We start from the raw sequence: 144,179 nt of genomic DNA, 5'->3' as shown, positions 1-144,179 counted from the left end.
GGAGAGATCACAGGGGTCACTTCATTTTTTTCCTTTTCTCAGTCTTGCACTGTTTGTTGTCCAGTGTATGAAAACATTTGTTTATATTTTTCAAGTTTTATAGTGTTTCTTATCATTTTAATGGTAGGAGGGCATGTCAAGTCCCAATTACTTTTTATTGCCAAGGATACTAATGAGCCTAGCCCTCTTATCTGTGATTGACTTGTCTTGGCTATTTACAAGCAAAGTTCCCATTTTTCCCTGCTGTATTAGCCAAGAACTCTGATCTCACTATATAGAAATATGTTCAGGTTGATTACTCCTGAGAGCTAGAGATGGAACATAGCAATCTTAGAAGAAAAAGTATATAAAGTGGCCTACTCCCTGTGGACATAATTTCTGCTTTAGGGCAAGGACATTTTCCACATTGCAGCTGGGCCAGATGCCCAGATTGGTGAACTTTATTGCTACCAGGGATTCACTCAGGTCTTGGCCACTATTTCCTAACCCAGGCGGTATTAATTCATTAATATTCTTTGTTTATGAGCACTTGTGTCTGGTATGGATGAAATATTTCACAGTAAAAATTCAGAGTTTCACACTGCAATACAACAAAGGATTTGGTTGAAAAAAAAAATGTAGTTTCTACCCTCAAGGACCTATAAGGTATGTGTGGTAGTATAGTGTACAGAGAGAATTAGAAAATAACAGATAAAAATAGGTGATGGAGAGCCACAGGATATTATTACAGCAAAAAAAAAAAGAAAGAGTTTTAGTGTGACATATTAAATAACTCCAGTAAAGTAAGCAGAAGTTAATTAGGCAAAGGAAATGTGTTATTCAGTGTGGCATACTGTGGGAAAGTTGGGAAGGTCATAAACAGGTGTAGTCAAGGGGTGTTGAGGCAAGAATGATATTCTAGGTGCAGGAACTATTGGTGTCCTACTTGTCTGGGGCATAAAGTGGCAGACTGGAAGTGTCCAAAAGTGAGACTCAGCATCATGAAGAGTTTGCATACCATGTAAATAAGCTTGGACTTTATCTACAGTGAAAGGGAGTAATTAAAAATTTTTGAGAAGGATGATTCCATATTCAGATCTGGTTTTACAGAGATCCTGTGGAATGTAGAGTTAATATGAATAAGAATAGCGGTTAGAAGAGTCAAAAGTTATTATAGTAATTGAGTTAAGAGAAGATGCTTGTCCCTGCACAAAAGTAAGTGATAGTGAAAGTCATTGACGGATTAAAGACCTGGATGGTATAATATCCAGGAACTACAAGAGGTACCCTTCATCCTCAAAATTAGAGGAAAAGGGTAAGTGTGAATGGTTTATCTAAATTATCTCATAGGTGAGAGATGTCCTGTTAAGAGAGATTATATATCATGGCCTCAGTTTTTTCAGTGGAAGTGGCCTGAAACTGAATGGAGAGTTTGATAAGATTTGTGCCAATTTGTATTCATGGTTGAGGGAGAGGAGGCTAAGTATAACTCAAGGGATTAATAGGAAAAGCTGAGGATCCAAATGAGTTTTGAAAATATGATTTTATGGAGGCAACATCTGTAAGATTGGGAGATGTTTCACAAGTGGCACTTAACTGTTCAGGTGGAAGAAAGAGAAGGTGATAAATTAGAGCCTTGATTGGAATGCTATTGGGAGGAGTTGGGAGCATAGCACTTGGGAGGTTTGTTTTTTTGGGTTTTTTTTTTTTGAGCAGTAGTTAAAAGCTTTCTCTAAATAATCAAATCTACCTTTTAAAACTTCTCTCTCATACTCCTATAATGAAGGGAAGAGAAGTGTATTCATCAGAATTCCTCTAGGGAAGAACAGCATTACAAGGAAGAATTATTTCTTGATGTTTTGAATGAGACTCTCAAAGACAAGTTGAAGCAATAAATGATGGCCACTAAAACTATACCCATGAGAAAGGAAGGACATTTTGTTTTGCTTCAGTGGAGAGGAGAGTACAAAGTCAGGAAGAGAGAAGAAAAAGAAAGTTGTTGTAGAAGTCTAACCTCAGCACAATATAACTTCATTGTCACCTCCAAATATTCAGGATCAATCTCATGGACACTTGGTAGAAGCTGATTTATTATGTAAAACAAACAAGGGATTGACTTTCACATAAATGTTAGTGCAAGGTGTAAGGATGTAGGAAGTATAGACACAGGAGCTGGAGGCAAAGTAGATCATGAGAATCTAAGTTCCCAAGAGTGGACACTGGTGATTCACACCAGCTTTATCTTTAGTGGCAGGAAAGCCTCCACAATAGCTTCTCAGGGGCAGAATTCAAACCAGTCCCTCCATATCTCCTGACTGCCTGGCATATGCCTTACACATGGGAAGCATTCAATAGATAAACTCCATTCTGAGTCATCTGTCTCAAGGATGCATGCTACCTTTTATAAGAGGAACAGGAAAGAAAAGAGTGACTGGATCTGTAACTTTTCACTGCCTTCAAATAAACAACTCAAAGCACAGTTCAACGCTGTCATTTTCATATAACAAGGGCACAGCATTTGCAAACACTGGAGTACTAGGAAAGCACAGGTAAATTTTCTAAGAGAGACTGGACTAACAGAAACACACTTGCTTGCATTCAGTGTCTACTGTAAATTTATGTGGCTGGGCTGCAGGTAAAGCCACCCTTATAGCAATCTGCACCCAAAGCCATAGGCATCTATTTCTAAAGGTTAAATGCTGGCTCTCTGTTCTCCTCTAGCTGGTCCAGCACATTATCTGCCAAAAACTTATCATGTTGGCCACTAAAGTGCCTAATACCAGGTTAACCGATAATCAAGCTAAATTCATGCTTAGGATTCTAGCAAGATAGGAGCGCCACATTTTTTTTTTCCAGTGGAAGGCTTCCAAATAGTCACTAGAGGAAAATGTGTTGGGCAAGGTTTAGGGGTTTTTCCTTGCCCTAAATTTTGATTAAATTGTGAGCTGGAGAGATTTGAGGGGGAGGGGGAGTTTTCTTAAGCCCCTTTAGAGCCCCTGGATGGGTCTGATAATTAAATTGACAAAGATTAACAAGAGAAAAGCATACAAATTGTATCGAATTTTTACATGTACGGGGAGCCTTCACAAGAGAACAAAGACCTGAAGAAGTGACTAGAACAGGAAGCTGTTATTTTATTCCTCTTAGAAAAAGAAGTAGTAAGTTTGTGAAGAATTGACCAAAGCAGTTTGTGGTACAGGTGGTGAAGAAATAACTAGGAAGGTAACGGTGAGTTTAACAAGGTTTGTTTGTGCAGATTTCCCCACCTCTGGTAATAAGAATGTTGTCTTGCATTCTGTTACAGGGAGTGAATCTTTCACATATTTTTCTTCTTCAGGGAAGAAGGGTGTGGGGGGTGATGGGAGGTCAGAGTGACCTTCCTGCTTCTACCCTTTTCGAAAAACAAGATATTAACTGTACTAAGGTTACCTATTTTAGTGAGTCCAGACCCCATAAGATGGAAACCTTAATTTTGTAACTAATTATGTCTTCAAAAAAACACTCTGACTTATAAAATATCTGGTGGATATTTTCAGCAGACATATCCAGCTTGGTGGCTCAGATGGTAAAGAATCTGCCTACAATACCGGAGACCCAGTTTCGAACCCTAGGTCAGGAAGATCCCCTGTAGAAGGGAGTAGATACCCACTCCAGTATTCTTGCCTGGAGAATTACATGGACAAAGAAGCCTGGGGGGCTACAGTCCTTGGGGTTGCAAGAGTCAGTTACGACTGAGTGACAAACACTTTCACATTTCAACAGACATAATGGTGATGGGTCCTAAGCAAAAAGGTACCAAAAAGATGAGATAGTCACTGAAGAAAGGGGAAATAAATGTCCAAGTTCACTTGACAAAGATGAAAGGCAGCAGCTATTTCACCATTTTGTCTTATTCATTTGCTGTCAAGTCTGAAGTAACTCAAACTCTTCCAGCTAACAATATGTTGACTAATAAAAATCCTTAGGGGACTGATTGAACAAATAGATAAGAATTATTCATAAATTAACCATAATTATCATATCAACTGTATGTAAATTAACTTCTGAAGTACTTGAGGGTGTTGAAGGTGCTTAGAAATAGTTTATAGTTAATGTTATTTTAAACATTCTGCTTACACTTAGACAATTAAGTTGTGTTGTTTGTAAGTAAGGAATTCTTTGGGGGAAGATGAACTTTATATAAGTCTGACTCAATCTCCAAAGTTCTAAAAGCTACAAAAATCTGAATATTGTGGAGTTTTTCTTTTAAAGGTTTTATTGTAGCTTCTAAATCTTCTCTCTTTTTTTTTTTTTTAGAGATTTTGGGAAGGAGATCCAGAAGATATGCCTACACTTGACAAGTATTAAAAAAGGTCCAAATATATATTTCATAAATTATTAAAACCTTGGCTTAAAATATACCCTAATTGATCACTTTGCATTCCAAAGCGCATATAACATCAGAGTAGCCAGGCTGCCATCTTCTATTTAACTATATTCATGTGTCCGATGAAATGTAGGAAGGGAATAATCTCTTCTTCTGCTTATTTTAGATTCTCCAACTTGGGCCTGTAAATTAGACTGTCAAAACACAGATTAACAAGAGAAAAGCAAACAGAAGTTTATTAACATGTATATCCCATCTATGAAAGGGGACACTCAGGGATTAGTAACTCAAAGGGGTGGCTAGACCTTTGGTTTATACAGTATTTTAACAAAGGAATAATAAATTTTTAAAGAAGTAACAAGACAAAGGAAAAGGAGCCTCTAGGTCTCAAATTGTTAGAAGATAAATATGTGTGTATCCAATGGTTAGTAAAGGCTAGTTAGTAAACTTTGTTATGCTGATTCCTCTGGTGTTGTCTCCAAGCTGATAAGGGTCTAAATTTCTAAATTTGTCTCCAGTGGGAGACATATTTGTAAATGTTTGTCCTCCTTTTAAACAAATTAGGAGGAGAACAGAGGACTTTTCTTTCATCTGTTTCTTCTCAATTGCCTTCAGCTCAAAATCATTCTTATGCCAAAGTGGCATATTTGGGTTGGCAAATTCTTCTCCTCTCAGGGACAAGATTTTGTTTGCTGCTGTTAAAAACTCAGCAAACCTCTGTATTGGTAGACAATATGAAAAAGGGATAGCTTTTGATGAGACATAAATAAGCTACACTGCTTGTTAATAACAAAAGAAAATATTTGTCCATTGCATTAATCAAGGTAAAATCAAAATACTAGTATCATATTACTAGCATTAACAGTGTTACTGAACTCAGGTTCAGCTTTCACTGCTCAAAAGCCAATAATTTGAGAGACAAGTGTCAGTAGAAAGGAAAGTGCTTTAATCAGAAAGGCAGGCAATCTGGGGAGATGGTGGATGTATGTCCAGAGACCAACTCCAAAGATTCTGCTGAGTCATGACAGTTTGTAAAGTTTTAAAAGGGAGAAGAATCTCAGTAAGTCATCAGGTCAGGAGGTTGGGTTCTAGTCACTCTCCATTGAGTGCTGACTGGCTGACTCTCTCTTCAGATGTTATTTTACCAGAGTGATCTGCCTGGAGGAATCCTTTGGGAACTGTTAGGAGTAGAGAGCTAATCATTCTTTACTTAATTCTTCATTCTTCTTTATAGATAGGAAAAAAATCAACAAATTAGACAAGGCTGGTGTGCATTCAGGAGAGCATAAGTCAGGTGTTAGTTTTGACAGCTTAGTGATCTCTTTCCTATAATTAGGTTCTTTTAAGGTTAGAGGAGAATACAAATTGGCAAACAGGAAAGGCGCAAAAAAGCTGCTTTCAATATCAGTGGGAAAATATCCAATTCTCCTTTTATAGAAGCTTCAAATCAAAGACAATCTCCAGGCTATACTAAGTGTCATGAAAAAGCTACTGACATAAATATCTTGATGCTTTATGTATTTCAGTATTATAGCGAAACTATGAACTCTTTATTTGGCTTTTCCCCCTCTTCTGAGATATCAAGAGTCTCCTATGGATAATAGTTTTACAAAACAGTCTTGTAACTTCCAAAAATTTAAAAGTGGAAATATCTACCCTGAGTTCCTACCAAAACATCTTATAGTAACCTCACATATTCTGCTGCGTAAAACCTTCCAACAGCTTCTTGTTGCATTGCCTTTAGGATAAGATTCAAACTCCTTTCTTTTTGTTGTTCAGTTGCTAAGTCATGTCTGACTCTGTGACTCCATGAACTGCGGCACGCCAGGATTCCCTGTTCTTCACTATCTCCCAGAGTTAGCTCAAACTTATGTCCATTGAGTCGGTGATGCCTTCCAACCATCTCATCCTCTATCGCCCCACTTCTTCTCCAGCCCTCAATCGTTTCCAGCATCAGGGTCTTTTCCAAAGAGTTGGCTATTTGCATCAGGTGGCCAAAGAATTGAAGATTCAGCTTCAGCATCAGTCCTTCCAATGAAAATTCAGGTTGATTTCCCTTAGGATTGACTGGTTTGATCTCCTTGCCATCCAAGGGACTCTAAAGAATTAAATTCCGTAGGTAGGCATATACAGACATTTCATTACCAGGTTCTCTCTTCACACTCCATTCCTTACAACAAAATCTTCAACACCATTGTTACCTCTCTGTACAGGTTCCATGGAAAGGGAAATGGCAACCCACTCCAGTATTCTTGCCAGGAGAATCCCATGAACAGAGGAGCCTGGTGGGCTACAGTCAATGTGATCGCAAGAGTCAGACATGACTTAGTGACTAAACCACCACCACCACAGTTTCCAAGCACTTCATTCTTTCTCCTTACACCCTGTTTTGCACGTGCTGTTTCCTCTTATCTGAAATGCTCTTTCCTGCTTCATTTAATGGCAACCTGAGGCCTGAAGTTTAAACCACCCAGAGAACTCGCTTCAACTCACATTCTCCCCAACATTGTGGGCCCAAATTTATGCTTCTGGTTTTACTAGAGCTGTATTGAATTCTTTTTTTTTTTGCACTGAATTTTAATGATTGATTTTCCTAGCTCCTCCTTCACAGTTCAGTTCAGTTCAGTTGTTCAATCATGTCTGACTCTTTGTGATCCCATGGACTGTAGCATGCCAGGCCTCCCTTTCCGTTACCAACTCCAGGAGTTTACTCAAACTTATGTCCACTGAGTCGGTGATGCCATCAAACCATCTCATCCTCTATTGTCCCCTTCTCCTCCCGCCTTCAGCGTTCCCAGCATCAGGGTCTTTTCCAAAGAGTCGGCTCTTTGCGTCAGGGGCCCAAAGTACTTGAGTTTCAACTTCAGCATCAGTCCTAACAATGAGTACTCAGGACTGATTTCCTTTAGGATGGACTGGTTGGATCTCCTTGCAGTCCAAGGGATTCTCAAGAGTCTTCTCCAACACCACAGTTTAAAAGCATAAATTCTCCGGCACTCACCTTTCTTTATAGTCCAACTCTCACATCCGTACATGACTACTGGAAAACCATAGCTTTGACTAGAAGGACCTTTGTTGGCAAAGTAATGTCTCTGCTTTTTAATATGCTGTCTAGGTTGGTCATAACTTTTCTTCAAAGGAGCAAACGTCTTTTAATTTCATGGTTGCAGTAACCATCGACAGTGATTTTGGAGCCCAAAAAAATAAAGTCTGTCACTATTTCCATTGTTTGCCCATCTATTTACCATGAAGTGATGGGACCAGATGCCATGATCTTTGTTTTCAAAAATGTTGAGTTTTAAGCCAACTTTTTCACTCTCCTCTTTCACTTTCATCAAGAGGCTCTTTAGTTCTTCACTTTCTGCCATAAGGATGGTGTCATCTGTGTATCTGAGATTATTGATATTTCTCCTGGAAATCTTAATTCCACCTTGTGCTTCATCCAGCCCAATGAAGTACATTTCACCTGATGTACTCTGCATATAAGTTAAATAAGCAAGATGATAATATACAGCTTTGATGTACTCCTTTCCCAATTTGGAACCAGATAGTTGTTCCATGTCCAGTTCTAACTGTTGCTTCCTGACCTGCATACAGATTTCCCAGGAGGAAGATCGAGTGATGTGGTATTCCATTTCTTTCAGAATTTTCCATAGTTCATTGTGATCCACACAGTCAAAGGCTTTGGCATAGTCAATAAAGCAGAAATAGATGTTTTTCTGGAACTCTCTTGCTTTTTCGATGATCCAGGGGATGTTGACAAGTTGAACTCTGGCTCCTCTGTCTTTTCTAAATCCAGCTTGAACGTCTGGAAATTCATGGTTGACATACTGTTGAAGCCTGGCTTGAAGAATTTTGAGCATTACTTTGCTAGCATGTGAGATGAGTGCAATTGTGTGGTACTTTGAGCATTCTTTGGCATTATCTTTCTTTGGGATTGGAATGAAAACTGACCTTTTCCAGTCCTGTGGCCACTGCTGAGTTTTCCAAATTCTCTGGCACATTGAGTGCAGCACTTTCACATCATCATCTTTGAGGATTTGAAATAGCTCAACTGGAATTCCATTACCTCCACTAGCTTTGTTCATAGTGATGCTTCCTAAGGCCCACTTGACTTCACATTCCAGGATGTCTGGCTCTAGGTGAGTGATCACACCATCGTGATTATCTGGGTCATGAAGATCTTTTTTGTACAGTTCTTCTGTGTATTCTTGCCACCTCTTCTTAATATCTTCTGCTTCTGTTAGGTCCATACCATTTCTGTCCTTTATCGAGCCCATCTTTGCATGAAATCATCCCTTGGTATCTCTAATTTTCTTGAAGAGATCTCTAGTCTTTCCCATTCTATTGTTTTCCTCCATTTCTTTGCATTGATCACTGAGGAAGACTTTCTCCTTGCTATTCTTTGGAACTCTGCATTCAAATGAGTATAACTTTCCTCTTCTCCTTTACATTTCATTTCTCTTCTTTTCACTGCTATTTGTAAGGCCTCCTCAGACAAACATTTTACCTTTTTGTATTTCTTTTTCTTGGGGATGGTCTTGATCTCTGCCTCCTGTACAATGTCACAAACTCCGTCCATAGTTCTTCAGGCTCTCTGACTATCAGATCTAATCCCTTGAATCTATTTGTCACTTCCACTGTATAATCATAAGGGATTTGATTTAGATCATACTTGAGTGGTCTTGTCGTTTTCTCTACTTTCTTCAATTTAAGTCTGAATTTGGTAATAAGGTGTTCATGTCTGAGCCACAGTCAGCTCCCAGTCTTGTTTTCGCTGACTGTATACAGCTTCTCCATCTTTGGCTGCAAAGAATATAATCAGTCTGATTTCTGTGTCGACCATCTGGTAATGTCCATGTGTAGAGTCTGCTCTTGTGTTGTTGGAGGAGGGTGTTTGCTATCATCAGTGCATTCTCTTGGCAAAACTCTATCAGCCTTTTCCCTGCTTCATTCTGTACTCCAAGGTCAAATTTACCTGTTACTCCAGGTATCTCTTGACTTTCTACTTTTGCATTCTAGTCCCTTATAATGAAAAGGACATCTTTTTTTTTTTGGTGTTATTTCTAGAAGGTCTTGTAGGTCTTCATTCAACTCCATTCAACTTCAGCTTCTTCTGCATTACTGGTCGGGGCATAGACATGGATTACAATGATATTGAATGATTTGCCTTGGAAACGAACAGAGATCATTGTGTCATTTTTGAGATTGCGTCCAAGTGCTGCATTTCAGACCCTTTTGTTCACTATGATAACTACTCCATTTCTTCTAAGGGATTCTTGCCCATAGTAGTAGATATAATGGTCATCTGAGTTAAATTCACCCATCGCAGTCCCTTTTAGACCACTGATTCCTAAAATTTCGATGTTCACTCTTGCCATCTCCTGTTTGACCACTTTCAATTTGCCTTGATTCATGAACATACCGTTCCAAGTTATAATGCAATATTGCTTTTTACAGCATTGGACTTTACTTCTATCACTTGTCACATCCACAGCTGGTTGGTGTTTTTACTTTTGGCTCTATGTCTTCATTATTTCTGGAGTTATTTCTCCACTGATCTCCAGGAGCATATTGGGCATCTTCTGAGCTTTGGAGTTCATCTTTCAGTGTCCTATCTTTTTGCCTTTTCATACTGTCCATGGGGTTCTCAAGGCAAGAATACTGAAGCTGTTTGCCATTCCCTTCTCCAGTGGACCATGTTTGTGCCTCTTAGAGGGGATAGACAGAACCTTGTTTGCACCAGGACCCAGGATAAAGGAGCAGTGTCCCCACAAGAGACTGACCCAGACTTGCTGGTAAGTGTCCAGGAGTCTCCAGTGGAGGCGTGTGTTGATAGTGGCCTGCTACAGGGATGGAGGCACTGAGTGTAGCAGTGCATGGGACCTTCTGAAGGAGGTCATCATCATCTCCATTACCTCCACCATAGTTTGGCCCTGGATAAATAACAGGGAGGGTACAGAGACCTACCCATCAACAGAAAATTGGATTAAAGATTTACTGAACAAGGCCCAGTAACACTGAAGAAGTTGAAGTTGAACTATTCTATAAAGACCTACAAGACCTGCCAGAACTAACACCCAAAAAAGATGTCCTTTTCATTATAGGGGACTAGAATGCAAAAGTAGGAAGTCAAGAAACACCTGGAGTAACAGGCAAATATGGCCTTGGAGTACAGAATGAAGCAGAGCAAAGGCTAATAGAGTTCTGCCAAGAGAACACATTGGTCATAGTAAACACCCTCTTCCAACAACACAAGAGAAGCCTCTACACATGGACATCATCAGATGGTCAACACCGAAATCAGTTTGATTATATTCTTTGCAGCCAAAGATGGAGAAGCTCTACACAGTCAGCAAAAATAAGACTGGGAGCTGACTGTGGCTCAGATTGTGAACTCTTTATTGCCAAATTCAGACTTAAAGTGAAGAAAGTGGAGAAAACCACTAGACTATTCAGGTATGACCTAAATCAAATCTCTTATGATTATACAGTGGAAGTGAGAAATAGATTTAAGGAACTAGATCTGATAGACAGAGTGCCTGATGAACTATGGACAGAGGTTTGTGACATTGTACAGAAGAGAGGAATCAAGATCATCCCCAAGAAAAAGAAATGCAAAAAAGCAAAATGGCTGTCTGAAGCCTTACAAATAGCTGTGAAAAGAAGGGAAGCGAAAAGCAAAGGAGAAAAGGAAAGATATACCCATTTGAATGCAGAGCTCCAAAGAATAGCAAGGAGAGATAAGAAAGCCTTCCTCAGTGATCAATGCAAAGAAATGGAGGAAAATAATAAAATGGGAAAGACTAGAGTTCTCTTCAAGAAATTAGAGATACTAAGGGATCATTTCATGCAAAGATGGGCTCAATAAAGGAGAGAAATGATATGGACCTAAGAGAAGCAGAAGATATTAAGAAGAAGTGGCAAGAATACACAGAAGAACTGTACAAAAAAGATCTTCACGACCCAGATAATCACGATGGTGTGATCACTCACCTAGAGCCAGACATCCTGGAATGTGAAGTCAAGTGGGCCTTAGGAAGCATCACTATGAACAAAGCTAGTGGAGGTAATGGAATTCCAGTTGAGCTATTTCAAATCCTGAAAGATGATGCTGTAGAAGTGCTGCACTCAATATGCCAGAAAATTTGCAAAACTCAGCAGTGGCCACAGGACTGGAAAAGTTTAGTCCTCATTCCAATCCCAAAGAAAGGTGATGCCAAAGAATTCTCAAATTACCGCACAATTGCACTCATCTCACACGCTAGTAAAGTAATTCAAAATTCAAATTCTCCAAGCCAGGCTTCAACAATACATGAACCGTGAACTTCCAGATGTTCAAGCTGGTTTCAGAAAAGGCAGAGGAGCCAGAGATCAAATTGCCAACATCCCCTGGATCATCAAAAAAGCAAGAGAGCTCCAGAAAAACATCTACTTCTGCTTTATTGACTATGCCAAAACCTTTGACTGTGTGGATCACAATAAACTGTTGAAAATTCTGAAAGAAATGAAATACCACACCACCTGACCCGCCTCTTGAGAAATCTGTATGCAGGTCAGGAAGCACCAGTTAGAACTGGACATGGAACAACAGACTGGTTCCAAATAGGAAAAGGAGTACGTCAAGGCTGTATATTGTCACCCTGTTTATTTAACTTATATGCAGAGTACATCACGAGAAATCCTGGGCTGGAGGAATCAAGCTTGCCGGGAGAAATATCAATAACCTCAGATATGCAGATGACACCACCCTTATGGTAGAAAGTGAAGAAGAACTAAAGAGCCTCTTGATGAACGTGAAAGAGGAGAGTGAAAAAGTTGGCTTAAAACTCAACATTCAGAAAACTAAGATCATGGCATCTAGTCCCATCACGTCATGGCAAATAGATGGGGAAACAGTGGAAACAGTGGGTGACTTCATTTTTCTGGGCTCCCAAATCTCTGCTGATGGTGACTGCAGCCATGAAATTAAAAGACGTTTACTCCTTAGAAGGAAAGTTATGACCAACCTAGACAACATATTTAAAAGCAGAGACATTACTTTGTTAACAAAGATCCATCTAGTCAAGGCTATGGTTTTTCCGGTAGTCATGTATGGATTTGAGAGTTGGACTATAAAGAAAGCTGAGCACAGAAGAATTGATGCTTTTGCACTGTGGAGAAGACTCTTGAGAATCCCTTGGACTGCAAGGAGATCCAACCAGTCCATCCTAAAGAAGATCTGTCCTGGGTGTTCATTGGAAAGATTGATGTTGAAGCTGGAACTCCAATACTTTGGCCACTTGATGTGAAGAGCTGACTCATTGGTAAAGACCCTGATTCTGGGAAAGATTGATGGCAAGAGAAGAAGGGGACGACAGAGGATGAGATGGTTGGATGGCATCACCGACTCAATGGACATGGGTTTGGGTGCACTCTGGGAGTTGGTGTTGGAAGGGGAGGCCTGGCGTGCTGTGGTTCATAGGGTCACAAAGAGTTGGACACGACTGAGCAACTGAACTGAACTGAACTGAGCAAGGCCCTGTCCATCAGAACAAGACCCAGTTTCCCCCTCCGTCAGTCTCTCCTGTCAAGAAGCTTCTATAAGCCTTTTATCCTTTTCTATCAGAGGGCAGACAGACTGAAAACCACAATCACAGAAAACTAACCAAACTTATCACATGGACCACAGCCTTGTCTAACTTAATGAACCTATGAGCCATGCTGTGTAGAGCCACCCAAAAGGGATGGGTCATGGTGGAGTGTTCTGACAAAACGTGGTCCACTGGAGAAGGGAATGGCTCCTCCTTCTACCAGAAGTCAAATTACATGAGGCTGAGGACTGTTGGACTGTTTTATTTCTTTGCTTGTTTTCATCCTTATGGCTTCAGTACCTCACACAGAGATTTTAAACATGGTACATTTCCAATTAATTATATATTAAGTAACTTAATTTTCAAAAATTTTGAACAGCCACAGTCAATATATTTCCATGCTTACACAGAGAGTATTAAACTGCAGTCTCATAGTGCTTTATCTTCTTTTAAGTTTCTGCTTAAATATTACTTTATCAGAATTGGTTTCCCTGATCTCCTATTAAAACACATCACTCAATTCTCATTTATTGCCTTTTTTCTACCCTGCCTTGCTATTCTTCTATCTAGCAGTTATCATCTCCTGATATATATATGAACATATATGTGTGTATGCATACATGAATATATATACACACACACATATACAGTGTGACTATATTCCTAGTCCCTAAAATAGAGTCTGAAACATAGAAAGTATAAATTCATTCATTTGACAAATATTTATTGTTAATAAGATTAGTATTTTATAGAGCCAGGCACTGTTCTAAAGGCTTGGGGCACATTGATGAGCAAAGAGCTTTCCCTTGTAAGTGTTCAGGGTGAGAAATGGTTGAGGGAAAGAAAGGCAACAAAAAATAAATTTAATACAAAAGGAAATTGTTTACTACATTGAAAGATGTTATGAAGAAGTGAAAGAAGGGTGAAGAGGATCAGATTTGCTATGGGGACAATTTATACTATTAAGTAGGACAGTCAAACGAATATTTATGAATAAAGAAACATTTATTGATTATATAAATATGTATTGTGTGAATACACACTTGTCTAATGAATGAATGAATATCTCTTATCGCATGTGGTCAACTGTTTTATACATATTTAAACTGGCATTAGTTAAATAACTTTGGCTCACCAACAACAACATGAATGGTAACTTCTAGAACAGAAACTTATTTTTGTTTGAACTGGATATTTCGCCTCATGTAAAAAGGAATTGAAAATCTATATTCTCAAGTAAAATAACCTGATCATAGACTCTTCGAGTTGGAAGATCATAGACTCTTCGAGTTGGAAGGAAACCTATACACCTCTAGTCATGCTTTTTCACAATATTTCTTTTAGCAAAAAGTCATTTAGTGCCACCCAGTTTAGGCAACTGACACAAGAGCCAGCTCTCCTGAACTACTTAACCTTTTCTCTTTCCATTTCTAATTCAGGTAGTCTTTTCTGAATCAAATTATTAGCCTTATATAAATGCAACACACTTTATATCAATAGGTAAAGTCAATTTGTTTTTCTGTATTTCAGTCTTCCAAACTATGAAACAGGATAAGGAGGAAAAGATATGCCATCTACTGTCCAGGCAGATCACTAGAAATAATAATTTCTAAGTAAACTTTCTTCTAACTTTCCACTTTAGTTCATTTGTCTTATATATCTAATCACTTATTCATATATTCAAACATTTTTATTGAGTGTCAATTCTGGTCCAGGCACTGTGCTAAGCACATACAATAGAGAGATGATTACCACTTGATTTAGCGAAGTCTATTCATTAATTCATTTCATAATGATTTATTGACTATTTGCTTTGTGCCAGGCATTGTTCTAAGTGTTGGAAGAACAACAAAGAACAAAAAATGCGAATTTATTACTTTCCTGTAGTTTGCATTTTGGGTGATGAGACAAATAATAATCAATTAAACATTTAGATATACAGTATGCTCTTAGGCTGTTAATTCTTAAGGAGAAAAAAAGAAATAAGGCAGAGAATAAAGTAATGGAAGAGAGTTGTTATTTTAAGCAGAACTATTTGGGAAGGCCTCTCTGAGGTGGGGTCACTTCTGAACAAGACTAGAAGGGAGGCAGAAAAACATGCAAAGGGAGAAAAGCATTCAGGACAGAGAGCCCAGCCTGAGGCTGACGTGCTTGTCAGTAGATTCTGGATTCAGCAAGGTGGACTGTATCAGTAGTATGCTGAAACTGGCTTGTACACAGGCTCAAGAACCAACTAGGCTCACATCTTCCCAAATTCATGTTTGTGGCTTGAAATCAACCATGGAGGACGTATTTACATCATGCAAATCAGCAAACATGACCAATCAGAGCTTTTCTCCCAGTTGTGAAACGTTTTCCAGTGTTCTGCCTCTGTTCCCATGCACTGAGGGAGAGGAGAGTAGTGGTGGTGAGACTATCTCAGGGGGCAGGTCTGACTTCCATGAGACCGGTCACATGGTGGAGATCTGGCCAAAAGCTTATGCTTGTTTTCTTATGTATTGCTACAATTTCCCCACACTACATTTACTTTTTTCAATTGGCACAGAGTATGCATCCCAATTAACATGTAGAGAGAATCTTACCTTTACCCTTTATATATAAATGGTAGATTTCATTTATTAATCCAGAACCTAGAAATGCAGATAAACATGGGTTAAAAGCAAAATAAAATATTTATTAAATGCAAGCAATACAAAGAATTTGACTAGCTTACTAGCTTAAGGGGACAAATAGAGTGAGAGCGAAAATGAGAAAGAGAGAGACTCAAGAACAGGAAAACCATTGGGCCTTAGGAAGGACTGAAATAGAAACTGCAAAGCCTGATAGTCGAGCAGCATAAACACTCATTCAGTTTTATTCTCTCAAGACTGAGCGACTTCACTTTCACTTTTCACTTTCATGCTTTGGAGAAGAAAATGGCAACCCATTCCAGTATTCTTGCCTGCAGAATCCCAGGGAAGGCAGAGCCTGCTGGGCTGCCGTCTATGGGGTTGCACAGGTCGGACACAACTGAAGCGACTTAGCAGCAGCAGCAGCAGCAGCAGCACATTCTTTTAATCCTTCTACAGACCAGTTATCTTCACTCCTTAGCTCATATGGTAGAATTCATATGCTAGAATATGATTGTCATTTCTTCTGGATTCAGATGTTACCTTTCTAATCACATAAGCAGACCAGTTGAAAGATTTTTCTCCTATCTCTAAATTTCTAGGTGGAAGAATCTGACTGATTCAGTTTCCTAAGCTGCCCATCCCTAGTCTAATTACCTGTGTCCAAAGGAGCTGGGCTCTCACAATACAAATCTGACTGCTGGAAGCCCATCCATGTAAAAAGAGTCAAGGAATGAAGAAGGAGGTAGACGTTTTTATGGGTAAAGCAAATATCCTATAAGTGCTCACATCAAAATACTTCAGATCTGATTCGAGAGTAGAAAATGACTCTAAAAATCAGAGTTCGGTCTACTGCCAAATGCAGTGACCTCTGCTATCCTCTCTCTGACCCATGGATGTATTCAGTATCTGCTTGGATAGCAGAAAGCTGACTAAAGCCTGAGGCAGCTCATTCCAGAGTGAGGCAGTTTCATTGTTAGAAGGTCCATTCGTACACAGAGCTGAGATCTCTATAAATTCAATCCATTCTGCTTTGTGGAACAATATATGCCTAAATTCTTCCTGGCAGCCCTTTATTTATTAGAAGATAACTAACACATTCTTCACTGATGTTCCCCAGGGTAAAAACATCTCCAACTCCTTCATTCTTTTTCTTTGGTATGAATCTCCTATCCTTCAGTACTTTAATAATTAGTTTGCTTTCAGTTGCCTAAAAAAGATATTTTTGTTTCAAGTGTATGAAGCCCTAAAGGAATCACCTTGGCTCAAATCATTGGCAAGTCCAGAGTCATTTTTCTGCAAGTGGGTGATCCAGCAGCTAGGTTGCTCATTCATCCTTTAACAAAGGCTTGAGGAGCACCTACTATGTGCCAGCCATTTGTACTAGGCACTAGAGGTATGTCAGGCCCCAAATAAACCACCATTCTAGAGCTTATATTGTAGTGGAGAGAGACTGATGGTAAACAATAAATGTAAAAATATAAACAAATTGAATAGCAAGTTAGAATGTGGTAGATGCTTTTAGTAAAATAAAAAAAAGTAGAACAAGGAAACGGGGCTGAGATTGTTGAGAGTGGGGTATAAAGGTTATATCAGGGTAACTTTCTTTGAGATATGAATGAAGACTTACAGATGAAGACTTTATTGGGGGTGTACATAGGAGGTGGGAAGGGGGTATTTGAAGGAAGAGCAGAGAAACAGATTTAGAGAAGATCCTAAGGTGAGACAGTGACTGGAATATTCTAACAGCAAAGGTCAGTACATTAGTAAGGAATGAGTATAAAAAAGAAGAGTCACTACAGATAAGGACAGAGAGAGGACAGGGGACCAGATCATGTCAGATTTATAAACCCTTGTAAGGACCTTGCCTTTTACTCAAAGTGAAATACAGCTCCATTTCCAGCTTCTGAGCAGAGTAGTGACAAGATTTTGCTTACAAAAGAAACTCCCTGGCTCCTATTAAAAATAGATTATTGGAAGGCAAGAGTTTCTTTCTGTCTTTCTGTAGGGTTTATGTTTAGGTAGTCTCCTGTTGTGATTTTAGTGTCTTTACCAGCACTGATCAGAACTATATGCTTCCATGTTTGTGTCTATGAGATTTCATGTTGACTGACTCATCCTTGACCCAACCTCTGTTTTCAGTGGAATGCCATGCTCTGATTAGCCTAAGGTCTGGATAACCTGAAATTATCACTATGGAAGGAGGGGGATGATTACTTTGATTGGCTTACCCCCTCACCAAATTTCATGGCTATCCATAAAGAGAATAGGGCTGCCAACAATATTGTTCTCTACAATTATCCTCGTACGACTATTATTTTTTTTTTAAACACATTCCAACTAAACAAAATCCATGGGAAAAATTTGAGTAGAATATAATGGAACTATTACCTTCTCAATTGAATACTTTTATTTTATTAAGAATCCTAACTGCTTTGGGTCAATGCTTCATATTTTCTGTATAGAATGTACCATCAAACCCCTTAATATGTAGAACCTTTTACAGTTGATTTTTTAAAACCTAAATAGGAGAATTTACATTTATATTCCTATTGAATTCCTTTCAATATCATTTTGAATACTGATTCTATCTTCCTAATATAAAGTACCTGTCACTTGCAAATTTGGAAAAAATACTTCATCATAAATATTAAATACATTAAATAAGGATAAAATCATATTCGTTTCTTCTTCCTTAAAAACATACCTTATTTTCTGTCATAGAAAATGGGTGTAGAGGGTAAGAGAATCAAACTTGAAGTAACAATGCTCCAACAGAATATCTGTTGCAAGATAATTAAGAGATTTAACCAAATCTGAACAATTTTCAGCTCTCATTTCTCAGTTTTTCATTGCCAGTGTTAAGGAGCAAATGTATTCAAACTACTTTGAACACTCTAGATTATTAAAATAGATTTTGAAAAGGCCGAAGGTTTCCATTTGTTATTTAGTCCCTTTCTGTGTGAAGTTACCAAAGAAAAAGTTAGCTTGGAAGAGTTACTCATTCCAGGAATGAGCTTTAAAGCTGTAGTTTTATTTGCAGACCACTTGTCAGTCATCACTTGTGTGGTTATTTGCATAAAGGTAAGTAAATTATAATGCAGATTTTATAATACATTTATACTATTTCATAGTTTATGATATTATGAGGCAAAATGATGTTATTTCTTTCGTATTTAGCATATTTTTCATCTTTTACTTTTCTGCACATTTTTCTTTATTTTTCACATCCGCTCCCCTAGTTTAGTTCTTTATGCACGATCATTCTAAAAACTGCTGATCCGCTTAAACTATTGTGTTCTCTTCCAAGAATAATCTTTATTATATGCACAATATAGGAAGGACAGCCAGCTATGCTGAGCTTTTTTCAGTGAACATGTAGATAAGCAGTCACTTTTGCAGAATACAAAAGAGGCAATGTTTGCGCTAAGACAGTCCTTTGCTTGCTGCCATCTAATCCTTTCTTTTTTTAACATAAAATTTATTTTTACCAAAGTAACACATGCACAAAACTTAAAAAGTAAATAGTTTTGGAAGATTTATTATGAAATAAACAAAATCCAAACTATACTCTTTTGTCTCACCCTTTTCTTATCCCCAAGTATTATACCCCAGAAACAACTGCATTCAACTCTTCTTCCTGATTTTCCTGGTGTTTACCTCCATGCTTCTGAATAGTATGTTCATCTGCCGTTTTCTCACCTATCAATGCTAGACCTTATCTATTGGCTTCCTACTTTGGAATATTAGAATTTGCATTCCCATCACATACACATATGCATACATCCATGCTTCTCTTCCATCCTCCCATGAAATTACTTCACACTCTTAATTTTATTAATATTCAATGCTTACATTTTTATGGAAATGTAACTATTTTTATAACTGATTATTTATCTTGAAGCTAATGTTTAAAAAATTTCCATGTATCTTTTATTAATTTTACCCCTAAGCTTGCCAACAGTGCTATAAAACACTGCTCAATATATTCAGACATTTTCAGTCTATAAGTTCCATGTTTTTCCTTGGAGACATGTTTTCTGGAGCTCTCTGGTCGCATACTGCATTGGAACCCTAGGACTGCTATATGGCTGTATAGCTGTTGGCCTAGGCCTTCTTTCATTGATACCTAATTTTCTTCTCTTACATGTTGGATCTCTGGTTTCCTGGGTACCAAGTCTTCTTTACTGATACATTGCTTCATTGGGAAATATATCTTCCAGAAGATTGTCAAATAAAAAGTGCGTAGAGAATAAACATTTTGACATTTAGTATATCCAGAGGTGGGTTTCCCTGGTGGCTCAGCTGGTAAAGAATCCACCTGCAATTTTGGAGACCTGGGTTTGATCCCTGGGTTGGGAAGATCCCCTGGAGAAGGGAAAGCCTTCAGGTCAAGAAGCAAAAGTTAGAACTGGACATGAAACACCAGACTGGTTCCAAATTGGGAAAGGAGTACGTCAAGGCTGTATACTGTCACTCTGCTTTTTAACTTAAATGCAGAGTACATCATGAGAAATGCCGGGCTGGATGAAGCACAAGCTGGAATCAAGATTGCCAGAAGAAATATCAATAACTTCAGATACACAGATGACACCACCCTTATGGCAGAAAGTAAAGAAGAACTAAAAAGCTTCTTGACGAAAGTGAAAGAGGAGAGTGAAAACCTGGCTTAAAACTCTACATTCAAAAATGAAGATCATGGCATCTGGTCTCATCATTTTGTGGCAAACAGAAGGGGAAACAATGGAAACAGTGACAGACTTTATTTTTTTTGAGCTCCAAAATCACTGCAGATGGTGACTACAATCATGAAATTAAAAGATGCTTGCTCCTTGAAAGAAAAGCTATGACCAACCTGGACAGCATATTAAAAAGCAGAGACATTACTTTGCCAATAGAGGTCCATCTAGTCAAAGCTATGATTTTTCCAGTAGTCATGTATGGATGTGAGAGTTGGACTCTGAAGAAAGCTGAACACTGAAGAATGATGCTTTTGAACTGTGGTGTTGGAGAAGACTCTTGAGAGTCCCTGGGACTGCAAGGAGATCAAACCAGTCAATCCTAAAGGAAATCAGTCCTGAATATTCATTGGAAGGACTGATGTTGAAGCTGAAACTCCAATACTTTGGCTACCTGATGCAAAGAAATGACTCATTGGAAAAGACCCTGATGCTGGGAAAGATTGAAGGCAGGAAGAATAGGGGACTAAAGAGGATGAGATGGTTGGATAGCATCACTGACTTGACGGACAAGAGTTTGAGCAAGCTCTGGGAGTTGGTGATGAACAGGGAAGCCTGGCATGCTGTAGTCCATGGGTTGCAAAGAGTCGGACTGAGCAACTGAACTGAACTGAACTGATATCTAGAGGTATCTTTATTCTACTTTCACAATTGATACTTTGGAAAGGAATCCTTTCGGTACTCAACTTTGTGTGATATTTGCCTGAGGTAGAGGAGGGAGGTGGGCATTGACAGGTGAAATTAGTACATTAGTACAGTTTTACTTTGGATGTTTCTCATTATAAGTGAAGCTGAGGATTTATAATTTTTCCTTTTACTTTCTTATAATGTTTGTTAATATTTCAGTTCTATGTTTCCCCATTTTTAAAATTTGGTTGTTGGACTTTGATTTTTTTATATTTAGGAACTCCTTGTATATTAGAGATATCAGTTCAGTTCAGTTTAGTTGCTCAGTCATGTCCAACTCTTTGCGACCCCATGAATCGCAGCATGCCAGACCTCCCTGTGCATCACCAACTCCCGGAGTTTACCCAAACCCATGTCCATCGGGTCGGTGATGCCATCCAACCATCTCATCCTCTGTCGTCCCCTTCTCCTCCTGCCCCCAATCCTTCCCAGCATTAGGGCCCTTTTTAATGATAAGAATTGGTAATATTTTCCTGCAGGGACTCAAGGACCTGGAAGGTAATTTGATAGGATCTTTTAAAATAAAAAGTACACTCTACCCAGAAATTTATAGTATCTATCCAGAAGATATATTCATACATGTGAAAAATGACCTAGAAATAAGAATAGTCATCACAAATTGTTTGTAAATAGCAATATTGGAGGCAACATTAGTATTATCTATGAGTTTTAGTTAAATAAATCATGATTCTTATTTGATGGAATATTATGCAGCTATATATAAAGAATGGGGGCTTCCCTGTTGGCTCATTGGTAAAGAAAAACTGTCTGCCAAGGCAGTAGACATGGGTTTGATCCCTGGGTTGAGAAGGTCCCCTGGAGAAGGAAATGGCAACCTACCGCAGTATTCTTGCCTGGGAAATCCCATGGACAGAGGAACCTGGTGGGCTATAGTCCATAGGGTTGCAAACAGTCAGACAGGACTGAGTAACTGAGCCTGCGCATTGACATATATAAAGAATAAGATAGTTCTTAATGTGGTTACTGATAAGGACAGATCTCTAAGATATATTTTTAAGTTAAAAAATAAGTTACAGGACAATGTGTACTGTGGTTACTACTTTGTAATAAAACCTATGTAACTTTGTATGTAATCAATTTATACATTAACATATATGTGGAAGAATATACAGTAAACTTGTAGGATGGGTTTCCTTAGTAGCTAGAGTTAAAGATATGTGCTTTTTTTGGCTGACAGATTTATTGATATACAATTTACATATTATGAAAATCATCAGTATTAAGTATACAATTCAATGAATTTTTTTATATTTAGTATATTGTATAACTACCACAATTTACTTTTAGAATATTTCCATTAGCCTAAAAACACATACTCCCCCGGAATTATCTAATTGATCCTATGATTATTTCCTCTTTTCATAAGAAGAAAAGCAGCGTAAAAAAGTTAAAGGAAGTCTTTAGTAATATAGGCAGGAAAGATGTAAAGCTAGGAATAAAATCTGAATATTATGAAAAGATCCTATCTCCTATTTTTATTGCATCAATATTAGACCTCATTTTGACTTAACATACACTGAAATTTAGATTTAATCATTGTTCACATAACTGTAAATCTCTGTAAAAGGTCAAAACATTTACCACTCAGAGTAGAAAGAACAAATCATTATACTGAAAAAAATATTGGAATGAAAATAATACTGTACAGGCACTTCAATTTTTATTGCCTTATTTTGTTAGGAAGTCATAAACACTAATATAGTCTTGTCGTATATTACAAAGGTTGATCATCTGCTAATGTTGAGATTAATAATCTACACCATGGTTAACTCATAAAAATCACACAAATCTTGATTTGGATGAGGTTTTAGAAATTTATCTATGACATTTTCCCAGATTTATTCCACTAGATATCAGCAAATCTAATTATGTTAGTGATGTGTTTAACCTTTGTGAAAGTCTCTATATAGGTTTATTTATATGAATATTATTGGTGCTAAAAAATTCAAGGGCCAAAAATTTGCAACCTGTTCCTTCTCAAGTGAATAATAATAGTAACAAAAAAAAAATAGGATGATGATAGCACCCTTTATTCCTTTATTGAGCATTTACTGCATCCCATCAGTGAGCTAGAGTTCTGCTTTACATACATTAGGACTTTTAAGGTCAGTCATCTGGGATGAAGGCCTTATTTTTAATTCCATTTTTATTTACAGTAGAGGAAATCCCATTAACATCAGTAAATGAAACTTTTTCCTGGAAAGGTTAATGAATATGTCTAGTGTCACACATCTACTAAATGAAAAGAGCTCTGATTTGAATCCAATCTTTAATCAGCATGCTTTTGTGCTATAGTTGTTGCATTAGTCTCACTTCTGGTTCTATGTTGTATCATCCTTTTGTTTTATTTCTTTATTTCACTTTATATATTTTACCTACTACTTTTTGTGCCTTGATTTGTAAAGAAACTTAAATTTTTTCTAGAAAGTGATCGGTTTAAATAAGCAAGCACACTGACTATTGTCTGTCCGTAGTCTTGTATTTTATTAGGACAAAAAAAAGAAAACACGTTTTTATGAATATTATAGTTTGGTCTTGGTTAACAGGATAAAGTTTTTTTGTTTGTTTGTTTTGCCACCTAAGGACAGATTTCCTTTGTTGGAACAGTTTGTCTTTGCCAAGATAAAACAAGAGCTAATGAATCAACATTGATTGAGTCACTGTGCGGGAATACAGAGAATTGTGGTAGAGTTCCTGCCCTTTGGGAGCTTACATACTTAATTGTTGAGTGAAAATACATGTTCAAAACCACAAACGTTTGAAAAGTGATTATTAATGGCACTGATAATGGGTCCTCTATGTATCACAAGTTAATGTTAAAGGCAAAGGGAAGACACGGTAGGAAATAATGGTTTTTTTTTTTAAGAAATTCTAATCCCTGTAGCAAATCAAGAATTTTTAACATTTGAGTGCTCTGAAGAGTTCTATTTGGACCAGATGTTCTATAAGTTTTGTTCAAGTTAAAAACAGTGTAATTTTATGAATCATAAAGTATATTTAGTACAGTGAAATTCCAAATAATAAAAGGATAAGAGGTTTGTATGAAGGAGATACAGGAAAACCTAGAGTAGTCATTGAGAGTAATTGGAGAGACAAAGAGAATATTTTTCATTTCCCAGAATTAGAAGTGTGTGTATGTGCGTGTTGTGGTTGCGGGGGAAGGATGGAGGATAGAGAAAAGTCGCCCACTGAGCAAATTTTTCAAAAACGGATGCCTTTTCAAACGTTGAGCCTCTGATAAAAACACTTGAAAAGAATTGTCCAATATCCTTTTAAAATTTAAAAGGAGACCAGTGAGAGATTTAGAAAAGGGAGTCAATTTCAGTAGTGTTTAACTAATGTTAAAGATGGAGCTAGTACTTCCATCCCCACTTGCTCTCTCAAGCCCCCAAATGCTAGATGTTACTGTTGGTAGCAGATTTCTTACCAACTTTTTAATACATCTCTCAACCTGTGTTCTTTTCCATCCAGGTATTGTAAATATTTCCTACAGGTGCCCACTAATCATCAGCTGAGTGAGGGGAGAATCATGTCTTCCTCCCCTTGGAACTTCAAGTGTCCGTAAGCAAAAGCCTATATTTCAATCTGATGTCTACTTGCTTCAGAAGCACTGTTTTCACTAAGCAGTGGTCTTGGTTAATGGGATAAAGTTTCTTTTGGTTTTGGGTTTTGAGAGGATGGAGAGGTCTGTTAATAAAAAGATGGCATAGTAAAAAAAAATAAAAAAGCTATGAAATAGTTTTTTCTTGGCCCATCTAAGTCGAGGGTAGCCAAGTTGGGACCTGCTTTGGAGGGAAGAGTGGAGGAGGTCTTTGGGCAGTCCTGCGGTCCAGGGAACACTCTCCCGAGGTCCAGGGCAGTGGGTGTGGAGGGCTGGGTGCTAGCCCACCCACACCGCCCTGAGGGGGCAACAGGGACTTCGGGGAGGAACGTACAATAGAAACCCAGCAAGCTACGCTGCTCAGCAACAGGCCAAGGCCCAGAGCGCAAAGGGCGGAGGGCCCCAGGCGCGCGGCAGCGCGTAGGAGGCCACTGCGGCGGCGCCCCCTCCCCGTCGTCCTCGCGCCCCGCCGCTCGCCGCCCGCAGCCGGGCGCCGGCGCGCTCGGCTCTTTCCGCCGCCGCCGCTGCCACGCGCTGCCCCGTGCGCTCCGGCACCTTCGGCAATTTCCGTCGGGCTCTAGCCGCCATTTTCTCTCCGCTTGTGTGTCTCGCCGGCTGCGTGGCTCGGTTCTTGTGAGCGAAGCTTTGTTCGGTTCGGCAATGGACGGGTAGGTAACGGGGTTGGCGAGGTGGCGTGTGAGAGGGGAGTGGGGTCCGCCTGTGGCCCCGTCCGGGGTCGGGCAGAAACCCTCTGGCGGCCCCTCCCAGGGCTGGGCTGCCGTTACCCAACCCCCGCCCCATCGCACACACCCCTCCCTGGGCTTTCCCCGGCGGGCTCTGGTCGAGAAAACGGGAAGAAAGCAGATTCGTAGGCTTGGCCGGCATTGGGGCGACGACCCCGGAGAAGCCGCGGGTCTTGGAGGGGCGGCGAGGGATGGGGTGGGGGCCCCGGAACGTCTCGCTCGGCCCTTCCCCCCTCTAGGAGCCATTTCGATCCGTAACCGGGGACCCGGACCCCGGACGAGCGGTTCTCGTGGGAGCGAGTGTAGCGGCCGGAGAGCGAGGCCTACTTTGGGGGGGGTGCTGCTCCCCGCTGAGAGAAGACAGGGCCCCCCCCCGGACCTCCTCCCTAGAAGTCCCAAGCCTTCTTGGCCCCGCCTGGCCCGCGCTGGCTGGGGGAGATGCCGGTGGCGGGAGCTCCCGGGAAAGCTAAGTGGGAGCCGCGGGGGAAGGGGGGCGGGGAGGCGTGCGGCGGCGGGAGGAAGGGGGAGGGCAGATGTCACACTCCTTTGTTTTCACTGGAGTCAGCTAGTGGGGGCGGGAGGCTGAAAAATGCCTTTCTGTGCGGCCTAAGAACGTTGAAGGCTTGGCAGTAGGGCCCAGAAATTAAATCATCTCAGATACGAAGTGTTTGTGGTGGACATTAGTCACATGGGCAAAGGCCAAGAGCTGTGGCAGAAGGAAGAGCAGATAGTCAACACAGGGCCATCTTTGCAGCTACTTTGACCAGTTTCTGGAAAAACAAAAACAACTCTTAAAAAGCCAGAACCGTCTGCATCTTTGAGACTGGCGATAGAATGCTAAGTAAGTGAGGTGAGGCAAAGGCTTCGGGAAATGATATGGGACCAGGGTCTCCCTGGTACTTAACGCTCCACACCTGGAAAGACTATAATAATTTAACTCATTGTTAAAGGAGGCACCCTTTAGGGCGAAACAGCCGTATTCAGCCCGTTTGGGAGCATAGGAAAACAGTATCTTTTATTGGAATCAGTTACTGTATTTGAAGGGTCAGAAGTAAAATACTAGGTTTTTTTAAGCATCTGGAGTTCGATGTTTTTTAAAGATACTAAGTCCAGATCTAATAAAAGTTAACAGACTAACGAAATTTGAGTCATCCTAGAGATTCTCTAAAGATTATTTTCTAGATGAAACAAATCCAGATTTCACTGTTTTCCCCAGATTAACATAGAAATACATGGCAAAATTTGTACTGAATTTCATGTTTCCTCATCCTATTAAGATTGCTAAAGAGTTGAATTAAGTTTTAAATTCTTAAAGTGCAGCAGGACATTATGTAGGCTTTGGGGTTTTGTTCTTTTTGCCATTTGAAATTAAAAACAAAAAACCAAAACTGAGTTTCCTCACAAGTTTGAAAGTCATTTCTAGAAAGCCAAGTTGATAATGTTCCACTGACCATCTTTGTGTGTGTTTTCCATTTGCATTTTGAGTGGAAGATTTATGAATGATGAACTAAAAAGTTTCAAACAATGACCATTTGAAGAACTAGAGGTTGAAGCTTTTGTTTGTTTGTCTTACAGAATTGTCACTGAGGTTGCAGTTGGCGTAAAGGTAGGAAAAAACAGTGTTTAAAACTAATGAAAACTGGGTTCCTCGATCTACTGAGTGTGTTATCATCATTAATGGAACTTTCTGTTGACTTTTGAAAACTATAATATAGCTTACAAAAATTCCAGTGGAAAGTACTTGTTGAATTTTTAAAATTGGTTTATATAAATAGTTTTAACCTAAATAGACAACCGTAAATTTTTCTAGAAAAGCAGTCTCTGAGAATAACATTTTAAAGTATGAATGGTGTCCAAGGAATTGAAAAAGCTTTCAGACATGGCTTCTTGTAAATATAAAATGATAACCCAATTTTCTGAGGGGAAATTATGCTTTTAAATGGACAGATAAGTGATTTGACCTAAATGATATAACTGTAGTAATATAAGATTTTTTTCACTCTGCTTTTCTGTTATGAAGACATATTTTCACCAGTAATAAGCTTCATTAGAAATCAGTTACCCTGATTCTTAAAGACAATTAAGAAACTTGTTCAGGCAGTTAGCTTCAAATTTGAGTCAGAAGTTACAGAGTTGGTTTGTGTGTCTATTAAAGAAAGTTGGTCCTTATAGTAGAGATTGTTTAGAATCTTTCCTCACTTTGGCCAGAAAAACTATTCATACTTTAAACCTCAGGTCTAGTGCTTAGGCCTTTCATTTCCTTGAATCTTTGTACATTTTAACATTGGGATGTATTACAAATTTTTGTTTGTAAACCTTTCTGCCCTGTTAGGGCACGATTCTCAAATCTTTAATTTTCCAAGCCTGGCAAATGTCTTCCAAGCCTAGATCTCAAATACTTGTTGGATGCAAGACATCTACTTCCTTCAAGTGTGAGTGGTCGTGAGAGGCAGTTCGCTCTTGAGAGTCCAGTTATGCCTGACTATTCTAAATAATTTTTGGAATTCTTAAAATTTCATCAATAACAGTGTGATATTCTTTAGAACACTTGGAAATATTTTCTTGCTTATTTTCTGTCCTCTATCTAGTAAATTAAACGCTCGTCCACGCTGTACTATTTTGCTTTATCTGTTAAGTTCATATGTAGATTGAGGGAGAAGTAATGAGCTTTTTGTGGGAAGGTGTATTTATTTTTATTCAGCAATGCTATTTTCTAAGTTAAGAGGGTCAGATGTAGTTACCATCCAAGCATGTCTTCTGGAAGTGAATTTTTATAAAGAATATAAATGCAAGTCTGAGTTGTCAATTACTGGATAAGGAGAAAAGGAATTCACAAAACCCAGAACAAGCAGAAAGAAATGAAGATGCTTGGAAGAGGGGGTTCAGATGTGGTTTATTGGCAGTATTCTACATTAGAAGTTTGAAGAGGAAATGTTAGAAAATGAGGTTAAGGTGGTTGCTAGCCATTTTTTTTGTCTATTGTTTAATATAAAAGTTTTGATAACTGAAGTTGTATTTTTATAACCTGCTAGGATAATGGTTAAGAATTTTTCCTTTGGCGTTAGATTTATGTGCAAGTAATTAAGCTTTCATGAAATTTAAAAAAGTAATACATGTGTGTAGTTAAAAAAAAATTCAAGTGAAAAATATTTCTCACTGATTTCCAGTCCTTTTTCTTAGGTGTAGGTAATTATGTTAAAAATTTTTTGGTGCATTTTTTTTCCTGAACTTACTAGTTTACATATTACCACACATATAAACATCCTTGTTTAGTTACACAAATGGATTCATGCCATGTATACTGGCCCATATTGTGCCTTAAAAAAAAAGCTTTATTGAGATATAATTTGAGATAAACCACCTATATTTAAGGTATACAGTGTTTTGACATATATACACCTATGAACCACTACTATCAGGATAATGAACCCCATGAGTATCATTTTGCCCCTTTGTAATTCTTCCCTTCTGCCTTTCTTTCCCCAACCAACCACTGATCTGTCACTATAGATTAGTTTGCAGTTCTTAGAATTTTAAATGAAGAGTCATACAGTATGTATCCTCTTTTTCCCGGATCATTCCACTCAGCATTATTATATTGGAATTTCACCCATGTTGTGTATCAATAGTTCATGCCTTTTTATTGCTTAGTAGTACTACATTGTACAGACATACAGCAGTTTGTTTATCCATGCAGCTCTTGATGGACATTTGGATTGTTTCCAATTTGGATCTATTATAAATAAAGTTTCTGTGAACATTCCTGTGCAGGTCTTTTTGTGAACAAATGCTGTCGTTTCTCTTGGGGAAAAACCTATAATTAGAATGGCTAGATGATATAGTTAGGCAAATATTTAACTTTTTAACAAATTGCAGTTTTCCGAAGTGGTTAAATTTTTGCATTGCTGCCAGTTTATTGCTGGAGGTGTCCTCCATCTGCATTCTCGCTAGTGCTTGTTACTGTCTTTTCTTAATTGTAGACTGTCTCATGAATGTGAACTAGTAATCTCTTTGTGGTTTTATTTTTCGTTTTTCTAGTGTCTTAGGTGTTGAACATCTTTTCATGGACTTTTTTGCAAGCTGTATGTCATTGGTTAAGGTGTCTATTTAAATGTCCACTTTTCAAATTGATTTATTTCTTTAAGTTTTGAGAAGTCTACATTCTGGTTACAAGTTCTTTATCAGGTATATGGTTTACAGTATTTTCTGCCTTTTTTGTTTTGATTCTCTCAACGGTGTTTTGAAAAATAGCATTTTTTAATTTTGATGAATTTAAGTTTACCAGGTGTTTGGCTCATGCTTTTGGTCATATCTAAGTCATCTTCAGGGCTTCCCTGGTGGCTCAGTGAGGGCTTCCCAGTGAATCAGGGGTAAAGAAACCACCTGCAATGCAGAAGATACGGGTTTGGTCCCTGGGTTAGGAAGATTCCTTGGAGAAGGCAATGGTAACCCACTCTAGTATTTTTCCCCGGGAAATACCATGGACAGAGGAGCCTGGTGGGTTGCAGTCGTGGAGTCACAAAAGAATCTGAAATGACTTAGCGACTAAGTAACAAAAACAGGCCATCTTTGTGAAACCCGAGGTCACAAAGATTTCTCCTTTGTTTTCTGATAGATTTTATAGTTTTTAGTTTTACATTTAAGTTCTTGAGTTAACTTTTTTTAATATGATGCAATGTATGAATCAAGATTTTTTTGGATTTGGATATGGACATTCACTTTTTCTAGCATGATTTGTTGAAACGACTTTTTTCTATTGAATTGGCTGTGCATCTTTGTCAAAAACAATTATGTTTCTACATATGATTCTATGTCTGTATACTGTATTCTTTTCCATTGACCCGTTTTTGTCTATTTAGTAGCCAAAAATGTACTGTCTTAATTACTGTAGTTTTATATCAAATCTTGAAATAAAGTAGAACTTTATTCTTTTTCAAAGTTGTTTTGGCTCTTCTGGGTCCTTTACATTTTCCTATGAGTCAGTTTCTACAGAAAGGCCTGCTGGAATCTAATTGAAATTAACTTGAATCAATAGAGCAATTTGGTGAAAATTAACATCTTAATGTTGAGTTTTTTCACCCATGAACACAAATTATCTTAACATTTAATTCAGTCTTTTACTTTTTGGAGCAGTGTTTTTAGTTTTCACTGTACAGATTTTTTGTTTTTTTACTCAGATTTATCCTTATTTAGTTTTTTTTTTTGGTGCTATTCTAAATAATATTTTTTAAAAAATGTCCATTTGTTATTAATGTATAGAAATAAAGATTATTTTTGCCCATTGCTTTTGTATTTAGCACATTTGCCAGACATTTTTATTGTGGTGTACAGCTTTTTGGTAGATGCCGTCAGATTCTCTGTGTACACTGTTTATCATATTTTCTATCTGGATGTCTTTTCTTTTTCTTACCTATGGCATTTAGTTGTTCAGTCACTAAGTATGAAGAGGCATCTAGTACAATGTTTAAATAAGGAGAGCAAGCATTCTTACTTTGTTCCTGAAATTAAATACCTTAAATGACATTTTTTTTTCTTAAATGTTTGGTACAGTTCACCAGTATGGGTTTGTATGGGTTTGCTGTTTTTGTGGGAAGGTTTTAAACTACACATTCAATTTATTGAATAGATACAGGACTATTCAGATTATCCATTTCCTTTTGAGTGAGCTTTGGCAATTTTGTTTTCATAGAATTAGTCTGTTTCATCAAAGTTGCTAAACTTTTCATCAAAGCTGCTAAACTTATTTGTAGGGTTGTTTGTTGTATTACATTTTTGTATTTTTAATATCTAGAATCTATAGTGATGTCACCTCTTTCATTCCTGATATTGATAATTAGTGTCTTTTCCCTTATCAGTCTGGCTAGATTGATTTTATTAATTTAAATAATCAGCTTTTGGCTTCATTGAGTTTTCTATGTTTTCCATTTCCCATTTTATTGATTTCTGCTGTTTTAATGTTCTGCTTTGTATTTAGTTTGCTCTTTTCCTGTTTAATATTAAAGTTTATGTAGTCGACATGGTATCTTTTCTAATACAGAGGATTAATGTTATGTATTTTCATACAAATATTGCTTTCATGGCATCCCTCAAGTTTTTACATGTAAGCTTCTTTTCATTCAGTTCAGAGTATCTACCATGTTTATTTCTTTGACCCATGGGTTATTGAGAGGTATGTTATTTAATTTCCAAGTATTTGGAATTTTCCATATACTTTTTTTTGTTTGTTTCTAATTTAATTCATTGTGCCTGGAGAATATATTTTGGAAGACTTGAATCTTTGTAATTTTTTCTTATTTTATGGTTCACATATCATATATCCTGTTAGTTTTAAGTGCTTTATAGAGAGGTGTATTCTGTTGTTGGGTGATGTGTTCTGTACATGTCAATTAGGTCATGCTTATTGGTAGTGTTGTTCAAGTGATGTCTCTCCTCATCTTTCTATTGCTGTCACTTACTGAAAAGATGATATTGAAATCTCCTATATTGTGCATTCATTTGTTTTGCCTTGCATTTCTATCATTTTCACTTTATATTTTTGAAATTACAATTAGTACATAAATGTTTAAGATTACTATGTCTTCTTGATTCAGTCACCTCTTTATTATTATACAGTGACATTTTTATTCGTGGTAATTGCTTTAAGGTATACTTTTTCTAATATTAATACAGTCATCTTGGCTTTGTTTTGAGTAGAGTTCACATGGTATATCTTTTTCCATTATGTTACTTTCAGACTATTGTATCCTTCAGTTTAAGGTGTAGTTCCTGTAGACTACAGGTGATCAAAGTATTGGAGCGTCAGCGTCAGCATCAGTCCTTCCAATGAATATTCAGGGTTCATTTTCTTTAGGATTGACTGGTTTGATCGCCTTGCTGTCCAGGGGACTCTGAAGAGTTTTCTCCAGCACCACAGTTCAAAAGTATCATTTCTTAAGCGCTCAGCCTTCTTCACAGTCCAGCTCTCACATCTGTACATGATTACTGGAAAAACCATAGCTTTGACTATATGAACCTTTGTTGACAAAGTAATGTCTCTGCTTTTTAATGTGCTGTCTAGTTTTGTCATAGCTTTTCTTCCAAGAAGCGAGTGTCTTTTAATTTCATGGCTGCAGTCATTGTGTGCAGTTATTTTGGAGCCCAGGAAAATAAAATCTGTCACTTGTTTCCACTTTTTCTCCTTCTGTTTGCCATTAAGTGGTGGGACCAGATGATATGATCTTAGTTTTTTTAATTTTGAATTTCAAGCCAACTTTTTCACTCTCCTTTTTCACCCTCATCATGAGGCTTTTATAGTTCCTCTTGGCTTTCTGCCATTAAAGTATTAGAATACTTCTCCCCTTTTAGCCTGTGTACTATTGTTATTATAACATTTTACTTATACATGTTGTAAATTCTATAGTGCATTCTTTAAGTAGCCATATATCTTTTTAAAAGACTTAAACAACAAGAGAAATAACCTTCTACTTTACATAGTTATGCACTTGCATTGAATACTCAGGGAGGATTCTCTGCAGATTTCCAGAGTTCTCTTTGTGCAGTTCTCTCTTGAACTCTGCCAAACAAACTTGAGCTGCTTTGATCTTGGATTTTTGACTTTTACTCTCAGGGAATTTTTGAAGTTCAACCCAGTTTCCTTATCGGAGCTGGGCCTTGACCCGGACTTTCTCAAGCCAGTAAGCTGGGACTATTTCATGGTCCATCATTGTCTAGTGTCCAGTGGTCTTGAAAAACATTTTTTATATATTATGTGTGACTTTTTTGTTTTCCTAAGTAGGGCAGATTGGTCCATTGTTACACCTTCTTGGCCAGAAGTAGAAGTTCACTTAAAAAATTTACTTAATATGGTCTCTGCAATTATAGTTTTGTCTTCTTTGTTACATGGGTGCATCACAGTGTAGTTACTTTACACATCACAGTTTAGTTCCACATCGACTAATATTTTGATTTAATTATTCTTGCAGTTAACAAGTGAGCATATTAAAAGTAGAAGTAAAAACGCGTCAAATTAAATTACAGGTAAAGAGTTTATTAAAACTACAATGCCAAAAAGATTCTTAACTCATTTGTTTTCTAAAGTTGTGTATGGGAGTGCTTGTTTTTCTGCACCCTTACCAATTCTGAGTTTTAATGAAAATTTAGAATATTGGCTAATTTTAGGGTAAAAAAAGCTTTGTAATTTATATTTTAAAATAGGTGAGATTTTAAAACTTTGGCTTTCTGTTTCTGTGAACTGCCTCTTTGAATATGTGAACTATTTTAATGATTATCTTGTTTGCCCAACTCTATATAAAAAGATAATTGATATATATGCATTATAGGTACTTTTTCCTACAGTTTTATTACTTTTTTGATACAGTTTTGGGCATTTAGATGTTGTTGCCCACCAGGCTCCCTGGTCCATGGGGTTCTCCAGGCAAGAATACTGGAGTGGGTAGTCATTCCCTTCTCCGGGGGATTTTCCCAACCCAGGAATCAAATCAGTGTCTTCTGCATTGCAGGCAGATTCTTTACCATCTGAGCCACCAGGGAAGCCCATTTGAATTATTAAGTAGTATAATTCAGCTTTTTTTTCTGTTTGATACTTAAACATTTTAAACTAAAGCTTCTTTATTATTGAGATTACAAACTTTGAATATTAAATGTGATTGTACATAAAAAGTATTTTCCATGAACTAAGTCCTTTATTAATATTAACCAATTTAGACTACATATAGAATATCCAGTTTTTGTAGCTCTGGGGTATCTTGAAATCTCACTTTTCATTATCCATATGAATGTTTTCATTGATCTTAGTTCAGTTAGTTCAGTCCCTCAGTTGTGTTCGACTCTGCGACCCCGTGGACTGCAGCATGCCAGGCCTCCCTGTCCATCACCAACTCCTGGAGTTTACTCAAACTCAAGTCCATTGAGTCGGTGATGCCATCCAACCATCTATCTCATCCTCTGTTGAGCCCTTCTCCTCCTGCCTTCAGTCTTTCCCAGCATCAGGGTCTTTTCCAGTGAGTCAGTTCTTTGCATCAGGTGGCCAAAGTATTGGAGTTTCAGCTTCAGCATCAGTCCTTCCAGTGAGTATTCAGACCTGATTTCCTTTAGGATGGACTGGTTGGATCACCTTGCAGTCCAAGGGACTCTCAAGAGTCTTCTGCAACACCAGAGTTCAAAAGTTTCAATTCTTCGCCACTTAGCCTTCTTTATAGACCCCTTTTTATTTGGTTAGGTCAGTGAGACTGTGAAACAGGAAGGAAATTGGTAGATTTTAATACAAAGTTTGTTGCATTTCTTTAAAAAAAATTTTTTTTAATTCTTTGTAATTTGTTTCAGAGGTTTATTTCTATACTCTTAACCATTTTGCCTCTGTGAAATTCTTACAGAATAATGGGCCCAAGCAGTTAGCTTTTTTCAGGTTAAATTTCACTAGAATTTTGAAAGCACCAGTTGTAAACTGCTGAATGCAAAGACAATTTAAGTTGTAATATGGGTATTTTATTCAGCATCATTGGCTTTCCTAGATAATTGCAATAAAATAGTACTAAACATAACCTTTTTTGTAGTAGTTGAATATAACTGATTGATGACCAGTATTCTAAGCAAAAACTGTTATTCGGGTTTTTAGGTTTTGAGTTTTCTTAAAATGTTACATAATGCTTGCTAGGGTATTTATATTAGAATTTCAAATTAAAGACATTTATAGGGTATCTACTAAATGACAGCACTATGTTAAAAACTGGTGATTCAAAGACACTAAGAATAGGATATATGTGTCTTGAGGGCAGAGACCTTACTTGTTTTATTGATTTTCCAGCATCAGTAGTACATATTACATAGTACATACTCAGTATACTTAATGACTCTTGAAGGGTCTCTGGCTTCAGTATGCTCATAATCTCATGAGGTACTTATAAGTAAAAAGAATGCCAATTTTATTGCTGAACATTCTTCCTTTTCCCTGGAGATCCAAAAGAGCTATATCTTATAGGACCTTATCTTGTTAAAGACATAAATACACCAATACAAGGTTTACAAAAATGCCCTAAGGCTACAGTAGGGAACATTAGTTGGTAGAATCAGAGTAGATTTCATGAAATTAGTAGATTGTGACCAGTGCATGTAAATGTTTGGGAGCAGAACTGAGCAATACATGTTGAGGGAAAGACATGTCTAAAGTTATGTCAATAGGCTGGCACAGATTCATAACCATTGAACAATCAGCTGAATCATTTGAATTTTACTGCAGAGTTTGTATGTGGGAGGGAGATAAAATATAGGATGTCAGATAGGTAGGCAGAAAGTTTGTACTTCATGTGGTAGGCAGTGTTCCCTGTACCTGTTCAGTTCAGTAGCTCAGTCGTGTCCAACTCTTTGTGACCCCATGGACTGCAGCACGCCAGGCTTCCCTCTCCATCACCAACTCCCGGAGTCTACTCAAAACTCATGTCCATTGAATTGGTGATGCCATCCAACCATCTCATCCTCTGTTGTCCCCTTCTCCTCCTACCTTCAGTCTTACCCAGCATCACGGTCTTTTCAAATGAGTCAGCTCTTTGCATCAGGTGGCCAAAGTATTGGAGTTTCAGCTACAGCATCAGTCCTTCCAATGAATAGTCAGGAGTCATTTCCTTTAGGATGGACTGGTTGGGTCTCCTTGCAGTCCAAGGGAATCTCAAGAGTCTTCTCCAACACCACAGTTCAAAAGCATCAATTCTTCAGTGCTCAGCTTTCTTTATAGTCCAATTCTCACATCCATACATGACTACTGGAAAAACCATACACCTGTAAGCTTCCATGTATGAAAGTAGCTCATTATTCTATTTTTAGAATGTCTAGACTGAGCTGCAAAATCCTTAGCTTCAGTATTATATGGAGCACTATGATTTAGAATCATGAACCTCTGTAGTTAACTGTTCAGATATCTTATTTGGTTCGTTTGTGTTGCTAAATTGAAAGCTAAATAGGTTTCTTAATTTAGTTTTAGCTATTCATGAAGGGCTAAGGTGGCTAGGTAATCTCTTTACTTGAAAAGTAATATAATAAAAAAGTTATGGAAGAAATGTGTTTTTGAGTAATGATTCTTGTTATAGGTATTGTGAATTTTGAACATAGAAAAAAGACATAGTAGTATCATAAACTGTTTTTTATCTGTCACTCAGTCCAAACAATCATCATCAAACAACCCATTGCTAAAATTTAGGATATCCACACTCTACTTTTCTCCTCCTGTGTTATTTTGAGAAAAATTCCAGGTATTTGTTTTCATTCGTAAATGCTTTGGTGTGTCTCTTAAAGATAGAGTCAGCTCTCTCTCTCTCCCCTCCTCTCTGATTTAAAGAAATACAACCACAGTGCACTCCCTCCAAAAGAAAAAAAAAAAAAAAAACAGCAGCAGCAATTGCGTAATGTTTTCAAGTGCCAAATTTGTGTTAAGATTTCTATTTGTCTTACAAGTTGTATGTTTACTGGCTTTGTTTTTAGTGTTACGGAAGGTTCACGATCAGATAAGGTCAATAGATTCAGTAAATAAATTTCTTTCAATCTGAAAATTATCCTTTTATCCTTGTGAGGTTTTTATAATTACGTTTTATTTTTGAAGAAAACTGGTTGTTGGTCATGCAGAGTTATCCATAGTCTGCATCTACTGATTATGTTCTGATGTTACAATTATTATGTTCTCCATATATGTCAGTTGGTGGATGGATCTAGAGACCATCATGTTCTCTTGATTTTTAGTAATAGTTTGTAAGTGTTGGAATGTTTTTCCTTTAAAAGATACATGATAGGTGATTATTTTTTTCACGTATGTCTGTGTAATACTTTTTTCAAGACCATTCATCATGATAACTTTGTTAAACCTGTTTATGCTCAGCATAGTCAGCTCTATAAGTATCTGTTCATTAGTATTCTTAAAGGATATATGCAAAGATGTGTATCTTGAAAGTCCAAATAAAATTTTTATAATAAAGATACAGTATTATAATATAGATTGGAATTATTGATGGTGAAAAAGAAATGTTTTGTCAGTGTAGGTCTTGTCAAATTAAAAACACATGATTTAGAATTAACAGACGCGCTAACATTGAACTAGGTAACCTCTGAGTTTCAGTTTTACAACTTTTAAAATGGGTTTAACGGGACGTATTTCAAAAGTTGTCTTGATTGAACAATATGTAAAAAAATTAGCACAGAATGGTACATAACTGCTCAAATGATGGTGATGCTTTTTATTATAGTTCTTTAATCTGTAAGTGAGTGAGTGAGTAAAGTTGCTCAGTCGTGACCGACTCTTTGAGACCCCATGGACGGTAACCTACCAGGCTCCTCCATCCATGGGATTTTCCAGGCAAGAATACTGGAGTGGGTTGCTATTTCCTTCTCCAGAAGATCTTCCCGACCCAGGGATCAAACCCAGGTCTCCCGCATTGTGGGCAGACGCTTTACCCTCTGAGCCACCAGGGAAGTCCTGTAAATCTGTAAATCCTAAGAAGGAGCACTTTACTAGAAGTCAGCTTCAAAGTTTTCATTTATTTTCCTGGAGTTTTTATATATTGATTTAAGGAGCTTTTCCTTTTATTGGTTCTTAGGAGTTTTTATGTATTGTGGGCGCTAAAGCTTTGTTGTACAAGATACAGATAAACTTCCTGTCTGTGGCTTTTTTTTTTTAGTTGATGATTAGATTTGGAAATACTAACATTAAATTTGTTTTAGCTTTAAGAAATTTGTTTTAAATTGGTCCATTATATAGTCTTCCAGATTGTATTTTGAACATTTAAGAATTTTGATTTTCACATTTAGGGCCTCAGTCTACTTGAAATTTAATTTTAGTGTGTTATAAAGGTTATATAATTTTTTTCCCTTATGGCTAACAAATTTGCTACAAACTTGATTGATTCATGTTTTTCCTACTGATCTGCAGTATTAGTTGTCATGTTTCCATATATGTGAGAAACTTCCCTGGGCTGTCTCCTCTGTTTCATTGTTTGTGACTATCCTATGGCTATCAATACATGTCTTAATTTAATGTAGCATCATGATAAGTCTTGGAATCTTGGTGAGTAAATTTCACAACTTTTCTTAAAAACTGTCCTTGGCATTTTTTTTTCATTTAATATATTTATATATATGTGTGTGTATGTGTATATATACAAGATAAGATGGCTGGGTTCCATGAAGACTTGTGATTTTTGATTACAGTTGTACTAAATTTATAAATTAATTGGAGAGCATATTTCTTCTCCATTATATTTTCTTTATTTGTAAAAGACATACTCAATGCAGAAACTAATGCTTTAGGCAAAAACGAAAATGAATCACTGACAATTTTGCCAAAGCTAATGCACTGTACTTCCCATCATTTGTCCCACAGGTTGCAAGGATTTTAAACAGCTTATGTGAAAGGCATGAGGAAAGAGAGAGGCTTTTATTGACAAATAGTTTGATTTCTTCCAAAGTTATTTTTCAGATTTATTTCTTTTTAATTGGAGGATAATTGCCTCTCAATATAGTATTGGCTTCTGCTATATAACAACATGAATAAGCCATAGGTATACGTATGTCCCTTCCCTCTTGATCCTTGCTCCCATCTCCCATCACAGTTTAATGATTTATTCAGTTATTCAGTACTTTGCTATTTCTCAGAATTTTATAGCATTTTTTAATTCTCCCTTTTTTATTTTTGCTTAAAGCACATATTCATATTTTATCCTTTATTTTTCTTGTCAGAGGCCTTATTTTACTGGTACCAGCTTCTGTAATTTTTTTGTTTAATATTTCACTAATTTCTGTTTTTATCTTTCTACTCAACTAGATTTGTTTTATTATTTTTTGTCACTTTACATGCTGAACATGGGTATTTTCTTATTTAAAAATGCATTTAAGATTAAGAAAAATCAGTTGATACTTTTTGGCAGTAAGCTGTTATTTGTAGAGTTCTCTTTTTCCTTTTTTTTTTTTTTTGAGATTGTGATATAATTGACATAAAACATTGTATTATTTCCAGGTATACAGCATGGGGATTTTCTTGATCCCTGTCTCCTGTACAATGTCACGAACCTCTGTCCATAGTTCATCAGGCACTCTGTCTATCAGACCTAGTCCCTTAAATCTATTTGTCACTTCCACAGTATACTCATAAGGGATTTGATCTAGGTCATACTTGAATGGTCTAGTGGTTTTCCCTACTTTCTTCAATTTAAGTCTGAATTTGGCAATAAGCAGTTCATGATCCGAGCCACAGTCTGCTCCCGGTCTTGTTTTTGCTGACTGTATAGAGCTTCTCCATCTTTGGCTGCAAAGAATATAATCAATCTGATTTCGGTGTTGACCATCTGGTGATGTCCACGTGTAGAGTCTTCTCTTGTATTGTTGGAATAAGGTGTTTGCTATTACCAGTGCGTTCTCATGGCAAAACTCTATTAGCCTTTGCCCTGCTTCATTATGTACTCCAAGGCCAAACTTGCCTGTTACGCCAGGTGTTTCTTGACTTCCTACTTTTGCATTCCAGTCCCCTATAATGAAAAGGACATCTTTTTTGGGTGGTAGTTCTAGAAGTTCTTGTAGGTCTTCATAGAACCGTTCAACTTCAGCTTCTTCAGCGTTACTGGTCGGGGCATAGACTTGGATTACCGTGATATTGAATGGTTTGCCTTGGAAACGAACAGAGATCATTCTATCGTTTTTGAGATTGCATCCAAGTACTGCATTTCGGACTCTTTTGTTGACCATGATGGCTACTCCATTTCTTCTAAGGGATTCTTGCCCACAGTAGTAGATATAATGGTCATCTGAGTTAAATTCACCCATTCCAGTCCATCTTAGTTCGCTGATTCGTAGAAGGTCAACGTTCACTCTTGCCATCTCCTGTTTGACCACTTCCAGTTTGCCTTGATTCATGGACCTAACATTCCAGGTTCCTATGCAATATTGCTCTTTACAGCATTGGACTTTGTGTCTATCACCAGTCACATCCACAGTTGGGTATCGTTTTTGCTTTGGCTCCATTGCATCATTCTTTCTGGATTTATTTCTGCACTGATCTCCATTAACATATTGGGCATCTACTGACCTGGGGAGTTCATCTTTCAGTGTCCTATCCTTTTGCCTTTTCATACTGTTCATGGGGTTCTCAAGGCAAGAATACTGAAGTGGTTTGCCATGCCCTTCTCCAGTGGACCACATTCTGTCAGACCTCTGCACCATGACCCATCCTTCTTGGGTGGCCCCACACGGCATGGCTTAGTTTCATTGAGATAGACAAGGCTGTGGTCCGTGTGATCAGATTAGCTAGTTTTCTGTAGTTTTAATTTTAGTGTGTCTGCCCTCTGATGCCCTCTCGCAACACTTACCATCTTACTTGGGTTTCTCTTACCTTGGGCCTTGGGTAATTCCTCTTGCCACCGCCACCACCGCTGCCGCCGGCCCCAGCCCCCGGCCTGGCCTAGGCCCTGTCGGCCGCCGCCCCCAGCTCCTGGGCCCCGGCCCGGCCTAGCCCCTCTCGGCCGCCGCCCCCAGCTCCCAGCCCTGGGAAGAAAAGAGAAGCGAAAAGCAAAGGAGAAAAGGAAAGATATTCTCATCTGAATGCAGAGTTCCAAAGAATAGCAAGGAGAGATAAGAAAGCCTTCCTCAGCGATCAGTGCAAACAAATAGAGGAAAACAACAGATTGGGAAAGACTAGAGACCTCTTCAAGAAAATTAGAGATACCAAAGGAACATTTCATGCAAAGATAGGCTCGATAAAGGACAGAAATGGTATGGACCTAACAGAAGCAGAAGCGATTAAGAAGAGGTGGCAAGAATACACAGAAGAACTGTACAAAAAAGATCTTCACGACCCAGATAATCACGATGGTGTGATCACTCACCTAGAGCCAGACATCCTGGAATGTGAAGTTAAGTAGTCCTTAGAAAGCATCACTACAAACAAAGCTAGTGGAGGTGATGGAATTCCAGTTGAGCTATTTCAAATCCTCAAAGGTGATGCTGTGAAAGTGCTGCACTCAATATGCCAGCAAATTTGGACAACTCAGCAGTGGCCACAGGACTGGAAAAGGTCAGTTTTCGTTCCAATCCCAAAGAAAGGCAATGCCAAAGAATGCTCAAACTACCGCACAATTGCACTCATCTCACACGCTAGTAAAGTAATGCTCAAAATTCTCCAAGCCAGGCTTCAGCAATACGTGAACCGTGAACTTCCAGATATTCAAGCTGGTTTTAGAAAAGGCAGAGGAACCAGAGATCAAATTGCCAATATCCGCTGGATCATCGAAAAAGCAAGAGAGTTCCAGAAAAACATCTATTTCTGCTTTATTGACTATGCCGAAGCCTTTGACAGTGTGGATCACAATAAACTGTGGAAAATTCTGAAAGAGATGGGAATAACAGACCATCTGACCTGTCTCTTAAGAAACCTGTATGCGGGTCAGGAAGCAACAGTTAGAACTGGACATGGAACAACAGACTGGTTCCAAATAGGAAAAGGAGTACGTCAAGGCTGTATATTGTCACCCTGCTTATTTAACTTATATGCAGAGTACATCATGAGAAACGCTGGGCTGGAAGCAACACAAGCTGGAATCAAGATTGCCGGGAGAAATATCAATAACCTCAGATATGCGGATGACACCACTCTTATGACGGAGAGTGAAGAAGAACTAAAGAGCCTCTTGATGAAGGTGAAGGAGGAGAGTGGAAAAGTTGGCTTAAAGCTCAACGTTCAGAAAACCAAGATCATGGCATCTGGTCCCATCACTCCATGGGAAATAGATGGGGGAGCAGTGGAAACAGTGTTAGACTTTACTTTTTTGGGCTCCAAAATCACTGCTGATGGTGACTGCAGCCATGAAATTAAAAGACGCTTACTCCTTGGAAGGAAGGTTATGGCCAACCTAGATAGCATATTTAAAAGCAGAGACATTACTTTGCCAACAAAAGTCCGTCTAGTCAAGGCTATGGTTTTTCCAGTGGTCATGTATGGATGTGAGAGTTGGACGGTGAAGAAAGCTGAGCGCCGCAGAATTGATGCTTCTGAGCTGTGGTGTTGGAGAAGACTCTTGAGAGTCCCTTGGACTGCAAGGAGATCCAATCAATCCATCCTAAAAGAGATCAATCCTGGATGTTCATTGGAAGGTCTGTTGTTGAAGCTGAAGCTCCAATACTTTGGCCACCTCATGCGAAGGGTTGACTCATTGGAAAAGACCCTAATGCTGGGTAGGATTGGGGGCGAGAGGAGAAGGGGACGACAGAGGATGAGATGGTTGGATGGCATCAGCGACTCGATGAACATGGGTTTGGGTAGACTCCGGGAGTTGGTGATGGACAGAGAGGCCTGGCGTGCTGCAATTCATGGGGTCGCAGAGAGTCGGACACGACTGAGCGACTGAACTGAACTGCATACAGCATGATTTGATGTATGTATAAATTGTGAAACAATTACCAGAATAAGTTTAGTTAACATCCATTGCCACACATAGTTAAATTTTTTTCCTTGTGCTGAGAACTTTTAAGATTTACTTTAGGCAACTTTCAAATATTGTTAACTATATCAGCATGTGGTACACGTCAGGGCTAATTTATGGGCTTCCCTGGTAGCTCAGCTGGTAAACAATCCGCCTGCAACGTGGGAGACCTGGGTTCATTCCCTCGGTTGGCAAGATCCCCTGAAGGAGGGAAGGGCTACCCACTCCAGTATTCTGGCCTGGAAAATTCCATGGACAGAGGGGCCTGGCAGGCTACAGTCCATGGGGTCACAAAGAGTTGGACACGACTGAGTGACTTCCACTTTTATTTTTTCACTTTATGTCAGAATTCCAAGTTTGTACCTTTTGGCCACCATCTTTACCGCCTCCTCCCACCTCCTACTGCCCCATACTGTGCTTCTGGAATTCAGTGTTTTGGGTTTTTGTTTCTTAAAGAGTTTACAACTAAATGAGATTATACAGTGTTTGTCTCTCACTGTCTGATTTATTTCACTTAGCCCTATGACCGCATTTGCATGTTGTTGCAAATGGTAAATTCTTCTGTTTATGGCTGTTATGAATGTGTAGATTAACCACATTTTCTTCATCTGTAGATGGAGACCTAAGTTATTTTCCTGTCTTGACTGTTGTAAATAGTGCTACAGTGAACATGGGGGTGCAAATGTCTAGATAGCGATTTTATTTCCTTTAGATAAATATCCAGAAATGGTATTACTGGATCATGCAGTTATACTTTGTAAAATTTTTTGAGAAACTTGCGTAGTGTTTTCCTTAGTGGGTACATCAGTTTACACTCCTATCATCAGTGCACAAGTGTTCCCATTTCTCCAAATCCCTGTCAATGCTTGTTATTTCTTTTTGATAGCATCCATCCATCTAACAGGTGTGAGGTGATACTTTATTGTGATTTTGATCGGCATTTCACTGATTCATGATTGAGTACCTTTTCAGGTACCTATTGGTCATTTGTATGTCAATTTATGTCCTCTGCCCATTCTTTAATTGTACTGTTTATTTCTTCTGAGTTGTATGAGTTTCTTGTATAGTTTTGATATTAACATTTCATGTATGATATGCACATTTTTCCTTCCATCCATCTTGTTGATGGTTTCCTTCATCTTACAGAAGCTAAAGTTTGACATAGTCCTAATTACTTTTGCTTTTGTTGCCTTTGCTTTTGGTGTCAAATCCAAACAGTCACTGCTAAGATTGATTTCAAGGAGCTTACTACTTAGGTTTTCTTCTGGGAGTTTTATAGTTTCAGCCCTTATGTTCAAGTTTTTAATACATTTTGAGTTAATTTTTATGTGTGGTGAAAGATGGTGGTCCAGTTTCATTCTTCTGCATGAGACTGTCCAGGTTTCTCAACATCATTTTGAACAGACTGTTTTTCCCCATGATATATTGTTGGCTTCCTTCTATGTAAACTAATTGACCATGGATTATTTTTGAACTCTGTACAATTAATCTATAATAGTCTGCTTTTATGCCCATATTATATTGTTTTGAGTTCTCTTTGTATTACAGTTTAAGACCAAGAGGTGTGCTGCTTCCACTTTTGTTCTTTCTCAAGATTGCTTTGGTTCTTAGGGATTTTTTGTTGTTTCATACAGATTTTAGGATTTTTTTTTTCTGTTTCATGAAAAATGTCATTGGAATTTGATGATTGCATTGAATCTGTAGATTGCTCTGAGTAGTATGGGCATTTTAACAGTATACTTCCAATCCATGAGCATCCATGAGCATAAACGGAAAGAATATCTTTCCGTTTGCGTCTTCTTCAATTGCTTCCATCAGTGTCTTTTACGTTTTTCACTTTTTTAAGTTTTGTGAAAGCTTCAAAATGTACAAGAGTGGGGTGAATGGTATAACAGTACACTTTTGCCTTCCTTTGGAAGAATATTAAAACAAATCTCAGTGATAATTTTATATCATTCCTAAATATTTCAATGTGTATCTCTAACAGATACAGTCTCTTGAAGATATTTTTATCATTATACCTAATAAAATTTTAAGGAATTTTTTTTGTTGTTTAAGTGTAGTTGACATACTATATTATTATTTAGAAGTACAGCATAATGATTCAACATTTATTCATGTTACAAATTGGTCACTGTAAGTCTAATAACCATTTGTGACCATGTAAAATTATTACAGTATTATTATGACATTCCCTATGCTGTGCATTACATCCCAGTAACTTACTTAATAGCTGGAAGTTTGTATCACTTAATTACCTTCACTTATTTTGCCCACCCCACCCCACCACTAAAATAATTTTTTTAAGTTACTTCTTTTTGGTTGCACCGGGTTTTTGTTGCTACACTTAGGCTTTCTCTAGTTGTGGTGTGTGGGCTTCTCATTGTGGTGGCTTCTCTTGTTGTGGAGCAGGGACTCTGTAATAGAGTGTGGGCTCAGTTGTTCTGGTGCATAAATTCAGTTGCTCTTCTGCATGTGGGATCTTCCCAGGCCAGGGATCAAACATGTGTGCCTTGCATTAGAAGGTGGAGTCTTAGCCACTGTACAACTAGGGAAGTCCCTAAAATAATTTCCTAATACCATGTAATCTCCAACAGTAGTAATCAGAATTTCCTAATCACTTTAAAGAAATCTTTTATATTTTCTTTTTAAATCAGGGATCAAGGAAAGTCAGCTTACTGGTTTGGTACTTTTAGGTTTGTATCCCTGCCAGAGGGCATGACAACCCACTCCAATATTCTTGCTTGGAGAATCCCCATGGACAGAGGAGCCTGGCGAGCTACAGTCCATAGGGTGGAAAAGAGTCAGACACAACTGAAGTGACATAGCATGCATACAAGCAAGTCTATTTATAGGACAGTTTTTTTCCCCCTCCCTCCCCCTTTCTTGATTTTCTTTGTTAGAGAAACTGGGTCATCTATTCTGTACAGTTTTTTGAAAATTATGCTTTTGCTGGTTTTACCTCTATGTTGTCATTTTGTCTGTTTCTCATACCCTTTATCTCTTGTGTACTTGTAGTTAGGTAACAAGACTTGATCAGATTTAGGTTTAATTTTCAGCAAGAATACTTTGTAAATGTACTGTGTAATTTCTAATGTATCACCCTATAGAAGGAACATGTCTAGTTACCTTTTTGTGATGTTGACATGTATCACTAGGTTCAGGTGTTCTCAGCTTGATGCATCCAGTATAGAGTGCTTCATCATCTTTCTGTACTAGTGGGTTTTAGTAGCTAATAATTGCATAATTCCACTGGGTATTACAAAAGCGGTGATACTCTTCTATTGCATATGTTACTTAGTATTTTTCTATTCAGAAGAACTTTTCCTCGCAAATACTTGGTTATACCAAAACACCCTTATTAAAAGAAAAACAGGAGAGATTTTTGCTAAAAATTTTCCTTATGAGCTGCTAACTCTAGCCTAAACTCCAGTGTAACGTGACTTCTTTATTGTTGATGTAAGTGTCATTGTGAAGGCAAGGATTTTTACATTTAGTCTTACTGCAGTGATCATTTCTTTAAAAATGTTTGAATTTTATCATCTTGGGCCATCAGCAGCTCATAATATCACTAGTTTTGCTACTTACCTAAAGTATTTTTTTCTCCAAAATTTTAGCCAGCTGGAAAATGGGTCCTTTAGTGGGACCTGGTCCTTAGAGACAATAATAATGTGGGTGCAAAGGTGCCAGTGACTTTTAGGTTTGTTATTGTTTCCAAATTTTTTCACTTGACAAAGCTAACAAAATAAGACGTATATATTTGTGTTCATTATCAATTCGTACATAATTTTACTATTCTTCCTTTTCCAGTTTTTTGTTGGTATATCTTGTAGGTTGAAAATGCTTACTAATGTTAACATAATTGTATATATATTTCTTTAAAAAGCAACATCAGTGTTAACATTGTAGTATATTTTTTGTAATATTTTAAGATTTGTTTTGCAGTTATTTTTGTTCTCAAAGTGTATTTCATGAAAAATGCATAGTATTGGGTTTGCCAACAGGTTTATTTGTTTTTTTCCATAAGGTGACTCTAGTATTGCTTAGTTATCTTTGTATTAACTTCAGTAGAAACAATTTTGCTAGTTTTTGTTTTTTTTAACTTTGTTCACTTGAAACAATTTTGTTAGATTATATTGTGATAGCTATCCTATCAGCATGCATTTTAAAAATCATTAAAATTGGTGAATTTTTGTGTAGCCATTTTACAATTGAGGATGGAGGGGAAAGCAACATTTTCTGCATATTATGCTTTATTATTTCAAGGAAGGTAAAATGCAACTGAAACACAAAAAAGGACTTGTGTAGTATATGGAGAAGTTGCTGTGACTGGTTAAATGTGTCAAAAGTGGTTAATCAAAGTTTTCATGCTGGGAATTTTTTGCTGGATCTCCAAGGTTGGGTAGACCAGCTGAAGCCCATAACAATCAAATCGAGATATTCATTGAGAACGGTTAATGTTACTCCATATGGGAGATAGCTGACATACTCAAAATAGTCACATCAAGTGTTGAAAATCGTTGGCACCAGTTTGGTTATGTTAATTGTTTTGATGTCTGGGTTCCACATAAGTGAAAAAAACTTTCTTGATGCCTTTCTCTACTTGAACATAGCGAAAACGTTGTTTTTGAAACAAATTGTGACAAGCAGTGAAAAGTGGATACTGAACAATCAGTTGGAATGGAAGAGATTGTGGGACAACCGAGTTAAAGTACCACCAGCCAAACAAACACCAGTCTTCATCCAAAAAGAAAGTGATGTTGTGTATACAGTGGGATTGGAAAGCAGTTCTCTAATAGGAGCTCCCTCTGGGGAACCAAATGATTAATTTCAATAAATATTGCTCCCAATTAGACCAACTGAAAGCACTCGGTAAAAAGCGTGTGGATTTATTCAACAGAAAATGCATAATCTTCTGTCAGGATAATGCGATACCGCATGTTTATTTGATGACCAGGCCAAAAAAAAAATTATTACAACTTATCTGGGAAGTTCTGATTCATCAGCTCTATTCACCAGATATTGCACCTTTGGATTTCCATTTATTTTGGTCTTTACAAAATTCACTTAATGGAAAAGATTTCAATTCCGTAGAAGAATGTAAAAAGCACTTGGAACAGTTCTTTACTAAGAAAAAAAAAAAGTTTTTAGATGATAGAATTATGAAGTTATGCCTGAAAAATGGCAGAAAATAGTGGAACAAAACAGTGAATGTGTTGTTCAATAAAGTTCTTGGTAAAAATGAAAAACATGTCTTTTATTTTTACTTAAAAACGAATTTTTTGGTTAGCCCGATACAATTACAGGATTTTAAAGTTTATTGAGATAATTTTGTGTGTGGTTCTACCATCACCCTGATAGTTAGGTTTATTTGTTACATTTTGATTTTCAGTTTTAGGGAATATTTTTTCACTTTGAATAAATTTTCCAAAGTAAAAGTTGCAAAACATGCTACATTCATAGATGTCTTCTACTCCTGTTCATTCTACTTTGCTTATTCTATCCCCTTACAAAGGGTTTCTACTTTCATTAATTTTTGGTTTATTCTTTTATTTAATAGAAGCAAATGTGAGTTGTTTCTGCATGCTCCCTCCTAGCATCTTAAAGAAAAGATGACATAGAATACACAGGGTTTATATCTTGACTTTTTAACTTAATGATAAACATACCCTGGCAGGTAAATATGCCCTGGAAATCACCCCATGGCTATATATGGAGAAATCTTCTCATTTCTTTTTACTACTGGTTAGAAAGTATGCAGGTTCCTCAGTTCCCCATACCCTGCCCAGCATATTGAAATGCTTGGGATTTTGCCAGTCTGAGAAGTGAGGTGGCATCTAACTCTAGTATTGATTTTTTTTCTTTCTCTTTCTTTTTTTTTTTTTTACTGTGAGCTTGTTTAAGGGTAATTTTCATTTCATGTACTGAAAACTAATCTTTTGCTGCTTATTTTATGAGTAACTTGTCTTTTAAAGTTTCTTATTTCTCTGTGAAGTTTATTCTTATTCTCCGTGAAGTCATTTTTTGGCTCAGATTTTTAGAAACTTTTAAAATCTTATCTGAATAAACTACAAAAATTAGATTTTGTTATGTTTTTCTTTTTTCTTATTTTCATTAAAATATCTTATCATATTTGATCAAATATTATGATCTGGACAATTTCTTATTTTTGAAACTTACTGAGGTATTCATTACATAGTATGTGATCCACTTTTGTGATTTACACATTCATAGGTAAAAAGATATTTTCTTTTGAAAAGTTTTAAAGTCTTATCTGTTCTGTTTCTAATTCATCAAAAAGCTTTTTAGTTACTTTACTGTATTAGGTGGGGATCCAGTTTTATTTCTTTTTGCTTATATCAGTTCAGTTCAGTTGCTCAGTCATGTCCGACTCTTTGCGACCCCATGAATAGCAGCACGCCAGGCCTCCCCGTCCATCACCAACTCCCAGAGTTTACCCAAACTCATGTCCATCAAGTCGGTGATGCCATCCAACCATCTCATCCTCTGTCATCCCATTCTCCCCCTGCCCCCAATCCTTCCCAAAATCAGGGTCTTTTCCAGTGAGTCAACTCTTCACATGAGGTGGCCAAAGTATTGGAGTTTCAGCTTCAACATCAGTCCTTCCAATGAACACCCAGGACTGATCTCCTTGCAGTCCAGGGGACTCTCAAGAGTCTTCTCCAACACCACAGCTCAGAAGCATCAATTCTTCGGTGCTCAGCTTTCTTCACTGTCCAACTCTCACATCCGTACATGACTACTGGAAAAACCATAGCCTTTACTAGACCTTTGCTGGCAAAGTAATGTCTCTGCTTTTTAATATGCTGTCTAGGTTGGTCATAACTTTCCTTCCAAGGAGTAAGCGTCTTTTAATTTCATGGCTGCAGTCACCATCAGCAGTGATTTTGGACCCCAAAAAATAAAGTCAACCACTGTTTCCCCATTCATTTCCCATGAAGTGATGGGACCAGATGCCATGATCTTAGTTTTCTGAATATTGAGCTTTAAGCCAACTTTTTCACTCTCCTCTTTCACTTTCATCAAGAGGCTTTTTAGTTCCTCTTCGCTTTCTGCCATAAGGGTGGTGTCATCTGCATATCTGAGGTTATTGATATTTCTCCTGGCAATCTTGATTCCAGCTTGTGTTTCTACCAGCCCAGCGTTTCTCATGATGTACTCTGAATATAAGTTAAATAAGCAGGGTGACAATATACAGCCTTGAGGTACTGCTTTTCCTATTTGGAACCAGTCTGTTGTTCCATGTCCAGTTCTAACTGTTGCTTCCTGACCTGCATACAGGTTTCTCAAGAGGCAGGTCTGGTGGTCTGGTATTCCCATCTCTTTCAGCATTTTCCACAGTTTATTGTGATCCACACTGTCAAAGGCTTTGGCATAGTCAATAAAGCAGAAATAGATGTTTTTCTGGAACTCTCTTGCTTTTTCGATGATCCAGCGGATGTTGGCAATTTGATCTCTGGTTCCTCTCCCTTTTCTAAATCCAGCTTGAACATCTGGAAGTTCACGGTTCACGTATTGCTAAAGCCTGGCTTGGAGAATTTTGAGCATTACTTGACTAGTGTGTGAGATGAGTGCAATTGTGCGGTAGTTTGAGCATTCTTTGGCATTGCCTTTCTTTGGGATTGGAATGAAAACTGACCTTTTCCAGTCCTGTGGCCACTGCTGAGTTTTCCAAATTTGCTGGCATTTGCTTATATAGATCTAGCCAATTGAAATATACAGTGTCATTTTTTTTCCCCCACATTACAGGGGTATGTATATGTTGGTGTAAAGTCTAAGCTACTGTAACTAAATGCAAATGCAGAACATAGTGGCATAAATAGCCTAGAAGTTTATTTTTCATAAAAGTCCCTGAGCTGTAAGAAAATGGTATCATCATGCTCCATGAGGTTATTCACTGAGCTAAGTTTTTTTCATCTTGTTGCTTCAGTTTTTTCCCTTGAGCTTTTATTCTTAGGTGCATGGCTTAATGAGGTATAATTAGCTATCTTTTTTTTTTGTTTTCTTTGTCTCTTTTGTTGTCTTGTTTTCAGAAAATCAAAAGCGTGATTTTATTGATCCTCTTTTGTGTGTCATTGTTAAATTTATTTTGTATTTTTATTGACTGTGAGTTTGTGCTCTCACGGTGTTTAGCAGGTAGATTCCTCTCTCCATGGAGTCTTCCAAGTGAGAAATACTGGAGTGGGTTGCCATTTTCTTCTCCAGGGGATCTTCTCAACCCAGGGATTGAACCTGAATCTCTTACATCTCCTGTATTGGCAGGTGGAGTCTTTACCACTTGCATCACCTGGGAAGTGCATATTCATTTATAGAAATTCTCAATATTGTCAGGATGTCAGTTCTTCCCAAAATGATCTATAGAGTCAATGCAATCCCAGTCAAAATTCCAGCAAGTTATTATATGGGTATCAACAAACTGATTGTGAAGTTTATACGGAGAAGCAAAAACCCCAGAATAGCCAACACAGTATTGAAGGAGAATAACAAACTTGGAGGATTGATACTACTCAACTTCAAGATTTAATATGAAGCTACAGTGGTCAAGGCAGCGTGGTTTTGGTGAAAGAATAGACAAGTTGATCAGTGAAACAGAATAGAGAGCCCAGCATAGAGCCCCCTATAAATATAGTCAAACCCATTTTTGACAAAGAGGCAAAGGCAATACAGTGGAGCAAAGATAGTCTCTCTGACAATGCTAGTGGAACAGCTGAAATCCATGTGCAACAGTGTGAATCGAGACAGACGTTAAACTATTCACAAAAATTAACTCAAGGTGGATCATAGACCTAAATGTAAAATGCTAAACTATAAAACTCTTAGAAGATAATGTGAGAGAAAAATCTCGATGACTTAGATATAAAGGTATCTTCAGGTACAGCACCAAAGACATAACCCAAGAAAGAAAGAATTGATTAGCTGGACTTGATTAAAATCAGTAATTTTTTCTCTGTGAAAGATAATTAGAAGACAAGCCACAGACTTGGAGAAAATACTTGCAAATAATACACGGGACAAAGGGCTATTATCTAAAATACACAGAACTTTGAAACTCAGCAGTAGGAAAGCAACCTGATTAGAAATTGGACCAGAAAATTTGACACCTCACCAATGAAGATATACAGATGGCAGATACACATATGAAAAGATGCTGCACGTCATATGTCATTAAGTAAATGCAAAGGGAAACAACAGTGAGATATGGCTACACTATCAGAGGAGCCAAAATCTGAAACACTGGTACCCATAAAGGCTGGGGAGGGTATGGAGTGTCAGGAAATCTCATAGATTCCTGGTGGAAATGCAGAATTATATAGCCACTTTGGAAAACAAATGAGCTGTTTTTACAAAGCTGAACATACTTGTACTATATGATCCAGCAGCTCCTTGATATTGATTCCAAGGTGTTGAAAACTTACATCTGCACAGAAACCTGCACACGGGTCTAACAGCAGCTTTAGTCGTTATTTGCCAGAACATGAAAGCAGCCAAGGTGTCCTGCAGTAAGTGAATGGTTAGTAAACTGTGGCACATAACAATATGGTATTTATCAACAGTAAAACAAAATGAATTTTCAAGCGATGAAAAGGCATGGGGGTACCTGGTAGCATACAGATTACTAAATGGAAGAAGCCAATTGAAAATGCTGCATACTGTAAGATTCCACCTGTATTCTGAAAAAGGCAAAACTATGGAGACAACTAAAAGTCAGGGGTTGGAAGGAGTTTGGATGAATAGCCAGAGCACAGAGGATTTTGGGGGTAGTGAAAATAATATTAAAAAAAAAAAAGTTAAAAGATGGATGTTAAAAAGATGGATATATGTCACTACACATTTGTCCAAACCCATTGAATGTACAGTATTAAACCTTAGGTAAACTGGACTTTGGGTGATTAATTAATACATTAATTAATAATACATTAATCTTTGGTAATAAATGTACCAGTCTGGTGGAGGATGCGGATAATGTAGGAGGAGGAGGCAGGGAGTATATGAGAAATCTGTTTCTTCTTCTCAATTTCATTTTAAATCTAACAGTGTTCTAAAAAAATTAAGAAGAAAACAAACTAGGAAACATTTTTTATTGTTGATAGTTAACCAGTAATGTTTATTAGCAGTTCTTAAACTTTAGCATTCATTAGAAGCACCTGGAGGGCTTGTTAATGAACTCAGGTTGTTGGATCCTGTCTCCATTGTTTGCTTCAGTAGGTCTAGGATGGATCTGAGAACATATTTTGCTAAGGAAATTTCCAGGTTTTTAATGTTGCTCTAGGGACCACAACTTAAGGATCTCTTAAGTATCTTAATTCTGTATGTCATGTCCTTATAAAACAGTGCCATGCTGTATCTTCCATACCTTGATTAAAAAATTAAATATGGCATTAATGTGACTTGATACTGTGTTTTTATTTTTCTTTTTGTATTTCTCTGAGCTTGATGTTAACATAGTTCACTTTTAAAACAGTGAGGACAATGACATATGAATATTTATGACTTTTATATTTGTTGTAATACAGCTTATTAAAGAATGAGTTTAACACAGATTAGCATGAAGCTTATGGTTAATTAGAATTGTTTTGGACTTTCTGAAATGCTCTGATAAATTATCTCCTTTGTATATTTTTTTCCATTTTGATAGTTGCATTCAACTTTGTACTGTTCGTCTAAATCAGCTAGTATTGATTTAGTTATTTTAAATATTACTTACCAATGTATGTAAGTATACACATACTTCAAATAGGCAAAGCAATTGATTTGGCTATTTTAAATATTAGTGTTCTCATATGTACTTTTGTAAGTACGCACATTTTAAAAATAGCTGAAACGGCATTGCTTGGTTTGAACAAACCATGCAGTTCTAAGAACATATGAACATATGATTCATATGATTTTTCTTTAAAGGATTTGAAGACATGATTATCTCTTCTAATATTGGCAGAAAGAAATTTCTCATTCCATAGATTTTGCCTTTGCTTACAGTGTTCTAGTCATTGAAACATATACCTGTTTAATGTCAATGATAATGAAGATGAGTTATCCAGATCATTAGTGTGAAGTTCTCATTTTCTAAAGACCTGAATTATCTGGATAAGTAAAGGATATGAGGTTGAAGGATTCAGAGTGTCTGTGAGAAAGTTCAGCTGCTTTGGTATTTGCTTATTAAAAAATTGATGTAGTTTTCCAAAGCTTTTGATTATGAAACCTAGTCATTTTTCCTATTTATTGCCTTTTGGACTTGGGTGAATGGAAAGAAGGACATACTGTTGGCTTTGTGAGAAAGGAAGTTACGGATAGGAGACTGGAGTTAACTTATTATTTTAGTAATTAATTTTTTTTTATTCCCAGCAGTGTAACACCTGACATTTTTCAGTGACACTGTTTGATAAGTTACAGAAAAGTGACTTTCAGATTAACATTTTTAAATTTAAAGGGGTCTGAATGCTAATTTGTTCTTGTTTTTATAGAGAGGATCTGACGAACTACTCTCAGGCAGTGTTCTCAGTAGTCCAAACTCTAACATGACCAGCATGGTGGTTACAGGTAAGTGTTACTCTCTTAACAGTCTCATTTGCCATTTTGCAGAGCTGAATGTTACAAGTTTGATGTGCTTTACCAGAATATTTAAATGCTTTGTGTTGAAACATTTTAGAGGAAATTTTGCTACAGTATATATGTATCAAATGGAAAAAAAAAACTGAAGTGGGTGTCCTGTGGTCAAGTAATTAAATCTGATAGCTTTTTTAAAAATGACAAATGTAACCTTTTTTTCTTTCATTTACAAGTTTCCTCACTCTCACTTCTTTTGTACTTTCGTATTAAGCTTTCATGTTTGTATGTCATAAAATATTTTTACTGTAAGTATTTCTTCTCAATCCCACAAACCCTACAGCCCCAAATACAAGATTCAGTTTGCATAATTGTCTTTTTTATGTGGTTTCAGTGTTTCTTTTCTGTAACAGTATTTTAATTCTTTGAATTGATTTCCTTTATTTACTTGAAAATGGAAGATTTGTTTAATCTTCACAGGGTATTTAAACTTTATGTGTTTGAAATAATTGGTTGGTTATATTTTCTGTCTGTAAATATGTGGACCAATATTTAGACCTTAGTTTTTTGGCTAGTGGACCAAATTTGAATCTGATGATGAATGAATGAGTTTGCTTTATAACTGTACATTTTATGTGATTTACCTAAACCAAGGTTTCTTTTTACTAAACCCTTTCCTGAATTACTTGTTTGAGGAATCAGTTACATTGGGTAATGTAAAGATTGTAAAAGAATGAAAGCATTTTGATTTTCTCTAGATAACCACCCCCATGTATATGTATACCTCAGTGCACACATACATACCCTGCAAGTTAAATAAAAATTATAATGACATATTCTCCAAATATATTTATAATAATGATAAGGTGAATTTTTCTTCACATTGTCATTACTGAGTTTTCCATGTCACAATTACAAAGCAAAATTACTAGGCCATGATTCTGAAAGTCAGGGAACCATGTGCAAATAAGTGAACGAACAAGCTCAGATGTCTGTATCTCTGCCAGTTTCATTTTTTTGAAACTGTACATTTAATGATTGATAATGGAAATGTTTTTAAAACTGATTTGTAGGGAGTAAAATATGTAGGACAGCTGTTGTCTGAAATTGATGAGTAAATAGTATAAGATGGTGATCCTTGAGATAAAGGAAACATGTGAAATGAATCCCATAGTTTGGCTTTTCTCCTTTGAGGTACCCTACTGTTTTAGCACATGGAGGTGGAACCCAAGCAGAGCATGAAGGTTTCACTGTGCTGAAGAGAGTAGGATTGGAATTCAGAGCTTCTGAGACATTTGAAATTTATGGAGCAGGATCCTGAAAAAGGAACCCATCCGAGGGTTTGGGCATAGGTCAGAGGGCAGAATTTGGTGTAGGGATTCTTACTTAAATCAGAATTTTGAATAATGACTGGACTGCATATGTGCAGGTTAACACTCTCATGGTCTGTCAGGAATGACCTACTGTGAGGCTGAGAGTTAGAATCGTGATTCCATAGGTTGTACAGTGCTCTGAGACATTGGAGTTCTGGCAAGTTAGAATGCGTACGTCTTGTGGATTACCTCAAACATTCTGTTTAGGCTGCAGAATGCTCAGGCTTTCAGAGAAAGGATCATGCACTGATATTGATAGTAAGTGACAATCATAAGACTAAGTTAAGAGACTGTGATAGTCCAGTCTGACAAGACGTGAAGAATTTACCAGTAATTTAATTGCCTGCCTAAATAAAACAGTATCCCCTAAGGGAGACAACATGATTCAGTCTTCCCACAATTATCCACAATATTCTACCTACATCAAATGTTACAGTCATGTGAAGAAGCATTCAATAAGAATAGACCTCAAAATGACTGAAATATTGGAATATGCAGACGGAGACTATAAGTATTTTTAAAGCTGTAAAAGAAAATATTAAAAGAATGAACATGGAACAATGTGTTGAAAAAGCTATAAAGAAAGCATATAGGAATGCTGTAACTGAAAAATACAATATTCACACAGTATTTGGAATGGAAAATTCACTGATTGAGACTAACAGAAGTTTGGAGACAACTGAAGAAAGGTTAGTGAACTTGAGTACAGATTGCTAGAAATTATTCAGTTTCCAGAGAGAATAAAAGTATGTCTTTGGGTGATCAGACAGTCTAACATATGTGTCCTTGGAGTTTTCAGAGAGGGAGTAAAGAGAATGTTGCCAAATATGTCTGTTATTGAAGCGTAATAACTGAAAATGTCTAAAATCTGAAGAAAAATGGCAAGTAGGATAAGAAAAAATAAACATTTTGTAGTTCAGTCACTAAGTTATGTCAGCCTCTTTGCGACACCATGGACTGCATTACTCCAGGCTTCCCTGTCCTTCACCATCTCCCAGAGTTTGCTCAAACCCATGTCCATTGAGTCGGTGGTGCCGTCCAACTGTCTCATCCTCTGTCACCCCCTTCTGCTGCCCTCAATCTTTCCCAGCATCAGAATCTTTTCCAATGAGTAGGTTCAACACATCAGGTGACCAAAGTATTGGAGCTTCAACAAAGATGCATAGTTAAAAGCTAGTAGAAATTCGGAGGACTCACTCCTGTTTTCAAGTTATTGTAAACCTTAAAGTAATCAAAACAATATCATATTAACATAAAGGTACATAGATTAACGGAACAGAATAGAGAGTCCAAGAAAAAAGCCACACAATGTGGACAACTGGTTTTTGACAAAGGATCAAAGGCAGTTCAGGAGAGGGGAAGAAAACAGATTTTTCAGCAGAGAGTTGTATAACAATAGGATATCCATATGCTGCCAACAACAGCAGCAGCAGCAAACTTCTTGGATCTATGTTCTGTTGTTTAGTTGTTAAGTCATGTCAGACTCTTTGCGACTCCATGGACTGTTGCCCCTCAGGCTCTTCTGTCCATGGAATTTTGCAGGCAAGAATACTAAGAGTGTGTTGCCATTTCCTTCTCCAGGGTATCTTCCCGACTCAAGGATAGAACTGGAGTCCATTGGCGGGTGGATTCTTTACCACTGACCAACCTGGGAAGCCCACTTGGATCTATATACTTCATACAAAAAAGAGTTCCACATGGACTTTGATACAAATGTAGAACTTAAACATTATAAAACTTACAGGAGACAGCAGAGTAGAAAATATTTGTGACCTTGGGTTATGCAGAGATTTCTTTGACCCCAAAAGCACAGTCTATGAGAGAACAAATGGGACTTGATCAGTTTTAAAAACTTAACACTGTTCAAAATGCAGTTAAGAGAATGAAAAGACAAGCCATAGAGTGGCAGACATCTTTACAAAGCATGCAGTTGATAAAGGATTTTTATCCAGAATACGTGTAGATCAGACTGTGTATATTAATATCTAAAACTCAACAGGAAGGCATTAAACAGTCCAGTTTGATAAATTAGCAAAATAATTTATCAGCAAAAAAAATTATATAGGTGGCAAGTAAACACATAAAAAAGATGCTTAGCATCATTTGTCATTTTGGAAATGCACGTTAAAGCTAAAGTGAGACACCATTGCCTATCTCTACAACAGTTAATATTTAAAAGAGTGACCATACTAAGTGTTGAAAAGGATGTAAGGGTACTGTAACACTAATATACTGTTGATGGGAATGTAAAATTGTAGAACTATTTTGGAAAACAATTTGGCAGTTTCTTAAAAACGTTAAACATTTACTGTATGATCCAACTTTGTTTCCTAGGTACTTACCCAAGAAAAATGATAGCATATACTCATCACTCATGTAAATGTTTATAGTAGCTTTATTTGTAATATCTAAAGCCTAGAACAACCCAAGGATCCATCAGTGATGAAGGGATAAATAAATGACTCTTTTGGCATTGAATTTCATGCATACAATGAAATAATGCTCAGCCATATAGAGTGACCTATTCTATTAGCTTCCCTGTTGGCTCAGTGGTAAAGAACCTGCCTGCCAATACAGGAGGTGTGGGCTCCATTCCTGGGTTGAACAGATCCCCTGGAGAATGAAGTGGCAACCTACTCCAGTATTCTTTCTTGGGAAATCCCATGGACAGAGGAGTCTGATGGGCTACAGTCTGTGGTGTTGCAAAAGAGTCAGACACAACTTAGCAACTAAACAACAACAACAAAGCAAAGGGCGTGGGGGTGGTTTGTAAAGGACATAAGGAATTTGGAGATGATGGATATGTATATTCTTTTATGCTGAAGGTTTCATAGATGTAAACATACATCAAAACTTGTCAGGCGATTGTAGCTTTATATGAAGCCTATTTTACGTGAATCATACCTCAGAAACACTGTTTAAAATGAAAAACCCATAGAGGAATTAAAATGGAATACTGTCAAATATTGCAAGAGAAGAACAACGAAACACTGGACATTTAGAAAATTAATGGCTAGATGTTAAACCCAGTCATAAATCTCTAAATGTAAATTGGCTAAACTAACATAGTCTCGTAGTAACCATTGGTTGTATAAGACTATAGAGCATGCAGAATGTGACTACTCTTAATTGATAAATGAATGGGTGTGTGCTTCAAAGATGTAGTACTGAAAAAATAAGGATGTGAAACATCTCAAAAAATTTTTAAAGTACTGATTATATGTTGATGTGGTGGTTCAGATTGTAAAGAATCTGCCTGTAATGCAAGAGACCCAGGTTCGAGCCCTGGGTGGACAAGATCCCCTGGAGAAGGAAATGGCAACCCACTCCATTGTTCTTGCCTGGAGAATTCCACAGACAGAGGAGAGGAGCCTGGTGGGCTATAGTCCATGGGGTTGCAAAGAGTCAAACATGACTGAGTGACTAGCACTTCACTTTCACCGTAATATTTCAGATATATTGGGTTAAAATATATATATTAAAATTAATTTCACTCTCTTTTACTTCTCGGTATGGTTACTAGAAACTTAAAAGTATGTGACTTGTATATTTCTTTTGGATATTAGTGGTCTAAGAAGTTCAATTAAAAGACAAAGTCATACTGGATTAAAAAGTACTACCTAACTACACTGTCTACTGCTGAAGTCAGGTTGAAGTACAGAGACACAGGTTGGAAAAGGATAGAAAATAATATTTCATGCAAATAGTAAGCACAGGAAAGTTCATGTAATTGTATTGACATCAGATGAATTAGAATTCAAGACAAGGAGATTGGTTGTATTGATATAAAAAGACATATTTCTTAGTGTCAAAAGGGTGAATATATTGGAAAACATAACATTCCTTAATCTGTATATTAGTAATAACAGTTTAAAAGTATATTTAAAAAATGACAAAAGAGAAGCAGAGAAATCTACAATTTTACATTTAAAACTGGGCATTTTAACATTGTTCATAGTAATCAATAAGACAAATCAATCTTAAAAAATACATAGGAGATGTGAACAATGCTATCGGCTCAGCTTAACTGCATTTATAAAACATGCAGTAACTGCAGGATAACTTTTTAAGCCAATATAGGATATTCAACATGATTTTAAAATAACTTAGAGTAAATTTCAAATGATAGAAAGCTCATACAGTATCTGATTATACTGGGATTTAACTAGAAATAAAAAACAGTAAGAAATCTAGGAAATTACCAAATATTTAGAAATTTCCATAATTCTGTAAAGCACACGAATCATAGGATATTTCTGATTGAGTAAAAATGAAAACACAACAAAATTGTATTTTCTTGGAGTATAGAAGCAAATACAGAAATATTCCCCACGCCACCTCCAAGAAGTGCATGGGGGGAAATAGTTTTGTACCTATATTAGGTACTTATCTACCTTTGGTGGCTCTATATTAAAAAAGGTTTAAAATTCCTTTCGAGAAAGAGAAAGAAAAAGAAAACATAAATTACTGGTATCCGTAGTGGAAGTGGAAGTATTACTATAGATCCTATACAGTGATCTATAGATCCTTATTATAGGAAAATAAGACAGTATTATAGGCATCAGTAATGCCAATAAATACAACAAATGAAATAGAGAATTTCCTTTATAAATCTAGTTTAAAAAATTGATATAATAGATTACCTCTCTATATATTAATGGATAGTATTATAGGCATCCGTAATGCCAATAAATTCAACAAATGAACTAGGCAAATTCCCTTACAAATCTAGTTTAAAAAACTGATATAATAGATTACCTCTTATATATTATTATAGATATAGGTTATCTTTATATATCTATTATCAAAATTGAAATTTTAATTTAAAAAAGTGTTAGTCACTCAGTCGTCTCTGAGTCTTTGCTTTGTGACCCTTTGGACTGTAGCCTGCCAGGCTCCTCTGTCCTTGGAATTCTCCAGGCAAGAATACTAGAGTGGGTAACTGATCCCTTCTCCATGGGATCTTCCCAACCCAGGGATGAAACCTGGGTTTCCCTGCATTGAAGGCAGGTTCTTTACTGTCTGAGCCACCAGGCAAGCCCTAATTTATTTTTCCACAAAGATTACTCAGGCATAGGTGATTTCACTGGTCAGTGGTTTTCTCTTAAAGGTGGTTTTACCTGGGCATAGGTGGTTTCACTGTTGAATTGTATGAAATGTCAAAGAAAGAAATAATAGCCATCTTTTAACCTTTTAGACAAAGAGAAGAATGCTCCTTAATTCACTTTATGAGGCTACTGAAATCAAAATCTAACAAAGATAATATAAGAAATACAGATTTCACACTAATACTTTTCATTTACATAAATGTGGACATTCTTTACAAGAGATTAGCAAACCACATTCAGCAGTATGTAAAAGATAATTTATGATGACTCATTGTGATTTACCCTTTGATTGTAGGGTCTACCAGTGGCAAATGAACTCTACATAATCACAGTAATAGAATAACAGAGGGGAAAAAAATCATTAGGTTAATAGAAGCAGGAAAAGCATTTGATAAAAAATACAGCATCTACTCATGATAAAAAGTTCTCAGAAAGCTAACAAGAAAAGGGAACTTCTTCAAGATACACAGAGGAGATCTACTAAGAACCTATAACAAATTTCATTCATGATACTGAAACACTGAATAGTTTCTTCTTAAAATTAGGAATGAAGTAAGGGTGTGTCTTCCCAGAATATTTCTAGCTTTTACTTTCTTTAAGGCAAATAAAATAAAAAGCATAAAGTTTAGAAGGGAAGAAGTAAAACTGTCTCATTTGCAGTCAACGTGATTTTTAAAATAGAAAACTCAAAGGAATCCAAGTGATTTTTAGAATGGATACAGGATACAGTTTAACATACAAAGATGGTTTTTTTCTGATAGTCTTAGCAAATTTTTGGAAAATGAACAAAAAATATCAAAGAAGAAATTTAACAAAGAGTTGCATGTGTTTTACTAAGGAGACTGAACTTTTTTAGAAAAGATTTACACTTTAGAAAGGATTTTTGTTCTATTTATGTGGTTATTTTTCTTTTAGGTGGCAGAATCAAATTGGAGATATCAAGGTCCTGAATTTTAGAGTCTAAGAAGTAGAATATGGAGAAAATGATGTATCAAGAAATTAAAAGAATTTTTGAGTTGGGAAATAGACTTTGATAGAAGTATTAAGAGTTTTGGCCTGAAATCACTGGGTAATGGATAGTACAATAGTTCCATTAACAAAAGGAACAAAGTAGAGAAAGTGATTTGATTTTGTTGAAAAGAAAGAACAATCTGTTAATTGTCTTCCTTTTTTTAAAATATGTTTAGAATAACAATACTTTATGACTAAAGAATGAATCAAGTCTTTTTGTCGTGATGGAATAAAGTTTCTTAAAGCCTGTTTTAACATAAGAAATTTATATGCGTTCAGTTTATTTTACCTTTTTTGAACAGAGGAAACATTGAGTTTTAAAATTTTTGTGTTTTTCCTAACATAGATGAGGATAGGGTCTATGTATATGCAGACAGATGCCAATTTGAATCATAAGACCTTTGAAAACCATTAGCTGTACTTAGCTAGAAAAATATACAGTTGTCATCCAAATGTCTCAAAAATGAACTTTACAGACAATATTGCTAGGACATTTTTATGATTGTCAAATGCAAAATAGTATTTCATTTTTATGTTCCAGCTTTTTCCACGTCTGTTCTAATTGACTTTACTATATAGAATTCTTGTTTCCAATAGCATGTCTCAGCATCCTTTCCCTGTCTAGACTTTCTTCCTCTACAGGATATTTGATATTTCTGTCGAAGAAGAAAAGAATTTTAGAAGTGGGGGAAATTAATGTTATTAGAAACTTAATCTTGGGGAAATAATCTTACTCAAAACTATTTTGTATTAAACTAGTTCCTTTAGAAGTTAAACATTTCAAAGACACCGCTCTAATGGATTGGAATTGGATTTTATTGGAAGGAATGTGTAATTATTTAAAAGTGGGGAGGAGGCTTCACAGTGGTAAGATAGGGTCTGTCTTGAGTCCACTTTATATAGGTATGGAAATGGGATACCTCTTTAAGTTAGGTATATTTCTGCCAGTGCTGCTGTTAATCTGTAATATCAGGATTTATTATTGCTGAAAGTGTGACTTTTTATTTTGTTATGTGAATCATTTTACAGATTCTGTTGCATGTTACTCAGAACTGTTTGAGATTTGTCTGTTTTAACTTTTATATACAGGTGTTTTTGATATGATGTCATTTCATTTTATTGTAATGTTTGAAAATATTCCAGCACATTGTTTCAGTTTGAATCTCTATGAGGGTCCTAACAACATGTCGTCCTGCATAGAGGTGATGAGAGCCTTCCTCTAATATAGTCTGCATGCTCAGTCAGTCAGTTGTCAGTCATGTCTGACTATTTGTGACCCTATGGAATGTAGCCCTCCAGGCTCCTCTGTACTTGGGATTCTCCAGGCAAGAATACTGGCGTGGGTTGCCATTACCTTCTCCAGGGTATCTTCCTGACCCAGGGTTGAACCCACATTTCTCCTGTATTGGCAGGTGGATTCTTTACAACTGAGCCACCTGGGAAGCCCCTTTGTTGTCCAGTCGCTCAGTCATGTCCGATTGTTTGTGACCCCACAGACTGCAGCACGCCAGGCTTCCCTGTCCTTCACCGGTCGCAGAGTTTGCTCAAACTCATGAGGCCTATTGAGTTGGTGATATCATCCAACCATCTTATCCTCTGTCATCCCCTTCTCCTCCTTTCCCAGCATTAGGGTCTTTTCTAATAAGTCGGTTCCTTGCATCAGGTGGCCACAGTTACTGGAGCTTCAGAATCAGTCCTTCCAATGAATATTCAAGATTGAGTTCCGATAGCATTGACTGGTTTTATCTCCTTGCTGTCCAAAGGACTCTCAGGAGCCTTCTCCAATATCATAGTTCAAAAGCATGAATTCTTTGGTGCTCAGCCTTCTTTATGGTCCAACTCTCACATTTGTACATGACTACTGGAGAAAATCACAACTCTCACATTTGTACATGACTACTGGAAAAAATCACATCCATAGCCTTGACAATACCGACCTTTGTCAGCAAAGTAATGTTTCTGCTTTTTAATACACTAAGCTTGTCATTGCCTTTCTTCTAAGGAGCAAGCATCTTTTAATTTCATTGCTCCAGGCACCATCTGCATTGATGTTGGAGCCCAAAAAGATAAAGTATGTCACTGTTTCTGTTGTTTCCCCATTTATTTGCCATGAATTGATAGGACTGGATGCCATGATCTTTGATTTTGAATGTTGACTTTTAAACCAGCTTTTTCACTCTACTTTTCACTTTCAAGAGGCTCTTTTGTTCCTCTTCACTTTCTGCCATATGGGTGGTGTCATCTGCATATCTGAGGTTATTGGTACTTCTCCCTGCAGTCTTGATTCCAGCTTGTACTCCATCCAGCCCAGCATTTCTCATGATGTATTCTGCATATAAGTTAAATAAACAGGGTGACAGTATACAGCATTGACATACTCCTTTGCCCAATTTTGAACCAGTCCGTTGTTCCATGTCTGGTTCTAACTGTTGCTTCTTGACCTGCATACAGGCTTTGCAGAGGCAGATAAGGTAGTCTGGTATTCCTATCTCTTTAAGAATTTTCCACAGTTTGTTGTGAACCACACGGCCAAAGCCTTTAACATAGTCAATGAAGCAGATGTCTTTCTAGAATTCTCTTGCTTTTTCTATGATCCAAAGAATGTTGGCAGTTTGATCTCTGGTTCCTCTGCCTTTTCTAAATCCAACTTGAACATCTGGAAGTTCTGGGTTCACGTACTGTTGAAGCATAGCTTGGAGAATTTTGAGCATTACTTTGCTTGCACGTGAAATGAGTGCAATTGTGCGGTAGTTTGAACATTCTTTGGCATTGCCCTTCTTTGGGATTGGAATGAAAAGTGGCCTTTTCCAGTCCTGTGGCCACTGCTGAGTTTTCCAAATTTGCTTGCACATTGAGTGCAGCACTTGCACAGCATCATCTTTTAGGATTTGAAATAGCTCAGTTGGAATTCCATCACCTCCACTAGCTTTGTTCGTAGTAATGCTTCCTAAGGCCCACTTGACTTCGCACTCCAGAATGTCTGGGTCTAGGTGAGTGATTCCACCACCATGGTTATCTGGGTCATGAAAATCTTTTTTTGTATAGTTCTTCTGTGTATTCTTACCACCTCTTCTTAGTATCTTCTGCTTTTATTCGGTCCTTTATTCCCATCTTTCCATGAAATATTCTCTTGATATCTCTAATTTTCTTGCAGAGATCTCTAGTCTTTCCCCTTCTGTTGTTTTCCTCTATTTCTTTACATTGTTCACTTAGAAAGGCTTTTGTATCTCTTCTTGCTATTCTTTGGAACTCTGCATTTACATAGGTAAATCTTCCCTTTACTCCTTTGCCTTTCAGGTCTCTTTTCTCAGCTATTTGTAAGGCCTCCTCAGATAAACATTTTGCCTTTTTGCATTTCTTTTTCTTGGGGAAGCCCCTAGCCTTCTATTATTTTCCAAGTCATGCATAAGTTACATTTGGCAGCTAGGCTGTGCAGCTACTCAGAAATAGAGTTACAGGCAGGTTTTACAATAAACCTAGTAAGATTTTTTTTTTGTTCGATGTCTGTTGGAATTAACTAACAGCTAAAAAGTATTCTCTATCAGTATATACCTACATTTCTGGTTAACTGTTCTTTGAAATTTATTTTCCCATGTAGGGATAGAAAGATAAGTATGATCATTCATTTTCCTTAGCTCAGATTCTTTGTTTTTTTAAAGCTAGCAGCTTGTGTAACACTGTACTTTGCCTTGAAGTCTAACTAAAACTTTTAGTCATACAACTCAATACCAGAGAAACGAACAACCCAATGAAAAGTGGGAAAAAGACCTAAACACATTTCTCCGAAGAAGACCTACAGATGGCTAACAAACACTTGAAAAGATGCTCAACATCACTCATTATTAGAAAAATGCAAATCAAACTACAATGAGACATCACCTCACACCAGTCAGAATGGCTATCATCAAAAAATCTACAAAAAATAAATGCTGGAGAGGGTGTAGAGAAAAGGGAACACTCCTACACTGTTGGTGGGAATGGACATTAATACAGCCACTATGGAACACAGTATGGAGATTCCTTAAAACACTAGAAATAAAAGCTCCATATGACCCAGCAATCCCACTCCTAGGCATATACCCTGAGGAAACCAAAATTGAAAGAGACACATGAATCCCATTGTTGATCGCAATTACAATAGGTAGAACATGGAAGTAACCTAGATGTCCATCGATAGATGAATGGATAAAGAAGTTTTGGTACATATACACAACGGAATGTTGCTCAGCCATGAAAAGGAACACATTTGAGTCAGTTCTAATGATGTGGGATGAACCTAGAAACTATTATACAGCGCAAAGTAAGTCAGAGAAAGATAAATATCATATTCTAATGCATATTTACGGAATCTAGAAAAGTGATACTGAAGAATTTATGTACAGGGCAACAGTGGAGAAGTAGACATAGAGAATAAACTTACGGACATGGGGAGAGGGGAGTGGAGGGTGAGATGTATGGAAAGAGTTAACATGGAAACATACACTACCACTTATAAAATAGATAGCCAATGGGAATTTGCTGTATGGCTCAGGAAACTCAAATGGGCTCTGTATCAACCTAGAGGGGTGGGATGGGAAGGGAGATGGAAGGAAGTTCAAAAGGGAGAGGATATATGTATACCTGTGGCTGATTCATGTTGAGGTTTGACAGAAAACAGCAAAATTCTGTTAAGCAATTATCCTTCAATAAAAAATAAATTAATTTAAAAAATAAAACTTTTCAGGAAAATAAATTTCAGACTCTTTTTAGGATTAAAACTGCATTGCCTTTCAGTGATATTTGATAAAGGAATTACTAGTGCTTTTTTATAAGTGCTTGCATCTGAAAGACTTGGAAAATGAGAATAATGAAAGTATACTTAAGTTTTGTTAAATAATTTTCACTGAACAGATGCAGTATGTTTTGAAATGTTGCACTTCAAGTTGGCATATACAGTTGGAAGTACACAATTAGAATATTGGTCAGTGCTGCTGCTGCTGCTGCTGCTGCTAAGTCACTTCAGTCGTGTCTGACTCTGTGCGACCCCATAGATGGCAGCTCACCAGGCTCCGCTGTCCCTGGGATTTTCCAGGCAAGAGTACTGGAGTGGGGTGCCATTGCCTTCTCCATTGGTCAGTGAGTGAGATTAAAATAATAGACATACAGAAAACGTTTTACTGGAGTGTTTATATGAGCAAGTAAGGATAGGAAGGACATGGAGACCAGAACAACTTGGGGCACTCTTAACCATTTTGAGACATAAATGAGTTATCAGGTGGAGGTGTGTGGGTGTGGGTGTGCGTGTGTCACTGTAACCATTTTGAGGTGTAAATGAGTTAGCAGAGGAGTCAGTGTGTGTGTGTCTATATCCACACGTGTGCCTGCTTGTTGTGTGCACTCAGTCGTGTCCAACTTTTGCGACCCCATGAACTGTAGCCTGCCAGACTCCTCTATCCACGGAATTTTCCAGGCAAGAATACTGGAATGGTTTGCCATTTCCTACTCCAGAGGATCATCCTGACCCTGGGATCAAACCCGGTCTCTTGTACCTCCTGTATTGGCAGGCAGATTCTTTACCACTGCACCACCTGGAAAGTAGCAGAGGGGTCCAAACAGGTGTCAAATGAATCAGGAATTAAGGAAACAGGAAATGAGTATTAGGGGTGCTGTGAGAAAAGAGATTTGGTAAGATGAGAGGGCCCATGGCTCTTTGACCACATATAGATTTAACAAATTGCCCAGAATCTTAGTGAGACCTTTTTGTGTTAAAACTACAAGTATAAAAGCCACTAGAAAATAAACTGGAAAATTCCGAAAGAGTTGGGAGTACCAGACCACCTGACCTGGCTCTTGAGAAATCTATATGCGGGTCAAGAAGCAACAGTTAGAACTGGACATGGAACAGCAGACTGGTTCCAAATAGTAAAAGGAGTACTTCAAGGCTGTATATAGTCATCCTGCTTATTTAATTTATATGCAGAGTACATCATGAGAAATGCTGGGCTGGATAAAGCACAAGCTGGAATCAAGATTGCTGAGAGAAATACCAATAACCTCAGATATGCAGATGACACCACCCTTATGGCAGAAAGTGAAGAAGAACTAAAGAGCCTCTTGATGAAAGGGAAAGAGGCGAGTGAGAAAGTTGGCTTAAAGCTCAACATTCAGAAAACTAAGATCATGGCATCCGGTCCCATCACTTCATGGCAAATAGATGGGGAAACAGTGGAAACAGTGGCTGACTTTATTTTTCTGGGCTCCAAAATCACTGCAGATGGTGACTGCAGCCATGAAATTAAAAGGTGCTTGGTCTTTGGAAGACAAGTTATGACGAACCTAGACAGCATATTAAAAAGCAGAGACATTACTTTGCCAGCAAAGGTCTGTCTAGTCAAAGATATGGTTTCTCCATTAGTCATGTATGGATGTGAGAATTGGACTATAAATAAAGCTGAGCACAGAAGAATTGATGCTTTTGAACTGTGGTGTTGGAGAAGACTCTTGAGAGTCCCTTGGACTGCAAGGAGATCCAACCAGTCCATCCTAAAGGAAATCAGTCCTGAATATTCATTGGAAGGAGCCATGTTAAAGCTGAAACTCTAATACTTTGGCCACATGATGGGAAGAACTGACTCATTTGAAAAGACCCTGGTGCTGGGAAAGATGGAAGGTGGGACGAGAAGGGGCTGACAGAGGATGAGATGGTTGGATGGCATCATCAACTCAATGGACATGAGTTTGAGTAAACTCTGGGAGTTGGTGAGGGACAGGGAGGCCTAGCGTGCTGCAGCCCATGGTGTCACAAAGAGTCGGGCACAACTGAGTGAATGAACTGAATTGAGAAAACAAAGATCAGTCAAAGAGAAAAAGAGATGGGCTGGGACTGATCATAAGTAAAGATATTCACTAGAACTGAGGTAGAAAACTTTGAAATTTATGTTGGAATATTTAGTTAGAAACAGTGTCTGTGTCTTGTTTTGAATTTGTGAGTAGAAGAACATCCTCACTAAGCTTTTGCTTTTTAAAATGACATATATGGGAACTAGTATAATTAAAGATTTCTACAATTTATATACAGCTTATCCATATCTGTTTTGCATAAATTCTTAAGATTTGTTTCAATTATTACTGTTTTTACATACCCAAACCAGAAGTTTCGGGATGTATCTGGGAAATGCAAGGAAAAGGATTGTGGAAAGAAGTCCACATTAAACTGGGGACCACTCAGTTGTGCCCTTTTCTTTTTCCGGGGTTGGGGTACTTTTATATATGAAAGTCAGCTTAGTTATTTGTAAAGACATTTTCATTTCCCAGTTTTGCATTCTCATAGTAATTAAGATTTTCATGATATTTTGCACTAAAATATGAATATGTTAAAGTCACCCTTTCTGAAGCTATTAACTAACTAAGAGCAGTTTCAGGTAATGCAAAGAAAGAGTCTAAATGTTGTTAGTTACATGGCATTTGGAAGAAAAGAACAAATACTCTCTAGCCATTATATGTTACATGAAGTTTGTCTTTAGAGTTTTCCAGTGGAATAGTGGGTTGAAAGCACAGACTTCAGAGTTATACTCTTTGAGTTTTAATTCTTTTTCTGACATTTCCTGTCTTTACAACTTTAGTAACTTCCTGACCTTGAGCAACTTCAGTAGCTCTCGTCTATAAATGGGATTGATAACTCATAATAGCAATCTTAGAATTATGAAGTGCCTGGCATGTAGGTTACTTTCAGTGAATGTTAAATATAAATGCAAATTTTCTATAAATCTTAAAAAAAAAAACTCAAACCAAGTTATTTGTCTTCTTCTTTGACTGTGAAAGCTGTCGCATCTACCTTTATTATTCGGTTGTTTTACTTACCCTCTACTGTCCAGAAATCATGCAACACAAAATCAAACAGTAAACTCTTCTATTCTTTTAACAATAGGTTTAGGCAGGCTTTTGCCTTTTAGAAATTATATTCTAAGAATTGTTTGAAAAAGGAAGAGTTTTTCTCTCCTTCTATGTGTAGTGATGGGTAGTATTTTTATTGTGATTTTTTTTTCTTTTTCCCTGAAGGGAAAAAAGGCTAAATTAGGAGAAATAGAAAGTTGCTGTTTGAGTTTCCTGATATTATAATGTATAATTCATGTGACTGTAGGTTGGCCTATGAAGTATTCATTCTTGTTATTCAAATGAATGTACAAGAACACAGTCTCTTAGACTGCTTTGCAAGAAAAATCCTTAGAAGAATATGCATTTGTTATGTGAGTTGTATGTTTTATGGTGTATGTATATTTTTTGATTCCCTGATTTAGCTTACGTTATCAGTTAAACAGACCCAATGATTTTGTTACAATGAGATGCTACAAAATAAGAAATTCAGTCTCTTCCTGATAAGTTCAGGTGCTTGTGCAGGAGCAAGTCTTCCTTACTTATGAAAGGAGGTGTGGAGAGGTTTTTGTAGTTTTTCTTATTTCTGGAGTGGTGAAGAGCTAGCCAGCAAGATTTTTCTGGTAATATATAGTAGTAAGTAGAACTTATTAGTTTTCTGTACAAAGTTAACCTATGGAATTTTTAAATGCATTGGCTGTATAAACTTGAATGCAACTCTTAAACTGTGACTTAATTGACACTTCAAGTAGTATGATAAATCAGATGAGTTCACATATCTCTGATCATCCAGTAAAATCACTACAATATCACCCTCTTCCAATGCTCTGTTATGTTACTTTTAATCACATTACTGTACTTTACTTTCTCCATAGCACTACCACTCTAGAAGTTATGTGGTTCATGTTCTAGGTAGGCCATCTGTCCCACTAGACAACAAGAGAACATCAGGGCTCTTACTGCTTGCTGTTCACTGATGTACTCCAGAACCTAAAATGCCAGACATTTTCTTGATACTCAGTAACTGTTTAAAGAGTTGATGTTTGAGTAAATTTTAAGGACACTTTTAGAAGATCAAGATGGTCTTAGAGTTTTATCATATTGAATGTTTTGGGGGTATGTACTGTGAAGTACCAAAATTTATATACAAAAATGGAGTATACATGTATATTTCTCTGTGTATAAGAATTTTTAATTTTAATAGATTCTTAGAACTATCCTTGAGTCTTAGGTGATGTTCTATTTATTGCATCTTTCATAAGTTTTGTTTTTTTGCTTTTTGTGTTTTGGTAAAGTTTTGGAATAAAGGTAGGCAACTAATTTGTTGTTCAAAATATATCATTCTAAAGCCCAGAGAAACAGAAAAGATAATCAAGTCCATGAGTGATAATATAAGTAGGTAGATGTTGATAGTGATAAAATATTTAGGTAGAGGAATGTAAGCCATACTGTGGATTGACTGCATAATAATTTTTAAAGCATTGTCTGATTGCATTTTTTAGTACATTTTCCAATTTGAGCAATTTAGAATTTTTCAGGTAAAATATAGTATCCCTAATTTTTGCTAAGTCAAAATTTTCGCTGTTTTTGTATTTTCCTTAGTCTATTAAGATGATTGAATTGTAAGATAATTGTGTTGTATAGCCATTGACCATTTCTTTATGAAATTTCATTTTAATGTTTTTGATTGTCACTTGTTATTCTACATATGCTATCCAGAAATGTATCTACCCAATAACAATCTTAATTGATGAGTTCATTTAGTAGTAATTGGTGGATATGAGTTTTTTCCATTACTCTGAAAACCATGTTTTTAAAGTTTTAGGAAGTATCCCAAGTATGCTCAGCTATGTTTTTAAGTTCTCTATTGAAGTTTGTTTTGTGATTTTTTTTTTATGCATATAAGATAAACATAACAACTGTTTCTTTACTTTCTTTCAGCCAATGGTAATGATAGTAAAAAATTCAAAGGAGAAGATAAAATGGATGGTGCTCCTTCTCGTGTACTTCATATTCGAAAATTGCCTGGTGAAGTGACAGAAACTGAAGTTATTGCTTTAGGCTTACCTTTTGGTAAAGTGACCAACATCCTTATGCTGAAAGGAAAAAATCAGGTATACTTATTTCTGGACTTAGAAAATGTTAAGCTCCAAACTATCCAGCAAGTGTGAATTAGCTGTCGCTGATGAAATGATGGTTTATATAATTATACGTAAATGACAGAAGTTTTACTCTGGCTTTTCCTGGTAGCTGTGTATAAGAAATTAATGCTAGGGAATTAAAATGAGTAAGTCACCATAGTTTTCAAATTTTGCTTTATAAATTCACTTTAGGACTGTAGTTGAACTATTGTTCAAGAAGATTGTGGGGAATACTGATGGAATACTTTTTTTATTGTGGCTTTGCTCTTTGTATTATCAGAAATCAGTAGGGACATTAGTATCATCTTACCTTTTAAGCTTATCCCAGGGAAATATTTATCTGGTAGCATTAGAAAAAAACAGTTATTAGTCCCAGATATTCTATACTGAATAGATATATCTGTAGCAGTAGGGTCCAGGTATATTAAAAATCAAATTTTGTTTTAAAGTTCCTAATGATACCATTTAGAAGAATTTAGAGAAATTTAATGCTCTCTTAAATATAGTTAATATCACTGGTAAGATGACATTTAATTTTTTTCTTCAACTGGATTATAAATGCTTTAAAAATGACTTGGAGATATCATGTTTTCTAGGTTAGACATGGTAAAATGTTCTAGAAAATGTTTGAATTTTATTTTCCCTTTATTTCCCTTTGTTGGAGGAGTTACATTTGTAATGTATGGAAATCAGGTGGAAGGCAGAAATACTGTGTGTGCTAAGAGCTTTCTGCTGAGGTTAGCTTTAATTGTATCTCTAAGCTTCAATAAGGATTTCTGATTCTACCTATTAGGGCAATTCTCGATAGTGATTTTTTAAATGAGCCAAATAGATTACACAGATATTGAAGTTTATTTTAATTTAATTCATAGTATTATAATTTTTCCTATTTAAATTTTCAGGCATTTTTGGAACTAGCAACAGAGGAAGCAGCTATTACCATGGTTAATTACTATTCTGCTGTGACACCTCACCTTCGTAACCAACCGATTTATATCCAGTACTCCAATCATAAAGAACTAAAAACAGATAATACATTAAACCAAGTGAGTATGTATAGGTTCATAAATGAAATGTCCTAGAGCATATTAAGACTCATATTAGGAGAAAAAATATTTTAACCATTGAGAAGATTTTTGTATGATCTTTTTATTTTGTTGTTGTTGATGTTATATTTTCTTGCAGTATGTCCCTAAGTATTAAATTATTATGTTACTTTACAGAACATATGTGCAGTCTGTTATTTTCATATTTTAAATTAGTACTGGATAAATTAAATAGTATCTTTTCAGTGTTTTTAAGGTTCTGGTCAAAGTTCTTTTTCTTTGTACAAATTAAAATTTTTGTATAGAAACTGTCTGAGGTAGGGCTTAACTATAAACTGTTTATACAACTTTGATTAGATTTAATGTATGAAATTTAGTCCCTTTATTTATTTGACTTTTTATAGGTTTTAATTTCTTATGGATAAATTCCTATTAAAGATGAATTAATGGTTTTCCTCGAGGGAAATGTAAGAATTGAGAATATATGAATGTGTTGATCTTTTAAAAATGCATGGTAGAAGTTTCTAGTTATTGAAAATTAATGTTTCTTTAGAAGAGTATCATAGAAGAGTGGTTTTAGATCTAAACACATAGGATTGCAGTAAACAGTGATATAGAAACTTTAGCTCTTTCAATGTAGCTTTTAGCTAATTATATCTGTTTTAGTAAAATATAAAGCTGTGTCTGGCTCATGCCTTATCAAATGGAAAACAATTCCTCACAAATTTTAACCTTTGTGAAAAATAACTTAAGATCATTTTGATAGTATATGAACAATAAGTTTGTAAAACTTTTTGCCTAAAAGATAAGGCTAAGATTTCTTTTTTTTTTTTTAAGTTTGGTAATTTTCGTTACTTTTGAACCAGAAGTTGTACTTCTTACAGTTATCAAAAGAAAATACCTATTCTCTATTCTTTTTACTTAAAGTGGCATTTCATATCCCAGTTGAGTTTAATATATTAATATTTTCAGTAGAGTAATTAGTGAATACATTCTCATTTTAAAAGATTCAAATGAAAAGGATGTGGAAAGGATAAAGATAAGGCCTCTGTAGATAGATGTCTGTGGTGGGGTGTGGAGGGGGGAGGCTTGTAATTTCAAATAGGATAACCAGTGGAAGCCTGATTGACAAGTGACATTTGAGTAACAAACCTCAGAGACTAGAGTTAAACACTTATTACAGTTCAGTTCAGTCACTCAGTCGTGTCCGACTCTTTGCGACTCCATGAATCACAGCATACCAGGCCTCCCTGTCCATCACCAACTCCCGGAGTCTACCCAAACCTATGCCCGTCGAGTCAGTGATGCCATCCAGCCATCTCATCCTCTGTTGTCCCCTTCTCCTCCTGCCCCCAATCCCTCCCAGCATCAGGGTCTTTTCCAATGAGTCAGCTCTTTGCATGAGGTGGCCAAAGTATTGGAGCTTCAGCTTCAACATCAGTCCTTCCAGTGAACACCCAGGAATGATCTCCTTTAGGATGGACTGGTTGGATCTCCTTGCAGTCCAGGGGACTCTCAAGAGTCTTCTTCAACACCACAGTTCAAAAGCATCAATTCTTCGGTGCTCAGCTTTCCTCACCGTCCAACTCTCACATCCATACGTGACGACTGGAAAAACCATAGCCTTGACTAGACGGACCTTTGTTGGCAAAGTAGTGTCTCTGCTTTTTAATATAGTGTCGAGGTTGGTCATAACTTTCCTTCCAAGGAGTAAGCGTCTTTTAATTTCATGGCTGCAATCACCATCTGCAGTGATTTTGGAGCCCAAAAAAGTAAAGTCTGACACTGTTTCCCCATCCATTTCCCATGAAGTGATGGGACCGAATGCCATGATCTTAGTTTTCTGAATATTGAGCTTTAAGCCAACTTTTTCACTCTCCTCTTTCACTTTCATTAAAAGGCTCTTAGTTCTTCCTCACTTACTACCATAAGGGTCGTGTCATCTGCATATCTGAGGTTATTGATATTTCTCCAGGCAATCTTGATTCCAGCTTGTGCTTCCTCCATCCCAGCATTTCTCATGATGTACTCTGCATATAAGTTAAATAAGCAGGGTGACAATATACAGCCTTGACATACTCCTTTTCCTATTTGGAACCAGTCTGTTGTTCCATGTCCAGTTCTAACTGTTGCTTCCTGACCTGCCTACAGGTTTCTCAAGAGACAGGTCAGATGGTCTGGTATTCCCATCTCTTTCAGAATTTTCCACAGTTTAAAGTGATCCACACAGTCAAAGGCTTTGGCATAGTCAATAAAGCAGAAATAGATGTTTTTCTGGAACTCTCTTGCTTTTTCCATGATCCACCAGATATTGGCAATTTGATCTCTGGTTCCTCTGCCTTTTCTAAAACCAGCTTGAACATCTGGAAGTTCACGGTTCACGTATTGCTGAAGCCTGTCTTGGAGAATTTTGAGCATTGCATTACTAGCGTGTGAGATGAGTGCAATTGTGCGGTAGTTTGAGCATTCTTTGGCATTGCCTTTCTTTGGGATTGGAATGAAAACTGACCTTTTCCTCTCCTGTGGCCACTGCTGAGTTTTCCAAATTTGCTGGCATATTGAGTGCAGCACTTTCACAGCCTCATCTTTCAGGATTTGAAATAGCTCAACTGGAATTCCATCACCTCCACTAGCTTTGTTTGTAGTGATGCTTCCTAAGGCCCACTGGACTTCACATTCCAGGATGTCTGGCTCTAGGTGAGTGGTCACATCATCGTGATCATCTGGTCATGAAGATCTTTTTTGTACAGTTCTTCTGTGTATTCTTGCCACCTCTTCTTAATATCTTCTGCTTCTCTTAAGTCCATACCATTTCTGTCCTTTATCGAGCCCATCTTTGCATGAAATGTTCCCTTGGTATCTCTAATTTTCTTGAAGAGGTCTCTAATCTTTCCCATTCTATTGTTTTCCTCTATTTCTCTGCATTGATCGTTGAAGAAGGGTTTCTTATCTCTCCTTGCTATTCTTTGGAACTCTGCATTTAAATGGGAATATCTTTCCTTTTCTCCTTTGCTTTTCGCTTCTCTTCTTTTCACAGCTATTTGTAAGCCCTCCTCAGACAGCCATTTTGCGTTTTTGCATTTCTTTTGCATGGAGATGGTCTTAATCCCTGTCTCCTGTACAATGTCATGAACCTCCGTCCATAGTTCATCAGGCACTCTGTCTATCAGAGCTAATCCCTTAAATCTATTTGTCACTTCCACTGTATAATCATAAGGGATTTGATTTAGGTCATACCTGAATGGTATGACCATTATTACAGTTTTGGTTATTTTTGACATAGGGAATAATCAGTGCAACGTTCGTTCTGTTGAAAAAAGGTTACAGCCGTATTTTTGACTTTTCAAAAGTTCTTCTTTGATAGCCTTTTTGTATTACAATTGGTCATTGTTTATGGATACTAATTAATGATATTTTTAAACACTTCGCTGTCTTTTACTTTCCATATTATTTAGCTGTATGTTTATCTTGCTTGCTTTCTTCATCCCACCTGCTCTCATTGCCTGTTTTATATTTCAGAATGGACAGTTTGGTTTTTTTGGACTTTACATGCTTTCCTCTAGAGTAAAGTAATGGATACTGAGCTGAGAGCCCCCCAAATGCCCAAGAGGTCTTTACTTTGGCCTTTAAAACCCTCTTTAGAGTTTCTGTTCTTTTAAGGGGGTGTTTAGTTGTTGCTTTTGTTTTTATTAAGTTGGTTGATGGTGAGGAGGAAGAAGAGTTTAGCTGTTTGTTAGCCAGGCTTTCTGTTAATCCTTTTATTTTTACATTTCCATTTCACCTCCTTCTGTGTACCTGCCAATTTCTAATTTGATCCTATGGCTGCTACCAATGCAAAAGCTGTTTGCTATGTGTTCACTGTGTCTTCAGTCCATGCAGTTTCTGTGTTCCAGGAATCTGATAAAATTATTCTCATCCAGTGATGACCTCTCTTCAGTGTGTCTACATTTATTCCATTTTGTATTTATTTATAGGCATTTTAATTGTGTTTTATAACACGAGAGACGAATGTGTACATCAACCATGAATTCTTCCACAACCTTTTATCAAGTCACAAGTCCTATGAATTCACTCTTCTCAATATCTGCCCAATTTTCTTTTCCTTTTTTCTACTTCAGTTGCTCAGACACAGCCATCTCTTAGCTATATAATAATCTTACCTAATAACTCTCTTGAAGTGAAGTGAAGTTGCTCAGTCATGTCCGACTCTTTGGCGACTCTATGGACTTTAACCTACCAGGCCCCTCCGTCCATGGGATTTTCCAGGCAAGATTACTGGAGTGGTTGCCATTTCCTTCTCCAGGGGATCTTCCCGACCCAGGGATCAAATCCAGATCTCCTGCATTGTAGGCAGACGCTTTACCGTCTGAGCCACTAGGGAAGTCAGTAACTCTCTTACCGATCTTTAATTTTTGTCTTGAATACTTTCTCCCTAGTACAGATGTGTGTGTATCCCTTTCTAAAATGCACAGATGTGACTTGCTTCCCTGCAGCAATTTCTTTTCATGCTCAGGATAAAGGCCCTTCCTGAGATGACTACTGTTTCTGTCTGTGGCTGCTCCCCCCTCCATATTCCTGTGCTTCTATCTCAATAGTAATGATAGATCCTATAACTTGGCATACTTTCTCTTATTTTGTCTTTGGAGGCCACTGTGTTTCTGTGCTGTCACTTTTGCCTGAAATATTGTGGCCTGCCTATGTTTGTGCCAAGTTTCCATCCTACACTTCATATGACCAGTTGTTAGACATCTTCAAGTTTCCGTAAGCCAGTTTCCTTGAAAGCCATCCTCTGATCTACGAAGTCAATTAGGTTTGGATTAAGAACCTTTAATGCAATTTGAAATCACTGTGAGATACTGCCATGTGCTACTGTATTGGATACAATCAGGTAATTGCAAGTGTTGGAACAATGTAGAAAAGCTTGAACTCTTATAAATAAGTGATGGGAATGTAAGTTGGTAGAATGGTTTTTAAAATATTCACTTATCTGATAAAGCTGAGCATATACCTGTGCTTTGACTTAGTAATTTTACTAGTCACATATCTGAGAAAATTCATATATGTGTGCATCAAAAGATATGTATGGGAAAGTTCATCACACACTATATGTGATTACCCAAGGCTGGAAATGATCTAAATGTGGAGCAGAAGTAGAATGTGTTGTGGTATATTTACTTCTTGGAATACTCGCTGGCAAAAAGAATTAACGAGCCACTGATGCATCCAGAACTTGAATGGAGATCATAAAGATTATGTTTATTGGAAGAAGCCAGAACAGAGTAGTACATTCCATTTATATAACTGGGAGAAAACGTGTGTAGCTTTTGGAGTGTTGCTAATGTTCTGTTTTTTATCTAAATAGTGCTTTCACAGATACAGTTTATCTGATATTTTATTGAGCTATGTATACTCATGATTTGTGTCCTTTTATGTGTATGATTGTTTCAATACAAAGTTTAATTAAAATCTAGATTGGCAGGTCACCTCTGCTCTATGAGTATTTTTAAAACATATGAAACATGGATGAAGTTATTTGTTAATGATAATAGAGAACATAATTGTTACGGTAAAAAAAGGAAGATGTAGTAGAGTGAATATAGTATTGGAAAGAAAAATATGCAGTAGATAAGTACTTATATGCTTGTATGGAGTATATATGTATATACATGCTTGAATATGTAAGTGAAGTCTCTGGAAGAATACCCAAAATTATTGTGAGGGTTCGTAGGGGAAAGCAGACAGGATGAGTGAGTTGCAGAGGAAAGTTAACTTTTTATACTGTTTGGATAGTATACCGTGATCATATGATTCCTGTTTAGAAAGGGTGTTCGACTATTTGAAATAGCAGGTGTTAGAGTTGTTCTAAGTCATAATATTTCCATGCTTATTATAATAAATGTATGTAGACATGTTCACTAATGAAGAAAGTGCTATTGCAATGAGCTACTTAAAATACGTTGTTTAAATTTGTTGGACTAAATATGTTCAAATATTTAACAAACATTGTTCTAAAGATACTTTCATCCCTCTTTTATAATAACTATATGCTCTAATAGTAGTGTAAATGTATCCATTGTATTAAATATTTATCATATATTTCAAAATGTTGGATTTTAGTCACTTTAGCTAACAAATTTATAGGTCATGTTTTATTTAATTACCATTTAGATGATGAAGTTTGACTAGATGAGTGGGTGATCTCTTTGAGATTATGCTATGTGATTTCCTAGATATAGTATATATTATTTCAGTGAAATGAGCATCCCCTCACCTTTGTTGAGATATAATAGACATATACATTGTGTAAGTTTTAAGATATGCAACTTATTGATTTATTTATGTTAGCAAAATGATTACCAACACCACTTTAGCTAACAGGTCCAGAAAAAAATGTGACACTTCATGAATTTGGGGGTCATATTTGCATAGAACCATGCTAAACTCTGTGTTGTTTCAGTACTGGTATGTGTGCTGCTAAAGGGAGCACTGATCCTTCCTTATACATAAGTGTTCTTATTCTTTTGTGTTTGCCTTCCTTTTCGTTCATCGCTGTGCTCTGTTTATATGCCTGTTCATCTGCCAATACAGCTTCTTCAAACTATAAAGCAGCTTAGAGGTGTTAGTTACTATTATATTTAACAGTTATTTGCCTTTATATAGGTTTTTTGACCCCAAATAAGGTAGAAAACAATTATTTCCTTATCAGTGAATCTGTCAGAGAAATAATAGAAAAGACATAATGGTAATAAAGGCAGTCTTTTTGGAGCATTTAACATAGATTTAGTTGACATATTTCCTAAAAATACTGTATTTTCTCAATTCCATATATTTTTTTTTCACTTTTTAAAATCTCAGGAATCAAGATGTGTCTTATAAGTTGATCTGTCGTGGTTCAATTAGCAGTATCTTATTAGTCCTACATAAAAGGATGGTGCATTTTACCATTAATGGTGTATTAGAAACAATAACATGGGTGGAAAAGATTCTTTATATTTTGTCTTGAAGTATTCCTGAAAATTTTATGGTTGTGTACTATGATATACATCAGTTTCTGTTGTAAAAGTTTTGGTTTCAAAAGTTACACTAGTATCAAAAAAAAGTTGTATCTGAATGTTTCTCTTTTAGGATTTATTAGAAATAATAAGCTTTATAGGAGTTCTTTTGGATAATCTAGTAATTTCCTTTTGAGGTTTGCCATTTGCCTTTTTTATGGAATGAATAATGTTAAAGTTTCATTGTTCTCTAAAAGTTTCTGTTTAAAACATTTTCTGAATCTGTCAGACTACATCTTGTTTTGATAGTAAATTACATGGCTTATCTGTCTTGTTCAGCATTGGTCCCAAACCCTCACTCCATAACTGTTTTGAGATAAATACTAGTGTGATACTTGAATTGTAAACAGACAATATGTGGCTTATGGCAGGTGCTAAAATGTATTTACTGAGTGAGTGTTAAATTTTATTTAATCCGTATGTGTTCTAGAAAAGAATTTAATACTGTAGCATGTAGCAAAGTATAAGTGAATATACCAAGAATGTTTCTAAAGTGCTTACGTTTTGATTTTTAGCGTGCTCAAGCAGTTCTTCAAGCTGTGACTGCTGTCCAGACAGCAAATACTCCTCTTAGTGGCACCACAGTTAGTGAGAGTGCAGTGACTCCAGCCCAGAGTCCAGTGCTTAGAATAATTATTGACAATATGTATTATCCTGTAACACTTGATGTTCTTCACCAAGTAAGTTTAATTTAATTTGCATTATATCTATAAAATTGAGAAATAATACAGTAGATGTAATTTGTTTTGATTTTAATATTTTAACAGATATTTTCTAAGTTTGGTGCTGTATTGAAGATAATCACATTTACAAAAAATAACCAGTTTCAAGCTCTTCTCCAGTATGGCGATCCAGTAAATGCTCAGCAAGCAAAACTAGTAAGTCTAGCTTTTTTTGAGAGCAATAATTTTCAGTGGCAGATATATATGTAACTAATATTACATATTAGTAATATGTATTACATATATTTATGTAACTAATATTATCACATATATACAACTAATATTATAAATACTGACATAACTTAGCAATACCATATAGCTTTTTAGATGACACAGATTAGTGTCATAAAGATTGTATTAGAAAGTTTAGTATTTCTGATTAAAAAAAGTTTATTTTTAACAGTTGTCATATTTGTAGTTCTCTATAATATGGGCTTATATTCTGCATTTTTGTTTTATTTAGGTCCAAATATTTTGTGCTCTTGAGGCTATAGCAGGATAATATTATGCATGCATACCTGTATAAGATTTTACATTTTCCAGTGGGAGTTTCAAAGTACTTAACTAGCTATAAGGTACTTTGGCTGAAATGTATCAGTACTCATGTGGCTCAAAAGCTCTGATAAGCTCTCAGTTGATTTCCAGTATTATTTTTAAGTATTTTTTTAAAAGATAGGTTTTTTCAATACGCTCTTGGTCTCCTTTTTATTCCAATCACTTACCTTTTTGTTGTTGTTATATATGGAGGGTAAGAAACTATTCAAAGCAGTAAAATTTACCCATACAGCTACCATTGGAAACTGCATACCAGTCTTTGTCTTATTTAAATCTTCCTTTGTCTCTTTAACTTCTTGTGATGTAGTATAATATTATTTTTATTCCACTATTAAAAAAATAAATATTTATTAAGTGTGTGTAAAGTGTTAGTCACTTAGTCATGTCCGACTGTTTGCAACCCCACGGACTATAATAGCCTGCCCCAGGCTTCTCTGTCCATGGAATTCTCCAGGCAAGAATACTGGAGTGGTTAAACCTTTAAATCAGCGATCTCCGCTTAAAATTGTCTTACCTCTTTTTTCTCTCTTTCACTGTTTTACTTTCAGACTGATTATGGTGTATTACTTCAGTGCTTCCTTCAGATCAAGATAGCTTATTTGAAACCAGGCCATTTTTAACTACTGTTTCATTTCCATTCTTAGAATCTCATTTGGGGAGCAGAAGTAGCTTCAGGTAGCGGAAAGACTTTACTAGTAATAATAGCATAATTGAAATGATTTACCAAGTGCTATTATCTCATTCTTTTTCTGACTACTCTGTATTGTAAACTGAACAGGAATTTTTCCTATTAGCAGATGCTAAGACTCAAAGAGGTAAATGATTTATAATGTACACATCTGTAAAGTAGACATTTTTTCAGGCTACTCTGCTCCAGTATGTTTCTACTCAGTGGTTCCCAGTTGCATGATTTAATCATATTTCCCTTTTCAGGAGTAAATTAGCAATTATCGAGTTATCTTTTCAAAAATAATTATCTTTCCTAACATGCTTCAGCCCTCCAACTTTGGAGATACTTTATATTTAAAGAGATACCAAAATAATTGTGGTATGAGGTTTGATCAGTAGCAGACAATCTAGAAGCCATGTTCTTGATGACATTTTTCACAACTTCAAACAAATTTAAATATAGTGCACATTTTTCTTAATGTGGAATAATTTCTTTTTGTCATTCCCTTCTGATCCAGAGGAAGACTGTTTAGTAAAGGACCAGTGAAATGGAATTTGATTCAGAATTATACCTTATTTGGGCTATGTGATTCAATGGGGAAAGTAGTTTATATATATATTTTCAATATTTAATAGGTTTTCATTTAACCAATCTTCTGCACAGAAAATAAGCATTAAACTGCTGGTGTTTGTGAATGTTTATATACACTCAGGTCTTCTCTACAAAAACCTACAAAGGTAATTACTTTATTAAGCTTTTATTCTGGTATCTGAGCTCAACTATATTTCACTTATTGGAGAAGAAAAAAGGAATCTATTTTCTAATCTTGCTTATCCCATTATCTTGTAATCCAGACTCCTTTTAAAACCTATGCTTTTGATGACTCCAGTATTTTTTCTTCATACCTTTATCTGGACTATTGAGTGTAGCCAGAGAATATCACATAATCTGACCAGTTGATACCAGTTTAAACTCATCAGCATTAACTACAGATAGGCCCTCTACTCTGCTTACAAAAATCTTAACCACATTTCTTCAGTCAGCATGTTCTCCCGTTTTCCACAATTGTCTGTATCAGGTAGAAATTTGTCTTTCCACCAAGTCGATTTTCACTCTTATGACCTTGCCTACTGCTTCTCAGAAAAAAATAGAAACTATCAGATGGAAACTCTATTAGCTTTTCTCACAAAATACACTTATACCCACACATTTCTGTCTCCTAAATATAAAGCATAGATATTTCTAAGACCAGTAAACACCAGGTACCATCCTCTTCTGCCTCCTAGGAGTCTTTGTACTTTTATCTCCCCTTTCTCTTATATTTTTCTCCGAGTTAGTTACTTCTCACGAGTGTTTCAAGTGTGCTTAAATGTCTCTCATTTTTTTTAATGAATTTATTACCCTTAACTCCATATTCCATACGCTTGTCCATCTAACACCTTATCTCCCTTTCTTTTCATTTATAACCAGCCTTCTTAAATAAATTGTCTTTGTTTGCTTATTATACTTATTCCCTTCTTATTTCTCTACTTATTGTAATTTGGTTTCAGCGCCCATTTACTCAAAAAATTCTCCCCAGTGTCACCAAGGATCACTTGGAGTAGCTAAATCTCAACAGAATTATTCAGTCCTTATCTTACCTAACCTCTAGGTAACCTTTGACACTGAATCTGTCTTTTCCTTTCTTAAAATCCTCTTTTCTCCTGGTCTTTAACACTTCTCACCTAGATATATCCCACCTCTCTGTTCATTCTTTGTTATATCCCTCCCCTTCTTTTGAGGGACCTCACCTGTTATACACAGCTTAGTTACACTTTGTGATTCTGACAGTACCAACATCACTTTATTTTTAGTCACACATCTTCTAAGAGACCCAGGCTAGGACTGTGGAGCACCTTCAAACTTAGCATGTTCAATTCAACTCCTGTCACCCCACCACCACCACCACCAAAAATACTAAGATCTGTATTTCATATATCAGTCTCTAGGTATTGATCAGGTCAAAGTACCATCAATCTAAGAAACAAGACAGAAAACATTGAATCTTCCTTTATTCTTCCTCCTTTCAGCCTATCACCAAATCTACTGATTTTAGATCCTAAATTTCTGTTCACTCTCTCCTTTTGTCTCCAACTCTTCTTGTCGTCACCGTAGTCTAAGCTAGTATTTTTCAAAGTGCTAGTCTCCAATGCTGTGAGAAGCTTGTGTCAACATACAAATTAGCTTATTTTTAGCTATAGTTTGGTTAGTGTCAATATTGATCGTAAATTCTGATACAAACTTCTCTTCATGGAAGGTGAACTGGGCTTCTAGTGCATGAACCACAGTTTGAGTAGCACTGATCTAAGCCATCAAGCCATCACTTAAATCTGTGCCTCATTGGCCTTCTAGTCTAAATACACTGCTGTGGGTTTTAAGAATGATTTCAACTTAAAGTCATATTTCTTCCTTTCTCTGTACCCTTCAATGACTGATTTTTGTCCTTGGTATAAAAATGCTCTTTAACATAGCTTATAAAACTCTAAAATCTTGCTCCTCCAGTTTCATCTCATACCTCTGTAACCATATTGGGCTTTTTTTTTTTTTTAATGTTTTTTTATTGTGGTAAAAGTCACATAATATAAAAAATACTATTTTAACCATATTTAACTGTACAGTTCAGTGGCACTAAGCACATTCACATTGTTGTGCAACTTTCACCATCATACATGTCCTGAATTTTCCACCTTCCTAAACTGAAACTCTGTCTCCATTAAACACTAACTCCCCAGTCCCCCTCCCCAACCTCCACTCCCAGTCCCCTGGCATCTACCAGTGTACTTTCTGACTATGAATTTGAGTATTCTAGGTATCTCATAAATGGAATCAAACAGTATTTGTCTGTACCTAATGTGTATTGGACTTCTTTAAATTCTTGTGTATGCTGTATATTTTCTGATTTGATGGACTTAAAACTGGCAATATTCTGTGTGCTAAAATACTTTTCTCTTTATCTCTTTATGACCAATTCCTCATTTCCCTCTTTCAAGTTTCAGTTTAGAAGTCTCTTCTCCAGAGAGGTCTTCTATAACCTTTCAACTAGATTTGATCCCTTCTTTTCTTAGTTCTCACCACCACAGATCAAATTTATAATTACTTATTAAGCGTCTGAATTGTGGAGAAGGAAATGGCAGCCCACTACAGTATTCTTGCCTGGGAAATCCCATGGACAGAAAAGCCTGGTGGGCTATAGTCCATGGGGTTGCAAAAGAGTTGGGCATGACTGAGCAACTAAACAAAAAAGTGTCTGTTATCTGTTGGACTGTAAGCTGTATAAGAGTCATTGTCATGTCTGCTTTGTTCTCTGCTGTATTCTTAGAACCTAGCACAGTGTATGGCACATTATAAGTATGAAGGCATTTTTTTCAACATGTCACAACTTTCCCGGCATCTGGTGTGCTGTAGATCTCTTCCTACCTTTCAACCATCCATGTACATCTCAGTGTATAATAAAATGAGTTAGATCTAAACTTTGTAATTCAGTTGCTATATTTTTATGCTTGTTAAAACAGTAGAAATCATGTAAAATTTACAGGTAAGGAATAATAGTTTGGGAAGAGAATTTAAAGCCTGCTTCTCTACTTCTATAGTGATAGTTGTTCAGATGATTGAGAGAATGAAAAAATATCACCTATGCCTTGGGAATTCATTTAGCAGGTATAATGTATCTTTAGGTTTGGAGGGGAAGAGAACTTAGAGTGTTCTTTAAAGTATGGTTCAGAGCCTTCTTATCGTATAGATTGCTTATAAAAAATGGAACTCCTAGGCTCCTCTGAGCTAACACTTAACAGTCTTTGGGGTTGGGAGCCCACTGCTTTGTTTTGTTTTAAAAGCCCTGGGAATCACTGCCATGTAAAGGCAGCTTGAGTGACATTGCCAACCAGACTCGCCATGTATTAGTTACGATCTTTGGCAATTACTTTCAGTTAATTGGAATTCTTTCCCCCTAGCATTTTATTTTATAAGAGAATAGCAACTCAGGAAAAAAAATCTTAAAAATGGAGTTTTATTAGTGAGGGTTGGAGAGGAGAAATGTAACCATCTCCTGAATTTGTTCTGAGGTTCGTGCATATTGCAGTCCAGTCTCTTTAAAAACCTCTGAAGTCGGGGAGGGGGGCACATGTACACCCATGGCTAATTCATGTCTATGTATGGCCAAAAACATTACAATATTGTAAAATAATTATCCTCCAATTAGTTAATTAAAAAAAAAACAACCATCTTAAGTCAACCAAAAAGGTAATGTTAATGTATATTGAGGTTGGGATTTAGAGGGGTAGTCTCCACCAGTAATCACCAATCATTGTAAAAATAATAATTATCAAATAAAAAGTAAATTATTTTAAATGATCCTCACGTTTATTAATGAAAATGCCCTAATGCCTTTTTCAGAAATCTTTTTCAGTGTATTGGTAAACAAAAATATCACTCACTTACTGTGGCTTTCTAGTTCAGTTTCTGTATTTTCAAGGTATAGAAAGTGAAGTTGCTCAGTCGTGTCCGACTCTTTGTGACCCCATGGACAGTAGCCCACCAGGCTCCTCCCTCCATGGGATTGTCCAGGCAAGAATATTGGAGTGGGTTGCCATTTCCTTCTCCAGGGGATCTTCCTGACCCAGGGATCGAACTCGGGTCTCCTGCATTGCAGGCAGTCACTTTAACCTCTGAGCCACCAGGGAAGCCCTCAAGGTATAGAAGTAGACTCCTTTTCACCTGGATCTTTAAAAATTATTTCATTTATACAACCCTGAAATTGTAACACACTTGGTAGAAAATTTTAACACAGCTTTTAGGGGTATTTCTGCTTTTATTAGGAATGTGTGCAGTTGACACTGGACAGTGGCACAATCTTATCATTAATGATTCCTTCCAGGAGAGTATACTTCATTAAGTTTCATTAGTGACTTTTCCTATTTTTAATCCATATGCAGTGTCATGGTGTTGTTAATTATGCATTTTGTATTTAACATCTTTATCATGTTTTTGACATAAATCTTATATTTACTATGAAGATATTTTTTCCTGATTGTTTTTATGTACTCTCCAATCTTTCCCTTTGCATAGATACATTTGAGAGGCTTTTTTGCAAATTAACTTGGGCTTTTACTGTCAGAAATGTTTGCTCCAGCAAGATCTCTATAATCTTCATTGCTGAACACTGACTGACTTGTGTGCTACTGTTACTTCCTGGAAGTTGGCAAATAAAAATGAGCTTAAAGTGAACTTGCATATATAGTTCAATTTGATTTTTCTTCTTACTTCACTTGTAGTCATTTTACCTCAGCCAGCTATTGAAAATGCCTGGATTTCTGTTATCATGTATCCTCAGCTCTTTTTCCTCTCCCCTGTTGCTAATATACATATTGTTTTCCTGACTTCTCCAGTTCTTCTATCTTAGGTACAGTTTTGTGTATGCCTTGTGTGTATACCTTGTGTGTGTCTTAGGTATACCTGTGTATAATACCTACATAAAGGTGTTTTTTTTTTTTTTTTGGTTAAAGGTTTCTAGACAGCTTTCAAGCAGTTAGCATATTCATTGTAGATATTTGGCAGTCAACCTCTTTGATAGATCTTGGCCCCAAAGAAACTCTACTTGTTTTGAAGTTAGTCATTTTGTATCAGTGCGTTACTTCTTGCGTTAATCTAGGTACTGTGATCCATAGCCAGGTCTTTTCTTACAGTATATCAGATTTTTTGTATATTATTGAAATAGTCACCTAAGAGTGAATTTTGACATTTATGTATAAGGTAGAGACATAGATTCTATTACATGGCTCGCTGTTTCCCTTATAGGAATGAGTAAATGAAGACCTGTTTTCAGTGCTTTGTTTGCTTTTACAGCAGAGTATTGAGTTAACTACTTACTAAGTATTGAATAAGAATTAATTACTTATGAAGTATTGAATTAATACTTATATTACTCTGCCTGAGAGAGTTGATACTTCCCATTCTCCTGTGATGATAGGTGCTTTCCCTAATTCAAATAGAATTCAAATCCTGATGTGTATGTAGTCCCTTTATGTGAATATTGAAATGGGTAAACTGTGTTGAATTGTGTTTTTAAGTTACTTTTAGCTTGGTAAGTATATTCACTTAAATCTTAATTTTGTATGTTAAAGGAAAGGGTTTTCCTCTTTTCACAGAGTGGAAATATTTTAAATATAATATTTTAACTATGAACTTTATATACATAAGCAGCTATTGAGGTTTCCTTTTTCCATAACAGAACACTCTTGACTATTTTTAAGTCTGTTTCAGTTACGTTACTTCTCCAATAATATAGCCATTAAAATAGTCGTACTGAAGTAATATAAAAATTCTCTTTCAAATATCAAGTGTGAAAAATATGTCTACCATTAATATAGTTCTATATTTACACACCTAATAGATTTTAGTCTACATAGGTATCAAGCTTGATCTATTTATGTATTGTTACCAGAAGAATTGTTGTTTTATTTTTGAAATGAATTAGAGCTAAACATGTCCTTCGTTTCTGAACTGTTACTTTGTACAGAAAATGTTTATTCTTCTAATAAAAAATCAACAATATATTCCCCTGTTCTCTAGTTTGTTCCAGGCTTCTGTCTAGCTGAAGTATAAATGGCAATTATATAGGAACAGAAAAAAACATAACAGCAGCATATTTTTTATATGCTTTATATGCTTTTTTATATGCTTTATAATTCATGATACACTTGCACATATGTGGGCTTTTATCTAATCCTTACAATAATCCTTCAAGGAAGCATGGCAGCCATTGTCATCTGTTTTCCAGATTCTGAGATTAAAAAAGATTAAATAACTTGTTCAGGTTGACCTGATTGAGTGTAGTCTTTCAACTGTAGAGCTAAGTATTAACCATCCAGCAAAAAATGATGTGTGTAATAAAATTAACTTTAAACTATTGCGCAAACTATTGATATTACAGTACTACTTTGGCAGGACGAACTATATTTGTGACCTTGGTTTTTTTAAATTAAAATATTTGCAGGTTTTTGAAATTAAAAGTATATTAGCACATATATTTAACTGGTTATATTTTATATTTAAGTAGCACTTTCAATTTAAAGACAGTAGTATTTGTGGAAAACAATATACATACAGCTAGGGTATCAAAGAAAAGAGTATGGAATTTGATCCCTTTTCTGGCAACTTTTATTATGTGCAGCTTTTCATTGTTGAGTTTTTTGTCAGTTGTACTTATTTCTAATTTTTATTTCTTAAAATTGCTGATATACTTTATTTACTTTTACAGGCCCTAGATGGTCAGAATATTTATAATGCTTGCTGTACCCTAAGGATTGATTTTTCCAAACTTGTGAATTTGAATGTAAAATACAACAATGATAAAAGTAGGGATTATACTCGACCTGATCTTCCATCTGGGGATGGACAACCTGCATTGGACCCAGCTATAGCTGCAGCATTTGCCAAGGAGACATCTCTCTTAGGTATGATTTTTATTGTCTGTACCACTTCTGCCAAATGGGCAAGTGCCTGTTAAAATCCAGTAAGTATAATGAGTCTCCCATTTTGAAATTTAGGAAATTATGTAAGATTTTCTCCCCCCCTCAGGTAAGAATGTATATGAATGCTTTTGGAAGAAAAACCTAAATTCATAAGTATAATTAAAGTTGTGTCAGCATTCCTTTGACCTATCTCATCTTCTCTCCCAAAATAGAAGAAGAAAGCTCTAATGAAAAAATACTGTTGAGTTCTTAATAAAACATTTACACTTTAAAGTCATGCTATCTACAGGCCATTGTGCATATTCAGTCTTAATTGTTTCAGGTAGATTGGTAAACCAGTCTGATTGTTTCAGTTTAGCCTTGCACAAAAAAGCAGAAAGCTAACAGAGGCAGCATATAATGGGAGTAGGTGTATGGATTTTTCAAAGCATATCATAGTCTTAACACACAATTTTAACTAGGAAGAATTTTATATAAAATTTATTTTGGTATTTATTTGCATTTTGTCTTAGTTATTATATTTCACCTCATTCTGCAATGGATTTGACCCACCTAATAAAAAAATACAAAATATTTGCAACTAAAGGTTGACAGAGTCAAAATGAAGAAAAAATAACAGAAAATGTTATTTTTGTAAGTAAAATAAGTGATTTATAACTTCAGGTGAAATTTTAGTTTCCTTTTGGTGTATTCAGGAAATTCTTGGATTCTGAAGTTAGTAAGATTATCATTAAATGAATGTTTCTGGACATATGGAACCCAAGATTGATGAATCACAAACTTGTTCGTACAGTTTAGCTTGTTGCTTTTATTCAGTTGCTAAGTATTGTCCAACTCTGTCCCCATGGACTGTAGCATGCCAGGCCACTCTGTCCTCCACTGTCTCCTGGAGTTTGAGGAACATAAATTGAGCTTATATTCATCAATTTAAAAAGAAAAAGCATTAAAATAATTTTTGGAAATACTTATTTACTGTGGATATGTAACATGTTATCCATTTATAAATATATAAGTGATACATCATCTATGAACAGAGAGACACTAATGCACAAGAGAAGCATTTGATATTTGAAATTAATTCTGATAAGTTTAGACAAAACTGACCCCTTGTTCTTATTGTCTAATACAACTTGCAGAAGTTATAGCAGTTTATCATAATAAATTTATCATGATAAATTTATCATAATGAATTCTTTAGGTTGATAACATTCTTTCCTGAGAGAATCTCCATCACTATGTGGGCTTAGTTTAAAGCTTTATTTCCTCAACTTGGCTTGTAAGTAAATAATATTAACTATTTAATGGTGTACCATTTTTTTAAAGTAAAGAATGAGATAATGATGAGTTATACATGGCCTTTGCTTGTAATTGTTACTATGAATTCTTAATTTTTTACTGATAGAACTTATTTTATAGAAAAGACAAAAGTCAACATTTATTAAATAGCTTCTAGATCCTAGGGGTTCTGCAAGGTACTTGGCAGATACATTATTTCATCCTTAAATAACCAAAGTAGAATATGATATCAAGATTTTATATAGTCATTTCTAAGAAGTTTAAAATTTTACGTTCAACTCATTAAAGAACAATGGTAAAAGACCAAGAAATTTCAGCTAGTTTCAAACATAGGACTTCCTTAGACCCATAATCACTTCCTTGGACCCTAAGAGCTATGTGTATTTGCCCATTGGGGGGTAGTTGATGAATTTGTGTATGATTTTTGGATTCTGGGTGGAGTCATGGATTTGTCTATGGAGTTTATCATCATTTTTCTTGTAATGGCCTTGGTGGAATTCTTTTTTAAAGTAATAATAAATAAAAAATCTTTCTCATAAAAGATTATACAGTCCTGGCATGACTAACTTTTGTCTTATTCAGTGCTTTTATCATTTCTCAAGTGTTCTACATTTTTACATTAAATGAATGTGAGTAAAATTGCTCAGTTTTTAGTCAGTAAATTTGGTGTCTTCTTGCTGCTCTGTCTTGAATATTTCAATATAATATTCTGGCATACCTTGTTTCAATGTGCTTTACAGATACTGTGTTCTTTTACAGATTGAAGGTTTGTGGCAGCCCAGCATTGTCAGATGATAGTTAGCATTTTTTAGCAGTAAAGTATTTTGTAATAACGGTATATACTTTTTTTAAACATAATACTATTTGCATACTTAAACTACCATATAGTGTCAACATCGAAAAATATTTTGGGGTGAAAATATGTGAATTCACCTTCTTTTACTAAATGACTTCATTGTTTACATGTTTTAATGGTTTTAACTGGGATTTTTTAAATTTTAAATATCCTCAAATAGTTTTTGAAAGGTGAGTTATAAATGTTAAAAATCAAATAAAGGAATTTATTTATAATTCATAAGAGATGACTGCATATATTTTGATATATTTTTTCTTATTTTCTATGTAAATACATATTTGTAAAAAATTAAAATCACACTATTTGCAGTTTTGTGTTTGTCATTTTATTGAGTTTTTTTTAACGGTGATTATAATAGCAAGGTAGCCTGCTAATGGATGTATAATACTTTTGGATGTATGTTGGACATTTAGTTTCCCTTCATACTTTTCATTAGAATAAATGGCATTGTGATCACCAATACCTATATGTAACGTTTTTGTCCCTTATTTACTTAGACTAGATTCTAGAACTAGAATCATTGTGTCAAAGAAATGTTAAAGCCTTGTGATTCTTGTTTCAAATTTCTTTCCAGAATGGTGATAATTAATTTAACATACATGGTATATGAGGCTGGCTATTCTTTTTCCTGTTCCAGCATTGAGTATTAATACTTCCATTTGCTCGGATATTAATGTATGATAAGGATGTCAGATTATTTTAATTTTTACTATTTTATGAACTAGTTTATAATTTCTAAATGCTTTTGAGATATTTACAAATCTGAATTGGTTGTGTGGATTCTTTCTTTTGGAATATACAACACATGTTAAATGTATATTAAGGATATTTTGTTCATATTTTATGAGCTAAGCATTCAACTTTATATTGTTACTATAGATTGGCCAGTTATGGAAAAAAATGTTTTAAAATAATTCATCATAGTCCAAACATTTCCATTTATAGGACATTAAGGTAACTTTTTTTGCACTGCCCCCCCCTTCACTCACCTTTGGTGGATTGTATAATCTTTATGAAGAATCACTTACTGTTTTACTTTTTAAAGTAGTCATCAGACACTGTTTGTACTGAATTGCAGTATTGCTTTAGTAAGGTCATAACCACCTTCTGGAATGGTGACTAAAATTTTTTCTCTGTTATCTACTTCCAGTGATGTTTAATCAGTCAGGTGACTTCAAAGTACAACAAACTAATATTGATAGGATCCATTTTCAGCTTGAGTCTTTCTTAAACAGCACTCGTTCAAAGTGAAATAATTTATAGGTATCCCTGTATTTCAAAAATTCTGTAAGAACACAGATATAAAGAAAAGAAAGTGAGTGAAGTCGCTCAGTCATATCCAACTCTTTGTGACCCCATGGACTGTAGCCCACCAGGCTCCTCCATCCGTGGGATTTTCCAGGCTAGAGTACTGGAATGGGTTGCCATTTCCTTCTCCAGGGGAATCTTCCCGACCTAGGGATCAAACCCTGGTCTCCCACATTGTAGGCAAACGCTTTACTGTCTGAGCCACCAGGGAAACATAACTAGGTGATAATTCTTTTCTGCTAAATATTTAGGGGGATTCACTTTATTTTGTATGGTTTTTGTATCTAAGCAGTTGACTAAGTTTAGTCATTTTGCACTCAATATTATAAATTTTAATTGGTTTATTTTACACAGTAAGTTTTTAAAACTAGCATTTATACGTGGCTTCTCTGCTTCTTTCTTTCAGAGTTAGGAATCACTGTGTCTTCAAAAATGCAGTTTATTTAAGAATGGAGATGAGTGCTTTGTAATTAGTTAGAAATCTGATGTTTAAATACATAATCACAAACTTGGCAGGCTATTAGTTATTCATATTCTACATCAAAGAACAAGGTGATCAAAAATCCTTGAGATTATAAATTGAGATGTCATTATAATGATCATTTTATTATGTTTAAGAAGTGTAGTTAATTTATTAAGGGGTGCATCACTTTTAGAAAATTCCTAAAAGTAATTTTTCATGATCATGCTATCTACATTTTAAAAATTAATGCAGTTAATACATTCCAAGAATATTTTAGAGCCTTCTATGTAGCAGCCATTCTCATCATATAGTTTTAAAAGAAAAGCAAACTTTCTATAAGATATTTTGATGTTAAAATAAGTGATGATTGAGAATAGATGTAACAACCATCTAGGTAAATCTAATCCTTATAGATGTGTGCTTCTCAGAGTTTTCCTGCACATCAAAGTCACCAGGCCCTACCCTAGACTGAAAATCGCCTTGAGTGAGGTTCCATGCATTTGTAATTGTTTTAAGATTCCAAGATGGTTTTACTATGTAGTGGGAGTTGAGCATTACTGCTATAGAGAAAGTATGTAATATTTTAGATGCTTTATTTTAGCTTTTTAGCACAGCTATTAGTGTTCTCATGAAAACATTCCTCATACCTGTTGACCCAGTATTTTAATACTTTCTTTATTCATGTGTTGTTAACTCTGCCTTGATACAGTTCCACTGATAGATGTTCAGTTTAACTGTTAAATTGAATTTACTTTGGTTTTTTTTCTGTGTGTTTATGATGCATAAAATTAACAAGCAAACTCATTTTTTAAATATTTTTTAAAACTTAATATTTTAAAACTTACTTTAAATGATTTGTGAATGCTTTTTTTTGAATGGGTTATTTACATGGTGATTTTTTTAAAAGCTTTTATTATCAAAGTTTTTTTATCATATACTGATGTGATAAACTCTATATATTCATCATCTCATTTCACTAGTTTCCACACTTGTTGTGTCTGTTCATTTTTTCTGTTATATTTTAAAGCAAATCCTTAACATTATGTCATCTCAAACATTTCCATAATTTCTCTGAAATAATGACATTTTCTTACCAACCATACCTGATGGAAATCGATTAAAACCTGATCATAAAACTTATCAAAATTGAGAATGGTCTCTTAATGTTGAATACCCACTTCCTCTTGAATTTCCCCAGTTGTCTCAAAAAATGGTTTTTAAGGGTTGATTTGTTCAGAATAGGGTCTTTTCAAGAGCCACATATGGCATTTGGTAGCTATGTCTCCTGAGTGTTATTCTGAAGATTATTAATATAGAGGTAATTTTTATATAGAGGTTATTAAAGTCCTCTCCTTCCACTCAACCCTCAGTTTCATTGACTTATTTATTATAGAAACCTAGTTACATCCTTTTAGAAAATGCCACAGTCTGGATTGGTCTGGCTGTTTCCTTTTATAGTAGCATTAACTTGTTCTTCCATCCACTACATCTTTTATATAAATAAAAAATTAGCTCCAAAAGCTTGATTAGATTCAGATTCTGTTATTTACATTTTTAAAGCAAGAATATGGAATATGGATGTTCCTTGTGATCCCAGTTGGAAGCATAAAATATATGGTTGGGTCACTTTTAGTGATTTTAGTGATGCTTTAAGATTGTGGTTTCAGGTGGTGACGTTCTGATCCTTCCTTTTTTTTTTTTCTTTTAATGGTTTTAGTATTGACTAATGGCTGCTGCCTTTATTTATTTCATTTGGAGGTTGCAAATTTTGGATTTTTCTTCTGATTTACACATTTCTTCTACAGTAATTTGTTGAAAGTGTTTAGTGTTCCTTTCTCAAGTAGGGCTGTTTACAGTTTGTGCAGGACAGTTAGTTAAGTTCTTGAATTTATTTAATAATTTTTAGTGGAAGAAGTTATGTCCAGCTTTTGTTTTTAGTTTATTATGTATGAGTGGGTACAGACTAGATTCTTTTCCTACTTCTGCTTTAAACTTGAAACTCTTGGTTACTTCCAGGTTTTGATAGCCCTAGAGTGGTTTGAGATGGTGACCTTAACCCTGGAAGTGAGTGTTTTTTAATTTATTTATGTTATTATTATTATTCAATCTTAATGGCCCCAAAAAGGTAGAGGGGTGGTTAAAGGACTAAAGAGAGCTAATCAAATTTAGGTATGTTTATCTCAAACAAGAATTCATCCCATGAAATAACCAGGAAGCATAACAACTTTTTTCGTAAAACCTAATGGACTAAAATCACTTCTCTCTTAAAACTAACTGTGGTGGGGGAAACCCTCCACCAGTGTGTTATTAATTAAGTCAAAAAGTTAACATCTTTTTCCTTTTATCCATATGTATGTTTGTTCTGTGTCTTTTTATTCTTTTTTTAATATGATTCCATAGATGTGCAGTAAAAAACATCTTCTGTGAAACATTACTGTCTCATGTATGCCATTACAATAGAGTGATGGGGGCAGGGATCTACAAAATTGGAGATTAGTATTGAGCTAATAGAGCAGTAATTGAATATTAACAAATATATTTAAGTGCTGCCTGTGATTTTCCTTTTGTGTTTGTGTTTTAGAAAATAAAATATATTTAGTGTTGTTTGTAGATACTTTGTAATAAATTTAAGCTATTCATGGTTTCAGTATCCTCCAAAGATGAATGTTATTTGGAAATTCTGGTTTGTTTCAGTGTTTTTACTGAACCATTCAATAGCACCAGAGCTTGGAAAGAATAAAATTGCCACTTGGTATACTGTAAGGCCACTTTTAGTTTATCTTTGTGATATAGGTAAATAAATACTTTTGAGAAGGAAATGACATTCCACTCCAGTATTCTTGCCTGGAGAATTCCATGGACAGAGGTGCCTGGTGGGCTACAATCCACAGGGTCTCAAAGAGTCTGACACGACTGAAGGACTCACACTTTCTAGGAAGAAATGCTGGAGAAAAGGAGTTTTAAAAATACACAAATACCAGTTTCTAAGGAGTGAGGTTTTTTGGATGATTGGTATTGATAGAAAGGATTAGCTTTTTTTCTACCACTGTTTTCTCTCCCTATAAAAGTTTGGCTCCACTATCAAAGTGCCTTAGGGAGATCCTTTTTGGGATAGTTCCTACCACAGGACTATCTACTCAGAAAAACAGTTTAAAAGTAGTTATTTAGATTCCACCTTTGTTACTTACAGTTCTTCATTTCATATATTTTGTGGCAAAAACATTTAAAATATTGTGGTTTAGAATGGAGTAGTCCCAATCCCAGGAACCAAAAGGTTGATGCCTATGGATATTGATAATAGCCTACCATTTATTGAGTATATGCCAGTGCATCATTCTTAGCCCTCTTGTGAGTTAATCCTCACCATTCCTAAATGAATTTATCCTTATTGCCCCCATTTTATAGATTTAGAGACTGGAACATAAATTGATTAGCAGTTTGCTCAAATTCCCATCATTAGTGAGGGCCTGAGCCAACCAGGCATTATGGCTCCAACAATCTGTCCTCCTAATAAACATTAAAATGAAATGCGCTACAGATTAGCTAAGCCTTTTAGCCTGCCTTTTTTTCCCCTGTGGAGTTCATGTAGAATAATGTCATGCATATAGTAAATTGGTAAGCCTGGAGTTTAATTTCCTTCTTTTTTAATATAGTGAGATATTTTCTGTTACCATGACAGATTTTTTGTTGCCAAGTCCGTTCAGTGTTTAACTTGGTTATTTCATGATTACAAAACCAAATATGAGTATTACTCATATACCTACTCTATAATTGGATCCAAAATAGGGTCTGTGTGCTTGTGTATTTGTATATATATGATCATTCATATACATATGATATATGTAAACCAATATATATATGGTCATTCATATACATGTGTATATCATATTATGGTAAACTGAATTTATATTTTTATTTTTTTCACAAAATATACATTAAAACTTACATACCGAAATCTTAAACTTAGCAAAACCCTAATGTATAATATTCCATTATAAGACTAATTATAGCAAAGACAGTTATGGCCAGAAAATCACACCAGATAATTCATCTGCTGCAGTCACATTTGAAAACTCTCCTCCAAGAGACCAAAATAATTACTCACAAATATGAAAACATACTAGAAATATTTCCTGGAAGTACTGAACCACACCTACTTTATAGTATATCACTGAGTCTCAAAAAAAAAAAAAAAACAACTTTTTAAAAAGTAGATAATTTAAAAGCCAGTATTTTATCATTTTCAACATAAACCAGAATTTTTTCATCCAAAGTTCATGAAAATACCTGTCCAATAACTTTGATTTTTCTCATTTTATTTCTGTTTTAACATCTAAGAGTTTAGAAACTGTAGTTGAGCTTGCCTACTTTTCCGTGTGTGCATTTTTAGAAAACGTTGAGTTCTTTGGATTATTAAACTATCCTCTATTTTTCTGTGGCTAAATTTAAAAAAAAATTTTTTTTTTTCCAGTTTTTAAAGTATCTCTTCTAAAAAGGAAGTTGCAAGAGCTGAAGTTGAATTGTTCATTTTTAAATTTGGATAAAATTTTCACTTGTGAATCACGAATTAACTTGAAGCAGTGACCTTTAAAGAGTTATATAATTCTTTTAGTATATTTTAAATAATATTTGAATTAATGTTTTAAATCTGGAAATTGTTTTGTTTTTTTGTCTTCTGAGCAAACAAAATGGTAAATAGCATACTTTGAAGATACAATGGGCCATAAACATTAGGAGAAAAACATTAATGGATCAGTTTGCATTTACTTATGCACCAGCATTCTCAAATGGAATAAACTTGTAACTGTAGGACTAAAATGTTAATTCATAGGCCACTTTTTAACTATCTTGGGTGCAAATTTTCATTCCCAAGTTCCTAATGGGTGATAATATAGTCTTTGCTTAACTGATTTTGTTATGGTCATTGATTATATTGTTCTCAGCTGTCACTTTAAGGAATTTTTTTTATTAATCCAGTGTTTACCTTCTCCTTTTCCATGATAGCCTGACACATATTTGAAAACATTTTTCCTATTTATTCTGGCTTCATATTTTTAAAGCTAAACAGCCTGATTTCAGTGGTAATCAACTTCTGCCTTTGGATGTAGAAGATAATTCTAAATTAAATCTGATGGTAAATTTAATCTTAAAAAAATTTTGCTTTTAAGAGTTGACAATTATGTATATGTGATATGACTAAAACAAAGAAAAGCCTTCTAAAGTATATTACTGCTGTCTCTGCAGTTAGTAGAAGAAAATTATGTATTTGTGACCAAGTATGAAATGCATCTCTTATCTGAAGGAGGTAAATATTATGGAGAAGGTTTTGAGTCTCTAAAGATGCACCAAGAAAGCAATAGATACATATAGGAAATTCATTTAGATTTTTTTGTGTGAGTTCTTCCTAGCTTCATATTTCTCTTTTCATTTGTCAGTATTTCTTTTTCCTGTTAGTTTTAAAATGGTATTTTATCTCAAGTCTTCCTTTCCTTTTTTGTCCCCTTGTGAATTTTCTTACCCTTCTTAAGTAATTGCGCTGAGCTTTTCACATTCCTAGAAGGATTCTGCCTCAACTCAGTGGCATCCTGCTTTATTCATTCATTGCATTTTTTGATTGTTTTAGCACTGTGCTGGGTACTATAGGTTCTCAGAAAAATTAGACAATTTCTGTGCTTATAATCTGGCAGCAAGCATCTGAATATATATCTGTTTATGAAGCAAACTGAAATATGTAATAGTTATTATAGTATTAGAGCATAATCAAATGGGCACTTTATCATCCAAAGGAGAAAGTTGAAGGGCATTGTAGGCCAAAAGCCATTTGATTGGGATAAAAAGAGAGGATTTATTTATTTTTAGTTACTTTTTTTTTTTTTTTTAGCTGTGCTGAGTCTTCATTGCTGTGTGAGGGTTTTCTCCAGTTTCAGTGAGCAAGGGCTACTCATCATCATAGTGGGCAACTTCTCCTTGTGATGGCTTCTCTTGTTGTGGAGCATGGTCTCTAGAGTGCAGGCTCAGTAGTTGGGGTTCATGGACTTAGTTGCTCTGCAGCATGTGGGATTTTCCCGGACCAGGGATTGAACCCATGTCCCCTGCATTGGCAGGCAGATTCTTAACCACTGGACCACCAGGGAAGTCCAGAAGAAAGGATTTTGAAAACAAATGTGATGAAGAATATATCTTGCATATTTAGGAAGTGATAAGTATTCAGTTGTGAATGAGGCATAGGGGCAGTTAGGAAAATATGAAAGGCAGTGAGGAGAAAAAGAATTAAGTTTGGAACAGGATCTTAGAATGGATGCTATCCTAAGGAGTATACTGGAGACTATTAGTCTAAGTAAGATAAAATTGTGAATCTAAACTAGGGATAGAAATGAGAGTGGAAAGAAAGAAACATGAGGAAAATTAAACATTAAAGTAGTAAGACTTGGCATTTATGATGACTCACAAGGAGTTAAACTTGAGAACAACACTAGCCTTAGAACATGGGGATTACTATCATCCATGACAAATGCGAAAGCTGAGACAGCAAAGCTGAGCCAGATTTTGAACTGAGGATGTCAGGATTTTGAGCCTACACTCAAAATGATTATGCATACTTCCTTGCTTTTCAACTACCATCCCATTTCTCCTTCCTTCCAAGAGCACATTACTTCAAAGAAGAGTAAATATTTTATCATATTTACATTTCTAATTCATTATAATTTGATTTATACCCATTCTTATGAGTAAGAATAAACTTTATGGTCACTACTAAACTGAAAAGGCACTTCTAATTTGAATCTTATTTTATCCCTTGATTTCTTGCTTCTTTATTTTTCCCACAACATAAATGTACACTGCTTAAAGTTTCAAGACTTTAGCCCTCCTGCTCTTTTACACTTGGGAATCTTAGACATATAATGTTAGCAATGAATGGAGAAAGAAGAAAGTCAAAGATGTAGCAAAAGAAGTTGATAAAATAGATTGATACAGTAAAATCAAGGTAGAGGTTGTTAAGGAACTGTGAGACCAGTATATCAGAGAGATTGCAGGATGACAAGAGCTGAGTGAGAAGGAAATAAATTAAGGTGTGAAAGTCTTTTTGTCATGAGAGACAATGTCCCAGTGATTCTGACTGTTTTGATGAGAGATGTTTACATGGTATTAACCTCAAAGCCATTCTAATTGGTGATGGTAGAACAGCAGTTGGAAAGTAACATTGGGTAGTGGGATAGTACGATGAATAACGCATCCTTTATTTCCTTTTGGGGAAGAGTTTAGGGAGATAAAAATGACTGAGAGGGTTATAAGAGAAGTTTCATTAGGATCAAGCAAGCTTTTAGTTAAACATTTTCTCTAAGGAACACATTGAATAAAAATGAAATTGTTAATGACAGAAAAGAAAAAGGGGTTCTAGAGGGTAAAATAGAAATTGAAGGGAAAGTTGGTGGGAGAGGAGGAATGGGTTGTTTTAGGAAAGAAAGCAGTTGTCATTCTTGTCAAAGGTAAAATTTTTATTTTCAAATCAGGAAATATATTGTAAAACTGCCCTCCCCACCCAGGACCCTATACTACATGAATTAGGATAAACCTCAAAAGTCCCACCAACCAAATCCTCTGTTGAGTCATATGTGAGAATAACAACCAACAGATAGATGTCTTGAACAGGGAAAAGAAGATCAAAAGATAATGGTATAATTGACATTGGATGGAAGTTTTAGAATAGGAAATGAAAGGATAAAACAAATTATGCATCTTTAAAAAGCATAGATAAAACTACCATAGTCAAGAGGAGCCTTAAGGAGACATGACTAAATGTAATAATAGGATCCTGAAATAAATGACATGAATGCATTCTGTGCTCAGTCATGTCTGACTCTTTGCAATCCCATGGACTGTAGCCCACCAGGCTCCTCTGTTGATGGAATTTTCCAGGAAAGAATACTGGAGTGGGTTTGCCATTTCCTCCTTCAGGGGATCTTCCTGACCCACAGTTCAAACCAGTGTCTCCTGCTTTGGCAGGCAGATTCTTTACCGCTGTGCCACCTGGGAAGCCAGGAGAAGAGGACACTAGATGCAAATTAAGGAAATCTGAATACTTTATGGATTTTAATAATAACATTAATACTGGCTGATGAATTGTAGCAAGTATTTCATACTGCAAGATGTTAATAATGGGGGGAAAGGGGTGCCCAGGTTATAGGAACTTTGGAGAATGTTTAATTTTTTGCAAATCTAAAACTGTTCTAAAATAAGCTTATTAAAAATTACAGATAAAATTGGCAAGTGCTTTAAGAGAAGTTATCAAAAACAGTTTAATTCTTCTGTTGTGATGGATAAGGAATGTCTGTGTGCCTCAGCAGAATGTGACCTGAGGAGATAGAGGGATAGATGTATAACTTAAAATCACTTCATCTCCATGGACTTTGAGTCTCTAACAGATAGATACGTGTCAGTGTGGCCATCAATTTCAGTGGAGGAATGGCTAGTAATGTGTCAGAACTATTACAGAAAATTTGTAAATGGCTGAATTACTCAAAATGCTGGATGGCGCAGCTAATGAAGATCATTTCACATAGAAAGGATCCCTGTGACACCTTCCTTTTCTTTAGCATCTGGCAGTACATGAAGCTCTTGGATGTTACTTGATTCTTACAACAATAGCAGTCCTAGAAGTAAAACAGGTGTTTTTATCCCCCATCATCAGAATGCATAGAGAGTGTTTTTTACAGCATATTTGCTACCTTAAAGATGTTAATCATTAAAATTAAAATTATTTTTACAGCTAAAAGTAATCCATTAGAGGCAATGTATATAACATGTTCTATATGGTTTTTCTGTTTTACAAAGGGAAGATAGTAAATGTATTGTTTTCTCTCACGGCTAGAAGTTAACATTACTATGAAAAATACAATACAGAATTCCTTTCCAGAGTTTATTGTTACAGTATAAATAGTGCATCATGAAATACTTTGTAGGTTTTTGTTTTTATGTAGCAGACATAGAGATTAAAAAGAAAAAAATTTACCTGGTTGACAAAATATTTTAGAGAAGAATATACTGAAAGAAATTATGGGATTATCTTCAGAGGCTTTTAAAGGTCCAGTAAAAACTGCAAGACTATTCTAGTGATTTAGAACTGCCAAAGTTGACTGAAATAGTTTTTCTAAGTTACCAACCTGGGAGAAGGAATAGTGAAGGAGAAGTCCATGCCAGTGGCACTAAGGACAGTGGCTGCCCTCATCTCCGAAGGTATTTTGCGCCATGCTCTGGGCTGCCTAAAATGAAGGGAGACCATTTGGCAAGAGGATAGATCATCTGGCTTAGTAGCAAGTGATCCAGCATGGTAAGAATAAGTGGAGAAATATGGAGACTGTGAAGTAGCATTTGGACAGTAGCAACAACATTGGGGACGTCACAGCTTACATTCCACTTTTTGTTAAGCTTTCTATTGCTACTTTACTAGAAGGAGGTAAATTGTATCTGCTTTGAGTCACAAAATTTCATGAGAAAATTAGTAGTCTCGTTTTTGCTAAAGTGTAATGTTTATTAAAATCTGGCATTCTGGCTTTTTTTTTAAGTCAGGTTTTTCACACTTAAAAAGGAGCTTTAGCCTAGACTTTAATTCTTAATTACTATTTCAAATTAATTTACTTATTTTTTTAATTCTCTGATTATTTTTCCATGATAAGGCTTGATGATTTAAGTAATATTGTACTACCAAGGTATCTCCATTACAAATCCTAGATTTAAAGTTTCTTTGAACAAAATTTCCATCATCTTTGAATATTTTGGTGAAGTTTTATGACTGTTTAATTGTATATTGGCATGGTAGAGATGTATTTTAGAAGAAACCATTTTCTGTAGAAATGAAGTGTTTACCTGGACTGTTGTGTGTAGACTGATATGTTGAATGTATTGATGTTTTATATGTGTTTCATGAATTAATAATTTTTCTTGAATTAGCAACAGAAAAATGATAAATTACTTAGAACTATAGATTTGGGAACCTACATGTCTCAGAATATGCAGGAACAAAATGACTTTGAGTACATACCTAGGAATTCGGAATGTATCTTTACATTGGCAGCATTTTACGATACCCGTTGAATGTTAAATGGAAACAACCTATGAAGTATAAGGGGATCTATGGTATTTAACATGGAGAAGTTAGTAATACCATAGAATAAAGTGGTAGATCCTAAAAGGTGCTAAACATTACTTAGTATGTATAGTAATTATTAGACATGAGGAGTTTCTATGTTAAAATTAGATCCTTCTTTCTGCATTTACTTTAAAAATAAAATGGATGAGTAGATGAAACAAGATTGGCCTTGAGTTAGTAATTATTAAACAGTTATGACGGATGCATGGGGCTCATTATTCTAGTCTCTGTACTTGTGTATATGTTGGAAATTTTCCAAAACAAAGAGTAAAAAATCTAAAAAATAAAAAGGGGGGACTCCCAAAATATTGTATTGGGGGAGAAAAACTGTAAACTCACCCAGAGCTTGAACATATATGAGAAACACCATTCCACTGTTGAAAGGTGCTCAGTAAAGATCAAAGAAAATCAGAGGGAAAATTTTTACAAGTCGAAAACTAAAGAGATTAAGAATTGTCAATCCTGAAGAAGCTTCAGCCTGCCAATAAAAGGTCATAGTAGTTTCTGTAAAGTAGAAACATAAACAAACTTGGCTAAAAGAATAAGATCTGACACCAGAGTTAACAGCACATCCTTTTGACATGTACAAGAAAGCTGAAAAGAAGAAATAAAACATGAACTTATGGGACAGCAGTACTAAGGGCCAGTTCTACCCAGGTATGTCATGAATTAATTTTATATAGGTTGAATGTTTATCTCCTTTATCATGGTAAGAAAAAAAACACATGTAATTTGTTTCTTTAGTGAACTAATATTTATTAAGAAATAAGCTAATATGTAAGAATATAAGGGATGAAAGGAATCAAAGTTTATTAATTATTGAAAAGTGGATTTAAAGATGCTGAGACAAAGGGAATTCTGTGGAATAAATGAAGAATCCTGAAGATGACAGAGCAATAGTAAGACTGGAAAGTAGAACAGTAGAAATAAGAAGGAAATTTTCAAACTGGGTAGGTAAAGGACAGGAAAATACTGGAAGAGAAAGCTGGTGTGCTATATTGACTTTGTCTTATTCTTTCTGTGGGGCAAGTGTTGTGTTTGAAAAATTTATATTACACCTACTTGAGTATGGAATTAAGGAAAACAAATTTTGGTAAGATTTTCTTTAGGTCAGTTGAATATATTATATAATGTATGTTCAGGGTGATTTGTTTCTAAGAATGAAGGATTTGCTATATCTGTTTTGTGAGCTATGATTGTCTGATTTCAAGTAAGTTTATGAAGAAGATAGCACTTGTTATTTTTTTTAGATTTGACTCCTCACTGTGTGAACCATGGAAGTGAATTTTACAGGTCTCTGACTTGGAAGTACATTCTTTTTGCTTTGTTTGCTTTTCCATAGGAAATGGAATGTTATATATTTAATTTTGTGACATAATACAGGTATGTACCTTGGTTCTAATATTAATGATTTCATTGAAACCAGTGAATTTTCTCTGCTACTTACAACAAACAATTTTTCTAAATGTTATAAAAATTAACTTTCAGGAACGATTTGGAACGGTCAGCCCCAGGCCATCAGCCATCGTGCTTAAATTGGTTTTTGTAAACGACTTGTGTGTGTTTCGTAAAATATGCTTTATTTTAAAATTAGGGCTTCCTGTTGCAGCTGTTCCAGGAGCTCTGAGTCCTTTGGCTATTCCAAACGCTGCTGCAGCAGCTGCTGCAGCTGCTGCTGGCCGAGTGGGTATGCCTGGAGTCTCAGCTGGTGGCAATACAGTCCTGTTGGTTAGCAATTTAAATGAAGAGGTTAGTAAAATAATTTTCTAATATCTATTTTTTAACTTCATTTCATTTGTGAAAGTTTTTCATGTTTTATTTCATTTTGCACTTGCCTTTCTTTTTATGTACATTCATTAGTCAAAGTATTTTCTATGTGTTTCTACTTCCAAATAAAATCTATGTACTTGTTTAGGCAATACTTTATTTCTGTAGCTAGTCATATCTCTTTTTAATATATATATATATTTTTAACCTAACTACCTATTTTTCCTAAGAAAAATATGGTGAAGTACTGTAGTTTGGCTTTTTATCTTTTTGTTGTTCTCAAAGGCAAATATCTAATTTGCAGATGTAACTGTAAAACAATTTTGCTCTTTTGCCTTTTCTAATTATTTGCTTGTTCATTTCATGCTTATGTGTCATTGCATTTTTTTTAATCTTATTTTATGTGAACTACTCTAATACATTTTTCTTTGAAGGTTCTTCCAAAGATCTTGACGAGGCACTCTTCCAGTCTTTCTTAGTAATTTTTTCTTTGCAGTTATTAGTCATTGTCTTCTAAAAATATTTTTCAACTTTACCTCTCCCCAAACCCCTCCCACCCTGTTAAATAAAATTTATTGCTGAGTTATTTTCTTTAGTTGTACATTTTATGTCTGGTATATTTTATTTTGATTGCTATGGAAGCTGGTATGAAATGTGGGAAGCTCAGTGTATCAGTTTATGATGTCTAATTTGAATATTTGTTTCATTTTTAATTGGCCTCTGTTAATACGAACATTAAATTATTTTATCATTTAATACTATAGTCATTCGCAGTTGTGCATGCTAAAATGTTTGAATCAGAGTGCCTTTGTTTTTCTTTTTAAGAATTTTGCCTGCATTTCATAACCAGCCATGCTTATGCAGTAAAAGTTCAAAGTTTAAAATTCCTATGCATGCTTTCCTCCCCTATGTTGAGATGAAATGCTGTAATTTACTCTTTGATATAGATGTACTTTACCCATATTTGTCTTGGATGACTACATTTTACTCAGTTTTTCTTGTACAGTACATAAACCAACCATTTTCTGACCAAATCCTGCATTTCCTATGTACTGACCTATATTTTATTTTTTTTTTTGTTCCCCGATTCCTTATTTTTTTCTTCTGCATTGCTGTTTCCCTTCCCCATTTCATCCTTTTCCCTGTGTGTTCACCTTCCCTTTCCTTGTCTTTTCCCAAATGCCCATTCCCTTCCCTGTCTTATCCTTTATTTTCCTTGTCCTTGTCTTCATTCCCTGTCTCCATTCCCTATGTTCATGCTTCTGTGCTTGAACAAATGTTCCTCGGACCAACTTGCCCCAATTAACCGCCTTGAACCATGATCCATGACCACCTCACCATTCTGCGGGAACCACCCTTCGTTATGGATGATCTGTTCATCTCCGCTCTTCCTCGACTCTTCTCTCTTCTTGTCTTACGCTGCTTGCTCTTCTCTCCTTCTAAAGATGGTTACGCCCCAAAGTCTGTTTACCCTCTTCGGTATGTTATTGTTAGCACTATACTTTTATTATTGATTTGATTTTTGTTTCACCTTAATTCTTATTTGTAGCTAGCACTTTGGCTTAAATTTGAATAGTAAATCTTTTGCTATTTTTCTTTGCTATTTAAAACTTTCCATAGACACAAAATTTGTTTTAATGCATGCTGATTTATTTTGCATGGTCTTTAATTTAATATCATTCACATAGCTTTGAGGGTTTATCAGAAATTATTCTTTTCAAAATTCACTGTTCAAAATCTTGATCTTCTTTATTCATTTGTGAGAATGATGAGTTTGAATGAGTGATCATGTTGATGTCTGAATGTTTCATTAATATGTCATAAAGATAATCTTTAGCTGACTTGCACATAAAATTAATTCCATTTTTGGATTACCTCTCTGTGGCTCCAAAAAAGGTGTTTATGGAGATGTGCAGCGTGTGAAGATTTTGTACAATAAGAAAGACAGTGCTCTAATACAGATGGCTGATGGAAACCAGTCACAACTGGGTAAGATTAAACTATGTGTCATCTATATGGCTTCAATCTGATTTAAAATGTATAATGTAAACCTGTGAATAAAAACAAATTCCTTTTTATCAGTAAGAAACCGTTTATTAATAGCCAGGGTTCACAATGTCATGTTAATTTTCATATTTTAACATGAATAGTTGTACATGATGAACATATTTGTATTTTTGTGCTATTCTCTTACCATTTCTTCCTTGGAGTTTAATGAAAAAAGGTTTTGGCTTCAAAATTGTAATAATTTCACCTAAGAATTATGATACACATATTAAAAGATTCTTAGCATTTTTCATTTCTGGTTACTCCCTATAATTGAAGTTAACTGTTTATATAGTCCATGGAATCCTGATTAATGCCATGTTAATTTAATTCTTCTAAGATCATTTGAAAGTATTTGACCGAACTTAATAAAGAGTTACATGAAGTGTATTTTAAAGACACCAGGTTACTATAAAATGAAAAACTTAAACCAAATGCCCCACTTTAATCCTTTTTGGAACCTTAAAATATACTTCAACAAGTTGGTATTATTAGATAAATAATTGATCACTTAATTAAGTTAGCATCTCATTCAACTTCATGCACAAAGCCAAATCACATAAATCCAGAAGGTAGTTGCATATTCACAGTGTGATTGACTGTAAATGTCAGTATGATCTTAGCTTATAATTCTTTTCATTAAGATGCAAGGATGATAGTACCTCCGACTGTGTGTACTCGAATTATTAATTTTGAAATTTTCCATTTTTGGTGTAAAAACTAGTGTATTTTTGCCATTGTATCCAGTGAGATTCACAAACTAACAACATAATAAACCAGACCTTTTAGCCTTTGGCATCAGATAGAAGTTTGAAATTCAGTTTCTTACCAGCTATTAGGGTACCCAGGCAATGTATTGCCAGCAACACACTCCAGTACTCTTGCCTGGGAAATCCCATGGACGGAGGAGCCTGGCAGGCTATAGTCCATGGTGTCGCTAAGAGTCGGACACGACTGAGCGACTTCATTTTCACTTTTCACTTTCACGCATTGGAGAAGGAAATGGCAACTGACTCCAGTATTCTTGCCTGGAGAATCCCAGGGATGGAGGAGCCTCGTGGGCTGCCATCTATGGGGTGGCACAGAGTCAGACACAACTGAAGTGACTTAGCAGCAGCAGCAGCAGGCAATGTATAAAATTTTATATATCTGGCTCTCCATTTAAAAAAATGGAGATGTCTAGCTTTCAGTTCAGTTCAGTTGCTCAGTCGTGTCCGACTCTGCGACCCCACGAACTGCAGCACACCAGGCCTCCCTGTCCGTCACCAACTCCCGGAGTCCACCCAAACCCATGTCCATTGAGTTGGTGATGCCATCCAACCATCTCATCCTCTGTCATCCCCTTCTCCTCCTGCTCTCAATCTTTCCCAGCATCAGGGTCTTTTCCAATCAGTCAGCTCTTCACATCATGTGGCCAAAGTATTGACGTTTCAACTTCAACATCAGTCCTACCAGTGAACACCCAGGACTGATCTCCTTTAGGATGGACTGGTTGGATCTCCTTGCAGTCCAAGGGACTCTCAAGAGGCTTCTCCAACAGCGCAGTTCAAAAGCATCAATTCTTTGGCTCTCAGCTTTCTTTATAGTCCAACTCTCACATCCAAACATGACCACTGGAAAAAGTGCCTATCTTTAGTGGAAGTTATATAAAAGTGCTGATTATGTCATTGTGTTTGTGTGTGTGTTAGTCATTTAGTGCTATGTGACTGACTGTGACTCCATGGACTATAGCCTGCCTGGCTCCTCTGTCCATGAAATGTTCCAGGCAAGAATACTAGGGTGGGTTGCCATTCCCTTCTCCAGGGATATTCCTGATCCGGGGATCAAAACCAGGTCTCCTGCATTGCAGGCAAATTTTTTACCATCTGAGCCACCAGGGAAGCTGCTTGATTATGTCATGGATGCTCATTATTCTTTTCTTCTTTTTCTGCTTATGTACACTTCTCTACTCTGGTTAGGGATAGTCATTGCCATTATTTTTATGTACTTTATAAGAAGCCTTTTGCAGTGTTTCATAGTTGACAAAGCATTCTCAAATGTGTGATTTCTTTTTTCTCATTGTGTGAGCTGTGGGTGGTGGTGGTTGTTGTTCATTCGCTAAGTCATGTTCGATTCTCTGCACGCCAGGCTCCTCTGTCCTCCCCACCTACCAGAGTCTGCTCAAATTCATGTTCTTTAAATCAGTGATGCTATCTAACAATCTCATCCTCTGCCACCGCCTTCTCCTTTTGCTTTCAGTCTTTCCACATTACCCTCATAAATAAGGGATACACAGTCATTATGGTTGAAAGTACCTGTTCAATCAAATTTTTTTGGATACTTTTTGGTTTTTTATATAAGGACTGTTTAAATAAGTGATGCTTTAATTTTTACTATACTTGTATTAGTCTGCTTGGGCTGCCATAACAAAATACAACAAACTGAGTGACTAAAACAACAAATCTATTTTCTTAAGTTCTGGAAGCCAGTAGTTAGGTGACAACAGATTTGGTTTCTGGTGAGGATTCTTCCTGGCTTGTGGACCAGCTCCCTTCTCCATATGTCCTTACATGGCCTTTCCTGGGAGCCTTCCTCAGCCTCTAAGGTGCTGATATCTTTTCCTATACTTACAAGGACATCAGTCTTACTGGATTAAGGCCTCACCCTTATGACCTCTTTTAACCTAAATTCCCTCCATAAAGGCCCTGCCTCCAAATAGTCACATTGAGGGGTTAAAGCTTCAGTATATGAAGTTTGGGATAATACAATTCACTGCCTAACAGTATTTACTTACATTTTAAAATCTTTTATCCCTAATTTTTATAAATTATAAAAGATAAAATTTTTATCTTTCCACTAAAGCTTTGCTTACTAATAGCATGACATAGTTTTTGGACTATATGTAGTGGCAAATTTCTCATTGCTGCTAGGTTAGATTTTGCTTTCTTGAAGTATATGTCCATAAAAATACGGACTCACACCATTAATGCCTTTAAAACACACACACAAATCCTATGTAAAACTAGGATGTGCTATTGAAAAAAATAAGTGAAACTTTTTTTAATATACTCTGTTTATGGACTCTGTTCTTTTTGGTTTTCATGGGACTGTATTTGGGAAATACTCAGTTGTTTTATAATATAGGCAAATATTTTTATGCTCAGAAAATAGTATGGGAGAAATAAATGGCAAGGTATAGTCAGTAGTATTCAAGTGTGAATGGAATTATTGCAAATCTTAGAGGCCATCTTAAATCATTTTAGACCAGAGTTTTAAAATTTGCAAACATTAAAGATGTTTCCATTTCTACTATAGCCTATTTAATTAATATACTAGAATTTTCTTAAATTAGGTAATTTAGGAGTAATAGAATTTGTAAATTATGTTTGAAATAGTATATTGATCTTCAGTGATTAAATGAATTCTAAGGAAGTACCAAAGAGGAGTTCTAAGGACTACTTACAAAAGAGCCTCAACTGTTTTTAGTTCATGTGTAGCTGCCATCTCAAAAGTATACTTTTTCATAATAGATCTTTACCTACTCTCTAGTAAAATGTGCTGTAGAGGGAGTATTTATAACATACAGCAGTGTTAAATATATTTGTCATGTTGTACATTACATCCTTAGTACCTCTTTATCTTATAACTGGAAGAGTAAATTTGTTTTTACAAATTAGGGAAGCTATAAATGAAAAAGATTTTTCAGAATGGTACCTTATACTTTTATAGCATTTTCCTTTTCAGACCTGTTTTATATTTAACTGGTTTATTCTATACAAGTAAGTATGACAAGATGCATGGATTTAACAAGTTCTGGGTATCTCCTGTGTCAGACTGTGTACTGTAGTGTACTAATCAAATTAAAAACATTTGAGAGTAGGGATTTTGTTCTCAATTCCCTGCTCTTCCATATTGCCTTTACCTCTCTGTTGTTAATACTCTAATACTTTGATTTGAGTAGTCAAATAGACATTCAGTTTAGCTAAACTATATGACTTAATGATATGGTTTTCTTCAGTTGTGACTACTTGAATAAACATAAAACGTATAACTGTTCTCTAATCTCAGACCAGTTCATTTAGTCCAAAAGTAACCCAACTGCTGCCTCAAGAAGTAGGCATGTGATGTTCTGTGTTTAGGCACTGTGCTGTGTGCTGGGGTAGAGACACTGGTTCCTGCTTTCATGTATCTTACAGTCTAAAGGAGGATAATGATTAAAATGTGATGAATTTATAAAAGGAAATAGAACTGGATGGGGACTATCTAGTGAGGTTCTGAACCTTTTCTGAAGAGTGAAGAAAGGGTCCTCTTTAGGAAATAACACTGACGAATAGCTTAGGAAAGATAGTGAAGGAGATAGGAAATTGTTACAAATAGAAAAGCATGCACCAGGCTGAAGGTAAGATACTAGTATTTGTTTAAAAAAATATGTTTTGTTCGCCTGAAAACTTAAGTACAAGGAGGATAGTACTAAGATACTGTAAGTTCCATGAGGGTCAGGTTGGTTCTTATCTTACCACTTGATTCTCAGCACTAACAAAGTTACTAGTATTATAAATCATCAATAAAATATTTATTCAGGGAGGCTTGAGAAAGATGGTAGGGTCAGACTGAGAAGTATAGAAGACATGTTGAAGAATAAGTTGAGGCTTCATCCCTAAGGATTTTAAGCAGGTAGTGACACAGATTTGTATAGAATGGAGGAACATAGAGAAAAATCCAACAAGACAAATTAGAAGACTGATTTGAGTTATACAGATTAAAAGTAATGGCAGTGAAAAGTGTAGAAATCGAATTTGAGGGATAATTAGGAGGAAGGGTTTCATAGGACTTGGCAATTAGGATATGGAGCATAAGGGAGAAAAAGTTAAGAAAGTTTCTTGGGCATTATCAGCAGGACTGTCAAGAAAGATACTCATTCTGGATTTTCATTCTATGAAAGAAGCTGGCTTCTTTGCCTCAGTGCCTTGTTGAGTGCAGATGAATTTGTTTTGTCACCAGTGGCTATTGTAAATTCGTGATTTATTTTAAAACCATAGCAAAATTAGGTATTTCAACTATTCTAAGAATTATTGTAATATTTTTGCTTTGAATGTTGATATTGTTTATTAATAAGCATTCTTCCTCTTAATAGCCATGAATCATCTTAATGGACAGAAGATGTATGGAAAAATTATTCGTGTTACTCTGTCTAAACATCAGACTGTACAACTACCTCGAGAGGGACTTGATGATCAAGGGCTAACAAAAGATTTTGGTAATTCCCCATTGCATCGTTTTAAGAAACCTGGATCCAAAAATTTTCAGAACATTTTCCCTCCTTCTGCAACCCTTCACCTATCCAATATCCCGTAAGTATTAAAGACAGAGTAGTTTATTAAGGATATACATTTTATGAATATAAAATTTTTTTAATATTTTTACTTTTTTTTTTTTCCATCTAATTTTCCCAGTCCTTCAGTAGCAGAAGAAGATCTCCGAACACTGTTTGCTAACACTGGAGGCACTGTGAAAGCATTTAAGTTTTTTCAGTAAGCAAGCTTTCTTGTCTTTAAATTAGTGACTTGATAGAAGTAAAAATTTTCTTCAAGGTAGTGGTCATGTTCGTTTCTAGATATCTTTTGATCCTGGAATGAACAAAAGTATTTAAGCCGTTCTGATTTTTATGAAGTATCTAATTTCATAATTTTGTTTCAGAAGAGATCACAAAATGGCTCTTCTTCAGATGGCAACAGTGGAAGAAGCTATTCAGGCCTTGATTGATCTTCATAATTATAACCTTGGTGAAAACCATCATCTGAGAGTGTCTTTCTCCAAGTCAACAATTTAAAAAAGGGGGGAGATGAAGATTGAGGGTGAATCACATTGTTCGGTGTCATCACCTATTGACTGTTCAGAAAAGTGGGGACCAGAGTTTGATTTTTTCTGTTGTTTTTTTTTTTTCCATGCTGTTATCATTCCTTGGTTATAAAACGAAATGGCGTATGTAAAGGCAGAGTTATTAACTACTCTCTTTCATCTGTTTTGTAGGGAAGCCATTTTTGTCTGTTTGAAATTTTAGTTTAATTTTACTTTCCTTTTTCAACTTAGTTGACATACGTGCCTTAAAAAGGAAACTAGTGTTGCTATTGTGCATTTACTAGAAAAAAGGAATTGGTTTGTCTAGGGCACATTGTTAAATGGGAATTAACAATATGTTTAGGCAGGGGTGTGTAAAAAGGTTAAGTTTTTTTTCCTCCTGCTTGGAACTTATTTTCAATTATTGGCTTGTCATATTTCTTTATTTAATCAAATAAGATACATGATACTGAAAGAATAAAGCAGCATTTTTTTTTTTCAGTTTTTACTACCTTAGGCTTTATTGCTTTAAAAAAACATTGGCCTTTTGTATCTCACAATTCTGGTCTAGATTCAGTTATGAATGTAGGCATTAGTTAAAATTAACAAGATGCAGAGTATTACTTTCTTAAGACAACAAAGTGATTTCTGTAAGTTTGAGCCCTATGTGGAAAAGCATTGTGGAATCTTAACCTTTTTGTACACACTCTTGTGGGACGTATCATATAAATGTCAGCACTAAGTAATGTCTTGTTTGTGGCTGAATATTTTTCGTAGATGTTTTTGAAGTTGACATGACTTATGTGCATTTAAATATATATTGCCATCCTTAGTTTGTAATTAAGATTTGGAATATGGTTGTGGATTTCTGAGCATGTGCAGACCGGTCTAGCTAGTTCAGGAACTGGTGCATGTATTTTTCAAAGATAAAAGAAAGTGTACTGCGAAAATTTGCAGGAAGATTAATTTTGTGGCAGTTTTCTAAAACTGACAACCAGGTGGGACCAAAGTTTATGTGCCTTTAGTCTTAATTTACCTTGCATTGTAATATTCAGTTTTAATAAATCTTCAAAATATTTTGTATTTAGGAATAGATCTGACTTTAATAAAAACATTGCTCAGAATCTACAGGTCAAATTAATTTGAACAGTTCTTGTCAATCTGAATTGTTGATTCTGTTTAAATGACCAATACTTTTTTGAAATTGATGTACTTAGTTTCACGATTCATAGATTCTGTTATCTATGTAGACAGAATGGTCATGTATATTTTCTATTAGTTGAGTTTTTACATCTTTAGAAATGTAAAATTCAGTATAGTTTGAAAGCGGCACAATTAAAAATTAATTTTCTAACAAAGTTGGGAGGTTTGATGGTTGTTTAATTTCCTTTTGTGTGTACTCTGCTTACCTCTGTAGCATGCTCAATAAACACTTCTGTAGCTCTGTATTCACCTTTTCTGTCTTTCTCTGCTGGCTTTTCTCTCTCTTCTTTGTTTTCACTCCACTGTGCTTCTGAATTCATGTTTATTCTCTGCCAGGGTGGGAAAGGAATAATAATAATACAATTCTATGACTTTATACCATAAATAAATCTAGATGCTGTGAAAATATACCAGCTGTTTTTTTTTTAATTTGAAAGATGGTAACTGCTTTTCAGGAGGACACATATTAAACATTTCCCACCCTGTTACAATCTACTGCTTTAAAGACATAACTTTTATTGTATCTTGTTAATTCTTTCTATCTCTTTTGTTGTTGTTGTTTTTTTCCGGTAGACTTCTGCACTAATAGATCTTTTGGATTTGCCATGCTCTCTTGCTGCAGTTTCATCTTCATCTTTTGTGTCTGCTAAAGATTTCCTACTTTGTGAGTTTTAACAAAGGATACTTGATGTTACTGGGAAGAAACAGAATCGCACCATCTGCCTTTGCTTTGGGTGGGAGGGAAGATGCACATCAGGGTATTTAAAAACTCAAGGGTAATTTGTGATGTTACAGTTTTCACTTTTTAAATGGTTTCAGTTAGAGTACCGTTTGTATTAAAATATTTTGGGGGGGTTCACTTTTGTCAGCAGTTAGGCATATTGGTGTCAGATAACTTTGCAAGTTACTCATGTTCTTTAAGTTTGTTCTGTTATAACCTGACAAGTATGCAAAACTCACACATTAGGAAAATTAAAAACAAATGAAGGAGTATGCAGTACCTTTCAGTGTGCTATAGTAATGCAGTAATTCAGTCATCTCCAAAAAAGAAAGAGTCTAGTAAATAAAAACAATTGTGTACATTTGAGTTAACAGGGTGATTTGAAAGCTAAGTAATCTCAAATTTTTTTTCAAGTATCATTGTAGTACAGAAGAACTCGAGCAACAGCAGACGTGCCTAATACTTAAAAAAAAAAAAAAAGCCTGTACCATGAATGACTAGTAATTGAGCAGTTTCTTCAAGTGAAGTTTTTCTTAGGATGATTGGGCAATAGTTGAAATATATGAAATGAAGTGAATATCGATCTGTTGTGTCCAACTCTTTGTGACCCCCTGGACTGTACCCCTCCAGGCTCCTCTGTCCATGGAATTCTCCAGGCAAAAATCCTGGAGTGGGCTGCCATTCCCTTCTCTAGGGAATCTTCCCAACCCAGGGATCAAACCCCGGTCTCCTGCATTGCAGATTCTTTACCATCTGAGCCACCAGGGAATCAAGTAGGTGCTATCCCTTTTCAGATAGTCCCTTACGGCGGGAATTGGCTTGTAAGAAGAAACCAGAGGTCCTGAAATGTGTGTGGGAACTGAAGTTGCTTCATTACTGAGCTGGGATGAGTCTCTGATGGAGGAGTGACCAGAAACCCAAGTTTTTCCTGCCTAGGAGTAACAGATTCTTCAGTTTTCTACAGTGTACTCCAGTGCAGCCTTCCTTCCAAAGTTCAAGCCTGTAAAGTGGGAGTTTTGACATTCTAGAATATTTTCGTACATTAACTCAGTCCTTAGCAGATAGTAAATTGTTTTAAGTGTTAATGTGAAAACAGCTTTGTCCTTGTCATTATTACCACTTAGATGCCTCTGTCTTTTATCTCTTAGATATTTCTAAGAGGAGTGAACTAGCTAACAATAACATGTTCTTAGGACACAGCTGCTTGTTCCTAGAGGCCTTACCTTGAATATTAAGAGAGAACTTGATTTTTCTTTTCTACAACAGAGAAAAACTGATTTTTTTTTGACATCAAGATTTATTTTGGAAAATGGGTTTTAAAATACCTACTTAAGGAATGGATTCATGTATATTTAATGTTAGAAATCTAATTTAGTATTTGAAAGCAGCTAAGAACACCCTAGCTTAACAAGGGATAATAAGGAATCATTATATTTAGTTAACATTAGAGAGAGATACGTTAATACTTTAGAGGCATTTTAACTTCAAAATATAATTTTAATATTAACCTTATTTTATTAGTTATGTGGTGGTTAATTGGTTCATTAGTTCTATTTTGTATCACCATAGAGTTTGAAGGAAAAGGACAAGTTACTTTTCTAAGCCTCAGTATCATTTATGTATTTATACAAAATGTAGGCAATAAATTCTACTCTTCCCACCTCACAAGGTACTGTGAAGCTCAAATAGTATGAATGAAGAAATGCTATGCAAATGATAAATTGCTGTGTAGGAGGAAAAGTTGCAAGGCCAGTTTCATGTCTGCCAGATCTTAGTTATCAGCAATATATAAAACTCTGATGTCTTTCTTTTTGCTACAGAGGAATATTTTCATGTTTTTAAAAAGTGTTGCATCTGGTAAAGCACAAAGATGTAGAAAGCAAGTCTATAATGCATCCCAAAGCCAAATGAAAGGAGACTGGATTTAGCCTTATATTTTCTGTTTGAATTATTTGATAGCCTAATAATAAAACATAGATACATAATTATGAACTTCATTAAAAATTAGATTTTCTATGTACATACCTTTAAAGGTTGCTGTGCAACTTGGAGATAATTCTAACACTTAAAGTCCTAAAATGCTATGAAAAGAAAAGATTGTCTCATGAATAGCTTGGGACGTCAAGATTTCCTCACTGCCTTAATATTTTTAAATAGCATAAATATGAAAACATGTTTTTCATCCAGGAGAAAAGGATATGGAACTGTTCAGGGAAATTGAACATACATGGGTTTCTATTTTGGCTAAATATTTGTTTCACGACATATTCAGGAGAAAAAGGTCGATTTTAAGCCACAGGATTAGAGTATGTGTGCTGCTGCTGCTAAGTCGCTTCAGTCGTGTCCGACTCCATGCGACCCCATAGACGGCAGCCCACGAGGCTCCGCCATACCTGGGATTCTCCAGGCAAGAACACTGGAGTGGGTTGCCATTTCCTTCTCCAATGCATGAAAATGACAGTGAAGTCGCTCAGTCGTGTCCGACTCTTGGAGACCCCATGGACTCCAGCCCACCAGGCTCCTCCATCCATGGGATTTTCCAGGCAAGAGTATGGAGTGGGTACCAGTTATCAAAACCTTTAATTTTGGAGTTATTCTTTATTTTCCTAAATACACTTATTCCCTTTATCTTTTTTTTCTTTTATATTTTACAAATAAAGTATAAATGTTAAAGACAAAAAGAGGTTGCCCCACATTAAAGACAAAATGAAGTGTTAAAATATGCAGAAAAATATGAAGAGCATATAATAAACACCTGTGCACATTTACTCTCACTGCCTAATACTTTCCATACTTTGTGTAATTTTACTATATCACTTAAAACAGATTGAACTGACATCATTTTTGTACTCTCCCTGATCTTAACCCCCATATACCCCTTCTACAGGTAATCATTACCTTTGAATTTAGTATGTTTTAAACTCAGTGGTTGTTTTCAAAGGGAATTTGTTCTGTAGTCTAGTGGCTTTAAAAAAAAAATACTGCAAAATTTATGTTTAAATGGTACAATATTTTGTTCAACACACTGTAATTTTTTTAAGATTAGTATGTCTGAACATTAATGGCTCCTTACCAAAGCTCATGATATTTAACCAGTTTTAAGGTTTTTAAATCAATTTCTTTTCAGTAAATATTAAGTGTTTTGAGTCTCAAGTTTCTTCTAAGGCAAAGTTGTGAAAAGTAAACAAGAAATATTTATGTGTGAGACCCTCAAATACAGACATACCCTTTCTAGCTTTAGATTATAGCCACCCTTGGTGCAACTTAATGCCTTCCTCTCATTTCAATGGACAAAGAGAGTATTCCCCTTGACTGGTGTTAGTGCTTAGAAAACAGTAACAAACCTCCATCACTCAGCTTCAGTTACCAACTTAATCTTTCTTGTTTTTCTGTCCACTTACTGCCCATATTAGCACAAATCCCAGACGTTACATCATCAGACTTTCTGGGATATTTTCCATGTCACGTTTTACTCCTGCTTATAGTTGCCCTTGTGTAAGAATATCAGGGCTAGCCAAGCTTGTCAGCATTACAGTTTCTTCAGATCTTAGAACTTTGCTACTCAAAATATTGTCCCCGTACCAAGGGCAGTTAGTATCACCTGGGAGCTTATTAGAAACTCAGACTCGAGCCTTGTCTGTGACTTAATCTTCATTTTTACAAAATTGGCAGGTGTGACCCATCTGGACATTAAAGTTCTATGCTAGTAGAACATTCTTTTCAGTTCAGTGAAAACCAGCTTTTTTCCTTCTTGTGAAAAAATTACCAATAAAATGTAACAAGTTATTGGAAAGATCTGTACTGTTAATAACACTAAGGAATAACTGTAGAGCTGCAAAGGACCCTAGGTATATGGTTTTAACCTGTAGTTGAGGTAGGTCAAATGAATGGTTTAGCAACACGTTTGTATTGACTTATCTGTAATTAGAATACAGGTCCCTGGGTTTCCGGTTCAGTCCTATAATGTGTTCTATTAATTAAAGCAAATACAGACCTGCTGTTATTCATAAATTAACACTATTGGAATTCAGTGTGCAAGTTAATAAGTAGTTCAGTTCAATTCAGTTGCTCAGTTGTGTCTGACACTTTGCGACCCCATGAACATGAACCGCAGCACGCCAGGCCTCCCTGTCCATCACCAACTCCTGGAGTCTACTCAAACCTATGCCTATCGAGTCGGTGATGCCATCCAGCCATCTCATCCTCTGTCGTCCCCTTCTCTCCTGCCCCCAATTCTTCCCAGCATCAGGGTCTTTTCCAGTGAGTCAACTCTTCACGTGAGGTGGCCAAAGTATTGGAGTTTCAGCTTCAACATCAGTCCTTCCAATGAACACCCAGGACTGATCTCCTTTAGGATGGACTGGTTGGATCTCCTTGCAGTCCAAGGGACTCTCAAGAGTCTTCTCCAACACCACAGTTCAAAACCATCAATTCTTCGGAGCTCAGCTTTCTTCACCGTCCAACTCTCACATCCATACGTGACTACTGGGAAAACCATAGCCTTGACTAGACGGACCTTTGTTGGCAAAGTAATGTCTCTGCTTTTTAATATGCTATCTAGGTTGGCCATAACCTTCCTTCCGAGGAGTCAGCGTCTTTTAATTTCATGGCTGCAATCACCATCAGCAGTGATTTTGGAGCCCAAAAAAATAAAGCCTGACACTGTTTGCACTGTTTCCCCATCTATTTCCCATGAAGTGATGGGACCAGATGCCATGATCTTAGTTTTCTGAATGTTGAATTTTAAGACAACTTTTTCACTCTCTTTCACTTTCATCAAGAGGCTCTTTAGTTCTTTGCTTTCTGCCATGAGGGTGGTGTCAACTGCATATCTGAGGTTATTGATATTTCTCTCAGCAACCTTGATTCCAGCTTGTGTTTCTTCCAGCCCAGCGTTTCTCATGATGTACTCTGCATATAAGTTAGATAAGCAGGGTGACAATACACAGCCTTGACGTACTCCTTTTCCTATTTGGAACCAGTCTGTTGTTCCATGTCCAGTTCTAACTGTTACTTCCTGACCTGCATACAGGTTTCTCAAGAGACAGGTCAGGTGGTCTGGTATTCCCATCTCTTTCAGAATTTTCCACAGCTTATTGTGATCCACACAGTCAAAGGCTTTGGCATAGTCAATAAAGCAGAAATAGATGGTTTTCTGGAACTCTTTTTCGAAGATCCAGCGGATGTTGGCAATTTGATCTCTGGTTCCTCTGCCTTTTCTAAAACCAGCTTGAACATCTGGAAGTTCACAGTGCACGTATTGCTGAAGCCTGGTTTGGAGAATTTTGAGCATTACTTTACTAGCGTGTGAGATGAGTGCAGTTGTGCAGTAGTTCAAGCATTCTTTGGGATTGGAATGAAAACTGACCTTTTCCAGTCCTGTGGCCACTGCTGAATTTTCCAGATTTGCTGGCATATTGAGTGCAGCACTTTCACAGCATCATCTTTGAGGATTTGAAATAGCTCAACTGGAATTCCATCACCTCCACTAGCTTTGTTCATAGTGATGCTTTCTAAGGCCCACTTGACTTCACATTCCAGGATGTCTGGCTCTAGGTGAGTGATCACACCATCATGATTATCTGGGTCATGAAGATCTTTTTTGTACAGTTCTTCTGTGTATTCTTGCCACCTCTTCTTAATATCTTCTGCTTCTGTTAGGTCCATACCATTTCTGTCCTTTATCGAGCCCATCTTTGCATGAAATGTTCCCTTGGTATCTCTAATTTTCTTGAAGAGGTCTCTAATCTTTCCCATTCTGTTGTTTTCCTCTATTTCTCTGCAATGATCGTTGAGGAAGGGTTTCTTATCTCTCCTTGCTCTTCTTTGGAACTCTGCATTCGGATGGGAATATCTTTCCTTTTCTCCTTTGCTTTTCGCTTCTCTTCTTTTCCCAGCTATTTGTAAGGCCTCCTCAGACAGCTATTTTGCGTTTTTGCATTTCTTTTCCATGGGGATGGTCTTGATCCCTGTCTCCTGTACAATGTCACGAACCTCTGTCCCCCATAGTTCATCAGGCACTCTGTCTATCAGATCTAGTCCCTTAAATCTATTTGTCACTTCCACTGTATTACTCAGATGACCATTATATCTACTACTGTGGGCAGGAATCCCTTAGAAGAAATGGAGTAGCCATCATGGTCAACAAAAGAGTCTGAAATGCAGTACTTGGATGCAGTCTCAAAAATGACAGAATGATCTGTTCGTTTCCAAGGCAAACCATTCAATATCACGGTAATCCAAGTCTATGCCCCGACCGGTAACGCTGAAGAAGCTGAACTTGAGCGGTTCTATGAAGACCTACAAGACTTAGAACTAACACCCAAAAAAGATGTCCTTTTCATTATAGGGGACTGGAATGCAAAAGTAGGAAATCAGGAAACACCTGGCGTAACAGGCAAATTTCGCCTTGGAGTACAGAATGAAGCAGGGCAAAGGCTAATAAAGTTTTGCCAAGAAAACACACTGGTCATAGCAAACACCCTCTTCCAACAACACAAGAGAAGACTCTACACGTGGACATCACCAGATGGTCAACACCGAAATCAGATGGATTATATTCTTTGCAGCCAAAGATGGAGAAGCTCTACACAGTCAGCAAAAACAAGACCAGGAGCAGACTGTGGCTCAGATCATGAACTCCTTATTGCCAAATTCAGACTTAAATTGAAGAAAGTAGGGAAAATCACTAGACCATTCAGGTATGACCTAAATCAAATCCCTTATGATTATACAGTGGAAGTTAATAGGTAAATAGCTAATAATAGTAATCAATAGTTTTTTTTATTAGTAGTAAGTACCAAGTTCATGAAAGATCGTCCACATGAATTGATTTTGTTGAATGACTTGAAATTAACACTCTTAAGCCCTGTCTGTATTACATCATACTTGCATATGTGTGTGCTCCCTCAGTCATGTCTGACTCGGTGTGACCCCGTGGACAGCAGCCTGCCAGGCTTCTCTCTCCATGGGATTTCCAAGGCAAAAATACTGGAGATAGTTGCCATTTCCTTCTCCAGGGGAATCTTCCTGACCCAGGGATCCAACCTGAGTCTTTTCTATCTCCTGCATGGGCCGGTGGATTCTTTACCACTGAGCCACGTGGAAAGCCCCTATTACATCATATGGTATAATAAAATGACCCTTGAGTCATTTTGGTAAATGGACAGCTTTCCTATTTATTGGGCTTCCCTGGATTCATTGAGTGCTGCTTCAGTTCCTTTCCTCACTCCAATGAATAGCACAGTTCTATAGTTGAAATACCTAAGCTTTATTGGTGATACTGCTAATACCCTGAGTTAGAGCTGTGATATATAGATTCAGCTGTGCCATACTATGCCTTCAGGGGCTATTACCCACACCCTTAGCATAGTTTTTCATGTTCTTGTGACCAACAGTTTTCTCTATTGTTTGCTGAGTATTTCCTGCTTAACCACTCCCATTGTTCTCTAAACTTCAGCTATCACTTACATTTATCTTCACCTTTCATCTGTCTCTTTGCAACTAATTTCTTGCTCCTGTGACTTACATTTTTATAACCATAACCAATTAGATAAAGTCTTTTTGACTGGTTAATGAACTGATAAATGATAGTGCATTGTATGTAATATTCAGATGTTCTGTTTTTGTCTAATTCAACTTAAAATTCTTCCTTTTTAAAAATTTTGTTTTTTAACTTGCGGTATTATAACAATTCCAGGTGGTAGAAACCACCAAAGTATCCGGAAATCTGAAGTATTAATATATTTATCACTCGTGTGTTCAGTGTTAGTGGAGGAGAATTTGTCAAAGAATTGGGGTTAAAAACCTCCCTATAAGGACACTTGTAAAGTTCTAAAAGGTGGTTCCAATTCATTCAATCACAATTCATAGAAGTTAAAAGTGTATATGTTCAAAAGAATAATTACTGTTGTTTCTTAAAGATGTAAGTAAAACGGCCCCATGAAGAGCATAGTACATTGCAGTAGTTGTCTCTTGCCTATGTTTGGAGTTTTATGATTATAAATGCATTAAATTATAAATATTTTTTCTTATGCAAAAAGCATAGGCATTGACACTAGACTAAACTATTCAAAGACCTTTTTCTGCTACCCAGTAGTTATGAGACCTTTCAAAGCCTTGATTTTCTCCTCTGTAAAATAGAAATAATATCTGCCGCATATAGAAAGATCCCCTGGAAAAGGAAATGGCAACCCACTCCAGTACTTATCTGGGAAATCCCATGGGCAGTGGAGCCTGGCAGACTACAGGCCATGGAGTTTCAAAGGAATCATGCTTAAGAAGATAATGCCCAATAGTTTATTTTATAGTTTTTGTTAATCATACTCTCGTGAGCATTAGTTTCAAATTTTGGCATGGTATTTATTTTTCTTGAAATAATAGCAGCATTAATTTCAACCAGTCATGAATACTGAAAATATTACACTCTATGTAACAGTGGTATATTTATTGCTAAATCAATATATAGATTAACAGCACCAGCAATAAAACCTGGCAAATGTTAAAATAGTTTCAAAATAAAAAGGATTACTTTTAGTTTTAAACAATAATTCACGCAAGCACTTTTTAAAATATCAACTACTGTAGAAACACAGCTTTGGGAATGTCTAGTAATATTTTTAAAAATCACCTTTTGAATCAATTTTAGGATGAGATGATTGTAATATTTTTCTGAACAAATGGAGGGTTTTTTTTTACCTCAAAGTCCATGGCTTTCTCCTCTGTCCACCACAATGATATAGATTATTTATTGTTAGTTTTTTCCCTTTCTATTTTTGTTTTGTTAGGTAGTAATTGAGTTTAATTATTTGTCCACATTTATAAAATTATAGGAGAGCACCTGAAGTAGATTTCAGTTTTAAAAGATTGTCAGTATAAAACATCCAGTATTATCCTTTCAAATGAACCACTAACTTCTAAACCTGAATTTCTAACCAGAAACGTAAACCATACTGACCTGTTAACATCTGCTTGAACAAATACTATTAATACTACATGCTAATTAGATGCTGTGAATAAGCATGAAACACAGTTCCTTCTTATCAAGGGGCTTTCAGTCTGGTGTGAAATAATAGCAGTTGTATAGTTGAATAAGTTGTATGGAGAAATTACTGGGTGCTGTTGGCTTCCCAGGTGGCTCTGTGGTAAAGAATCTTGACAGCCACTGCAGGAGACCTGGGTTCGATCCCTGGGTAGGGAAGATCCCCTGAGAGATGGCAACCTACTCCAGTATTCTTGCTTGGGACATCCTGGACAGAAGAGTCTGGTGGGCTACAGTCTATGGGATTGCAAAGGAGTTGGACACAACTTAACAATTAAACAACAATGGGGTGCTATTAGAATATATTCAACCTTTATCTGTTAGGATTCCTGGAAGTACATTTGAAACTTGAACAATGTGGGGGTCAGGTGCTTATAAAGTTTTATAGTCCTTCCTCTGTACCCTTGGTTCCGCATGTGGGATTCAACTGAGGATCCTGTAGTACTACAATATGTATTTATTGAAAAAAGCCCATGTTTAAGTGGACCCATGTAGGCCAAACCTGTGTTATCCAAGGGTAAGCTAGTTACAGTTGAGAGCTGGGTTAGAGGGAGGGGTGAGGAAAGGAAGTGTTGAAGACTGAACAGTTTGTTAAAAAAATAGTAATTAGTCAAGATTATGGCACCCTGGAGAAACTAAAAGTTCAACATTGCTAGGTCATATAGAGATGACACAAGGAAGCAGTAGAGAAATGTATTTTGGTATGAAAAGTTCAAATTATGGGCCAGGCTAAAGCATTTGGACTCAAGATCAGTGTTTTCAAACAATTATGAGTAAAATGGAAGAGAAGGGTCTGAGTTGGAGTGACAAAACTGATCAATTTATCCTACTTATTAAAATATCTCCTTTAAATGTAAAGCTCTTTGTTCCTAATTGTAAAAAGTCAAACAAGTATTAAATTTATTTAAACCTGTCCTTACAAGAAACCCAAATAAAACTTGATTTTAAATTATTTTAATGAATATAAAATTAAGACTTCTAAAAATACCGTGTTGGGTGTCATTAAAAGGAAGACCCTTACTCTAAGGCTGCATTATCCTCTGATGATTTAAATGCCATGGCCATACTGTTCTAATTATATGAAAAGGATTAGAGAAATTCATGAAACAAACATGATACATGATTTTGGATTGTCTTTTTATATGGTAATTTAAGAATATTTTTCCACTAAAACATAGACATATGAGAAGAATGGGAAATAAAGCATGTAAATTACAACAAAAGATTTAAAATGAAATCTCAGACCCATTTTAGTCACTGTACTTTTAGGACCATTTTAGACTGCCTCAGATTCCCCTGGAATATTGGTTCACCCTCCTAAACTATTCATGGTGCTGTTTTGGCTTGAGAATTCTACAATAGAATCCCTGTTCTTACATAACACAGAAATTTTAAATCCGAAATAATCAGTTTTGTTGAGTCAAAAGGATTAACGTAAAGGAGCAAAGACCCCCTCCATAAAAATGTTTTAACCTTTAAAAATAGTTTCAAGTCGCACCATAAGTTTAAATATTACTTGCCCAATAAATAATTCAACCATACTTTTAGTTTGATTCAGGCAGAATTACACATGCAATGTATTCTTGAGTTTACAACCACACTCAAAACCAGTTTGACTGAAAATTCAACATAGTTTTCTTCACCATCTGAGATTCAAAATTTGCTCTTTACCTCAGCTTATCATTCTATACACAAAAGCCAGATATACTGAGTTTAATGAGAATTACTGACACTTGAAGTCAAATAAGATGTCTTTGGGAATATTGAGTTTTTAAAATAAATAGAATTGCCAACAATGTTTGTGGGCATTTGCTTTCTGTCTGATCACTAAATCACTAGAACTCTAGAAGTTCCTTAGCAATATATTGTCTCCCTCTATATTTTCTTTCTGTGTCTCTTGTCTTTGTTTTTATGTCAAATCCCACTTTAAAAATTCTAAAGGCTGTCAATTTCTTTGACACTTATTTGAATTGTCACTAAACAAGTTTTAGTTAGTTGAATAGTGTTTGACCTAAGGAGATCAAAGGACTCATTCATCTATATTTAATATATTTACTTCATAAATTCCATACCATCTTGGTCTAACTCTTGGTGTAATAAATGCAAAATAATCGGCAAAATTAATCCAAATTTTGTTTTCATTTACCGTCTATTTTTACTGAATTCTTAATCTGAACATGTGTACACAAGTACTAGTATACCAGTAAAAAAGAATTTTTTTCTGTTAAGGAAGGAGAGCTTAAGTATGTGGTTCCTTGTAGATTTGTTGAACCAAGAGATAGGAGACAATTCAGATAATACAAGACACAGAAAGCGGCAGTCATACAATATTGTAACAGGATTTTTGAAAGAACATGAGGTTAGATGCATCCTTTTCTTCTTTGTATTTATACTCAACACCATTGTTGAATATAGAGGTCTGGAGTCACGGTGTACCCTTTTCTTTCCCTGTCTGAGCAGCGGGAAAGTATTATGTGTTCTCTAAGAACCTAAATTTATAGTTTTATTTGCTATGATAAAGACATGATCAAAATCAATCATGGACCTAATAATCTAGCTTTGTTAAATTTGTAGTGCTTGAAGGAGACACATTCCTTTAATTTGTCTACACAACAAGTACTAAAAGCAAACTATCCATGCCCTTCAAAGAAAGATGAAAAAAAATTTTTTTTATTCTTGGTCCTGGTTGCTTCTCTATATACCTTTTATCCCTGACAATTATACATATGTAACATTTCTTCTGTCCTTTCGATGTAAATCTTGTACATTTTTATCATAAGATCTTTTCAGTGCATTTTTGCACAGGCAAGCCAGAACTTTCTGCTGTATTCCATCTTTCTCTTATAGGAAGGATGATCATGAAAACATCTGTCTCCTTTTTCATATAGTGCTGGTGGGGTGGTGGTGTGTGGGTTTAATAAAGCTTCAGGAAATGACACATGTTGGAGCAGTGACAACAGGAAACACAAATCTGATGTCCTGTGGGTCTTGATTTACAGTTGTGGTCCTGTATTATGTATTATAATAGCTAGAACTTGAAGAGCATTTGATAGTAACACCATGCTGAATCTTGTATACAGTTACATATTTAATTCCTGTGGCAACAGAGTGTATGGAGACTCAGTCACTTCAGTTGTGTCCAACTCTTTGTGACCTTATGGACTGCAGCCTGCCAGGCTCCTGTGTCCATGGGATTCTCCAGGCAAGAATACTGGAGTAGGTTGCCAAGCCATCCTCCAGGGGATCTTCCTGACCTAGGGATCAAACCATGTCTTTTATGTCTCCTGAACTGGTAGGTGGGTTGTTTATCACTAGCACTACCCGGGAAGCCTAGCAACAGTGTGGGGCACACATTATTTCCATACTAGAGAACGAGGCTCAGGAGGTGTTACTACCAAAGTTGCATGGTACATAGCAAAGCCTGAGCCCATGTTTTAAAAACTAATCCTTCTACTATCATTTCAGCCCACAGACCTTTAGAGATAACATTTTATCAGACACCTCCATAAATATGCATAGTTTTCTTTTGACTCGAATGTTCTTTATCCTGTCTTCCTGCCTACCCCAGCCTCTAGGGTTTAGAGCTGAGAGAAGAGACAAACACAAAACTAGCCTCACTTTCTGGTGGGGGTGTGTTATCAGACACCAGGTGAGGATATTCTTTGCTATTGAGTCTTTAAGTTGGGCATTTCTGTTTTTATTGACATTAATGTACTGAGACCTCAGTCTACTCTGAGTTTCTCAGCACACTGGCCTTCATTTCCACCAGGGACCTACTCTTGCCCTGGCTTCAATATCCACAGATTAGACCTCCCAGGACATGAGCCTATGATTGGTAACTGGCTCCATTCAACTTAGCAACACTCCCCTGGACTTTAGCACATTAATAATAGCTTATAACTAAGAACTGGTATGTGTAAGCTCTACATGAAGTAATTTATATAATTTCCAAATTCTTAGAGTCTCTAACTAAGGAGGTCTCTCTAGAAACTGGACTCAACCTGATGCTCTTATACTTTTTGTAACATTTGAGTCAGCCAACTCCATTTCTTGATGGCTGCCCAAAATGTAATTTCCTCAAATCATTTATCATCTACCATATACTCTTCCTCATAATTTTCTGTGCTTTCTCTTTCTGAACCAATTTCCAACTGCTAATCTTTCTCCTTGCCCTTTTTACCAGGATTGTGGAACACTCACTTCATGGTAAACACAGTCCTTAATGCATTCATATAACACCTTTCCCATTACCTTAACTAAAACCTAATGCTTCTCCTTTTATGTATATCCCACTGGGGTAGAAGGTAGGGCATGCTTTTTTTTTTTTTTTCCTCTCAGCTACTGCTTCTCTCCACCTCCTTTTAAGTTAAACATTCCTACTCCAGTGAAACGTTTGCCTCTGACCCCACCTTCTTTGCCCATTTTCATCTCTACTACACAGCAACCTCCTACTTACTCCTTCACATTGATTGAAGACTTGCACCTGGCTTTTTGTCCTACTAACCAAGTGCTAACAAATGCCTTGACTAATTGCCTACGCATGTTTATGACTCGAGCAATACATTCTCCTTACAGTTTCATGTTATCCTAAACTCCCATACCTTCACAATACTTCAGTCATCCATACTCATGGCAACATATGCTCTTTATTTTACCTCTGAAAATCTGAACTTCAACAAATATCATGGGGATTTTTTTCTTTTTTTTTCCTGCTGTATCCCGAGTGCTTAAGACAGTATTTGGCACATAGCAAGTACTTAATGAAAAGAAGTCCTAAAAAAAGAGAAGCTAAAGGCAAAGGAGAAAAGGAAAGATACACCCATCTGAATGCAGAGCTCCAAAGAATAACAAGGAGAGATAGGAAAGCCTTCATTAGTGATCAATACAAAGAAATAGAGGAAAACAATAGAATGGGAAAGACTAGAGATCTCTTCAAGAAAATTAGAGATACCAAGGGAATATTTCATGCAAAGATGGGCACAATAAAGGACACAAATGGTATGGATCTAACAGAAGCAGGAATTATTAAGAAGAGATGGCAAGAATACACAAAAGAACTATACAAAAAAGATCTTCACAACCCAGATAATCATGATGGTGTGATCACTCACCTAGAGCCAGACATCCTGGAATATGAAGTCAGTGGGCCTTAGGAAGCCTCACCACGAACAAAGCTAGCGGAGGTGATGGAATTTCAGTTGAGCTATTTCAAATCCTGAAAGATGATGCTGTGAAAGTGCTGCACTCAATAGCCAGCAAATTTGGAAAATTCAGCAGTGGCCACAGGACTGGAAAAGGTCAGTTTTCATTCCAATCCCAAAGAAAAGCAATGCCAAAGAATGTTCAAACTACTGTACAATTGCACTCATTTCACATGCAAGCAAAGTAATGTTCAAAATTCTCCAGGCTAGGCTTCAACAGTACCTGAACCGAGAAATTCCTGATGTTCAAGCTGGATTTAGAAAAGGCAGAGGAACCAGAGATCAAATTGCCAACATCCACTGGATCATACAAAAAGCAAGAGAATTCCAGAAAAATCTCTACTTCTGTTTTATTGACTATACCAAAGCCTTTGACTGTGGATCACAGGTAACTGGAAAATTCTTAAACATGGGAATACCAGACCATCTTACCTCCTCCTGAAAATCTGTATGCAGGTCAAGAAGCAACAGTTAGAACTGGACATGGAACAACAGACTGGTTCCAAATTGGGAAGGGAGTACATCAAGGCTGTATATTTTCACCCTGCTTATTTAATTTAGAGTACATAATGCAAAATGCTGGGCTGGATGAAGCACAAGCTGGAATCAAGAATGCAGGGAGAAATATCAGTAACCTCAGATATGCAGATGACACCACCCTTATGGCAGAAAGTAAAGAGCCTCTTGGTGGAAGTCAAAGAAGAGAATGAAAAAGCTGGCTTAAAACTCAACATTCAAAAAACTAAGATCATGGCATCTGGTCCCATCACTTCACGGCAAGTAGATGTGAAAACAGTGACAGACTTTATTTTCTTGGGCTCCAAAATCACTGCAGATGGTGACGGCAGCCATGAATTTAAAAGATGCTTGCTCCCTGGAAGAAAAGCTATGACCAACCTAGCAGCTTATTAAAAAGCAGAGACATTACTTTGCTGACAAAGGTCCAACTAGTCAAAGCTATGGTTTTTCCAGTAGCCATGTATGGATGTGAGAGTTGAACCATAAGAAAGCTGAACACTGAAGAACTGATGCTTTGAAAACTGTGGTGTTGGAGAAGACTCTTGAGAGTCCCTTGGTCTGCAAGGAGATCCAACTAGTCTATCCTAAAGGAAATCAGTCCTGAATATTCATTGGAAAGGCTGATGCTGAAGCTGAAGCTCCATTACTTTGGCCACCTGATGTGAAGAACTGATTCATTGGGGGGAAAAAAACAAAAAACCCTGATGCTGGGAAAGATTGAAGGCAGGAGGAGAAGGGAACAACAGAGGATGAGATGGTTGGATGGCATTACCAATTTGATGGACATGAGTTTGAGCAAGCTCTGGGAGTTGATGATGGACAGGGAGGGAAGCCTGGTGTGCTGCAGTCCGTGGGGTCACAAAGAGTTGGATACAACTGAGTGAGTGAACAGAATTGAAGTGCTTAATGAAGATGTAGTCTGAAGATGTAGTCATTCCACAAATTACTACTTTCAATTTTTCAATCTCAGTTTATGTGGTTTTCTGAAAACAGAGCCTATGTTCCTTGATTCTTGGCAGTTCTACATGGTCTGGAACTGAGAACTGTCATCTGAACCACTCTCACTCAAATTCACCTTCCTTATACCTGTCTACTTATGCCATATCTGACCAGCAGATTCCAACTCAGGTCAGTATTTTTTTGCTATAATTACTAAGTACAGTTGAACAAAATCTTAATACATCCTCACAGATAGCTCAGCACATCCAAGTACTTTGCAACATCTTAAAATTATTTTAAGGATAAAGGTCAATTCCCTTTTTGTATTTCCCTTAGCCTATATATGCATATTTCCAACTTTACCACTAGCAAATAGTACTTAGGGATCAATGTACATACCATTGCTATTTGTGCATGTTTGTCCTTCTGCCTATAAAGTTCTTACTTCTCTTTCCTGGCCTGCTGTTTTTTACTTATTCTTGAGACTGAACTGTGTTACTGGAATCCTTCCCTGATTTCTCAGCCTAGACTTGGTAAATTGTCTCCTAACAAACTGTTTATCTGAGTCACTGCACTTGCCAAATCTGTTCAATTCAAGCAAAAATTGCAAATAGGACCCACAGTCTAGCAAAGAAAACATAGACTAACCGTATTGCCATGGTTCTAATAGAGATGTATCTATAACTGTGCTGTGAGAGCATGTGAGAAGGATAAACTAATGCTACAAAGGAAGTGACATTTGACTAGAGTACTAAAAGTAAATAAGCATTTGCCAGAAGGAAAAATGGGATAAGGAAGGCATCTTAATGCAATAAAAGATATATGTGTAGAGGCACAGAGTAATGGAAAAGACTTTCCATTATTTTCCACTCATATGAATAGTTCAATATTGATGGAATATAGTATGGGAGTAGGGAAAGATAAGACTAGAAAAGGTAAGTCTTGTCTGTCATGCTGAGGAGTTTAGTCGTCTTTATAGATAGAAATTGTGAGTATTTAAATAAGGGCTCTATATGATAGATTTATATTGGGTAACTAGTAGGAAAGATGAGGATGGATTGCACAAAGAGGCCCTGGAATAATCTTGGAAACAGTGCAAGCCAAAAATAATGATATGAACTCAGGCAATAGAAAGGAAGAGAATTTAATGACTTTTTCAGGGACAGCCGGAGGAACTAATTCAGTGAGAGGATGTGAAGGAAAAGGAAGAATTAATGACCAGAAGATTACACTATTATTTCAATTTTTTTAATTTTTATTTTTTAATTGGTGGAAAATTGCTTTACAATGTTGTATTGGTTTCTGCCATACAACAATGTGAACCAGTCATAACTATGTGTATGTATACATACATATATATATATACACATATCTATATACACACACATATAGATAGATAGATATAGATATAGATATAGATATAGATGTCTTTCCTGATGAGCTTCCCTCCCCTCCCTGCTATTTTTTACTTATTCCCATCCCACCCCTCTAGGTCATCACAGAGCACCAGGCTGGGCTCCCTGTGTTATATAACAACTTTCCATTAACTATTTTGCACAAGATTGAGTATTTATGTTAATGTTACTTCCTCAGTTCATCTCATCCACATTTTCCCTCTCTGTGTCCACAAGTCCATTCATTCTCTACTAGGTTCATCGGTACTATTTTTCTAGATTCCATATATATGCATTAATATATAATACTTGTCTTTCTGATTTACTTTACTCTGTATCTAGGTGCATCCACCTCACTACAACTGACTCATTCGTTCCTTTTATGGCTGTGTAATATTCTACTGTATATATGCACCAAATCTTCTTTATCCAAAGTTCATCTATTGAAGGACATCTAGGTTGCTTCCATGTCCTGGCTATTGTAAATATTGCCACAATAAACATTGGGGTATGTGTCTTTTAGAATTGTGGTTTTCTCAGTATATATACCCAATAGTGGGATTGCTGGGTCATATGGTAACTTTATTCCTAGTTTTTAAAGGAATCTCCATACTGTTTTTCATAATGGCTCTATAAGTTTACATTCTCACCAATAGTTCAGGAGGGTTCCCTTTTCTCCACACCCTCTCCAGCATTTATTGTTTGTAGATTTTTTGATGATGGCCATTCTGACTGATGTGAAGTGATACCTCATTGCAGTTTTGATTTGCATTTCTCTGATAATTAGCGATGTTGAGCATCTTTTCATGTGTTTATTGGCCATTTGTATGTCATTGGAGAAATGTCTGTTTAGGTCTTCTGCTCATTTTTTGATTGGGCTGTTTGTTTTTCTGATATTGAGATGTATGAACTTCTTAAGGTAGGAAAAAAAAGTAGCTCTTGCAACTTAGTTTTAGAGCATCAATTTAAAGGACTGTCAGAGCACTTGGTCAGGTTGTAAGAGAGGCGGGAGTGGAGATAATATCCAAGGAGTGTTTTGGCCATAACATATAGATCATAGTTTAAGCAGTAGGAGTGGGTCAGATCATCTATATAGAGTGGGTAGAGATGCCTGCAATGCAGGAGACCAAGTTCTACTCATGGGTTGGGAAGATCCCCTGGAGGAGGAAATGGCAACCTATTCCAGTATTCTTGCCCAGGAAATCCCATAGACAGGGATTGGCACCACCTGGCAGGCTACAGACTTGGGGTCACAAGAGTCAGACTCGACTTAGTGACTAAACTACCACCAAAGATTATTTTTATTTATTTCGTATTCTATCAGTTCTCTTTGCCCAAATAAATCGTGTACTCTTTGAGGGCTAGGATGAATTCAAATTTCAGATACTTCTAAGAACCCAGCAAAAGAAAATGATACTTTCCAAGACGAATGAGTATTTGCTAAAGAACTTTTTTCCCCATCTTTGCTTTTTTATCTTTGCTTATGCTCTCTGTTCAATTCAGCACAGAGAGTAATTTGGAAAGTAATTTATGGCGAGGGATATAAAATTACAAAATACCACTATAGGGAAACATTTGAATGTTCTGTGGAACTTACCATATATCTCCAGACACACTTTCACTTTAGAGACTTTTCAAAAACATATAAAAGTTATTATTTTTTTGAAAAGTAATGCTAATGATGTATTGTTATTTCTATTGTTCTCTTTTGAAGTTTAAATATATGCTAATCAGAAAGGATATAACATACAAAAAGGCCTATGCACTGTATCAGTCAGTCAGTCAGTTGTCACACAGTCATGTCCGACTCTTTGCGACTCCATGGACTGCAGCACTCAAGGCTTCCCTGTCCATCATTAATCCCTTGAGCTTGCTCAAACTCATGTCCACCGAATTGGTGATGCCATCCAACCATGTCATCCTCTGTCATCCCCTTCTCCTCCTGCCTTCAATCTTTCCCAGCATAGGGTCTTTTCCAATGAGTCAGTTCTTCACAGCAGGTGCCCAAAGTATTGGAGCTTCAGCTTCAGCATTAGCCCTTCCAATGAATATTCAGGACTGATTTCCTTTAGGATTGACTGATTTGATCTTGCAGTCCAAAGGACTCTTAAGAGTTTTCTTCAACACGACAGTTTTCAAAGCATCAGTTCTTCAGTGTTCAGCTTTCTTTATGGTCCAACTCTCACATCCATACATGGCTACTGGAAAAACCAAAGCTTTGACTAGTTGGACCTTTGTCAGCAAAGTAATGTCTCTGCTTTTTAACATGCTGTCTAGGTTGGTCATAGCTTTTCTTCCAAGGAGCAAGCGTCTTTTAAATTCATGGCTGCCGTCACCATCTGCAGTGATTTTGGAGCCCAAGAAAATAAAGTCGATCACTGTTTTCACATCTACTTGCCGTGAAGTGATGGGACCAGATGCCATGATCTTAGCTTTTTGAATGTTGAGTTTTAAGCCAGCTTTTTCACTCTCTTCTTTCACTTTCACCAAGAGGCTCTTTGCTCTTTACTTTCTGCCATAAGGGTGGTGTCATCTGCATATCTGAGGTTAGTGGTATTTCTCCCTGCATTCTTGGTTCCAGCTTGTGCTTCATCTAGTCCAGCATTTTGCATGATGTACTCTACATATAAATTAAATAAGTGGGGTGACAATATACAGCCTTGACGTACTCCTTTCCCAATTTGGAACCAGTCTGTTGTTCCATGTCCAGTTCTAACTGTTGCTTCTTGACCTGCATACAGATTTCTCAGGAGGAGGTAAGATGGTCTGGTATTCCCATGTTTAAGAATTTTCCAGTTACCTGTGATCCACAGTCAAAGGCTTTAGCATAGTCAATAAAGCAGAAGTAGGTGTTTTTCTGAAACTCTTCTTGCTTTTTCTGTGATCCAGTGGATGTTGGCAATTTGATCTCTGGTTCCTCTGCCTTTTCTAAATCCAGCTTGAACATCAGGAAGTTCTCGGTTCAGATACTGTTGAAGCCTAGCCTGGAGAATTTTGAACATTACTTTGCTTGCATGTGAAATGAATGCAATTGTACAGTAGTTTGAACATTCTTTGGCATTGCCTTTTTTGGGATTGGAATGAAAACTGACCTTTTCCAGTCCTGTGGCCATTGCTGAGTTTTCCAAATTTGCTGACATACTGAGTGCAACACTTTCACAGCATCATCTTTCAGGATTTGAAATAGCTCAACTGAAATTCCATCACCTCCACTAGCTTTGTTCGTGGCGAGGCTTCCTAAGGCCCACTTGACTTCACATTCCAGGATGTCTGGCTCTAGGTGAGTGATCACACCATCATGGTTATTTGGGTCATGAAGATCTTTTTTGTATAGTTCTTCTGCGTATTCTTGCCACCTCTTCTTAATATCTTCTGCTTCTGTTAGGTCCATACCATTTGTGTCCTTTATTGTGCCCATCTTTGCATGAAATGTTCCCTTGGTATCTCTAATTTTCTTGAAGAGATCTCTAGTCTTTCTCATTCTACTGTTTTCCTCTAATCAATGCAAAGAAATAGAAGAAAACAATAGAATGGGAAAGACTAGAGATCTCTTCAAGAAAATTAGAGATACCAAGGGACTATTTCATGGAAAGATGAGTACAGTAAAGGGCAGAAAGCCTTCCTCAGTGATCAATGCACTATATGGTTTTTCACCAAACGTATGATAAAGGTCTTAGAATATCAATGATTATTCTATAATGATACAAATTAGTTATAAACATACTATCATAGAAGAGTTGCACAATTCTCCATTTACACATACACTATATGTAAATAGGCTGAATCTATATTTGTTGATGTTTGTTAAAATTTTATTACATTAAATTTGGCTTTTTTCCTTTAAATTTTCATCTATCTGGTCTAACGGGGTTTTTTTTTTACCCCCTCCTTTATTCCATCCCCTCTTCTCCCACCTTCCTTGTTGCATTAGATTCTCCGAGGTAAATAAGCAATTTTCTAAGATGTCCTTGTCAGGTGACATTATGGAAATTATTTAAATATCATTGCTAAGCCAGGTGAGCCATTTAAAAATGTAAATAATTTGCAATACCATGAATCTAGCTGATGAAGAGCAACCTTAATGCTGATTGATTTATTAGAATCTTTTCCTGATTAGTAATTGCTTCAAAATCTCTTTTCTATGGTTCAGTTTATCATTTTTGTGCCAGATCTTAATATAAATCTGTATAGCTATCAAGTCTGTAATAAGCACTTCACATCATTAGTTATTCTATACTTTTCAAGCAAGGGGTGGCCAATAACTGTACCTTTCTTATAGCTATTGATACTTACAGTATAAGTTGATATTAGTAATGATCTGATTTATAAAATATTTGAAAACTTTACATTGGTCCTACTCAACGCTATATTTTAAAATATACAATATGGCACCAAAACAATACTGTCAGGTTTTTATCCATTCTTTAAAAGTATTTTAAAGGAAAAGATATAGTCATGACCTTGAGGCATTTCAAACTTGAGCTTTGTTTGAAATTCACAATCACGATTATAATTTCAAGAAGCACTGTCTTAAAGTTGCCTTATTGCTGTAATGAAGCTGCTAGAAATTTCATTTATTTCCTATTTTATCATAGGAAATAAGCCAGTGCAAAAATACTGCCTTGACTCTGGGGTTCAAATTTATTCATGTAACTCTTGAGAAATGCCTGTCAGTCAATCACAAAAATTTTATTGCATATTATATTTATTTTTTAATATAAATTTCAATTTAGCATTCTCTGAGGATAAGTACTCTATGTATTTCTACTTTCATCACATGCGTATCTTCATTTATTTAACTATAGATACAAAAGGAAGCTTACCATACCCTACATATAACAGATTTTAGATGGGTAGTGATAGGAAAAGAATTTGAATACAATACACATTAACTAAAAAATATGATTATGGCTGATTTTTTAGCCATCTATTTAACAGAGTTAACTAAGTGCTATATAAGAATGTTTTCTGCTTTGAAATTAACTTGACTGTGAAGTTATTTTGGCTGCTGTGATTTTCATAAAAACAATGATTTAATGATCCAAGTCTAATAATTGATATATCCATGAAAAAGTTCGGACAAATCATTTACTAAAAAAAAGAACAAATACATATTTCCTAAAACCGTTCATAGGTAGCTCAAATTCTTATACACTGTTTTGTTTAAAAAAAAAATCCTTTTGTGGAAACAAAGACTCTTCATTTCTTTCCATTTCTTAAACTGTAACTACATTTTTTTTTTGTTTTTTTTTTTAAGAAAAAGCATAATTATACAGTTTGTGCACTGGTATCTATTATGTTTGGTCTTCCCTGGTGGCTCTTCCCTGATGGTAAAGAATCTGCCTGCAGTGCAGGAGACCTGGGTTCAATCCCTGGGTTGGGAAGATCCTCTGGAGAAGGGCACGGCAACCTGCTCCAGTATTCTTGCCTGGAGAATCCCCATGGACAGAGGAGTCTAGAGAGCTACAATCCATGGGGTTGCAAAGAGTCAGACACGACCGAGCAACTAAGTACAGCACATCTATTATGTTTAAAATACTTTATTCTTTTTAAAAAAAATTATTTATTTTTTAATTGAAGGATAATTGCTTTCCAGAATTTTGTTGTTTTCTGTTAAACCTCAACATGAATCAGCCATAGGTGTACATATATCCCCTCCCTCTTAAAATACTTTATGCTTAAATGGAGGTATCTAACATATTCAAAAATCCAGAAGATATAACTAATATGTTACAAATAAAATAAGATTTATTTTTGCATATTTATCTAAATATTAAGTAGTATTTGTATTTGTACTGAGAGGCATGTCTAAGTTTTTTTGTTAAATTCTAAACCTTTCCTTATTTAGTACAGGTTAGTTCTATTCCATTTATATTTGATCTAGCAAGAATTTGTGAGGCCTGAAAAGACTACTTGTTTAGCATAATACAATATTAGAGTTTAAAATGAACCATTTCATTTCTAAATTCAGTGTGGAAGAAAGTGCAAACTGGCAGGATCCTACCTAGAATAAAAATTTAGGGCATTTTTTTCCCCAGAGATAATTGTATTAAACTAAGCCTTTCTTCAATTGATAAGATATAGTTCAAAAATGATCAATTGAGCTTATAAGTAAATAAACACTTCATAAATAAAAATAAGAATTTGTTTATACTGGTCTATTTATACAACCTGAAGACTTTGTAATCCCCAATTTGCTATTGATAGCCAAAAAGTTCATTCGGGTTTTCCCATAATATCTTACAGAAAAACCCAAGTGAACTTTTTTGGGGGGCCAACTCAATACATTTATTTAGTTTAATTGTATTTTTTAATCTAGAAAATGTTTATCTTGAAAAATTCTTAGATTTCAAACTGAAGCTTAATATATAAGCGAAACCATGTAAAAGTCCAGGCAAATGAGCCAATATTGCCACTGACTTAAATCTGACTTTGAATAAATCAGTTAATCATTTAAGAAATAAAGTTGTCTCATGAATAGAAGTTCAGTTCAACTCAGTTCAGTCGCTCAGTTGTGTCCGACTCTTTGCGACCCCATGAATTGCAGCACGCCAGGCCTCTCTGTCCATCACCAACTCCCGGAGTCTACCCAAACCCTTGTCCATCGAGTTGGTGATGCCATCCAACCATCTCATCCTCTGTCGTCCCCTTCTCCTCCTGCCCCCAATCCTACGCAGCATTAGGGTCTTTTCCAATGAGTCAACTCTTCACATGAGGTGGCCAAAGTATTGGAGTTTCAGCTTCAACATCAGTCCTTCCAATGAACACCCAGGATTGATCTCTTTTAGGATGGATTGATTGGATCTCCTTGCAGTCCAAGGGACTCTCAAGAGTCTTCTCCAACACCACAGTTCAAAAGCATGAATAGAAGTACTATAACTAATTGATGCAATTCAGAGAAACTAAAATATTATTTCACCTTGGAAAAACAGGAAATGCTACACATTTTAAAAAACATGCTGACAACAAATAATGGTTATAGTGATAAATTAATTGCAGATTTGATCTCTAGGAAGAAAAAGCATTAAAAAGATTCAGTAAATAGAAGAAAAAGTTACAGTATTGTAGGGAAAACACTTATCTGAATTAGAAGAACAGTGTTCCCAAGGCAACCTCTATCCTAACTAGGTTAAGTACACTGAGCCCCAGTGCATTTACCTTGAAAAGTATGATTGGTGTAAAAGATCTCTACATGGCTTTTGAAATGTAACCTCTGTGATTTAGGAACAGCATAGGTTTAGGGTATATTAAATATAAAATGTTGATGGAGAGATCCTTGGGATATTACTACAGTTGCTTTGAAGAGATGCAATGTTTTAAAAGTACATTAGACAGGATCAAAATGGCAGTCTGTCCAAAATGTACTATCGGTATCAGCTCTTCATAGTGTGTTTTGCCTATGCTGTTAATGAAGTTGTAAAACTGGATGTCTCCATTCACATACCTCATTTAGGATCCCAAGAGGAAGATAGGTTCACAACTATCAGGTTGAGGCCATCCCAAGTTTATGCTTTCTAATCTCACAAACCATGGGGTCCAAAGAGTTGCATATGACTTAGTGACTGAGCAACAACAAATCTCACTTGGTCCCCATTGCTCCCTATCAGTCATTTTAGTTGACCTTGATGAACTCCTGCCTCCTTTCTTCTCAGCATGTTACTCATCCCCTACCTAACAAATATATGGACACACACAGAGCCCTAAAACATACATGCATGTGCTATTTTAGTCTGTAAATTATCGTGTGGTACACCCTTACCCCGATTTTATAATCAAAATAGAAATCGTTGTGGAAACTCTCATCTCCTTGCCTGAATAACCGTCACATATGCCTGTCTCTGCAGCCCAGAGAACAAAGCCATCCTATTCGAGGATAATTTTTCTGAATTCCCCTCTTACGGCCCTTTTAGAAACTCCTCTATGAAGTACCCCCTTTTCCTCTATCTCTGATTGTCCCTTTAGATTTCAAACTCTTCCAAAAAATAGATGAGAGAACACTTCCAAACTCATTTTACAAGGCCAACATTAGCCTGATATCAAAACCAGACAAGGACACTACAAGGAAAGAAAGTTACAGGCCAATATCCATGATGAACACAGACGTAGAAATCCTTAACAAATACTAACAAACAAAATTCAACAATACATTAAAAGGATCATACACCATGATCAAATGGAATTTATTCCAGGGTGAAAGGATGGTTCAAAATCTACAATCAATGTGAGAAATCGCATTAACAGAATGAAGAGTAAAAGTCATGGATCAACTCAATAGATGCAGAAAAAGCTTATGACAATACTCAATACCCAATAGTGATAAAAACTCTCAACAAACTGGGTATAGAAGAAACAAAACAACATAAAATAAACTACATATAATAAGCCCACAGCTAACATTATATTCAATAGTAAAAAGCTGAAAGCTTTCCTCCAAGATCAGGAACAAGATAAAGATATCCACTCACTACTTTCATTCAATATTGTATTGGAAATCCTTGCCAGTAGGCAAGAAAAAGAAATGAAAAACATCCAAATTAGAAGTAAAACTATTTGTAGATAACTAGACCATTCAAATATGACCTAAATCAAATCCCTTATGATTATACAGTGGAAGTGACAAATAGATTAAAGGGATTAGATCTGACAGAGTGCCTGATGAACTATGGTTGGAGGTTCGTGACATTGTACAGGAGGCAGGGATCAAGACCATCCCCAAGGAAAAGCAATGCAAAAAAGCAAAATGGCTGTCTGAGGAGGCCTTACAGATAGCTGTGAAAAGAAGAGAAGTAAAAAGCAAAGGAGAAAAGGAAAGATATACCCATTTGAATGCAGAGTTCCAAAGAATAGCAAGGAGAGATAAGAAAGCCATCCTCAGGGGTCAATGAAAAGAAAGAGGAAAACAATAAAATGGGAAAGACTAGAGATCTCTTCAAGAAAATTAGAGATACCAAGGGAACATTTCATGCAAAGATGGGCTCAATAAAGGACACAAGTGGTACGGATTTAACAGGAGCAGAAATTATTAAGAAGAGGTGGCAAGAATACACAAAAGAACTATACAAAATAGATCTTCACAACCCAGATAATCACGATGGTCTGATCCCTCACCTACAGCCAGACATCCTGGAATGTGAAGGCAAGTGGGCCTTAGGAAGCCTCGCTATGAACAAAGCTAGTGGAGGTGATGGAATTTCAGTTGAGCTATTTCAAATCCTGAAAGATGATGCTGTGAAAGTGCTGCATTCAGTATGTCAGCAAATTTGGAAAACTCAGCAATGGCCACAGGACTGGAAAAGGTCAGTTTTCATTCCAATCCCAAAGAAAGGCAATGCCACAGAATGCTCAAACTACCACACAATTGTACTCATCTCACACGCTAGTAAAGTACTGCTCAAAATTCTCCAAGCCAGGCTTCAGCAATATGTGAACCGTGAACTTCCAGATGTTCCAGCTGGATTTAGAAAAGGCAGAAGAACCAGAGATCAAATTGCCAACATCCTCTGATGATTGAAAAAAGCAAGAGAGTTCCAGAAAACATCTATTTCTGCTTCATTGACTATGCCAAAGCCTTTGACTGTGTGGATCACAACAAACTGTGGAAAATTCTGAAAGAGATGGGAATACCAGACCACCTGACCTGCCTCTTGAGAAACCTGTATGCAGGTCAGGAAGCAACAGTTAGAACTGGACATGGAACAACAGACTGGTTCCAAATAGGAACAGGAGTACGTCAAGGCTGTATATTGTCATCCTGCTTATTTAACTTATATGCAGAGTACATCATGAGAAATGCCAGACTGGATGAAGCACAAGCTGGAATCAAGATTGCCAGGAGAAATGTTAATAACCTCAGATATGCAGATGACACCACCCTTATGGCAGAAAGCGAAGAAGAACTGAAGAGACTCTTGATGAAAGTGCAAGAGGAGAGTGAAAAAGCTGGCTTAAAGCTCAACATTCAGAAAACTAAGATCATGGCATCTGGTCCAGTCACTTCATGGCAAATCGATGGGGAAACAGTGGAAATAGTGGCTGAATTTATTTTGGGGGGCTCCAAAATCACTGCAGCTGGTGACTGGAGCCATGAAATTAAACGATGCTTACTCCTTGGAAGGAAAGTTATGTCCAACATAGACAGCATATTAAAAAGCAGAGACATTACTTTGCCAACAAAGGTCCATCTAGTCAAGGCTATGGTCTTTCCAGTAGTCATGTATGGATGTGAGAGTTGGACTATAAAGAAAGCTGAGCACTGAAGAATTGATGCTTTTGAGCTGTGGTGTTGGAGAAGACTCTTGAGAATCCCTTGGACTGCAAGGAGATCCAACCAGTCCATCCTAAAGGAGATCAGTCCTGGGTGTTCATTGGAAGGACTGATGTTGAAGCTGAAACTCCAATACTTTGGCCACCTGATGCGAAAAGGTGACTCATTGGAAAAGACCCTGATGCTGGGAAAGATTGAGGGCAGGAGGAGAAGGGGACGACAGAGGATGAGATGGTTGGATGGCATCACCAACTCAATGGACATGGGTTTGGGTGTACTCCGGGAGTTTGTGATGGACAGGTAAACTCTGGCGTGCTGTGGTTCATGGGGTTGCAAAGAGTAGGACACGACTGAGTGACTGAACTGAACTGAACATGATATTATATCTAGAAAACCCTAAAGGCTCTATCAAAACAGTGACAATAAAGAAATTCAGTAAAGTTACAAAATCATTGTAAAAAAAAAAATCACTTGCATTCCTATATTCTAATAAGGAATAACTGGAAATAGCAATTAAGAAGAACAATGTCATTTAAAACTGTGTTAATAAAGTACCTAGGAGTAAATTTAGCCAAGGAGGTGAAAGATCTATACACTGAAAATGGTAAGACAAGGATAAATGAACTGAAGAAGGCACAAATAAAAAAAAAAAAATCTTCTCTGATCATGGGTTAGAAGAATATTATTAAAATATCCATACTACCCAAAGCAATTTATAGATTCAATTGCAATTCCTATCAAAATTAAAATGGCATTGTTTTTTAGATAAATAGGAAAAACAATATTAAAACTTGTGTGAAACCACTAGGGACCCCAAATAGCCAAAGCAATTTTGAGAAAGAATAATAAAACTGGAAGCATCATGCTTCCTGACTTCAAATTATGTTGTTCAGTCAGTAAGTCGTGTCCAACTCTTTGTGACCCCATGGAGTACAACACGTCAGGCTTCCCTGTCCTTCACTGTCTCCTGGAGTTTGCTCAGATTCATGTTCATTGACTCAGTGACTCTATCTAATCGTCTCATCCTGTTGCCATCTTCTCCTCCTGCCTTCAATCTTTCCCAGCATCAGGGTCTTTTCCAATGGGTCGGCTCTTCGCATCAGGTGTCCAAAGAATTGGAGCTTCAGCATCAGTTTTTCCAATGAATATTCAGGGTTGATTTCCTTTAGGATTGACTGGTTTTATCTCTTTGCAGTCCAAGGGACTCTCAAGAGTCTTCTCCAGCACCACAATTCAAAAACATCAATTCTTTGGCCTTCAGCCTTCTTTATGGTCCAAGTCTCACATCCATACATGACTACTGGAAAAACCATAGCTTTGACAAGATGGACCATTGTCAGCAAAATGATGTCTATACTTTTTAACATATTGTCTAGGTTTATCATAGCTTTTCTTCTAAGGAGCAACCATCTTTTAATTTCATGGCTGCAGCTACTGTCTACAGTGATTTTGGAGCCCAAGAAAGGAAAATCTGTCACTGCTTCTTCTTTTTCCCCTTCTATTTGCCATGAAAAGATGGGACTGGATGCCAGGATCTTAGTTTTTTTTTTCATGTTGAGTCTCAAACCAGCTTTTTCACTCTCCTCTTTCACCCTCATCAAGAGACTTTTTACTTCCTCTTCACTTTCTGTTATCAGGGTGATATCATCTGTATATCTGAGGTTGTTGGTATTTCTCCCTGAAGTCTTGATTCCAGCCTGTGATTCATCCAGTCTGGCATTTTTCATGGTGTGTTCTGCGTATAAGTTAAATAAGCAGCAGAATGACAATATATAGCCTTGTTATACTCCTTTCCCAGTTCTGAACCAGAACAATTCTGTTGTTCCATGTACAG

The 144,179-nt window shown here is 36.2% G+C and overlaps 1 protein-coding gene and 1 non-coding gene across 23 annotated transcripts; one reads left to right on the top strand and one right to left on the bottom strand.

Moving 5' to 3' along the window:
• The first annotated feature begins 25,128 nt into the window (after window positions 1-25,128).
• PTBP2 (polypyrimidine tract binding protein 2) lies at window positions 25,129-114,422 on the top strand. 22 transcript variants are annotated; one of them, XM_081492673.1, is made up of 14 exons: window positions 25,129-25,243; window positions 26,894-26,924; window positions 54,246-54,321; window positions 71,612-71,784; window positions 72,714-72,857; window positions 80,425-80,589; window positions 80,677-80,787; window positions 89,151-89,346; window positions 105,044-105,183; window positions 106,647-106,680; window positions 107,098-107,190; window positions 112,361-112,577; window positions 112,680-112,757; window positions 112,927-114,422. In XM_081492673.1, the coding sequence occupies exons 1-14, from the start codon at window positions 25,236-25,238 to the stop codon at window positions 113,054-113,056; spliced, it is 1,596 nt and encodes a 531-aa protein (XP_081348799.1). In that variant the 5' UTR covers window positions 25,129-25,235; the 3' UTR covers window positions 113,057-114,422. The 22 variants fall into 22 exon arrangements, with proteins under 22 accessions (XP_081348799.1, XP_081348798.1, XP_081348797.1 ...); XM_081492672.1 differs by having other exon boundaries at window positions 112,924-114,422; XM_081492671.1 differs by having other exon boundaries at window positions 105,029-105,183.
• On the bottom strand, window positions 79,242-79,344 carry LOC145508085 (U6 spliceosomal RNA). The gene has a single exon (XR_014055349.1). It is a non-coding gene; the product is annotated as a U6 spliceosomal RNA (small nuclear RNA).
• Window positions 114,423-144,179: the final 29,757 nt, after the last annotated feature.

The sequence above is a fragment of the Giraffa tippelskirchi genome, chromosome 5 (assembly GCF_054371585.1).
Source record: "Giraffa tippelskirchi isolate mGirTip1 chromosome 5, T2T-mGirTip1v1.2.pri, whole genome shotgun sequence".
In the NCBI taxonomy this organism is placed as follows: Eukaryota; Metazoa; Chordata; class Mammalia; order Artiodactyla; family Giraffidae; genus Giraffa; species Giraffa tippelskirchi.
Note: the sequence above shows the minus strand (reverse complement) of the source record. Positions and strands in the feature narration are given on the sequence as shown.

What these genes read in the sequence shown, in the direction of transcription:
- PTBP2 (XM_081492670.1), top strand. An exon ending in GACCAGCATGGTGGTTACAG is followed by an intron (nt 54,322 to 71,611) that starts GTAAGTGTTACT and finishes ACTTTCTTTCAG; the next exon opens with CCAATGGTAATGATAGTAAA. An exon ending in TGCTGAAAGGAAAAAATCAG is followed by an intron (nt 71,785 to 72,713) that starts GTATACTTATTT and finishes TTAAATTTTCAG; the next exon opens with GCATTTTTGGAACTAGCAAC.